General features: G+C 42.3%; 1 protein-coding gene across 1 annotated transcript; it reads right to left on the reverse strand.

Annotated features, from left to right (window-relative positions):
* Window positions 1-10,103: 10,103 nt before the first annotated feature.
* On the reverse strand, window positions 10,104-88,550 carry LOC126310605 (uncharacterized). The gene is made up of 4 exons (XM_049992113.1): window positions 88,148-88,550; window positions 63,324-63,493; window positions 45,778-45,918; window positions 10,104-10,293 (listed from the first exon to the last, which is right to left on the reverse strand). Exons 1-4 carry the CDS (start codon window positions 88,356-88,358, stop codon window positions 10,147-10,149), a joined length of 669 nt encoding a protein of 222 aa, XP_049848070.1. The 5' UTR covers window positions 88,359-88,550; the 3' UTR covers window positions 10,104-10,146.
* Between the last annotated feature and the right edge of the window lie 55,629 nt (window positions 88,551-144,179).

Raw genomic sequence — 144,179 nt, forward strand, 5'->3', positions numbered from 1 at the left:
AGCAGACGTTCAACAGCCAGAGGAAACATTTTTCCAAATGCACACCTTACAACAACTGAAGTCAGAAAGTATACAATTTGTATTTCCATTAACACTACATCGGCAGTAAGCTGCTTTCACAGTGTTGCTACTTGTCATACCTCTCATTTGTGTAAAGTCAACTGTGATATTACATTACATCTGAAACTTCCCTCCAAGCAGATATATCGCGAAAATCATATCAAGTACCACAATAATCTTCACTGAATCATGAAGTCAATGATACACAATTGGTCTTACAAAAAGTCGAAATTTAGTCTCAGCATTAGGAAAGAAGCGATAGTAGTAACTGAATTTGTAGCAGGAAAAAGAAACAGAAGGTTAATGTTATCGATAAAGTTCCTAAGATAAATTCTATTCACTGCAGATGAGTGGAAATTACAAGGAATTTGTCACAAACATTCTATGACATAAATTTTTGGAATGGCCTATTTGTTCAATTAAAATGGCACGAAATTCGAAAACGGAGTAGCCAATATGATAAGGACAGGAAAAATGTCAAGATAAACTAGTCTATTTATCATATCTAAAAATGAGGCAGAAATTAAGAGAATTGCGTCACTTTCACACATAACTGCAGTTGTGGTGACTTGCTATCATCTACTGTGCAATTTCTGTAAAATGATCTATGTCAACAGTGATCATACACCTATTCATAGTATCCATCATATTATCTCTGCATTGAAAGTGTGTTTGAGGCAACTACTATAATTTTAAGAGACATCATAATTGCTATAAACTACACACACTTACTCACATGATACTATTTCTTTTGTTTCAGTAATAATCCAAGAAGACACTTATTATGTTTGGATAATGTCTCGAAAATGTAGAGACAAATCTGTAGATATATGACTTTACTACTGCTTATCTATCAGACTATGAAGGAAAATGTGTCAGTTACAGAAAAACTCAGAGACGTTTCTGAAAATCCCATACACATAAATATTCTCTTTAAATATGCGAATTTTTTTGTTTACTTCTTGCGTTGGTTTTGAAGAACAGATGGCAGATCTTAATGAAATCCATATAGTCATCTTCTTGGCGAATGAAATAAATGTTTTACTTTAATTGACATATAGTATTATAAGAGATTAAGTAGAAATATTTGCAGATCACAATGCATTTCGAATGGCAACATTCACCCAAGCCATCAACTGGACAGAACATTATATAATATCTTACCACCATCAAGGTTTCTTGGGAAGAAAGTTTTACGTCGACGTTGCTGGAGGGAAGTGTGTCATCGTCTGCTAACATCGGAAATTAGTGTATTTTCGAAACTCAGACTCATGTTAAGCATTGGATTTTGTGCTCTTGTGTCTTTGTAATCATATTTTTTTATTGTTTTGTTTTGTTTCTCTGACTGGTTGCGAATGTTCCATGACTATTCAAATGTTGTTTCAACAATACTTTTATCATACTAATTTGTTGATATTCTGTTGACTGACCTGAGCAATGCGTTTGGCTCTATGAGCCATAAGAATCTAATAAATAAACCACACAATTGTTGCATTACAGTTACATAACTTCCTCTTATGGAATCTTAGCTTAGTAATAGAAAACTAAGAAAAGCTTTAATAATATGAGTACTAGACTTCTGAAAATTTCAGTGGATATCCCCCAATATTCTTCTCTTGAATATTTATCCTTTAAAATTCGTGTGAATATCTATTATCATGCCATGTAAATCCTTTCTTTATGCTGATGATATTACATTCACTACCACTAGCAAATGACTTACAACTTTCATGAGCAGAGGCAGCCTTAGAACATCCAGTACTTTTTAAAAAAGATGATGAGTTAGGTACAGATCATTATAAAATTATAAATCATATTGGTGATCCATACAGTTAAGACACAGACTGTGTATTCAATAAACTACTGGGTGAGTTGAAGGCGAAATTCAGTCAGCACATAAACTCTGTAGATTACAACCTATATATTTACTAAACAAACTCTGTGTTTGTGTGAATAAGAACACTTTGTAAAAGTCTTTTTATGGATGTTGCCGTAGTCATCATTCTTACAACCTATATGGACCAGCTTATCCCAAGAAAAAGAATTACTTTTGTGGTAAAAAAAGAGTGTCAAGTGCGTGGAAGAAATAGACGGCACTGATGGAATTAATTACAACAGTTACCTCATTACTGATATTCAGCAGCCTATTTTACATAAAAGAAAACAAAGTCAACAAATTACAGCAGTCAGTTTATATGAACATTACATGTTGTGGAGTGTGGAATGTCAGATCTCTTAATCGGGCAGGTAGGTTAGAAAATTTAAAAAGGGAAATGGACAGGTTAAAGTTAGATATAGTGGGAATTAGTTTAAGTTCGGTGGCAGGAGGAACAAGACTTCTGGTCAGGTGAATACAGGGTTATAAATACAAAATCAAATAGGGGTAATGCAGGAGTAGGTTTAATAATGAATAAAAAATAGGAGTGCAGGTAAGCTACTACAAACAGTATAGTGAACGTCTTATTGTGGCCAAGATAGACACGAAGCCCATGCCTACTACAGTAGTACAAGTTTATATGCCAACTAGCTCTGCAGATGATGAAGAAATTGAAGAAATGTATGATGAGATAAAAGAAAGTATTCGGGTAGTGAAGGGAGACGAAAATTTAATAGTCATGGGTGACTGGAATTCGAGAGTAGGAAAAGGCAGAGAAGGAAACATAGTAGGTGAATATGGATTGGGGCTAAGAAATGAAAGAGGAAGCCATCTGTTAGAATTGTGCACAGAGCATAACTTAATCATAGCTAACACTTGGTTCGAGAATCATAAAAGAAGGCTGTATACACGGAAGAATCCTGGAGATATTAAAAGGTATCAGATAGATTATATAATGGTAAGACAGAGATTTAGGAACCAGATTTTAAACTGTAGGACATTTCCAGGGGCAGATGTCGACTCTGACCACAATCTATTGGTTATGAAATGTAGATTAAAATTGAATAAACTGCAAAAAGATGGGAATTTAAGGAGATGGGACCTGGATAAACTGAAAACACCAGAGGTGGTACAGAGTTTCAGGGAGAGCATACGGGAACAACTGACTGGAATAAGGGAAAGAAATACAGTAGAAGTAGAATGGGTAGCTTTGAAGGATGAAATAGTGAAGACAGCAGAGGATCAAATAGGTAAAAAGACAGGGGCTAGTAGGAACCCTTGGCTAACAGAAGAAATATTGAATTTAATTGATGAAAGGAGAAAATATAAAAATGCAGTAAATGAAGCAGGCAAAAAGGAATAAAAACGTCTCAAAAATGAGATCGACAGCAAGTGCAAAATGGCTAAGCAGGCATGGCTAGAGGACAAATTAAGGACGTGGAGGCTTATCTCACTAGGGGTAAGATAGATACAGCGTACATGAAAATTAAAGAGACCTTTGGAGACAAGAGAGACATTTGTATGAATATCAAGAACTCAGATGGAAACCCAGTTCTAGGCAAAGAGGGGTAAGCAGAAAGGTGGAAGGAGTGTATAGATGGTCTATACAAGGACGATGTAATTGAGGACAATATTATGGAAATGGAAGAGGATGTAGATGAAGATGAAATGGGAGATATGATACTGCGTGAAGAGTTTGAAAGAGCACTGAAAGACCTGAGTCGAAACAAGGCCCCGGGAGTAGACAACATTCCATTAGAACTACTGACAGCCTTGGGAGAGCCAGTCCTCACAAAACTCTACCATCTGGTGAGCAAGATGTATGAGACAGGCGAAATACCCTCAGACTTCAAGAAGAATATAATAATTCCAATCCCAAAGAAAGCAGGTGTTGACAGATGTGAAAATTACCGAACTATAAGTTTAATAAGTCACAGCTGCAAATAATAACACGAATTCTTTACAGACAAATGGAAAAACTGGTAGAAGCTGACCTCTGGGAAGATCAGTTTGGATTCCGTAGAAATGTTGGAACACGTGAGGCAATACTGACCTTACGACTTATCTTAGAAGAAAGGTTAAGAAAGTCAAACCTACGTTTCTAGTATTTGTAGACTTGGAGAAAGCCTTTGACAATGTTGACTGGAACACTCTCTTTCGACTTCTAAAGGTGGCAGGGGTAAAATACAGGGAGCGAAAGGCTATTTACTATTTGTACAGAAACCAGATGCCAGTTATAGGAGTCGAGGGATATGAAAGGGAAGCAGTGGTTGGGAAGGGAGTGAGACAGGGTTATAGCCTCTCCCCGATGCTATTCAATCTGTATATTGAGCAAGCAGTAAAGGAAACAAAAAAAAATTTGGAGTGGGTATTAAAACCCAGGAAGAAGAAATAAAAACTTTGAGGTTCACCAATGACATTGTAGTTCTGTCAGAAACAGCAAAGCACTTGGAAGAGCAGTTGAATGGAATGGACAGTGTCTTGAAAGGAGGATATAAGATGAACATCAACAAAAGCAAAACAAGGATAATGGAATGTAGTCGGGTGCTGCTGAGGGAATTAGATTAGGAAATGAGACACTTAAAGTAGTAAAGGAGTTTTGCTATTTGGGGAGTAAAATAACAAATGATGCTCGAAGTAGAGAGGATATAAAATGTAGGCTGGCAATGCAAGGAAAGCGTTTCTGAAGAAAGGAAATTTGTTGACATAGAGTATAGATTTAAGTGTCAGGAAGTAGTTTGTGAAAGTATTTGTATGGAATGTAGCCATATATGGAAGTGAAACATGGACAATAAATAGTTTGGACAAGAAGAGAATAGAAGTTTTAGAAATCTAGTTTTCTGACAGGCTATCCACTGAGCCATCTCACCACTAAATCTGAGAGGGGTGCGATGGAGAGTTTCCCTTACGAACCTCATCGGTGCCTTTCGCACTAACCTGTCGAGGGGTCACTGGTGATCCTCGGGATATGCCCGATGTACACTCCTGGAAATTGAAATAAGAACACCGTGAATTCATTGTCCCAGGAAAAGGGAAACTTTATTGACACATTCCTGGGGTCAGATACATCACATGATCACACTGACAGAACCACAGGCACATAGACACAGGCAACAGAGCATGCACAATGTCGGCACTAGTACATTGTATATCCACCTTTCGCAGCAATGCAGGCTGCTATTCTCCCATGGAGACGATCGTAGAGATGCTGGATGTATTCCTGTGGAACGGCTTGCCATGCCATTTCCACCTGGCGCCTCAGTTGGACCAGCGTTCGTGCTGGACGTGCAGACCGCGTGAGACGACGCTTCATCCAGTCCCAAACATGCTCAATGGGGGACAGATCCGGAGATCTTGCTGGCCAGGGTAGTTGACTTACACCTTCTAGAGCACGTTGGGTGGCACGGGATACATGCGGACGTGCATTGTCCTGTTGTAACAGTAAGTTCCCTTGCCGGTCTAGGAATGGTAGAACGATGGGTTCGATGACGGTTTGGATGTACCGTGCACTATTCAGTGTCCCCTCGACGATCAGTAGAGGTGTACGGCCAGTGAAGGAGATCGCTCCCCACACCATGATGCCGGGTGTTGGCCCTGTGTGCCTCTGTCGTATGCAGTCCTGATTGTGGCGCTCACGTGCACGGCGCCAAACACGCATACGACCATCATTGGCACCAAGGCAGAAGCGACTCTCATCGCTGAAGACGACACGTCTCCATTCGTCCCTCCATTCACGCCTGTCGCGACACCACTGGAAGCGGGCTGTACGACGTTGGGTCGTGAGCGGAAGACGGCCTAACGGTGTGCGGGACCGTAGCCCAGCTTCATGGAGACGGTTGCGAATGGTCCTCGCCGATACCCCAGGAGCAACAGTGTCCCTAATTTGCTGGGAAGTGGCGGTGCGGTCCCCTACGGCACTGCGTAGGATCCTACGGTCTTGGCGTGCATCCGTGCGTCGCTGCGGTCCGGTCCCAGGTCGACGGGCACGTGCACCTTCCGCCGACCACTGACGACAACATCGATGTACTGTGGATATCTCACGCCCCACGTGTTGAACAATTCGACGGTACGTCCACCCGGCCTCCCGCATGACCACTATACGCCCTCGCTCAAAGTCCGTCAACTGCACATACGGTTCACGTCCACGCTGTCGCGGCATGCTACCAGTGTTAAAGACTGCGATGGAGCTCCGTATGCCACGGCAAACTGGTTGACACTGACGGCGGCAGTGCACAAATGCTGCGCAGCTAGCGCCATTCGACAGCCAACACCGCGGTTCCTGGTGTGTCCGCTGTGCTGTGCGTGTGATCGTTGCTTGTACAGTCCTCTCGCAGTGTCCGGAGCAAGTATGGTGGGTCTGACACACCGGTGTCAATGTGTTCTTTTTTCAATTTCCAGGAGTGTATATTCGACATTAACAAATTTAACAAATTTCTCTTTGTCAGAAACTCTTTCCTTTGCCATAGCCAGTCTACATGTTATATCCTCTCTACTGACTGTCATCAGCTATTTTGCTCCCAAATAACAACTCATTTACTACTGTAAGTGTCTAATTTCCTAATCTAATTCTCTCAGCATCACCTGAATTAATTCGACTATTTTCCATTATGCTCGTTTTGCTTTTGTTGATGTTCATCTTATACCCCCTTTCAAGGCACTCTTCATTCTGTTCAGCTGCTCTTCCAGGTCCTTTGCTGTCTCTGAGAGAACTACAATGTCATGAGCAACCCTCAAAGTTTTTATTCCCTCTCCATGGATTTTAATTCCTACTCCAAAATTTTCTTTTGTTTTCTTTACTGCTTGCTCAATATACAGATTGAATAACATTGAGGAAAGGCTACAACACTGTCTCACTCCCTTCTCAACCACTTCTTCCCTCTCATGTCCCTCGGCTTTCATGACTGCCATCTGGTTTCTGTACAGATTGCAAGTAGTTGCCAACCCTTGTATTTTAGGCCTGCCACCTTCAAAATTTCAAAGATTATTCCCTTCAACTTTGTCAAAAGCTTTCTCTAAGTCTAAAAATGTTAGAAACCTGGGTTTGCCTTTCCTTAATCTATCTTCTAAGATATGTCGTAGGGTGAGTATTGCCTCACGTGTTCCTACGTTTCTATGGAATCCAAACTGATCTTCCCCTAGGTCGGCTTCTACCAGTTTTTCCATTCGTCCATAAAGAATTCACGACAGTATTTTGCAGCCTTGACTTACTAAACTGATAGTTCGGTAACTTTCACACCTGACAACACCTGCTTTCTATGGAACTGGAATTATTATATTCTTCTTGAAGTCTGAGTGTATTTCGCCCGTCTCATACATCTTGCTCACCAGATGGTAGAGTTTTGTTAGGCCTGGCTCTCCCAAGGCTGTCAGTAGTTCTAATGGAATGCTGTCTACTCCCAGGCCCTTGTTTATACTTAGATCTTCCAGTGCTCTGTCAAATTCTTCACGCATTTCGTCTTCATCTACGTCCTCTTCCATTTCCATAATATTGTCCTCAAGAACATCGCCCTTGTATAGACCATCCATACACACCTTTCACATTTCTGCTTTCCCTTCTTTGCTTAGGATGAGTTTTCCATCTCAGCTGTTGATATTCACACAGGTAGTTTTCTTTTCTCCAAAGATCTTTTTAATTTTCCTGTAGACAGTATATATCTTACCCTTAGTGATACATCCTTCTACATCCTTACATTTGTCCTCTAGCCATCCCTGCTTAGAAATTTGGCATTTCCTGTCGATCGCATTTTTGAGACATTTGTATTCCTTTTCGCCTGCTTCAATTACTGAATTTTTATATTTTCTCATTTCATCAATTAAATTCAATATCTCTTCTGTTACCCAAGGATTTCTACTAACTCTCTTCTCTTTACCTACTTGATCCTCCTCTGTCTTCACTATTTCATCGCTCAAAGCTCCCCGATTTTCTTCTACTGTATTTATTTCCCCTGTCTTGTCAATCGATCCTTAATACTCTCTCTGAAACTCTCTGCTTCTTTCAATTTATCCAGGTCCCATCTCCTTAAAATCCTACCTTTTTGCAGTTTCTTCCGTTTCAATCTACAGTTCATAACCAATAAATTGTGGCTAGAGTCCGGAGCTGCCCCTGGAAATTCTTACAATTTACAACCTTGTTCCTAAATCTCTGTGTTACCATTATATAATATATCTGAATCCTTACAGTGCCTCCAGGCCTCTTCCATGACTACAACCTTCTTTCATGATTCTTAAGCCAAGAGTTGGTTTGCGCATAATTCTACGAGGTGGCTTCCGCTTCGTTCCTTACCCCCAGTCCATATTCAGCTACTACTTTTCCTTCTCTTCGTTCTCCAGTCCCCCATTACTACTAAACTGTCATCCCCCTTAACTATGTGAATAAGGCCTTTTATCGGATCATACATTTCTTCAATCTCTCCATCGTCTGTGGAGTAGATGGCGTATAAACTTGCGCTACTGTGGATGGCGAGGGCTTTGTGTCTATATTGACTAAAATAATCTATGCCATTTGTAGTAGTTTATCTGCATTCCTATTTTTTATTCATTATTAAACCCAATCCTGCATTACTGTTATTTAATTTTGCATTTATAACACTGCAACCACCTGACCATAAGTCTTATTCCTTCAGTAATTCCCACTACATCTAACTTCATCCTATGCATTTAGCTTTTTAAATTTTGTAACCTACCTGTCTGATTAAGGGACCTGACATTCCACACACTGTTCCACAGAATGGCAGTTTTGTTTCTCCTGATGATGATGTCCTCCTGAGTGGTCTCGCCTGAATGGGGGAATATTTTACCTCCAGAATATTTTACCCAAGAGGAGCCATCATCATTTAAGCATACAGTAAAGCTGCATGCCCTCAGGGAAAACTATGGCTGTAGTTTACCCTTGCTTTCAGCTGTTTGCAGTACCAGCATAGCAAGACCATTTTGGTTGATGTTACAAGGCCAGATCAGTCAACTGTCGAGGCTGTTGTCCCTGCAGCAACTGCAAAGGCTGCTGCCCCTCTTCAGGAATGACACGTTTGTCTGGTCTCTCAACAAAAGCCCCTCCATTGTGGTTGCACCTACAGTACAGCTATGTGTATGGTGAAGACACACAAGGGGCCCCCCCCCCCACCAATGGCTAGGTACATGGCTCATAGAAGGGATTAACATTATATATCATATACAAATGATTGGGTAGTAGATTAGACTTTGACTTAGCAAGACACTCAATATGTAGACTTACCTAGGAACATAAATTCTCACTTTTATATCTCCACAAGCACACAGATTGTCATTTGTGGCTTTGAGTGATGCCATACAAAACTGGGTGAAGAAAAACAACTTTAACCGTAAAGATGTTCACAAACTCTTAATAAGTAAGAACTCAGCTGGCCATTTACAGATTGATAACTGACATGTATGTTTTTATTATTATATTTACTACTGTGACTGTTACCTAACTTATTTTATTTGCTCACTTTCACTTAATTTGTTAAACCCATGGTGAGACTGGTACTAGTACAGCAGTAAAATACAAATGAATAAACAAAAATTATCCCAACTTCAGTCATGGTGACCATTCCAAAGAAAAGTACAGGGAACAGCTTTGAATTCTTACTGTTTTGCAGGGTAGACCTTTTTGTTGTCTAAGTATTGCAAAACGAGACTAATGTTTTCTTATAAATTCTAATTATATATCTTCTAAAATAAAATACAGATTAGAAGGATCAATTTAACTCATTGAACAACTACAGCAAGTACTCACAAGAATAATATACTGTCATGGAATTTAAGAAACAACAAAATGTACAGAAGATAGCAATAAAAAGGAATGTAATGAGAAGACGTTAACATTGGATTGCGAAATGCAACCAACTACAATGATTATATGATCTCATGACATCAGCATGTTAATAATTAATCCAGAAAACTGTCCAGAAGCTCTTGAAGTGATTTAATACTGATATTATGTTCTGTTCTTTTGAAGTATTGTGTCTTAGGGCACTGAATGCTACTTTTGTGTCACATTCAATGCAGATACATCCTTAGTTAAATTTTACTATCAACAACTTCTTGAAAGTTTTGAAGCATTTGCTAGATATACTTAAAATTGTTTACTTTAGGACCACACACAAAAGGAACAGCAACAAAATAATGAATGATGTCAAAACTTACAAGATAATTAAGATTGATATTCATCTTATTGTTGTCTTTGTTTCAGTTTATTGCTTTTTATTTCGACAAGCCTTTTTTACAGCATTTGACAATACCTTAAATGCACCACATGACATGTTGGTCTGGAACTCTCTATAGTTCTGACTATCTAATTTGCATGTTTCTGTGAAGTCAACCTCTAGGCCATGTTCATCCTGCAACATTTATATGAATAGCACTTTTCAGGTTTCATTGATTAAATTAAATCTTAAACAAGCCTACAAAAATTAATACTATGGCAATATGTGATTTTATTTTTACCATCAACATAAAACAGTAATTCAATATATTTGGTACTTTTTGGAGGTATCATTTCCTTTGCAACTCTACATAATTCTCACAGAAAGAACAATAATTTAAATGCAAAAACAAAATGTTTTGAAGGAAATGAGCAAATTTTTACAGTATAAAGAAAAATTTCCTCTGGGATGTATTGTTTACAGTGTTTTTACAGCAATGAATTTTACAATAGAACTTGATGATGTGCTCCATCTTCAGGCCATATGTGGCTCATCGGGACAATCCGACCACCGTGTCATCCTTGGCTGAGGATGCGGATAAGAGGGGTGTGTGGTCAGAACACCCGCTCTTCCGGTTGCTAGGATGGTTTTCTTTGACCAGAGTACCTACTATGCGGTCGAGTAGCTCCTCAATTGGCATCATGAGGCTGAGTGCACCCCAAAAATGGCAACAGCACATGGCGGCCCAGATGGTCACCAATCCAAGTGCTGGCCACGCCCGACAGCGCTTAACTTTGGTGATCTGACGGGAACCAGTGTACCACTGCAGCTAGGCTGTTGTCCACAACTTCATGATGCATAAATTTATTTAGTAAATTACTTATACTACTGATCATGTTCAGAATTAATATGGTACCATTATATGAATTACATTAATTGCACAAAGACTGCAGATAATTTACACACACAGACACTACCCAGGGAGATCTGTACTTGATTGCACATTCTATATGTGTGTGTCTGTGTATACACACACGTGTGCTGAATGTGCAAACAAGTACAGAGCTCCTTGGGTAGTGTCTATGTGTGTAAATTATTTGCAACTTTTGTGCAATTAATGTAATTCATATGATGATAACACACACAATATATATATATATATATATATATATATATATATATATATATATATATATATATATATATATATATATATATAACCTTAATCTGCAAATTAAAATACTTCGTCTCTCTTTTGGATGCTTTAGTTCATCAGAGGATTCTACAGATCATATTTCTCATCTGGTATTGTGTTCATGAAAGTCATAATACCTTTTAGATTTAAAACGATACCTGAGAGTAAATTTCATCAGTGAAGAAATGTACCCTGAGGTGTTGGTTGATATTGCTTGCTGCTTAAAAAGGTGTCAACTGTATGTACTTGTGAAAATTCCAAATATTTTGCTAATATTTCTTTTGTATAATTAATGTGTTTTCTGTAAACAAGAAGATGCCATGTAATGAATGACTTTGTGATGCACGAAAAATATAGTAACCTACTAGTGTCTATGTTTTGTGTGTCAATATAATGTAATATAATAATACAGCCTATCTGACTATAACATTATTAAATGAAATTCATTTTTATTGAATTCTACTAACTTTTCAGTACAAAATGGAAGTACAAAAACTGATATTATCTTAAAGACAGCATGCTGAATATTTATTTACTGGTCGTATAAAGAGCACTTCCAACTCACTTCTGAGCAGTAAAAACTTTGTCAGCACCAGCAGCTTTTGCTTAAACAATAATCATATGAACAGCTCCCTGCACTTGAAGTAGGGCCAATTGACCTTAGATTAACATAGAAAATAATGTGAGATCAAGCTTAACTCGGAAATCCACGTTGTATGAACGTTAATCCCAGATTATACTGTGCTGAAGTAGGATCAGCTTTGACTGGAGAAAATTTATGGATCAAAGTCAGGTTCAAATATAATCATCAGTTTACAGTGTAGTGACGTTACACAACAATGCTTTTGTTTTTCGCAAATACGAATTGAAATTATAAAAAAGTGGTTATTAACATGTAAATATATAACTAAGCCACTCCCACACTGTTGAAGCACGAAACATTATTTTTGATCTATAAGGTTAAGTACATAGTGAGTGAAGCTAATAATTTATCTCATAACAATTCATGGAGACGTCTCACAATTTATGTAATTAATTTCGAGACATTTTATAGATACACAGGAGCAGACTAAGAAAGGAAAATTCAGAATACTTACCATGAACAATTACATTTATTGATATTGACAACAGCCAATCATGAACAGCTCTTATAAATATACTCTCTCAGCTCTAGTAGCAGCAACTATACAACATAGATTAATTTTTGAACAGTTGAAAACATGACTACACTGCTATGGAAACTGCTAAAGCACTGATGAATTTAGGAGAAAAAGCAAGCACACGTTAAGTTGTTTAGAAAGCTGTTATTTATCAGGCTATACTTGTACAACTGTTTCAGTAGATCAGATCTTACGTTTTCTCTCATATGAGGAAAGTCAGTTTCAAATTCCAGGTCAATTCTAGAAATTTTTTCATTTGATGCAACTGTCTCTGCTGTATTAGCCATAAAGATAGTTATAACAACACAGCATTCTGCAAGCACATAAGCCTTCTGTTTTCTGACCATTCTGGACCACTATGTTGGGCATGATTTTGTGTGCAAGAAAATTACACGTTGTGAATTATAGTATTTTGTTTCTTTTTGTTACCTTTGCAGATATCTGAGTATTCCTATGTGTCTGCTGAGGATGGCATAGGGTGAACTCATTCTTGAAATTAAGTGATGAATCATTTAAGATTAAAAAAAAAAAAAAAAACTGTGCAGCTTTTAGAACTAAAGTTGAGAGATTACGAATCTGCTGAAATCACCAAATGAAACAAGCCACTGTCTCCTATGTGCATGCTACATACACCATTAAGACTTTGTTCTACAGGAAACTTTCAGATGATGGTGGTAATTTGTTCAAACAGTTGCAGCAACAGCTTGCAGTCTCAAGGCATTGGCCTGCATTGGCCAACTGAAGAACTGTTCATCAAAATACTGCAAGCTTTCACTTACTTTAATCAGATTTAGCTATTTTATTATTTTTATATAAAGAAAAGTTTTATCTTCCCAGTAACCTTCAAATTGTTATATATATATGAATTTACTTATGGCACTGTTGTTGTTATGCCTATGGTCAGTTTAAAAACTCAAATTAATAATCAAATTAATTAATTTAATAACATTGAAACTTACATTGGTGGTGTACCCATGTACCACTACAATAATATAAAACTGTGAATTGATAAGGAACTATGAATGAGAACAGTGGCGTATTTAAGTTTACAAAACAATGACAAGTTTTATTATTCCTTTTGTAACTACGACTGGCTGACAAATTTTACACAAAAATGACAAGCACAGGTTGGAAAAGGAATGCTGTTTGATTGGCAAAGCATACATAGGGGTGGAAGCTATACAAATTCCCCTCTCAATTAATCCCTTTTACGGTGCAGTCTGACTTTGTGTAGATGACTGGCAAAGCATACATAGGGGTGTAAGCTATACAAATTCTCCTCTGAATTAATTCCTTTTACAATGTAGTCTGACTTTGTGTAAGTGAGTCCACTGTGGGGCACAACTCTGTTTTACTGGAATCAACTACGACCAAGTGTACCACAAACTATGGTTCACCCGAGACCTGTGGGCGAGGAGCGCTGTGCTGTGGCAGCTATAACGTTCTGATACGTCCAAGAAAATCTACAAACTACGTTGTCTGGCGCTCTGATTATCAAAAGGTGGGAAATCCCGACAGATTTCAGTGTCAGGTGCACCAGTTCGCTGGTCTCTCCAAACTAATTTGACTCAAAGGCACGGCAGTGCGTATTGGAATTATCAAACTTTAGGCGGCCGACTCAAAACGAATAGGTTCACCCTGTTGACACATGATGTGTTCGAGATGGTATGCAGTTCCACTGCTGATACAACTGGAAGCTGCCACTGGCTGTTACTCCATCCCTAGATACAGTCCACGAGTCTTACCCACTAGGGAAAGACCTAAAGTTCTCCACCAGGGGAAGACCAGAACATGAAAAGACGAAGAACCACAACCACTTTCCACCAAGCTTCGGTACGAGGCAGAATTAGCAAAAATGACAGCGCTCCCACATTGCACAAATCAATCGAGCTATTCTCTACTCACTGACTCTCCGCTCTTCACTGTTCTGTTGGCCTGGTAGCCAATCTAGATACAGTACTACTGGCTTTCCCACGCTGGGGGAGCAAGCCTCCTCTTTGCATAGCCTGGGAGAAGCCAATCAGCGACTCCAAATCTCTTTTGTCTGAAAAAAGGAGATTTCAGAATAGGGAGGTGTCGTTTTCATGGTAAGCATGGCCATACTTTGGCAAAAAAACGTCTACCTAGACGAGACCACAGACCCTCGTTTACAGAGAGCTCTAATCCTTATTTTATTTATTTTATTTTATTTACATGTCAAGTTCCGTAGGACGAAATTGAGGAGCAAATCTCCAACGTCATGGAACGTGTCAGTACATGAACTTACAACATAAAAGTAATAACAGATAAAAATAAACGTTCATGATCCTGAAAGAAAATCAGTCCATAAGTTTAAGCAAACGCTATCAGCAGTACAATGAGAACAAGCTTAAGTTTTCAAGGAACTCCTCGACAGAATAGAAGGAGTGACCCATGAGGAAACTCTTCAGTTTCGATTTGAAAGCGCGAGGATTACTGCTAAGATTTTTTAATTCGAGTGGCAGCTTATTGAAAATGGATGCAGCAGTATACTGCACACCTTTTTGCACAAGAGTTAAGGAAGTCCGATCCAAATGGAGGTTTGATTTCTGCCGAGTATTAACCGAGTGAAAGCTGCTTATTGTTGGAAATAAACTAATATTGATAACAAGAAACGACAGTAATGAATATACATATTGAGAGGCCAATGTCAAAATACCCAGACACGTGAACAGAGGTCGACAAGAGGTTCGTGAACTCACACCACTTATTGCCCGAACCGCCGTTTCTGAGCCAAAAATATCCTTCTAGAATGGGAAGAGTCACCCCAAAATATAATACCATACGACATAAGCAAATGAAAATAAGCAAAGTAGACTAATTTTCGTGTCGAAGTATCACTCACTTTCGATACCGTTCGAATAGTGAAAATAGCAGTACTAAGTTCTATGAACAAGATCCGGAACATGGGCTTTCCACGACAGCTTACTATCTATCTGAACACCTAGAAATTTGAACTGTTTAGTTTCACTAATCATATGACCGTTCTGTGAGATTAAAACGTCAGGTTTTGTTGAATTGTGTGTTAGAAACTGTGAAAACTGAGTCTTACAGTGATTTAACGTTAGTTTATTTTCTACAAGCCATGAACTGAGGTCGAGTACTGCGCTACTTGAAACCGAGTCAATGTTGCGCACAACATCCTTCACTACCAAGCTAGTGTCATCAGCAAACGGAAATACACTCCTGGAAATTGAAATAAGAACACCGTGAATTCATTGTCCCAGGAAGGGGAAACTTTATTGCCACATTCCTGGGGTCAGATACATCACATGATCACACTGACAGAACCACAGGCACATAGACACAGGCAACAGAGCATGCACAATGTCGGCACTAGTACAGTGTATATCCACCTTTCGCAGCAATGCAGGCTGCTATTCTCCCATGGAGACGATCATAGAGATGCTGGATGTAGTCCTGTGGAACGGCTTGCCATGCCATTTCCACCTGGCGCCTCAGTTGGACCAGCGTTCCTGCTGGACGTGCAGACCGCGTGAGACGACGATTCATCCAGTCCCAAACATGCTCAATGGGGGACAGATTCGGAGATCTTGCTGGCCAGGGTAGTTGACTTACACCTTCTAGAGCACGTTGGGTGGCACGGGATACATGCGGACGTGCATTGTCCTGTTCGAACAGCAAGTTCCCTTGCCGGTCTAGGAATGGTAGAACGATGGGTTCAATGACGGTTTGGATGTACCGTGCACTATTCAGTGTCCCCTCGACGATCAGCAGAGGTGTACGGCCAGTGTAGGAGATCGCTCCCCACACCATGATGCTGGGTTTTGGCCCTGTGTGCCTCGGTCGTATGCAGTCCTGATTGTGGCGCTCACGTGCACGGCGCCAAACACGCATACGACCATCATTGGCACCAAGGCAGAATCGACTCTCATCGCTGAAGACGACACGTCTCCATTCGTCCCTCCATTGCCTGTCGCGACACCACTGGAGGTGGGCTGCACGATGTTGGGGCGTGAGCGGAAGACGGCCTAACGGTGTGCGGGACCGTAGCCCAGCTTCATGGAGACGGTTGCGAATGGTCCTCGCCGATACCCCAGGAGCAACAGTGTCCCTAATTTGCTGGGAAGTGGCGTTGCGGTCCCCTACGGCACTGCGTAGGATCCTACGGTCTTGGCGTGCATCCGTGCGTCGCTGCGGTCCGGTCCCAGGTCGACGGGCACGTGCACCTTCCGCCGACCACTGGCGACAACATCGATGTACTGTGGAGAACTCACGCCCCACGTGTTGAGCAATTCGGCGGTACGTCCACCCGGCCTCCCGCATGACCACTATACGCCCTCGCTCAAAGTCCGTCAACTGCACATACGGTTCACGTCCACGCTGTCGCGGCATGCTACCAGTGTTAAAGACTGCGATGGAGCTCTGTATGCCACGGCAAACTTGCTGACACTGACGGCGGCGGTGCACAAATGCTGCGCAGCTAGCGCCATTCGACAGCCAACACCGCGGTTCCTGGTGTGTCCGCTGTGCCGTGCGTGTGATCATTGCTTGTACAGCCCTCTCGCAGTGTCCGGAGCAAGTATGGTGGGTCTGACACACCGGTGTCAATGTTTTCTTTTTTCATTTCCAGGAGTGTATTTTAGAGTTGCCCATAATACTAGAGGGCATATCATTTATATAAATAAGGAACAGGACCATTTCCAATTTCTGAAAGAAGGTTGTTAAACTTCCCAGGCAGTCATGCCCATGAAATATATGTTATTTCCGCTGGCCAAAAAAACCTGGTGACATCCTGGCGTCAAGGGAAGTTACAGTCTTGCCTCCACTAAACACGTGCACCAGCCACTCTGTCCGTATCGTCCCAGATTCCAACAAGAGAATGCACAGAATTTTATGATCTTCTCGCCGTTTGCACGAAAGGCCAGTTTAAAGTAGTCTCTCTTAAATAGCTTCCTCAACCCACCTTCCAACAGGTGACCACCTTCGCAACAGATGGTCGCCTGGCCTAGGTAAAATGTTCTGCGAACCGGCACCCTTCTGTCCGATCCTAAGCGGAAGGACGAGAGGGCATCCGCCAGAAGTCCCTCTGTAGGTACGATCCACAGAGCGCTGTTTCCCAGAATCACTCACAGAGTCAGGCTGCTGCGCTCAGCGTTTGTGGCCTCTAATCCATCTCTCTCCCCGTTCTCCATATCCTCCACCATGGCCCTTTGGGTACAAGTTCGTACAGGTTACACATGCAGTTATATGAATATTCTGCCCACAATTTCGTCATGTAAAAAATCATTACCACATATAGCAAATGTAGTACTGGGGAATATCGAAATCATGACATAAAATATGAACTTTAATGTGACTGACAATATGGTTAAAGTGAGAGGGTGGTATGCCATCTGTCAATACCTATGGAAGAAAATGGTACGACGAAAACGCAGCGTGGTTTTCATCAAATATCACATGTTCCTGGTAATTTAGATGCTCTGGACTGTACCCATATCCCCATACATTCTAATGGCAAAAGTGCAGAGACATATAGGAATCGTTGCTGATGGCTTTCGTCAAATATGCTAGCAATCTCAGACGGTAAGCCTAATCGGAGCATATCAAAATGTGTAAAAGCATCACACGTAACTTCGGAATGAAAAACTTTCAACGAAAAATGTTCAGAACCAATAGAAAAATGGAAATGAGCGTACGGCACTGTGGGCCGTGAGTCCCCCATTCGGGGAAGTTCGGCCGCCGAGGGCAAGTACTTACTGCATTCCACGCCACATTGGGCGACTTGCGCGTCGAAGATGGGGATAAAATGATGATGAGGATAACACAACACCCAAATAAATTGCACACTCACTGCGTTGTAACTTCTGTTGGCTTCATTTTCCGAGCCAACAGAAAATGAAGCCAACAGGAATTACTATGCAGGGAGTGGAATTTATTAACAATGTTTCCAGAATGAGATTTTCACTCTGCAGCGGAGTGTGCGCTGATATGAAACTTCCTGGCAGATTAAAACTGTATGCCCGATCGAGACTCGAACTCGGGACCTTTGCCTTTCGCGGGCAAGTGCTCTACCATCTGAGCTACCGAAGCACGACTCACGCCCGGTACTCACAGCTTTACTTCTGCCAGTATCTCGTCTCCTACCTTCCAAACTTTACAGAAGCTCTTCTGCGAATTAACAATGTGTTTACAAAACAAAAAAAAAACAGTTACGCCTTTTCCTTGTTGGTTGTAGTAACTTTATTAGTTTTTTTTTTGCTTTCTGTTGTGTTGTTATATTGGCTCAATGCGATTTCCAGCAAAAAATCTTCTTCTTTTTTCTTTTTCTGTTTACTTTCTTTCATCTCCGTAACATGACAGTAAATACTGTGCATCTACGATGTATGATTAATGTCGGGGCTGTTGCCAAGCATGTTTCTCGCTATCTTATATCAACATCGAACCTACTTTGATGGATCCTTGTTTAGTGTTTTACATTAGAGCGGACTCCTGAACAGATTTCAATTTCTGAACTAAAGTCAAAACTGATCTCCAGTCAGCGATGTTTGTACAATAGGCCCTTAGAAGCTCTTTTCATCTGGCTCCACTACCCAGGGAGGTCTGTACTTGTTCGCTCATTCGGTTCCCATAAACAATTTCTAGCAGAAAACTCTTCCAGGTCTTTTTAAACATCTGCCTAGTCCGAGGCATCGTAACCGCTTCACAGCTGTGCCTGCTATCCGAGAACAACTAATGGACACCTGAATCATTAGTCGCGGACTTGCAGCACTCGGACAAGGCCACTGATATCATACGAGAGGCGGACTGACTGACGTCTATCACTTTGGTTGCGCCCAACATCACTGTGAGAACATAAGAACCACTCCAAATGTCTGTCATATTTGACTGAATGAAGTAGACATAGACGAAAAAGAACGCGACGTGCTATAGCATAAAGCGGGTCCTCCCAGGAAACTGGAGACGTTACACACCCGGTTCTGTGAACTTGTCAACAGCAATCTAACACCGTAGAAGCGCCTGCGTCTCCTCCGTCCGCCAGCTTGTCAGCTGACGTACTCCGCCCCGAAAGCATCCACGCAAATCAGATCGTTCTGCAATCCTTACGAGTTGGGAAAGCTCTGGCCAATCAGGCTGTTGTCCTCCTGTAATAATTTTACCGTCCTTTTCTAGAAATGCGCCTTACTTCGTCCTCTGCCTCCTCCACTCTCTCACGGGTGTTCCTTTCACATGCAAAGGGTGATGACACAAGTTCTTTAAATTTTAAAACATCTATTCATCCCAAGGCTTAGAATTGTGTGTCCCTTAGTCTCTCTCTCTCTCCCTCTCTCTCTCTCTGTCTCTCTCTCTCTCTCTCTCTCTCTCACCCTTGGTCGTCTCTGTCTCCTCCAAAACTGCGTTCTGTCGCGCGTAGAGAGGGAAGACAACCCGTGGATCTGGAATATTCTAATCACGGGTCATGCATTTTTTTGTCCGTTTTACTTCCTGCACTTATCTCTTATGTCCTAAATTGTCGAGTGGTAGGGAGAAGTTTTCGTTAGAATCGAAACACGCAAATGGTTCTCACATATGCAGTCCTGCATTTTGCCATCTCCGTCTACTTCCTAAAGGTAACACAAACATAGATACTGAAATACATGTACAACGTCGAAGTGAACTACATAATGAATACAACAGATGTTGACGACACCTTCCGCTCAAGAAGAAGCTGCTATAGCAATTTTCAAACTCAAAACTGGAAAGGCACGTGGTCCAAGCGGCGTCTACCTTGATGACGTGCAGACGGAAGGTCCACTGATAGATCAGTATTTAACAGCATTAATAAACGAGGCGTTGTGAGTAGGTAGGATCTCGGTGATATGAAAAACGGCTAGAGCACTAGGGATTAAAAACGGAAAGGATAAAGACCCGGCATCACCGAAAAGCGACAGAGCTACTTCCTTATTAAACGTCTTGACCAAAGTTAGGAGCGTCTGCTCTGTGACCGGCTGCAGGGCCCAAGGCAGTTCTTGGGCCTAAAACAATATCAATATGAATTCTGAAAGGGACAGTGTGTACATGATCTTCAAATTTTACACAATTCGACAACGAAGTATGCAGTCGCGCTCATGATTGATATCGCAGGCGCATTTGAAAATCTATGGTGGCCTGCGATGTTCGCATGTTTCTAAGACCTCAGTGTCTCCAAACCCCATATAAGAGCTTAGTAGATTATTATTGTGGACGTAGCGCCCAGTGGCCTGCGTGGCAAAACATGGTAATCAAAAAAGATTACCAAGGACTGTCCTCAAGGCTCTACAAGTGGTCCACTGTTCTGGTTTCTTAGTATTCAAATCCTATTACATCTGTCAGACTGGGCAGATGTTATTGAAGGTGTCGTTGCATCACGCAGATGACATCCTAGCAGCTGCATCTGTAGACTCGATAACGCGACTTGACAAAAAGACGACTAACGTGTTTGCTCAGATGCAGCATTGGTGAAAGGGTAACAAAGGGAAGACTTTCTCTTGCCAGAAATCCTTCTCGAAGGCTGAGAGAATACCTGTAAAACGCAGCACTGTTTGTAAATATTTAGGCATTCTTCTAGTCGAGAAAAGGAAGTTTCTAGGACATGTGAAATCTGTTACTCACAAAGCGGCTAGAATTGTGCACAAGATATCCCGTGCTGTCACTGCTGACTATAAATTATCTTTGCATGTGGTGCGGTCATATCATGAAGTTATCTTCCACGTCATTGTGAACTTCGCTGCCAGTGTCTGGTCGAATCGCCTTCTACATTGAAGCGTCAAAGAAACTGGCATTGCTCAAAAATGTGTAATCAGAATAATTGCTGGAGCCCACCCACGGTCATCTTGCAGACGTCTATTTAAGGATCTAGGGATCCTCACAGTAACCTCACAGTATATATATTCACTTATGAAATTTGTTGTTAATAATCCAGCCCAGTTCAAAATTAATAGCAGTGTGCATAGCTATAACACCAGGAGAAAGGATGATCTTCACTATGCAGGGTTAAATCTGACTTTGGCACAGAAGGGGGTAAATTATGCTGCCATAAAAGTCTTTGGTCACCTACCAAACAGCATCAAAATCCTGACAGATAGTCAACCAACATTTAAAAATAAATTAAAAGAATTTCTAGATGACAACTCCTTCTACTCATTGGCTGAATTTTTAGATATAAATTAAGGGAGGGAAAAAAACTAACTTAAGCATTTGTGTCATGCAATATTTTGTGTAATGTAATATCTTGTAGAGACATCTTTCATTAACCTGACACGTTCCACATCATTACGAAGTGTCGTATTCATGATCTATGGAACAAGTATTAATCTAATCTAATCTAATCTAATGCGTATTTAAATACAAAGATATGTAACCAGACAGAATACGGCGCTGCGGTCGGCAACGCGTTTATAAGGCAACAAGAGTTTGGCACAGTTGTTAGACCGGTTACTGCTGCTACAATGGCCGGTTATCAAGATTTAAGTAAGTTTGAACGTGGTGTTATAGTCGGCGCACGAGTTATGGGACACAGCATTTCCGAGGTAACGATGAAGTGGGGACTTACGCGTACGACCATTTTACGAGTGTACTGTGAATTTCAGGAACCCGGTAAAAAATCAAATTGCCGACATCGCTGCGGCCGGAAAAGCATCCTGCAACAGTGAGAACAACGAAGACTGCGTCATAGAAGTGCAACCCTTCCGCAAATTGCTGCAGATTTCAGCGCTGGGCCAACAGCAAGTGTCAGCGTGCGAACCATTCAACGAAACATCATCGATATCGGTCCACTCTTGTACCCTTGATGTCTGCACGACACAAAGCCTTATGCCTTGCCTGGGCCCGTCAATACCGATATTGGACTTTTGATGATTGGAAACATGCTGCCTGGTCGGACGAGTCTCGTTTTAAATTGTATCGAGCAGATGGACGTGTACGGGTATGGAGGCAGTCTCATTAAACGATGGACCCTGCATGTCAACAGGTGATTGTTCAAGCTGGTGGAGGCTCTGTAATGGTGTGGAGCGCGTGCAGTTGAAGTTGTGTGGGACCCCTGATACGTCTAGATACGGCTCTACGGGTGACACGTACGTAAGCATCCTATCTGATCGTCTGCATCCATTCGTGTCCATTGTGCATTCCGAAGGATTTCGGCAATACCTGCAGGACAATACGACACCCCACATGTCGAGAATTGTTACAGAGTGGCTCCAAGAACACTCTTCGGAGTTTTAACACTTTCGCTGGCCACCAAACTCCCCAGACATGAACATTATTGCGCTTATCTGGGATGCCTTGCAATGTTCAGAAGAGAACTCCACCCCCTCGTACTGTTGCGTATTAATGGACAGCTCCGCGGGACTCATGGTGTCAGTTCCCTCCGGCACTACTTCAGACATTGGTGGAGTCCATGCCAAGCCGCGTTGCGTGCTCGCGCTGCCTCTACACGATATTACACAGGGGTATCAGTTTCTTTCACTCTTCAATGTATTAGGCAGCTACTGCGACGAATTGAGCGCAGTATATTTATCACTCGCCGTCGCAACCCCTCCGATTTTGGGGTTAGGTGGCACAGTGGCTAACCGTCAAAAACTGAACACTGATCAATTATGAAAACTGAAAGGTGTACTGAACTGTGAAACAACAAGCGAAACAGAAACAGTGAACAGTGAAAGCTCAAGATATGCAACATCGAGCGAATCGAAAGAAGTTCGGTGTCGTGACGATGTGGTCACAGTACAAAGCAGGAGATTCGTGTTCAAAACTCACTGGTTCCTCTTTTTTCCACAAAATTATGAACTTTCCGTTCTCTCTTTGTCGTGTCTGTTCTCCTTCTGTAGTCATGGCAGTTGTAATATTATACACTGGTTATAGAATATGAGTCATGTTTACCACATGAATATATTATCACCGCAAGTAAATGTAATGAATAGTGGGAGCAGCTGAGATGCCGCATAAACCTCTCACTGAAATGAAAACAACAAGTACAGGGCTGTGAACTGTGTTACAACAAAGGAATTCAAGTGTCAAAACTTCCAAAACGGAGCGCAAGAGTCATAACATATGGTAATTGCGTGGAACAGATAGGAAATAGGGAGGCTTGGAGGTCCTTTCCTTATACCTCGCTGTTCGAAACGGGTATTGCCCCACGACACAGACACAATTTCAATACAGCAAAGAGACGTGTCAGTGACAGGGTGGACTAATCACAACTTTGTAACGGAAAAAAACACACACAGGGCACAAGGGAGATTCGAACACGGACGTCGCCATGCGTAATCCGATACAGTGATCACATAACCACGACGCCTTGGCTCGCCAAATTCGCTCGATGTTGCACATCTTAAGCTTGGACCCTTAATTTTTTTCTATTTTGCTTCTTTTTCGCAGTTTACCACACCTTCTTCCCGTTTTCAAGCTTGATCTGTGTTCGTTTTCTGACAGGCTATCCACTGAGCCATCTCACCACTAAATCTGAGAGGGGTGCGATGGAGAGTTTCCCTTACGAACCTCATCGGTGCCTTTCGCACTAACCTGTCGAGGGGTCACTGGTGATCCTCGGGATATGCCCGATGTACACTCCTGGAAATTGAAATAAGAACACCGTGAATTCATTGTCCCAGGAAAAGGGAAACTTTATTGACACATTCCTGGGGTCAGATACATCACATGATCACACTGACAGAACCACAGGCACATAGACACAGGCAACAGAGCATGCACAATGTCGGCACTAGTACAGTGTATATCCACCTTTCGCAGCAATGCAGGCTGCTATTCTCCCATGGAGATGATCGTAGAGATGCTGGATGTAGTCCTGTGGAACGGCTTGCCATGCCATTTCCACCTGGCGCCTCAGTTGGACCAGCGTTCCTGCTGGACGTGCAGACCGCGTGAGACGACGCTTCATCCAGTCCCAAACATGCTCAATGGGGGACAGATCCGGAGATCTTGCTGGCCAGGGTAGTTGACTTACACCTTCTAGAGCACGTTGGGTGGCACGGGATACATGCGGACGTGCATTGTCCTGTTCGAACAGCAAGTTCCCTTGCCGGTCTAGGAATGGTAGAACGATGGGTTCGATGACGGTTTGGATGTACCGTGCACTATTCAGTGTCCCCTCGACGATCAGTAGAGGTGTACGGCCAGTGTAGGAGATCGCTCCCCACACCATGATGCTGGGTTTTGGCCCTGTGTGCCTCGGTCGTATGCAGTCCTGATTGTGGCGCTCACGTGCACGGCGCCAAACACGCATACGACCATCATTGGCACCAAGGCAGAATCGACTCTCATCGCTGAAGACGACACGTCTCCATTCGTCCCTCCATTGCCTGTCGCGACACCACTGGAGGTGGGCTGCGCGATGTTGGGGCGTGAGCGGAAGACGGCCTAACGGTGTGCGGGACCGTAGCCCAGCTTCATGGAGACGGTTGCGAATGGTCCTCGCCGATACCCCAGGAGCAACAGTGTCCCTAATATGCTGGGAAGTGGCGTTGCGGTCCCCTACGGCACTGCGTAGGATCCTACGGTCTTGGCGTGCATCCGTGCGTCGCTGCGGTCCGGTCCCAGGTCGACGGGCACGTGCACCTTCCGCCGACCACTGGCGACAACATCGATGTACTGTGGAGAACTCACGCCCCACGTGTTGAGCAATTCGGCGGTACGTCCACCCGGCCTATCGCATGACCACTATACGCCCTCGCTCAAAGTCCGTCAACTGCACATACGGTTCACGTCCACGCTGTCGCGGCATGCTACCAGTGTTAAAGACTGCGATGGAGCTCTGTATGCCACGGCAAACTTGCTGACACTGACGGCGGCGGTGCACAAATGCTGCGCAGCTAGCGCCATTCGACAGCCAACACCGCGGTTCCTGGTGTGTCCGCTGTGCCGTGCGTGTGATCATTGCTTGTACAGCCCTCTCGCAGTGTGCGGAGCAAGTATGGTGGGTCTGACACATCGGTGTCAATGTGTTCTTTTTTCCATTTCCAGGAGTGTCTATAGTGGCATGTTCAAGGCCAGTGCTGTATTGGTTCAGGCGTGGACAATATGATCGGGTGTAAGAGACCACAGGAACTCATATTACTGATAAAAAGACATCTACGAGCCTGGAAGTTAGATGAATGGCTGTCTGACTGGGACACTAGAAGAACTGCAAGGCAGGTTTACAGCATATTACCAAGCAGTAGAAACAGGCTCAAACTGCGGGACATAGACCCTACTCGAGGTACGGTGCACCTATTAAAAAGTCACCGCCCATACCAGAAAAATCTGCATCGAGTAGGACGTAGTAAAAGACCAATCCGCGAAGGTGGAGAGGAAAGTTCGGACGATCATGTCAGTTTCAGTTGCCCCTTTTCAGGTAGAGAGAGACTGCACACAATCAGACTGTGACCTACAAAAAATTGTAAGTGACCAAATCTTGCGGACTACAGGCAGTATGATTGTGCCTCGAATGTATAAAAGGGAACTGCATAACTTACTTTCAGTCTGTAAGATCAAGTGGACGCTCTGAATATCAAGATAACGTCAACAGGTCTTAAAATGCGTTTCCTCCATTATGTATAACGACAGGCATATGTATAAGAGATATTATAACAAAAGAAATGAAAATGCTATGGTCACCCACACTGGTGTGTGTCGGCCTTAGGACTGCCAAGGCAGGCACGTACCAATGTAGAATACTGTAAAAAGAAATAGGTTTAGAAGTAGGTGCAGTTATATTGTGGTCGGCAAACCTCGAGTTATTCCGAGGCTTCATATAACACATTTAGTAATACAAGCTGGAAGTTATTCACTTGGAACTGGAGTTAATACATCTTATTTTGTGATATTTTTTAATCGAATCTTATTTTCAATATTGTTTTATTTCTGCATTAATATTACCAAAGTTTGCTGTTAACATAACTTCCTACTATATACACTCCTGGAAATTGAAATAAGAACACCGTGAATTCATTGTCCCAGGAAGGGGAAACTTTATTGACACATTCCTGGGGTCAGATACATCACATGATCACACTGACAGAACCACAGGCACATAGACACAGGCAACAGAGCATGCACAATGTCGGCACTAGTACAGTGTATATCCACCTTTCGCAGCAATGCAGGCTGCTATTCTCCCATGGAGACGGTCGTAGAGATGCTGGATGTAGTCCTGTGGAACGGCTTGCCATGCCATTTCCACCTGGCGCCTCAGTTGGACCAGCGTTCGTGCTGGACGTGCAGACCGCGTGAGACGACGCTTCATCCAGTCCCAAACATGCTCAATGGGGGACAGATTCGGAGATCTTGCTGGCCAGGGTAGTTGACTTACACCTTCTAGAGCACGTTGGGTGGCGCGGGATACATGCGGACGTGCATTGTCCTGTTGTAACAGCAAGTTCCCTTGCCGGTCTAGGAATGGTAGAACGATGGGTTCGATGACGGTTTGGATGTACCGTGCACTATTCAGTGTCCCCTCGACGATCAGTAGAGGTGTACGGCCAGTGTAGGAGATCGCTCCCCACACCATGATGTCGGGTGTTGGCCCTGTGTGCTCGGTCGTATGCAGTCCTGATTGTGGCGCTCACGTGCACGGCGCCAAACACGCATACGACCATCATTCGCACCAAGGCAGAAGCGACTCTCATCGCTGAAGACGACGCGTCTCCATTCGTCCCTCCATTCACGCCTGTCGCGACACCACTGGAGGCGGGCTGCACGATGTTGGGGCGTGAGCGGAAGACGGCCTAACGGTGTGCGGGACCGTAGCCCAGCTTCATGGAGACGGTTGCGAATGGTCCTCGCCGATACCCCAGGAGCAACAGTGTCCCTAATTTGCTGGGAAGTGGCGGTGCGGTCCCCTACGGTACTGCGTAGGATCCTACGGTCTTGGCGTGCATCCGTGCGTCGCTGCGGTCCGGTCCCAGGTCGACGGGCACGTGCACCTTCCGCCGACCACTGGCGACAACATCGATGTACTGTGGAGACCTCACGCCCCACGTGTTGAGCAATTCGGCGGTACGTCCACCCGGCCTCCCGCATGCCCACTATACGCCCTCGCTCAAAGTCCGTCAACTGCACATACGGTTCACGTCCACGCTGTCGTGGCATGCTACCAGTGTTAAAGACTGCGATGGAGCTCCGTATGCCACGGCAAACTTGCTGACACTGACGGCGGCGGTGCAAAAATGCTGCGCAGCTAGCGCCATTCGACGGCCAACACCGCGGTTCCTGGTGTGTCCGCTGTGCCGTGCGTGTGTACAGCCCTCTCGCAGTGTCCGGAGCAAGTATGGTGGGTCTGACACACCGGTGTCAATGTGTTCTTTTTTCCATTTCCAGGAGTATATATAAAGTAAATCATTGTGTGGCAACATGATTATTGGATATGTACAACCAATTACAATTTCCATATAACAGGTCTAAAATTCGTGGCAATAAATTGAACTATATCGAATCTCCGTCACACCTCTTTCTTTCTCCCAAAGTAAGATTCCCCGTCAAGTGATGGTAAGAGATTTTGTAGACGTTTGCTGTCCTCCTCATACAATGGACGTCTTTGCCACACTCGAATAAACGTATTGTTTGGGGTTGGTGGAAGTTTTCATTAGCATTTGAAAAACACAACCGACGTTTCCGCCGTTACTGGACCTTTTCCTCCTCTGCCATGAGGTACACAAATGTCCGCATTCTGGCCCTAGACGGGTCATTTGGGCCCAGCCGATTCCCAAGGCATGCTCTGCCAGTGGCGTCAGTGGATGCGGTATGGAGGGGCATGTGGTCGGCACACTACTCTCCCATCATTGTCGGCTTTCTTGAACTTGGAACCGCTGCTAATCGGTCGCGTAGCTCCTCAGCTGACCCCACGACGTGGAGTGCACCCCACACCAATCCTCCAGCAAACGAAAAATCCCTAGCTTTACCAGGAATCAGATCTGGGTACCGCACAAGACTGTCGAATGCTGTAACCACTGAGCTATGGAACTTCCTGGCAGATTAAAACTGTGTGCCGGACCGAGACTCGAACTCGGGACCTTTGCCTTTCGCGGGCAAGTGCCCTACAATCTAAGCTACCCAAGCACGACACACGCCACGTCCTCACAGCTGTACTTCTGCCAGTACCTCGTCTCCTACCTTCCAAACTTTACAGAAGCTCTCCTCCGAACCTGCAGAGCTAACACTCCTGAAAGAAAGGATATTGCGGAGGCATGGCTTAGCCACAGCCTGGGGGACGAGGTACTGGCAGAAGTAAAGCTGTGAGGGCGGAGCGTGAGTCATGCTTGGGTAGCTCAGATGGTAGAGCACTTGCCCGCGAAAGGCAAAGGTCCCGAGTTCGAATCCCGGTCGGGCACACAGTTTTAATCTGCCAGCAAGTTTCATATCAGCGCACAATCCACTGCAGAGTGAAAATCTCATTCTGGACTCAGCTATGGAGGTAGACATTCCCCTTCCATGCTGATGCGCTTCGTCCCAATAATCCATACAATTACTCAACTCGTGACTCGGAAGGAAAATGGAATAAAGGAGCTTAAATGAAATAAAGTCCTTAACTTGATCCATTTTCCTTCAAATCAGCTTCAGAGCATGGCAGACTCTATACGACGCCACCAGCACGGTACATTTCATCGATCTATATGGAAGGGACGAATAGTCACCTTTCAGCAAGAGTAAGCAATATCTCCGTATTCTTCACACTGATAACTCAACATCTGACTCTATTCACACTCCTTATGTATCCTTCCGGTCTGGTAACAACGCTAAACATAAACAACGCTAATGCACTTTGCTGACCATTCTACCCTGCCACAGTGAATTGCAAATCTAGTTATTTACACACTCGCTGAGGGTATGTATGTGTACAAAGTTACATCGACATCCAACCATGTCTTTTGGGCGCTTAACGTTTTGTGCCGGGAAGAGTATTTTATGGAAGAAAATACACAGTGTGTCCCACTACCGTTGAGACCGTGGCTATGTGAGCCAGGAAATATTTTCAAAAAATCACTGTATTTATTCAAAATAGTCTGCCCCTGAATCGATAAACAGCTGAAATCGCGTTAAAAGTGTTTTGAAACGGTCACTGAAATCCTGTTTTAGAACTGATTTATTACTGCGATAAAGTTTTCTTTAATGTCCTAAACTGTGTCGCAACGGTGTCCTTTCATTGCCGACATCAATTTGGGGAAAAAGCAGAAGTTGGCCGGGGGCAAATCCGACGAATATGGTGATCCAGAACTGTGATCTCTTTGCTCGACAAAAGCTCTCTGTGGGGTCGTAAAGAGCAAACAGGAACCTGCCTTTTGGTATTTCGGTTAAATTAGACGGATTTCGCCCACAAACATAAAGCTCAACACAAAACCTGACGGTTCCTCGTTGTTCCACGGCCATTTTCCAAGGAGTGTCAGGTAATAATTGTTACATTCGCGGCTAGGATGCCTGCTGTAACTGTGCTGGCGCTTTGACCTTCTACACCGCTGTCGTTCAAATTTCAAGGATCGTAACGCCACAGTTCACCACGAGATGACATTTCGTTTTGGAATTTCACACAAGCAGTTCTAGCAGTTCTGGGACGCACTGTGCATATAGCGTGTGATACAAAAATGATATTGATGTATTCGTAGCTGAATGTTATGTTGTTAAACTCTTTACAATGAAATATGATGTTCCCCATATATGATTGAAATAGCACTACAGCAGAGACTGAGATCAGCTTAACTCGCATTCGCAAGTATATTATAAAGTGAACACACCTTTTAGTAAAATGTAGTAATGCAGATAGCTATTTTTATCTCCTGTTACCCCCAACCCCCTCCTCACTCTTCCCTTCAATGCCAAACTGACAGTTCCTTGATGCTTCTCAATGTGTCCGATCAACCGGTCGCTTATTTTCGTCAAATTTTGTTGTAAATTCAGTCCAGTATCTCATCATCAGTTATGCCATTTATCCATCTTAATCTGCACCATTCCTCTGGAGCACCACATTTCAAAAGCCTTTATTCTTGTCTTGTCTGAACAGTATATCGCCCACATTTCACTTCAGTACAAAACTATACTCCAGATAAATATGTTCAGGAAAGACTCCCGAACACTTAAATTTGTATTCGCTATTAACAAATTCCTCTTTTCTAGAAGTACCTTCCTTTCTACGGTCTGGCTGCATTTCATATCCTGTTTTCTACGGTCATCATCATTATTTTCCTATTCAAACAGCGAAACTCATCTACTACCCTTAATGTCTCATTTCCTAATCAAATTCTCTACATTCCATTATCCTCCTTTTGCTTTTGTTGATGTTCATTTTGTAATCTCTATTCAATACTTCATGCATTCCGTTTAACGACTCTTCCAAGTCGTTTGACGTCTCTAACCGAATACACTGTCATTGGCAAAACGTCTTTTTGTTTTCATTTTTGTTCCCTGAACTTTAATTCCTTCTCCAAATTTTTCTTTGGTTTTCTTTACTGCTCAATGTGCAGACTGAATGACATTGGAAATGGGCTACAACTCTGCCTCACTCCCTACCCAACCATTGCTTCGTTTTCATGATCCCCGACTCTTTATAACTGCCATCTCGTTTCTGTACAAATTGTAAATAACCTTTCACTCCCTGTATTTTATCCTTACTTCCTTCAGAATTTCAAAGAGCGAATTCCAGTCAACATTGTAAAAAGCTTTCTCTAAGTCTACGAATGCTAGAAACGTAGGTTTGCCTTTCCTTAATCCATCTTCTAAGATAAGTCGCATGTTCCAACAAACTGATCTTCCCCGAAGTCGGCTTCTGTCAGATTTTTCGTTCTTTTGTAAGGAATGCATGTTAGTATTCTGCAGCAGTGACTTATTAAACTGATAGTTTGGTAATTTTCACACCTGTCAACACCTGTTTTCTTTGTAATTGGAATTATTATATTCTACTAGAAATCTGAGGGTATTTCGCTTGTCTCACACATCTTGCTCACCAGATGGAAGAGTTTTGCCATGGCTGGGTCTCCCAAGGATCTCCATAATTCTGAGGGAATGTTGTACACTCTAGATCCCTTTCTTCGACTTAGGTCTTTCAGAGCTCTGTCAAATTCTTCTCGCAGTACCATACTCCCATCTCATCTGGATCCTCTTTCTTTCACTATAATACTGTCTTAAAGTTTAGTTCCGTTGCAGAACCCTTCTGTAGGGTACAACTTGGCTATTCCACTCACGGGGCTGATCCGCCTGAAACAGGAAATGTTGGAACAGTGCACTAGTTCCACACACAGTCAAAGGCCGCTTCGCCTGTAGTGTGCGTCAATATCTCTGTATTGCTGCATGTGCTTGTAGTGGGGCTGTTTTCTGTTACAGTACTGACAGGACAGAAGAACAAACTTTAGAGGAAAACGCATTGTGATGGATTACTGCCGTAGTTAAAGAATACAACCCTAGAAATTAAGGTGTACCATGCGCAATAACGTGAAATTTTAAACCCTTGATGTTAACTGCATAAGAATGCAGGACATGCAGAGTGTGTGTGTCAGCAAACATTGCTGTTTTTTTCACAATGTTCTGATTTGGCGTCTATTTCGAAATGTCTGTACATGGGGCTTTTTCGCCCTTTACATGTGGGGCAATTTCCGCTCGGTCAACTTATTATTTTAATCGATGGTCCTTACATACAAAAGGAGAAAACGAAGAGCTTCATGGTCCGAGGAAGAAATGAAACACGCAGTAACAATAGGTGGAGATGTGAGTATGAGAGGATCTGGTGCGATGTTCAAACTCCTTACTCGACACTTAGAGATCGTGTAACTATTTCAAAACATGGTTCGGCAATGGGAGAAAAGAAACCTCATAGACCAGCTGGGCATCCGATTGTATTCAGCCCAGAAGAAGAGGATGATTTAAGTTCTAGATTGAAAGACTTAGCTGCAAGTGGTTTTGCTGCACTTCTGAATAAATTCGAAGAGCACCATTCACGTACGCAATGACGAATAGCATCAAGTATCCCTGGGTCGTGGAACACTTGACTGCAAGCAAAGACTGGTTTACTGGTTTATGAAGAGGCGTGACCACAAGGCTTGTCAGGCTGCGACTGCATTTTCGATGTCTATCGGAATTTGTCTCAGCAGACTCGAGTTTATGGTAAGCCCCATCTCATCTTCAGTGTTGACAAGACGGGTTTGCCCTTAATAATTCCCCACATAAAATAGTGACAGCAAAAGATACTAGGGAAGTAGTAAAGATAACGAACGTGGAGTGTGGGGGGAGGGAGGGGGGGGGGGAGGGATGTCACTATTATGGCTTGCTGAAGTGCTAGTGGCGATTTTATTCGTTCCTTTGCTACCTTCAAAGGTGGTCGATTTAGAGAGATGTACAGACATCCCCTACCAGTGGGTTCAGAAGCCACCATGTCTGATTCTGCGTATGTGAACGAAGATGTTTTCCTGCAGTGACTCTAACCCTTTCAGAAGCACAGGTCACCTGTAAAGTGTCTTCTAGGGGAAACTGAATCTTAGTCATTCTGTACGACAGCTGTAGCGTTCCTCCGGAAATGCAACTTCCTCATCACAAACACTGCTGGAGAGAAAATTCTGATCTTGACTCTTGATATGGATGGGTTGCACTTGGGACACTCTACCTGAACGTCACTTCGCACTGGCGCTTGTCTTTGTCGGTTAGCCTGTGGTGAAGTTTTATCTGTACTGACGGTATGGACCTCAATCATCTCGGACTGCCCGGTGTGCCGAGGACAATCTTATTCGTATCAGGTCTACCGTCTTGATGTCTGATCTCCTTGTACGCACTGCCGTATGAGTGAGTCAAATTGGACCATAGTATATCCAGCGAATGGGACTGTCACATGCTGGAATCTGCCGAGATTTTAGGGCTCCGTTAGAGAGTAACTGCCATCCGTCTGACGGATTGTCTGCCAACAACTTTACATATTTTGTGCCCGTGATAGCGAATTACAGGCGCCACAAATCGCTACTCTGTCGCCGCACGCACCGCGACCTTCACCTGAGACAGCACTATGCGTCGAGAAAGGGGTATAGCATTGCTTCTCCGGCTTGTTAGGGCATACAGAATCAGTCTAACCACTTGTTCTCAGCTGCACCAACGTAGTGTAACTTCTGTCTGGAATAAATTCATCAAAGTGTATTCAGTATTACATAATTTGAGATTGCGTTATCCAAGTTTTGAGCCAGGGTAAACAGAGTAAACAGATAAACCTTAGTCTCTGCGAATCAAACGCCACCCACTGGAGTGCCAATTACTTGTTGCTTCTACTTTTTTTGCCATCAGTTCATGACTTACTTGTCATCTCGCTGGACTTGTGTTGTTCGTCCTAACTTATGATAATTAAACTCTTGCTATTTTTATTGAAGATTAATCCCATGTTGATATATTAGTCACCCATCACTAACTGGGTACGATAATGACAGAGCCATCATTCTATCAATTTTTCTCAGCATTCAGTTTTTATTTAAGATTCAAATGCCGCATAGGGTAGCCGCGCGGTCTCAGGCGGCTTGCCACAGTTCGCGCGGCTTCCCGCGTCTGAGGTTCGAGTTCTTCCTCGGGCATGGGTGTGTGTGTTGTCCTTAGCGTAAGTTAGTTTAAGTTAAATAAATAGTGTGTAAGCCTAGGGACCGATGACCTCAGCAGTTTGGTCCCATAGGAACTTACCACCAAATTAAGATTCTAATAAAAGAGATAACTTCCAATGCAGGCTAGCATTAACAACCACTAAAGGAGGGCAAATTTAATTTAGCAGACGTCTGGCCAGGTAATCAAATGGAAGGTTTACAAGTTAAAGCCATGGCTGTCATGGTGCAAACTTGCAGTCACCTGCAGTCTTTCAAATCAAACCGAAAGACCAGTGTAGTCTTGAGCTAACACGTATTTTTCTGTATTTACAGATCCAGTCACGTTAGTTTCATGACACCAAATCACTGGTCCTAACTTCTAAAATGTCAAATTTTATTATGCGTTGAAATCTACTATTGGGGTACATACTATAGTAATTCTGACACTAATTTGGAGAATATATGCATGTGTGGACTGCCGACGTATTTATACAATATTGTGACATTAAATAGCATTTTCATGTATTAACCTCAACAAGTAATGTAAACATCGCAGTTTTTTGCGCTGCTGACGTATTCTGCAGACATTTTAGAATTTAGCAACATCTTAGATGGGGAAAATAATCAATTTACAACTCTGATGCGTTTTTTAATTGCAACATGGTGACATCTCAATAACTGATTTGAGCCTTAGAGAGCTTTCTCATGTATTTACCTCAAATAAGCTATTGTTATAAAAGATGTATTTTTCCTTTATTGTCATTTTCATTCCCCATCAGGGGCGAGCTGGCAGCAGCATAAGCGCCGCTCTTCAGCTGAGAGACATAAATAGATAGGAAGACATTTAAAAACAATATAAAGAAGATAACATGGCAGAATACAGAATTAAAAAAGTTGGAACAGAAGAAAAGAAAGCATACAAAGCGGTGACTGTAAATCAGAGATAAAAATCTAAAGAAGTATGTTACACAAAAAAACACAGGCAAAGTACGACAAGAGCATTCGTAGAACGATTAAAACAGTCACGTGACAGATGGTGTAGCAAGGAACAGTCATTGGCGAAAAACAGGTCGAGCACACAATTAAAACCATATCACTAGATGACACTGTATAACAGCACTGAAACACAACACAAACACAGGGCACAGATAACGGATAAAAACCTGGGAGGATCAGCCAGAGTGCGGGGGGTGGGGGGGGGGGGGGCACAAAGCCAGTTGGAAGGAAGGGTAGATATCATGGCGAAGTTCAACATCTGGGAGGGGGAGTTGCAGGACATTGCCCTGATGAAGGAGATGGAGATGTGGAGTTGAAGAAAGGAAGGGATACAGTGATAGAGACATGGCAGCCAGCAGGAGGTGGAGAGGAAGGAGGAAACCAGGGGGATCAAGCCTGCGGACAGTGTAAAGGATGTGGAGATGTTGGAGGAAAAGGAGGAGGTGGGGAAAGGGGATGAGGTCATGCAGGAGTCATGTAGGGGAAGGAAGGCAGATACCGAAGGCAAGGCGGAACACATGATGTTCGAGGATTTGGAGGGGCTTGTAAAAGTGGGGGAGGAGAGAGGAGATCGAGGCTCAAGGCAATGCTGGCATAACTGAGGATAGGACAGATGAGGATGTAGGTGTGGAGGAAGGTGGAAGGATGCAATCCCCATGTCCGCCAGACAGGAGTTTTGGGAGGTGGAGGCAGGAATGGGCATTCTGATGGATGGCCAGGAGGAGAGGGGTCCAGGTGAGGTGACGGTCGAGGGTGAGGCCAAGGTATGACAGGGTGGGGGTGAGCTGGATGGGACGACCATAAATGATGAGGTAGAAATCTTGGATACGGAAAGAGCCTATGATGATTGCCTGGGTTTTGGAGGGGTTGAGATGAAGGAACCATGGGTTACACCAAGTGGTGAACTGTAGGTTTCTAGGGTGCGTTGGCACCGTGGAAGAGTAGGATAGAGAGCTAGGAAGGCAGTGCCATCAGGATATTGGAGAAGGTGGACAGGTGGTGGTTGCCTGGGTATATCGACAGTGTACAGGAGATAGAGGAGAGGAGAGAGGACGGAGACCTCGGAAATGCCAGCACTGTGATAAAAGATAGAGAAGTTGGTGTTGTTAGAGGGTGACACAAGAAGGATGGTGTGAGAGGAAGGAAGCGACCAGACAGACAAAATTGATAGGCAGGGAGTAGGTTTGGAGTTTAAAGAGGAGACCGGTATTCCATACAAGGTCATAGGCATTTTGGAGGTTGAGGGAAACAAAAATGGCAGAGTGATGGGAGTTAAGCTGGAGGGAGAGAAGGTGGATGAGCTTAAGGAGTTGGTCTTTGGTGGTGAAGGAGGGTCAGAAGCCACACTGGGTAAGGGGGAGGAGGTGGTGTTGATTAAGGTGCTGATGGATACGAAGGAAGAAGATGGATTCAAAGACCTTACTGAAGATGGAGGTGAGGCAGACGGGACGATAGGAAGAGGCAATGGAAGAGGGTTTGTTGGGTTTGAGGAATAAGAGGATGCAGGAAGTGTTCCACAAAAAAATGGTTCAAATGGCTCTGAGCACTATGGGACTGTGATCATCAGTCCCGTAGAACTTTGAACTACTTAAATCTAACTAACCTAAGGATATTACACACATCCATGCCTGAGGCAGGATTCGAACCTGCGACCGTAGCAGTCGCGCGGTTCCGGACTGCGCGCCTAGAGCCGCTAGACCACCGCGGCCGGCGAAGTCTTCCACAGGTCAGGGTAGAGTCTGGTAGAGAGGATGACGTTATAGAGAGCCACAAGGACAGTCAGGAAAGAGAAGAGGCTTTCTCTAAGGTGGCGATAGGTGATACAGTCATGAACAGGGGCCGTGTTGCGTTTGGCCCAGAGGATAAGTTCAGTGTCATGTGCTGTGATTTTAGTGTTGATGTCGGAGGGGGCAGCTGCCCCAAATACTGGAGACTAGGAGCAAGTGGAGCGACCGAGGTATCGGCGCGTTGCATGACGGTGGGGGAAAGAGAATAATCAAAGAGGGGATCATCAGTGATGGAGAAGACCACAGAAAGGTGGGAAGCGAAGTGATTGGCCTTACTGAGGTTTTCGGGAAGGGCAGTCATTATGGAGAAGCGGATAATGGGGTGCAAAATGGGAACCAGTAAGGTGATGGAATGCGGACCTGTACTTGGAGGAGTTGATGGGGAGGGTGGCGTTGAGTCATAGACAGGTCTGGCGCTAGTCCCAGAATTTCTTTGCTGTAATAAGATTCCGTACATGTTGCTGTATTTGCCGGTGGCGTTGGAGTGTATCCCTGTCACGAATGTGCAGGAAGGAGCGATAGAGGCAGCGGGATTCACGGAGGAGGAGGACAGCCTGCAGAGGGAGAGTGGGATGGTGGGGGTGGATGGTGTTAGTAGGAACATGGGCCTCCACGGCGTCAGTAATTGGATGAGGCGTGGGTGATGTCGTCAGGATGGTGATAGGTAGGAAGGTGGCTTTCGACCTGGGTGGCGATGGATTCCATGTAGGCATCTTTTTTTTTGTCATGAGTCTACTGACTGGTTTGATGCGGCCCGCCACGAATTCCTTTCCTGTGCCAACCTCTTCATCTCAGAGTGGCACTTGCAACCTACGTCCTCAATTATTTGCTTGACGTATTCCAATCTCTGTCTTCCTCTACAGTTTTTGCCCTCTACAGCTCCCTCTAGTACCATGGAAGTCATTCCCTCATGTCTTAGCAGATGTCCTATCATCCTGTCCCTTCTCCTTATCAGTGTTTTCCACATATTCCTTTCCTCTCCGATTCTGCGTAGAATCTCCTCATTCCTTACCGTATCAGTCCACCTAATTTTCAACATTCGTCTATAGCACCACATCTCAAATGCTTCGATTCTCTTCTGTTCCGGTTTTCCCACAGTCCATGTTTCACTACCATACAATGCTGTACTCCAGACGTACATCCTCAGAAATTTCTTCCTCAAATTAAGTAGGCATCTTATAATAGATTAATACCATGCTGATATGTTAGTCATCCATCAGTAATTGAGTACAGTAATGACAGGGCCATCATTTTGTCAATTTTTCTTAGTATTCAGTTTTTATTTAAGATTGAAATCGCACTTTTTGCGCTTCTGGCGTATTTTGCGCTCGTTTAGAACACTGGAATATTTTAGCTGTGGAAAGTAATTAATTTACAACTCTGTTGTGTTTTTCTTACTTTAGAGCCATCTGTTTGTAAAGTGAGAACTACTTACTCATTGTATAACGAACGTCCTAAGGACCATTTTAACGGTGGAGCTACCTGTTGGTGTGCTACAGAGATCGAACTAAGGTCGAATCTTCGGTCCAATCATCTGCTGATTACGCTAATTACTCATTCTCTAAAGAACAGCAATTTGCTGATGACAGGAGCAAGTAGGATGTTCAGATGGACTTGCTTTTATTTACTTTTTCAGAGCTTGTGGGATAGTATTTAGGGTATAAAACTCATTTTCAACAAATAAAAATTCTTATTTTGTTATTTATATTTTGTAAGCAAATGTTGGTTTTTAATTATTTATAGAGAAATATGCTGTCTACTCGTTCCAATATTCCATGGCAAATCATTTTAACTGCAAATGAAAGTCACGATTGTGACTGGTAAGCCAATCCTTAAATGAATTTTTGGAAGTCACTAATGCAAACACAGTTGCTCAATGAGTGGGGGGGGGGGGGCACTCGGAATAGGAGGTTCTTCGTCTCCCTCCACCCCCATAACCTCAGCGAGTGTCAGAATGTCATGATTCCTGGAATGACCTTGGAGATAAGAAAGTGCTGATGCTGACGTCAGCGAAACATGACAAGCACGATTCGGTCATTCGGTGGTAGCTGAAAATGCTGACTTAACCATTTTAGGAGGCGTGAGGGACATATCCATCCACGCTCTGCTAATTCTTCAGTGGGTTGAACTGATATATCCGTCCGCTGCGTTCTGTGGCTAGTAGCTAGTGGCATTGATGAATTATCGGCCTTTCGTTGAAACTGTGGTATTAATTGAGCTTCGTCCAGTAAACTCCAGCTCTCTTCAGGTAACACAGCTTACTCTGGGCTGGTTATAGCATTTTCGCTTCAAATGTGTATCGACAGTATGCATCCTGTGAAGCAGCCACAAAAGGGCGCCTTTTTTTCGTGTCTGTTTATCGGAGCGTTAGCGAGTGATCTTTTTCAGTGGGGGAAAGAAGTCATTCATTAGATTCGGAGATAGAGTAGCTGCTTTTAGAAAGTGATGACAATTTCAGTGACAGCTCTGAAAGTTTTCAAGATATGGATGTGGAAATTTGTGCAAGTGACTTCGATACAGAAACATCTGATGATGAGACACTACTGCAGCATATGGTATCTTGTACGTTTGTGCATGATAGTCCAATATCAATATTTGTTCAGTGGTGTAGTGGAACAAAAAAATGGTTCAAATGGCTCTGAGCACTATGGGACTCAACTGCTGTGGTCATTAGTCCCCTAGAACTTAGAACTACTTAAACCTAACTAACCTAAGGACATCACACACATACATGCCCGAGGCAGGATTCGAACCTGCGACCGTAGCAGTCACACGGTTCCGGACTGCGCGCCTAGAACAGCGAGACCACCGCGGCCGGCTGTAGTGGAACAATTGTGCCTCTAAAACAATGTGATGTGATTAGTTGTTTTATGTGTTTTGTGGATGATACTTTGTGCAAAATAATAGCTGAAAGATGCGCCTAAATTCACAACAGTTCATAGCTTCTCATCAAAATTTAACTTCACGCTACAGGGTTCGCAGGTGGCAGGATACTACAAAGGATGAGATAAAACCACTAGTCGGAATGCTCATAGTTTAAGAAGTTCTTCACATACCAGAACACAAGATGTACTTTTCAAAGAGACTATCAGTTGACAGACCTTACTTCAGAAAACTGATCAGTGAAAAGCAATTTCATCTTTTACTGCAATTTCTCCACTTAGCTGGCAATGCCTTGTATGATTCACCCGCACTATTAGCAGAAAAGTATTCAAAATTAACCATATTATGAAGTATCTGCACACCGCTCTCCCGGTCGTTCTGATGGTATTCTTGACCGAAGCCGCTACTATTCGGTCGAGTAGCTCCTCAATTGGCATCACGAGGCTGAGTGCAGCTCTGAGTATATATGGGAAGTTATTGTTTACACAGGAAAGGATACTGATTATGGTATCCACTATCCAGAACAAATAATAATCTTTGGAATTGTTCTGGAGCTTGCACATGATTTGCTCGGGAAAGGTCACTGCATTTATATTGACAACTGGTACACCACTCCAGATTTGGTGGACAAATTAACCAGTAATAACACCGATGTTGTCGGTACAATGCTGCAAGACAGGAAGAGGTTCCTTGACTTCGTAAAAAAGGAAAAACTGAAGAAAGAAAAGTACATAATAGGGTACAGAGGCAAGCAGGTTGTAATGAAATGGAAGGACAAAAGAGACGTTCATGTCAGCATCTTCCATGACGACACATTTTTAAATGTCAACTCGAAGACGGGAATCGTTCAAAAGCCACATGTTGTCGTTGATTACAACAAGAATATGGGAGGTGTGGATAGGTGCGATTCTCAGTTTCACAGCAACCAGATGGCTAGGAGCAGGCTGAAAAAATATTATGAGAAGCTTATCCGTCACTTGTTGGACACTGCATGCTTCTATGCTTACGTTCTGTACATGAAGCTTGGTGCCGAGCAAAGTGGAATGAGACTGATAATTAGTCTCGGCGAACAATTGGCCATATCTTCAGCACAACAAGGGTCATCAGTAGGACAGCCACCTCGAATATCGAAAACAATGCGCCTTATAATCGGGCGTTCTCCAGACCCTCTGCCGCCCGCAATGAAGGAAAGACCAGCATGGAGGCGTGTGGTGTGCACGAGAAAAGGCCTGCGCAAAGAGACTTCATACTGTTGCGCAGAATGCAAAGTTTCCTTATGTGCAGCACCTTGCTTTAAAATGTTTCACGCTGAAAACGACTTGTAATACCATGAAAATAAAATTTCGGGAACTTCTGCAAAATATTTCATTCATTCCCACCCAATATCAAACAAATTCAAAAACGAAAACACGAAGGAAAACTTCTGTGTATGACTGAGGTACACAGCACCACCGCGCGATGGCGCGCTGAAGCATATTACGCACGGAGGAAGATGCGTGCCCAAGCGAACCACCCACTTGACAAATTGAAGGTCATCTGAAGAGGGCTCGTTCTCTGCTTGCCACACGGCTCCCCTCATCTCCGATGCTCACACCCAAAGGTCAGCAGTTTTAGTTGCTGGTCATGACTCTCCCTCCTACTGCAGTACCTAAATTTGCCACAACACAAACTTTTTACCCCAGTCGACATGTTTTGGTCTTCGTTGACTGGGCTAATGTTGCGCTCTTTGTTTGAGGATAGCCTTAATCCATTGAACATGAAAATCAGGCAGTATGGTGCTCTTCTGTGTATGGCTGTGTCCGGTACCTTTCGGACGACACAGCTTTTTAACAGTGTTAGTTGAACATTAATAGCGATACACAACAGAATGGATAGGATTACTGCTGAACAACAGGCACCACAAGTATTGGTTTACTGAATCCGGTGGAAGAGCGATTTGACTGCCCTATGCGGAGCTGTATCCGCAGCGACGGTAACCACATTAAAGTACTTTTGAGTTCATATGTAGGCATCTACGGGAAACTCGATTCTACTGTGATTGTGAAGTAATTTTCACAGAAACATCAGTAATTCGGCTGAAGTGCTGAATAAATCGTAATTACATTACTATTCTACAATGAGACACCACAGATTACGGATAATTCGAAGTATACATGTTTTCCTGGAAACTGCTATTTACTGTATTTAAAAATCGAGATAAATGTCACACGCGAAAATCCACTGCGTTACATACCCGTTACTTGCTGGAAACTGACAAATTCTTTTAAAAATCACACATAAAACACACTAGCTTTACTTTCGGGAAGTAATCGTTCAGTTTTTATGTTTCTGTTTTTCGTTCACGTTTTTTTCCTGACGACAGTTATCATTTTCCAGAGAGCCAAAACATCTGTCACTGTTTCTATGATTATGATCCTGAGAAAATTTTACTGCAGATTTGTGTTTTTTTTAATATGCCATAACTTCTAATTTATTTTAGAGCCTTAGAGCAACACATTTTCACTTAGCTGTCATCTTCCCAGCTCATGTAAATCGTCCGTAACTTCAGCAGCAACAGGAAATCCATTTTGGAAAAAGTGGTTCAAATGGCTCTTAGCACTATGGGACTTAACTTCTGAGGTCATCAGTCCTCTAGAACTTAGAACTACTTAAACCTAACTAACCTAATGACATCAAACACATCCATGCCTGGGGCAGGATTTGAACCTGTGACTGTAGCGGTCGCGCGGTTCCAGACTGTAGCGCCTAGAACCGCTCGGCCACCCTGGCCAGCCCATTTTAGAAGCTATAGTATTATTGAGACATGTTGACAGCTAAAAGAGTACGGTTAACAATGCATTTATGCTGGTTGTGGTGTGCGTACTGTAACAACTTCAGTACACACACCATCAGATTATTTGACTTGTCGCTCTAACGAAGTAGGCGAGTGTCAGCAATATGTCTCGTGGTCTTATCGTGGCGTGTTTATCTTCTGCCGTTAGGTCAGACGATAGAAATGCCACTTGCACGCTTAGAGTAGCAGATCGACGGTGACCAACTATAAACAGAGCTTGATTAATTTTCACACACATTTATTAAAATAATAACAAGCATAAAAATTACTTAACTTGGTTCTGGATGCTATTTACAATTGACAATCTGAAGTTCCTTTGGTATTGGTACGTTAATCTTATTCTCACATATATCTCTGATATTAGACAAAAGTGTCTATACATTTATCTTAATGGCTATGTACAGGAATATGGTAATCTTATTAGGTGCAGACTGAAACTTGACTATAGACTGGTACAGACAAATGTAGAACTCGAACAGACTGGTACAGACTAATGCAGACTGGTACAGACTGGTGCAGACCAATGCAGACTGGTACAGACTGGTGCAGACAAATGCAGACTGACTAATCAGAGGTCTGTACACTCGTTATAATACCTCGCGCGTTCATATATCACTGTGCGAGTGTGATCCACGAGGAGAAAAGGTTCTACGTTAGCAGCAATCTCACTGGCTGCATTACATATTAATATGCGGATCGAGGAAAGCAGAATTTGGTCCGTCTCGATGGTAGCGCCATCTCAGAGTGCAGAGACAGACGAGCGCCTGCGCTGTTGTGTTTAGCGGGGCGCGCTCTAAGTGGGAAAGTTGTGTACGCGCTGACTACTCGGAACTACGTACACAACACTGGTGAAGGTCTGCAGCTCGTGGTCTAGTGGGTAGCGTTGCTACCTCTGGATCATGGAGTCCCAGGTTCGATTCCTGGCCGGGTCGGGGATTTTCTATGTCCGGGGACTGGGTATTTGTGTTGTCCTCATCATTTCATCATCATCATCATTCGGGACAGTGACTAGATTGGATTGGGTAATAAATTGGACTGCGAAAAAATTGGGATTTTGTACAGGCGCTGTTGACCGCCCAGTTGAGCGTCCCACAAACCAAACATCACGATCCTGGTGAATTTTAACAATATGCTTTCAGTTCGTATCAAGACAGAGCAGGAGGAGAAATCGTGGTACAAGAAAATCTAAGTCAATTTCTTTTGCTGACGGCTTTAGTGAACTGGAAATTAAGAGCCTTTAGATCCTACGGAATGGGCTACTCAAATATAGAAAGGAAATCGATCATGGTCATGTTACAGGGGTAGAGTATACACATTTACCCCTCCCCCTTCTCCTCTCCACTTTTCCCTTCCGTTGTCTACAGAGTTCTCTATTGAAATTCTCGTCTTTCCTAGTAGCCACTGTCTTTTTAATTTCAATCATCTCCTCTTTCATTATCCTGTTCACTTCTTCTCATACCAAACAAGACTTCAAAAGTTAAAATAATCAGTATAATTATTAATGCCTCCATTATTTTATTATTATGATCAGTGTTATTACCTACTTATTATTAATAATGCAAAATGTTATTATTGAGTTTGGTATGTAATAACTACTTAATATCATTCCTAATCATCTATCATTTCACCATCATTATTAGCGTTATCATTATTATTATTGCCAATTATTGTTTTTATTTGTAATGAAAATAATAATAATAATTATTGCAATTTTTATGTAATATTTTTTGTAAGCGTTGTTCCTGATCAGATGTAAGTAACGCCTTAAGGCCCTAACCTGATCAGGCTAAACAAGCAATGAATTAAATAAAAACGAAATGGAAAACAATGGAACATGATATGCGACTTGGGCCAACTTTGTTTTTCAGCGATGATCACGAGTCACAAGTGTTCTAGTGTATTCTAAACAGAACTATACGGCCTTGATTTTTTTTTCCGAAGATCACTGAATTGTACAGGGATAATCTACGCCCTTATAATTGGGAGCTTGCTATATCATCCTTCGAGGAAAACTCTGTCCAGGGTGTTTCAATTAGTACATCAGTTGCGAAAGCATGCAACTTACTGTGCCAACTCACACAAAGCACGTTCTGGTGTCTCTCTTTAGCAAAGTATCTAACAGGCTGTGTAACATATATTTTGTTCATGGCGTCCTGAGCGACTTCTCTGTGTTGTGTGGGGAACGAAGAATGCAAGCTCTGCGCACCGATGCCCAGCGCACTGACATTTAACATTTGAGAGGAGAGTTGGGGTGGAAGGAAAGCAATCTGTAGCCTCCACACACAGAGCTGAAACTACACATGAGCTTACTGCTTCGGTACTTTATGGCACGACAATCGCTTTGTTACTCTTACTGATCGTACAGGTACAATATAAGGTAAAGTCCATAAAAAGCTACAAAAAGTCGGTACCCATAAATGGCCAAGAAGATATCTTACGTGAAACTCTCAAAGCTTTTTTTCAGTGTTTATAAACGTTCTACGTGTCCACACTTCATGACACAGCACATATCTAATCGATAGCCTAACTGTGCCCATGTCTGACCCAACAGGGGTGACGGTAAGAGCAGTTGTTGTGATAGGGTGTCACAAGTCTTCGAGGTAGAAGTGGAACATAAACTCTATGCTTGATATAACTTCACCAAAACAAAATCGCAAGGCGTTAGCATTTAAAAATCAGTCTCATTAAAAATGGGCTGAACAGTTACCTCCGGGGCTTAATTTCGGCCAGAATGTGCGGGAACGGCGTTCAGACACTTCCCAGGGAATTTTTTTGAACTCTATGGAACAAGCCAGCACCGGAGATTTAAAACAGCACACATGTATTAAATCCCAACGTAACTACAGTTCTACGCTGCAGCGGTACCATTGAACGTGACAGTGAGTGACCAATGTAATGCAATGGACAGGGGCGTCGGCCGAGGACCTGTGTCTGTATTTGTATGCGCCTATGCGTGTGTGACTGTGTGTTTACAGTATACCGAAGATAAGTTCACCGATCAGCTACAGTGCAACTGTTCGAGCGTTGCGGCTGTCTTCAGTTAAAAACATAACTTCACAGTCATGAAGACTACCCGCTACACCGAGTTTTATCGAGCAGTACTGGAGAGCAAAGCGACAGATGGTAGCATATGATGTTTATATTAAATCTTGTGGTTTAACTATAGTGATTATAAGAAATTTTGTTTCAAAACCATGAATTTCAGAACAGTAATTTGTGAAAAATGAATTCTCGTTATATGTGTTATCACAAGTTCTCAAAATCGAAACTTATGCTTTTTTCTTTGAAGTGAAGCGTTGGTTACCTCATCGGACGAGGCTGCCGGCAGGTGTGGTCGGCGGCGGAGCTGCTCCTCCAGGTCGAGCAGCGTGTCGCTGATGCGCTGGCTCATCTCCGCTTCCTGCACTTCAGGGTCGGAGATCCCGGCACCCAGCGACCACTTGCTCTGGATATCGCAAAAGTCTGGTTTAATCAGCTGCTGGTTCCTTGCACTACGGGCACGACAACAGAATGGGTGTAGAATTGGTCTACGCTTTACAAGTGTAAGTGGGTAACCTCTTTTGATGCTATTCAGTTGTCAGGACGAGCAGTACTGCAAAGGGCATTTGATTCTAAAGCATTATGTCAGGGTGAAAAACACTAAATAAATTACTTTATCTCTCTTAACAACATGTGAGCAGTGTGGGTTCTTCCTTAGCTCGGGTATGAGGTAGAATGAAACAGCATTTTTACGTAAGATAACTTTTATTGAAAGATTTGTAGAATGGTTTTCTTACTGGATTGTTCTGGCTGGGAGAGGGGCAGCTGAGTCGTTTGTGAAGCCTTCTGCTGTGTGAGCGGCGGTGTCTGATTACGCCTGGCGGTGTGTATCTCGTGTCGCCGTTTCCCCAAGTTGACTGGAGACACGCATTGTGAGGTGGCCCGTTTAATTATTGAGAACGAAGTCGTGAATCGGATGGTGATACCTTGGATGTGGCGTCCCAGCATTCCTCTTCTCTATGCAGCCGCGTGTGTCAGTGTTGTGCGTTGGCCAGCGGAGCGGCGCGGCGGGGGAAGGCTGCTGCTTGCTATTCCATTACAGCGGAAGACTTGGTGTACTTCTGTGTACGATGTAGTCTCTTCCTGCATGACGGTCTTCAGCACTAACTGAACTGTACTGGAACTGAACTCGAACCGAAACTGAACTGAAAACTACTGTCGGGCCCACTGCGTCTCCCGTATTTATTTACTTCAGTTCACTGGAGGTGAACGACTTCACGGCCATTGCCTCTTTTGTCACGTAGAAAAGCTTCTCGAAGAATCTTCTTAACGTCGGTCATTGGCTCTTGGAATGTAGGCGAGGGCCTTTGATCACATGCGACAACTGAGAAACACGTGAGCCGGTCGGGCGATGTCCTGACAGCTGAATCGACAGCTTCCGCTTATGTGGGGAGGGCGATGGCTTCTCCTGGACGTGCTTACTTGCAAGCGCCAGTCTTTGCCACTGCTGCTCTGCCCGTTGTTTGCCTTTGTGTAACTCTTATAAACTAAACTAAGTTTCTCATTTATTTTCAAATCTCTACCTCACTTCACATTGATTTCACTAATTTATTTATCTATCTTAAGTACCACTCAACACAAGGTCAATATATCAGATGTATTTTCCAAGTTCTTCTATGGCTACGAGTTGGTCATTTACATAGTTGTCCTTAAGTATACTTCTCCTTCGGTTCGATAAAAGAGCATAATTTCATGTTTAATATTTCAGAATTAATCTATCTATATTACTGAATAAAGACAAGTCGTTTCACATGGTTGCCAAAGATCTCGAAATGTTCTTGACGGATTTACTTCAAATTTTTGGACCATCCTCTAATAAACACTGATACAGACACAAACAACATAGTTCTTTAAACAACAATGTACAGGTCTTCTGTTAAAACCGAACATGAGAAAGAAAATGGTGCACTTTGCTGTGCTGCGAACATATGCAGTTTCGTTTCCTTTCCCGCAGTTTTAACTACTGAAAAATGATTCAAATGGCTCTAAGCACTATGGGACATAACATCTGAGGTCATGAGTCCCCGAGACTTCGAACTATTTAAATCTAACTAACCTAAGGACATCATAGACATCCATGCCCGAGGCAGGATTCGAACCTGTGACCGTAGCAGCAGCGCAGCTCCAGACTGAAGCACGTAGAACTGCTCGGCCACAGCGGGCGCCTTATAACCACTATAGTGGGCTATTTAAACCATTTGACAAAGAAATGGCTCTGAGCACTATGGGACTCAACTGCTGTGGTCTTCAATCCCATAGAACTTACAACTAGTTAAACCTAACTAACCTAAGGACATCACACACATCCATGCCCGAGGCAGGATTCGAACCTGCGACCGTAGCAGTCGCACGGTTCCGGACTGCGCGCCTAGAACCGCAAGACCACCGCGGCCGGCCCATTTGACAAATTGTTTCTCATACATCTATTTTATTTCCTTATACATAATTTTTATAAAATGTGTATACATAACTATGTTCTATTTTGTTTTCTTCTTTACAATCGGTTTTAACAGAAAACAAGAAAGTTATGTTTATGACTACTCGGTTTATGATTAGAATTCTACAATGGGATCTGAAGTGCCTGAAACTTTGTACTGCTAATCGTATGTCGATTAGAACTATGCAAAATGCTGTTATTGATGCTACTGTCCTCACAGACCCAGCAGCAGGCGTCCTCTTGGGTAAAATATTCTGGGGATCAAATAGTCCCCCATTCGGATCTCCGGCCGGGGACTAAGGAGGACGTCATTATCAGGAGAAACAAAACTGGGGTTCTACATATTGGAGCGTGGAATGTCTGGATGATTGACTAATCTGGCCTTGTAACATCAACCAAAGCAGCCTTGCTGTGCCGGAACTGCGAACGGCTGAAAGCAAGGGGAAACTACACACGTAATTTTTCCTGAGGGCATGTGCTTTACTGTATAGTTAAGTGAAGATGGCGTCCTCTCGGGTAAAGTATTCCAGGGGTAAAATAGTCCCCCATTCGGATCTCCAGCCGGGGACTAAGGAGGATGTCGTTATCAGGAGAAACAAAACTGGGGTTCTATGGATCGGAGCATGGAATGTCAGATCCCTTAACCTTTCAGGACGGTTAGAAAATTTTAAAAGGGAAATGGATAGGTTAAAGTTAGGTACAGTGGGACTTCGTGAGGCTGTAGGAACAAGACTGCCAGTCAGGTGAATACAGGGCTATAAATGCAAAATCAAATGTGGGTAATGCAGGAGTGGGTTTAATGATAAATTAAAAAATAGTAATTCGGATAAGCTACTACGAACAGCATAGCGAACGCATTATTGTAGCCAAAACAGACAAAAAGCACGCCTACCACAGTAGTACAAATTTACTTGCCAATTAGCTTCATAGGTAAGAAAGAGATTTAAGAATGTATGATCTGATAAAAGAAATTATTTAGATAGTTAAGGGAGACGGAAATTTAATAGTTGTGGGGGACTCGAATTCGATATTGTGAAAGGAAATTAGGAAATTAGTAGGTGGATATGGGCTTCAGGTAAGGAATCAAAGAGGAAGCCGCCTGGTAGAATTTTGGATAGAGCATAACTGAATCATAGCTAAACTTGGTTTAAGAATCATTAAAGAAGGCTGTGTACATGGAAGAGGCCTGGAGACATTGGAAGGTTTCAAATGGATTATATAATGGTAAGACAGAGATATAGGAACCAGGTTTTAAACTGTAAGACATTTCCAGGGGCAGATGTGGACTGTGACCACAATTTATTGGTTGTGAATTGTAGAATAAAACCGAAGGAACTGCTAACAGGTATGAATTTAAGGGGATGGGGCCTGGATAAACTGAAAGAACTAGAGGCTGTAGAGAGTTTCAAGGGAGCATAAGGGAACGATGGACAAGAACAGGGGAAAGAGATACAATAGAAGAAGAATGGGAAGCTTTGAGTGATGGCGGCAGAGAATTAAGTAGGTGAAAAGGCGATGGCTAGTAGAATTCCTGGGGTAACAGAAGAGATATTGGACTTAATTGATGAAAGGAGAAAATATAAAAATGCAGTTTATGAAGCAGGCGCAAAGGAGTACAAACGTCTCATAAATGAGATCTACAAGAAGTGCAAAATGGCTCAGCAGGGATGGCTAGAGGACAAATGTAAGAATGTAGAAGACTATATCATTAGGGGGTGAGAGAGATACTGCCTCGGCCCTGTGAGTAGACAGCCTTCCATTAGAACTACTGATAGCCTTGGGAAAGACATCCGTGACAAAACACTTCTGTCTGGAGAGCAAGATGTATGAGGCAGGCGAAATACCCACAGACTCCAAAAGAACATAATAATTCCAATTCCAAAGAAAACAGGTGTTGACAGGTGAGAAAATTACCGAACTACCAGTTTAATAATACACGACTGCAAAATACTAACACAAATTCTTCACAGACGAATGGAAAAACTGGTAGAACCCGACCTAGGGAAAGATCAGATTGGATTCCACAGAAATGTTGGAACACGCGAGGCAACACTGACCCTGCGACTTATCTTACAAGATAGGTTAAGGAAAGGCAAACCTACGTTTCTAGGACTTACAGAACAGTGTTTGGGAAGTGAGTGAGACAGGATTGTAGCCTATCCTCGATTTTATTCAATCTGTATATTGAGCTGGCAGTGAAAGAAACAAAAGAAAATTTTTGGATTAGGTATTAAAATCCATGGAGAAGAAATAGAAACTTTGAGGTTTGGCGACGACATTGTAATTCTGTCAGAGACCGCAAAGGACCTGGAATTCCAGTTGAACGGAATGAACAGTGTCTTGAAAGGAGGATGAACATCCAAAAAAAGCAAAACGAGGATAATGGAATGTAGTCGAATTAAATCAGATGGCGCTGAGGGAATTATATAGGTCGTAAGACACTTAAAGTAGTAGATGGGTTTTGCTGTTTGGGGAGCAAAATAACTGATGATTGTCGAAGTAGAGAGGACGTAAAATGTAGACTGGCAATGGCAAGGAAAGCATTTCTGAAGAAAAGAAATTTGTTAACATCGAGTATAGCTTTAAGTGTCAGGAAGTTCTTTCTGGAAGTATCTGTATGGAGTGTAGGCATTTATGGAAGTGAAAAATGGCTGATAAATAGTTTGGACAAGAAGAGAATAGAAGCCTTCGAGATGTGGTACTACAGAAGAATGCTGAAGATTAAATGGGTAGATTACGTAACTAGTGAGGAGGTACTAAATCGAATGGAGAGTAGAGGAGATTGTAGCACAACTTGACTTGAAGAAGGGATCGGTTGGTAGGACACATTCTGAGGCATCAAGGGATCACCGATTTATTATTGGAAGAAAGCAAGAAGGGTAAAAATCATAGAGGGAGACCAAGAGATGAATACACTAAGCAGATTTAGAAGGATGTAGGTTGTAGTAGTTATTCGGAGATGAAGGATAGAGCAGCATGGAGAGCTTCATCAAACCAGTCCCTGGACTGAAGACCACTATAACAACACATGTCTCAATCAAGGTTTATTTGGCAATAATAATAAACAAGGTTGAAGTTCAGACAGAATGGGAGGTGGAGATGGACAGAGATGTGGGGGAGTAAATAAATATAGAATGGGAGGAGGAGAGATGGGCAGAGATAGCAGGGAAGAGAAGATTAGAATGTATGCCCGATTCCCATACATATTTAGCAAGTGGCAAGCAATGCAGGGATGTATAAAGCAGCATGTATTTGTGTATGTACGTGTATGTGCAGGATCTCCACCTAAATCAATGGGTTAATTCAACCAAATTAGGCACATAAACAGCAAACTTTACGATCATCAGTATTTTGGAATTTATAAACATCTAGCACCAACAGGAGTGGAGACATGGGCAAAAACATTTTTTTCAGTAGTCTGCACTGCATGACAGGTGTATTGTGGGTGTAGTATCCCCCTCTTTTGCAGGGGCTGCAAATGCAAAAGGACATGGCTCGGCTAAGAATGAGATGGATAGAAAATTGGATGGATAAAAGCAGGGGCAGAAGGAGATGGATTGGGGAGAGAAGAAGGGATGGACCAAGAGAAGAGGAGGAAGAGATATGCGCAATAGGTGTGACAAGCACGTACGTGGGTCAAACTGCAGGGAAATTCCAGTACCTGCATATCTGCGAGAGCTAATCAATGTTTATAAAATAGAGAAAAATTGAAAATGAGCAATGGCCTTTTGCATGGTTCTTGACACCAGATGTTCATTTTATGCAGTTTGCTTCGCGATATTCGCTCAGAAACTGGTTGCGATGGACCTGCGGTCATTGACAGCAGCAATTTCTGTTGTACGTGAAACCTATAGCCATTGACAAGGCGTGATACTTGTCTTTAGTATGTGTCGGTTTAAACATTTCTGCGGCCACTGTTGTTAAGTAGCGTTACATGGCTGTGAGTCGCACACCATTGCTTGTAGGTACATGGACAGCCCACGTCGATACACTAACAAATCAAGCAACTTCATTCACGATATGTTGGCGAAACTTCGTTCACGCTATGTTGGCGAAAATGCATGTTTAAATCCGGACGGATGCATAAAACATCATCCGAAATTTTGCTAAACGCATTCTCCGAAAATTATTTCTAGAAGTTAGTTCACGAGCCCACGCTAATAGTAAACGGTTGTGAAAACACACTTGACCTCTTAGCAACAAATAATCCTGAACTAATAACAAGCATCAAAACGGATACAGTGGTTACTGATACAGGATTGTCGTAGCGAGATTGAATATTGTAACCCCAAAATCCTCCAAAAATAAACGAAAAAGATACCTATCCCAAAAAAAACAGATAAAAAATCAGTTGACGCCTTACTGAGAGACAGTCTCCAGTACTTCCAAATTAACGATGTAAATGTAGACCAGGCGTGGATTGAACTCAAAGACATAGTATCGGCAGTCATTGAGAGATTTATACCAAATAAATTAACGAACGACGGAGCTGATCCTCCGTGGTACACAAAACGGGTCAGAGCACTTTTGCAGAAACAACGAAAAAAACATGGCAAATATAACGGACGAAAATCTCCAAGATTGGCGATCTTTTACAGAAGCTCGAAATTTAGCGTGCACTTCAATGCGAGATGCTTGTAATAGTTTCCACAATGAAACTTTGTCTCAAAACCTGGCAGAAAATCCAAAGAGATTCTGGTCGTATGAGAAGTATGCCTTCTCTGCGCGATAGCAATGCAAATACTATCGACGACAGTGCTGCTAAAGAAGAATTACTAAACACAGCATTCCGAAATTCCTTCACCAAAGAAGGCGAAGTAAATATTTCAAGTATATTAAGGTAGAAATAAATATCCTCGGAGTAGTGAAGCAACTTAAATCACTTAATAAAAGCAAGGTCTTCCGGCCCAGACTGTACACCAATTAGGTTCCTTTCAGAGTATACCGATACAATAGCCCATAGTTAACAATCATTTACAACCATTCGCTCGATATAAGATCCATACCCAAATACTGGAAACTTGCGCAGGTCACACCAATATCAAAGAGAGGTAGTAGGAGTAATCCACTAAATTACAGGCCCATATCACATTAACGTCGATAAGCAACAGGATTTTCGAACATATATAGTATTCGAACATTATGAATTAGTTCGAAGAAAACGGTCTATTCTCACACAATCAACACGGATTTAGAAAGCATCGTTCTTGTGAAATACAACTAACTCTTCACTCGCATGAAGCGCTCAGTGCTGCCGATAAGAGATTTCAAATTGATTCCGTATTTCTAGATTTCCAGAATGCTTCTGCCATTGTACCTCGCAAGCTGTTAGTAATCAAATTACGTGCTTCTGGAATATCGTCTCAGTTATGCGAATGGATTTCATGATGTCCTCTCAGAGAAGTGACAAATATATCCAGAGCCCGCTCCAGCTACTGCCAGGTCTGGGTGCTGACGAATCCTCTCCATTAGGCTCGGTCCTCCCACCACATTTCTTCCTCCACTTGCTGCCAGGTCACACCTCTCCTTTCCACATATATTATCACTCCCATTTCCACCTAGTTCTTGGGCGCCCTCTAGGTCTTTTTCCATCCATCTTTAGTTATTCCATAAGTTTTGGGAGTCTCTGCCCACACATCCTCTTAACTAATCTCTTTTTTTTAATTTATTCTCTCATACTTTCTTGTTTAAGGTCCTTTCTGATATCTATGTTCCTTACTCTGTCCATTCTTGTTTTTGCCTTAACTGCTCTGAGAAATTTCAGCCGGCCGCGGTAGCCGATCGGTTTTAGGCGCTTCAGTCCGGAACCACGCAGCTGCTACAGTCGCAGGTTCGAGTCCTGCTTCGGGCATGTATGTGTGTGATGTCCCTAGGTTAGTTAGGTTTAAGTAGTTCTAAGTTCTAGGCGACTGATGACCTCAGAAGTTAAGTCCCATAGTGCTCAGAGCCATTTAGAAATTTCATTTCCCCTGCTTGCAGTCTGCTCCAGTCCCTTTCTGACATTGTCCATGTTTCTCCTCCATAGGTGACAGTAGGGAAGTAATAACTCCCATACATAATGAGTTTTGCTTTTTATGGAACTTCCTCATTCCAAATCGGGTGTTTTATTGTTTGGTAGAAACTGCCTCCCTTCTGTAACCTCCTATTAATTTCGTTGGTTATTCTTCCATCACTAGATATTTCACTCCTTAAGTAAGTGAAATTGTCTACCACTTTGAGGGGTTCTCCATTCAAAGTAATATTTCTGTTGATCCCCTTGTCTCTTCCAAATACCATTACTTCACTCTTATCTTTATTTATTTTTAATCCATACCTTTTCATTATTTCCTTCCAAACATCGAGTTGTACCTGTACATCTACCTCTTTATCGCCCCATATTACCATATCATCTGCAAAAATCATCTTTTTGTCTTTTTCTTTTACTATATATTTTACTGCCTTATTCATTCCCTCCATTAAAACATTAAAAAGTTCAGGAGATAGAATACTTCCTTGCTTAAGTCCGTGTCTTATTTCGAAGTACTCAGAGTTCCCCAATGATGTTCTAATTCTACAAATGTATCGTTCGTACATTGTCTTTATTACATTAATGTATCCATCTTCTACATCTATTTTCTTCATTTCTTCCCAGTGTTTCCCTGTTAATTGAGTCATATGCTTTTTCTATGTCTATAAAAACCATTATCACTCTTTTGTTGTACTCCCAACTTTTCTCCATCAGTTGACGAATAGAAAATATCAGGTCGATGTTGCTTCTTCCTTTCCTAAACCCATGCTGTTCTTCACTGAGCTCCTTTTCTATCTTTTCACTTATTAGATTTAGTAAAATTCTATCAAAAATCTTGGCTGTATGACTCATAACGGTTATTCCTCTGTAGTTTCTACAAAGTTATTTATTGCCTTTTTTGAAGATGGGAGCAATGTCTCCTCTTCTCTAATCGTCAGGTATTGTACTATTTCTCCACACACTTTATAGTACTCTATACAGCCACTGCATTCCCACTGGACCTACTGCTCTTATCATGTCCACTGATACTTCATCAGGTCCTGGGGCTTTCCCCCATTCATCTTCTTCACAGCTATTTCCATTTCTTCCAGTGTAATTTGTCCTAATTCTGCTTCCCAACTTCTCTCAATTTCTCCATTAATTGTTGTTTTCTCGTGTACCTGCTCCTCAGCGTTTAACAGTTCCTTAAAATGTTCTTTACAAAGATCTTTTATATTCCCTGGGTTTTCATTCACAGTACCATCCTCTGTTTCCATTTTTACTGGAACTTCAGAAGCCTTCCTTTTATTTTTCATCATTTTATAGAACATTTTCTTATTTGTCTTCACATCTTCTTCAAGTTTTCTTGCAAACTCTTCCCATGCCTTTTGCTTTGCTGTTTCCACTATTTCTTTGCACGTGTTCTTTTCCTCTATATATATTTTAGGGTCCTCATCATTTTTAGTTTTCCACCACATTCTCCATGCTCCATTTGTTCTTCTAACTGCTTGGATTGTCGTATCATCCGACTAACTTGTCTGTCTTACTCTTTCCTTTCCAGATGTTCTACCACATACTTTTTGTGCTGCTTCGACAAAAGTGTCTTTGAATAAACTCCATTCTTTTTCTACATCGTAGTAAGCTTCTTTTGGAAATTTTTGTGTGATTGAATCTCTATACTTTACAGCACTTTCACTCTCCTTCAGGTCCCAATCCCGTATCCTCATCACTTTCTTCTGTTTTCTATTTTTCACACACTGGTTCATTTTCCATTGTCCCACCAGTAATCTATGGTCTCCATCTGCACTCACAATTGGAATTACCTTCAGATTTGTTACTTTCTCTCCCCATTCCCTATCTACTAGAATATAATCAATTACACTCTTGGTTCTTCCATCCCAACTGCATCTGGTGATAACATGACTTTCTCTCTTCATAAACCAGATGGTTGCTATTTTCATTCCATTCCTCTGGCGTAAGTCCAGAAGTCTTTCCCCTTCCTCATTTCTGCCTCCATATCCAAAACATCCCAACACTTGCTCAAATCTCTTTCTGTCTTTGCCTACCTGTGCATTAAAATCTTCCATCACTATATTAGCACTCTCTATATGGTTCTCTAACTCAATTTCAAACTCAATCTTCTCTTCTTCGCTACATCCCACTTGAGGTGCATAAGTATGGATAACTTTTAGTGTTTCTTTTTGGAATCTCAGGTTTAGGATTATGATCCTGTCTGATATATATCTCACACTTTCAATACAGCTTTGTACATTCTTATTCACCATCACTGCCACACCATTTCTTCCAAACCTGTTATTCAGTACAATTTTCCTCCCACTCTCAAATTCTTCTCACTTTTTCCCTTCCACTTCGTTTCGCTTAATCCCAAAATATCTAACTTTCTCCTTGTTAGTACATCTGTCATTTCTTCCATTTTTCCATTGAGGGTTAATATATTAAGGGTGCCAATATTTAGGTTACTTTTTGTCTATTAGGTTTCATCTTCTTGTACTGATAAATCCATAGTAAACGACGAAAAGTCATGGAGCAAAACAGAAGTGGTTTCTGACATTGCCCAAGGTAGTGTTATAAGCCCTTTGCTGTTCCTTATCTATATAAACAATTTAGGAGACAATCTAATCAGCCGTCTTAGGTTTTTTGCAGATAATGCTGTCGTTTATCGACTAGTAAAGTCATCAGAGGATCAAAACATATTGCAAACCGATGTAGAAAAGAAATCTGTATGGTACAAAAATTGGCAATTGACCCTAAATAACGAAAAGTGTCAGGTCATCCACATGAGCGCTAAAAGGAACCCGTTAAACTTCGGTTACACGATAAATCAGCAAATTTAAAGGCCTTAAATTCAACTAAATGCCTAGGAATTATAATTACGAACAACTTAAATTGGAAGGAACCCACAGAAAACGTTGTGGGGAAAGCTAAGCAAATACTACATTTTATTGGCAGGACGATTAAAAAATTAACAGATTTACTTAAGAAACTGCCTACACTACGCTTGTCCGTTCTCTTTTAGAATACTGCTGCGCGGTGTGGGACCTTTACCAGATAGGACTGACGGAGTACACCGAGAAAGTTCAAAGAAGGGCAGCATGTTGTGTATTATCGAGAAACAGGGGGGAGAATGTATCTGAAATGATACAGGATTTCGGGTGGACATCATTAAAACAAAGGTTTTTTTGCTGCGGTATAGTCTTCCCACGAATGTCCATCACTAATTTTCTCCTCCGAAAGCGAAATATTTTGTTAACATCGACCGACACAGAGAGAAACGATCATCATAATAAAAGAAGAGAAATCAGCGCACCGTACAAGATTGGAATAACAGAGAATTATTGTGAAGATGGTTCGATGAATCCTCTACCAGGCACTTTAATGTGATTTGTAGAGTGTCCATGTAGATGTAGATATGGTCACTGGTGCGTCCAAACACGGTAGCTCCCTTCTGCCACTCTATTGTCTCCAGGATGATCCATCCGACTCCGCTGATTCCATACAACCACCTGGTATATACACACTCCACTTATGTCAGCGGTGGAGTGTCACATCACCACCTGTTACCAGTTCTACAGCATTTACAGCGATGAATAACGACCAGTATGGTGTATCGAGTCACTGAGTAATATTTTATTCCGTGAGTTTATTTTGCATATATATCGTGAAGTAGCCACAATGACCACCATTGCCCGGTATGTTTAGTATCTGTCGCACAAAGTCACTGCCCTGGGCCTTGTTGACACTCATAGTGAATGCAAGTCGTATGAGAAATTGCAGTCGTTTTAATTCTAAGGTCATGTTTGAATCACTGCATGTCAATGGAATGCGACGAATGAATACGTCTTCACCTGTGTGAAAGGATGATTACTTGCGCCATCTTCTGTTACATTTTGCGGAAAGTACCTTTTTGTGTCTTTGGAGAATGAGTCTTCTCTTGCTTCGGCTCAGTTTTTACTATTTCAAGTAGGGCTGTGTTTGAGAATGGCTCGAACTGTTCGAACAGTTTACGTCACAGTTCGGGAAATCTCAGGTTCTGTTCGAGCTTTTGATTGTGCGATCTAGTGACTTTTGTTGGTACTATATCCACGACTTGCCTTAGCGTTTGTGGCTTTTAATACTATGAGAAACTGTGAAACACGAACTGAGAAATCTTCTAGGGCAACACTCAGATTTAATAAAGGCAGCTAATCAATAAATAAGAGTTTGCACTCAAGAGTTTGTCAAATTCTCCAGCTTTCGCACATCCCACGATTAAGTGAAGTCTGATGGTACTATCTACAATTCGGATATTGCCGATGTTATTTATTCTCACGATAGGAATTACAATCAGTTCACCACGATATATTTCGTTGGTTAAACATTTAATTTTTCACTAAATTTCTTCATGTTTCATTTGAATCTGGAAATCTGAAGTAAATCCGTCAAATTTTTTTGAGACATTTGGCCATAACTTTTTGAGATTTTGAGTAATAACCGTTCATGAAATCTTGTGTATACAGTCATCTCCCTCTTCTCTTGAAGGTAAAATTTACAAAATTTTATCAAGATCGAAATAAAACTATAAATTTGTATGAATTAGAAAGAAACAAACGGACAGTCTTTTCTATATGTATATATAGATGGATGTTCTGGTTTCCATTATTTATTAGGATAGCGGAAAATCATAATTGGAAGAATAATCTGGTAATACACTATGGACAAAACGTTATGGCCACTGTCTATCGCAAGGATGAATGTGTTCTGGTGCTGTTGCGGGCGCGTGACGAGCTAAGAAAAGTGTAGAAGCGAAGCACAGAGGAATAGGGATTATTCTAGCGACGATATGGGCTGCAGATTGGAAAATCCTCTGACGTAAGTGATTATGGCAAAGGGCAAATTGTTCTGGCTCTACATCTCGGAAATGGCATCCCGGGAATGGCGAAGCTTGTCACCTGTTTTCATACTATTGTGTGAGCATCTATCGAATATGGCTGAAGGATGGTGACAACTTGTTGGACAACCATGCCACATTATAGAACGAAGAAGATTGGAGGTATGATGCCCACGATGTAAAGTAGATAAAGGGCAGCCTGTGGCAGACGGGACGACAGAGTACAATGCTGTAGCAGGCACAAGTGTTTTGGAGCATGCTGTTCAGTGCACATATAGAACCAGGCTCTCCGAAACCGACGACCGCCATGTCTCCCCATGTCAATCCAATGTAATTGTCTATTATGACTGCAGTGGGCATGGAATCACAGAGTTCGAACAGTGGATCAAAGTAAATGCTTCACCTGATCTTTTCACACTAGTCAGACCATCTGGTCTGGATAACTATTGTCCACCAGTCCTGCTCAAACATGGCTACGCCACAGACGGAGGACGTTTGAGGCTGCATGATAAGGACAGTCACCTGGGCTTCCGTGGGACTTGTGAATACACTGTGTGAATACAATGTGATATCTGTGGACTACGTGAATAACTGTGCAGACCACGTGCAACCTTTCATGCCTGCATCCCTTCATGCTCGATATGTTCTCTGATGGTGATAGCATCTTCCAAGCAGGATAACTGTACATGTCACAAGTCACAAGGCTAGACTCATGCTACTGTATTTTTTGAGGGCCATGACAATGATATATTGGTCATTGATCGTGACTGGACCAAATATTTCACGAAATAAACGTCAAATAAAAAAAAAACTACGAAGTATGAAACTCGTCACTACAAAGTATGAAACTCGTCTAGCTTGAAGGTGAAACCAGATGGCGCTATGGTTGGCCCACTAGATGGCGCTCCCATAGGTCAAACGGGTATCAACTGTGCTTTTTTAAAATACGAACCCCCATTTTTTATTACATATTCGTGTAATACGTAAAGAATATGAATGTTTTTTGTTGGACCACTTTTTTCGCTTTGTGACAGATGGCGCTGTAATAGTCACAAACATATGGCTCAAAATTTTAGACGAACAATTGGTAACAGGTAGGTTTTTTAAATTTAAATATAGAACGTAAGTACGTTTTAACATTTTATTTCGGTTGTTCCGATGTGATACATGTACCTTTATGAACTTACCATTTATGAGAACACATGCTGTTACAGCGTGATTACCTGTAAATACCACATTAATGCAATAAATGCTCAAAATGATGTCCGTCAACCTCAACGCATTTGGCAATACGTGTAACGACATTCCTCTCAACAGGGAGTAGTTCGCCTTCCGTAATGTTTGCGCATGCATTGACAATGCGCTGCGCATGTTGTCAGGTTTTGTCGGTGGATCACGATAGCAAATATCCTTCAACTTGCCCCACAGAAAGAAATCCGGGGACGTCAGATCCGGAGAAAGTGCGGGCCATGGTATGGTGCTTCGACGACCAATCCACCTGTCTTGAAATATGCTATTCAATACCTCTTCAACCGCACGCGAGCTATGTGCCGGACATCTACCATGTTGGAAATACATCGCCATGCTGTCATGCAGTGAAACATCTTGTAGTAACATCGGTTGAACATTACGTAGGAAATCAGCATACATTGCACCATTTAGATTGCCATCAATAAAATTGGGGCCAATTATCCTTCCTCATATAATGCCGCACCATAGATTAACCCACCAAGGTCGCTGATGTTCCACTTGTCGTAGCCATCGTGGATTTTCCGTTGCCCAATAGTGCATATTATGTCAGTTTACGTTACTGATGTTGGTGAATGACGCTTCGTCGCTAAACATAACACGTGCAAAAAATCTGTCATCGTCCCCTAATTTCTCTTGTGCCCAGTGGCAGAACTGTACACGACGTTCAAAGTCGTCGCCATGCAATTACTGGTGCATAGAAATATGGCACAGGTGCAATCGATGTTGATGTAGCATTCTCAACACCGACGTTTTTGAGATTCCCAATTCTCGCGCAATTTGTCTGCTACTGATGTGCGGATTAGCGGTGTCAGCAGCTAAAATACCTACTTGGGCATCATCATTTGTTGCAGGTCGTGGTTGACGTTTCACTTGTGGCTGAACATTTCCTGTTTCCTTAAATAACATAACTGTCCAGCGAACGGTCTGGGCACTTGGATGATGTCGTCCAGAATACCGAGCAGCATACACAGCACACGCCCGTTGGGCATTTTGATCACAATAGCCATACATCAACACGATATCGACCTTTTCCGAAACTGGTAAACGGTCCATTTTAACACAGGTAACGTATCACGAAGTAAATATCGTCCGGACTGGCGGGATGTTACGTGATAACACGTACTTATACGTTTGTGACTATTACTGCGCCATCTGTCAGAAAGTGAAAAAAGTGGTCCAACTGAAACATTTATGTCTTTACGTATTACACGAATATGTAATAAAAATGGGGGTTCCTTTTTTAAAAAATGCACTTGATATCCATTTGACCTATGGCAGCGGCGTCTAGCGGGCCAACCATAGCGCCATCTGGTTTCCCCCTTCAAGCTCGACGAGTTTCGTTCTTTGTAGTTTTTTTGTTTGATGCTTATTTCGTGGGATATTTGGCCCGGCCACTATCAATAGACCACCCTGCATATATATATTGTAGTGTCACGGAATAGTAAAGAGTTGGAAACGTGGAATACTGTCAAAGTTTCGTTGCCTATTCCGAGAGCCAGAAGCAGTAGGTTAGGCAAGAGCTAAGAGGATTGCACATATATCGGAATGTGTCATCTCGCAGGGGCAATGGCCTGGTTACACACAACAGGCGAGAGAGAATTGCTTAGCATGCGGGTTTGTGTTAGACGGAGACTTTCGTAGATTGCAAGACAGAGGTACAGCGTCAGCTGTACTGCATTTCACAACTTCGCATAAGTCTGTCACAACAACACGTTACTCTGTCGCAAGTACAGCTAAGGGGCGAGTACGACAGATGAATCAGCAGTATAAGTGGAACGAATGCGGTCATTACAATCGAGCTTGACGTCAGGACGTCGCTCGTGCTTCCTTTAAATACGCCTGCTTTGGTAGCAACAAGGCACTCGCAGTTAGACTTGCAGTTAGATGTGTACTGGGTCGCTGCGTAGCGCTCAGCTCGGTGATCGACATGTTAATCTTTATTAAGGAGATGTGGCAGCAAGGGCGGTCCATCCAGCAGCAGACGTGAGGGGACAGTACCAGCTCTGGTTCTCTATGCTGCCGCTGTGAATCATCAACCCAGGATTAGCAGGCATCGTGGCAGACTCGCTCGCCGCCAATGCTGACCACATCAGGAGCCGACGTCAAGTAGATAGTGTCGGAAGTTCCATGCGGCTTTTTGCGGATGATGCTGTAGTATACTGAGAAGTTGTAGCATTAGAAAATTGTAGCGAAATGCAGGAAGATCTGAAGCGGATAGGCACTTGGTGCAGGGAGTGGAAACTGACCCTTAACGTAGACAAATGTAATGTGTTGCGAATACATAGAAAGAAGGATCCTTTATTGTATGATTATATGATAGCGGGACAAACAACGGTAGCATTTACTTCTGTAAAATATCTGGGAGTATGCGTACGGAACGATTTGAAGTGGAATGATCATATAAAATTAATTGTTGGTAAGGCGGGTACCAGGTTGAGATTCATTGGGAGAGTCCTTAGAAAATGTAGTCCATCAACAAAGGAGGTGACTTACAAAACATTTTCTGAGGTGACTTACAAAACACTCGTTCGACCTATACTTAAGTATTGCTCATCAGTGTGGGATCCGTATCAGGTCGGGTTGACGGAAGAGATAGAGAAGATCCAAAGAAGAGTGGCGCGTTTCGTCACAGGGTTATTTGGTAACCGGGATACCGTTACGGAGATGTTTAGCAAACTCAAGTGGCAGAATCTGCAAGAGAGGCGCTCTGCTTCGCGATGTAGCTTGCTCGCCAGGTTTCGAGAAGGTGCGTTTCTGGGTGAGGTATCGAATATATTGCTTCCCCCTACTTATACCTCCCGAGGAGAACACGAATGTAAAATTAGAGAGATTCGAGCGCGCACGGAGGCTTTCAGACAGTCGTTCTTCCTGCGAACCATACGCGACTGGAACAGAAATGGGAGGTAATGACAGTGTGCCCTCCGCCACACACCGTTGGGTAGCTTGCGGAGTATAAATGTAAATGAATGTAGATGTAGATGTATATTGTGCGGGGCCTAGGCCCTGTGCATCCGCCGTCACAACCGGGTGAGCCGACGACGCTGGGGAACTGCAGCCCGTTCCGCCTGTCCACCGCGGAAATAGTGTGTGTATGGCGTGAACAGGTGAACAGCAATGGTTCTAGAGCAGTCCCTTGGGGTGTGGCCGAAGCAACAGTGGCTTTCAGAGTGTGTGTGTGTGTGTGTGCATGTAGATACAGGATTTGAAGTTGGTAGTCGTTTTAAGTGGTGGTGGAGGTGAGCAGCCTACCTCCTGGTGCGGCAGCAGCGGCTCCTGCGACGCGCCCTTGGCACGCAGCTCTCGCACGCGGGCGTGTGGCAGCGACGGCGGCCCGGCGGAGCGCAGGGCGGCCGCGTCCAGGCCGCGGGCGCGCAGGGCCTGCAGCCGCGTCAGCCACGGCCGCGGGTCGCCCCTCGTGACTGCACCAACACCGACAATAAGGCGCTGTTATCCTCACTTATCGTCCCTGTCCCACCACCAAACTGTTGGGCAGGAATATCTATGGAGTGCGCATCGTGCACTGCGCGTGGTCGCCAAAGTCGTGCTGGCATTGGCGCGCTATTTGTTTATAGTGTACGCAGAATACAGTGGCCGGTAGATGTGCAGAAAGCAGGGCACGCGTGGGGAGAGCTTCAATGGTGGGGGCTGCGGGCAGGCGCTGTAGGGGAAATGCCGAGCGCTGGAGGGGAAGTGCCGTTCATCAGTCCCCTAGAACTCAGAACTACTTAAACCTAACTAACCTGAGGACATCGCACACATCTATGACCGAGGGAGGATTCGAACCTGCGACTGTAACGGTCGCGCGGTTCGAGACTGAAGGGCCTAGAACCGCTCGGCCACAATGGCCAGCTGCATACATTCACATTTTCTATAAATAATAACTGGTGGCCCTCCAACGCCCACACTTGCAAGGTGGCCATTCAAAAAGATCTATTGTTACCTCTGCTTTGGTTAGTACTCTAGTACCTCCTGCCGCAGAAGTCGAACACGCACCAGAACAAATGGACGTGGCCAGCCCATAGAGGGCTCCACGTCCGCGGCGGCTCTTCCGCACAGCGGCTCTCGTGCAGTGAGGGCGCCACCGCTAAGCCAAGTGCAGACAGCGGCCAATAGCCGCCCCCTCCGGTTTCGTACATAGGGACCCGCTCTGCCCTAGTCCACTCCGCTGCTTCCCCAGCTGCTGCTTCCCCAGCTGCCCCATGCTCTCCCCTCCTTTTCCATCCTCTCTGACCTTTCCCTCGGCAGGTCCCACCTGGTAGTGTGTGCTCCGAGTGGGTTTTAAGTGTGTTGTTTCGGAGTGTTTTTAATACTGTGGCCAACTTTTAACCTGTGCATGCACATTCAGTGTCTTCTCTGTGTTTTAAGAATCGCCAAATGTGTTTTTTAACTTTCTGGTAACTTTTTTTAACTGTCCACCGTGAACGTCTACATGTCAATGTATTTTTACCTCCATTTTCTCCGCTTACTCTGTTTTATGTTCCCCTTTTTTATTGCCTTATATGTAACATTTTATTCTTGTTTTAGTTGTCGTGTCACTCGGCTCAAGAGCGGCGGATTGTGCCTCTGACAGCCCTACCCTGCCCATATGGGGCAGGGGAATGAAATCACAATTTAAAAGAAACCTAGTCCAGTCAGTCTGGTACTCACTCTGGATCGCGTCTCTATCTCGGCAGTACTGCGTTCTGGTCATTGCTCGTTGTTGACATTTGCCTGGCTCTGGTTCCGAGTGGATTTACTGTTGGTGTTTGGTGTTGTGGTTTCTACAAGCCTCTGTTGTTTATCTCTTCCTTGTTTTGTCGGTCGTTGTTGGTTGTCGTTGGTCTGTTGTCCGACTCGTCCTGGTGTTTACCCAGTGGTGCATGCCCCACCGCCGGCGTCTTGGCCGCCTAGCGGCTCCGATCCGCAGCCCAAGGCGTTCCCGCGGTTGATTTTGGTTACTACAAGGCAGCGAATTATTTTCGTCTTGCTTGTTAACAATTTGTAACTGTCAGAGAAGCGCCACAAGTGGAGAGTTTTGAGTAAAACCTACACATTTCTGTGGTTGCCACATTAAAACTTGCTTCTTTTGCCAAAACACGTCGGAGTTTACACAGTCTCACCTCACTGACGTGTTGTAGAGATGCAGCTGCAAAAATATTCTGGAAAAGTGGTTTATTAAGTTTATTAAGTGCGGAACTGAGGAAAAGTAAGGTTTTTGGCCTTGTGAAAAAGCATATTCTCGCCATAAAATAAGCATGTAATGTCTTCACTTATGTTGTTCCAAAACCCACAGCAATTCTTGTTTCACCAGCTATCGCCAGCCCTTATAGATTGCATTCTTTCATCGAAAAAGTCTGTAGTTACTGGAATAACATGGCAAATTACTCTCCTCTTTGTGTGCTGTAATTTGTCGATATTTCTTCTTGGTATCTCAAATGTGTGTGAAATCTTATGGGACTTAACAGCTTAGGTCATCAGTCCCTAAGCTGACACACTACTTAACCTAAATTATCCTAAGGACATACACACACAACCATGCCCGAGGGAGGACTCGAACCTCCGCTAGGACCGGCCGCACAGTCCATGACTGAAGCGCCTGAGACAGCTCGACTAATACCGCGCGGTAAATGGTTTATGAAATATGAGGGATGTTGTGATGTTGTGCATATTTCATTCTGGCTTTAACGTTGGCGCTGCGCGATCGCAAATGAGTGCACTAAGACAGAACAGTTTTCTCAAGATTGGTGACAAAGAAACCTTCTCCCAAGTCTAAAGAAAAATTCAGTGTGTTGGCTAAATTTCATACAGTGCAATGTGCTATCCAATATGCATCAAACGCAAAATCATAGCGACCTCTACTTTTTACTGTAAACTATTTAGAATTTCGTGCAGTGTCTTACTTCCACGTAAATATCACAATAACTATGGCCATTAACGAAATTATGGTCACGTCATCATGAATCTGACCAAGTTATAAGAAAGCAAAAATGAATTTTCTTTTACTGAAGAGTTTCTGTAAAATCGTTTGAGAAAGAATTCAGGGCATGCATGCATCTCGATTCTGTCATCGCCAAACGGCCAAAAGGGTTCAGATACTGTTGACCTCCTCTTCCAAAGAAACGAATAAACTCGCCCAGGGGTTTGGTCGAAAATTGGTCCCTGCGCATCGGCCACCATATCCTGCATGGGCTAGACGTATTGCACTGGGAGCAAAATTTTATTATTACCGTTTTCCCCCCTTTTTACACATTCATATTTCGGTAACAGCTATGGTGAATAATTAAAGACCTTATTGTAATCCAGCCTACGGCCTTGCCACAGTGGTAACACCGATTCCCGTCAGATCACCGAAGTTAAGCGCTGTCGGGCTGGGCTAGCACCATCCAGTCTGCCGGCTGCTGTTGGCAAGCGAGGTGCACTCAGCCCTTGTGAGGCAAACTGAGGAGCTCGTTGACTGAGAAAAAGCGGCTCCGGTCTCGGAAACTGACATACGGCCGCGTGAGCGGTATGCTGACCACATGCCCCTCCATATCCGCGTCCAATGACGCCTATGGTCTGAGGATGACACGGTGGCCGGTCGGTACCGTTGGGCCTTCATGACCTGCTCGGGAGGAGAGTTATTTTGATCCAGAACGTAATCTCACTGCTGCGTTTGTCCTGCTAGAAACGGTTTCGGAAAGTTAGTGCTGTTCCCAAAGCAGCATACCTCCTTCATGTGTGCAATTCCCGGTGGTAGTATTTCTATGCAGCCAGTGAAAACACTTGAGAATGATCTACATCTACAATTATACTCCGCAAGCCACCCAACGGTGTGTGGAGGAGGGCACTTTACGTGCCACTTTCATTACCTCCCTTTCCTGTTCCAGTCGCGTATGGTTCGCGGGAAGAACGACTGCCGGGGAAGCCCCCGTGCGCGCTCGAATCTCTCTAATTTTACATTTGTGATCTCCACGGGTGGTATAATTAGGGAGAGGGAAGCAATAAGTTCGATACCTCATCCAGAAACGCACCCTCTCGATATCTGGACATCAAGCTACACCGCGAAGCAGAGCGCATCTCTTGCAGAGTCTGCCACTTGAGTTTGCTAAACATCTCCGTAACGCTATCATGCTTACCAAATAAACCTGTGACGAAACGCGCCGCTCTTCTTTGGATCTTCTCTATCTCCTCTGTCAACCCGACCAGGTACGGATCCCACACTGATGTGTAATACTCAAGTATAGGTCGAACAAGTGTTTTGTAAGTCACCTCCTTTGCTGATGGACTACATTTTCTAAGGACTGTCCCAATGAATCTTAACCTGGCACCCATCTTACCAATAATTAATTTTATATGATCATTCCACTTCAAATCATTCTGTACGCATACTCCCAGATATTTTACAGGAGTAACTGCTACCGGTGTTTGTCCCGCTATCATATAATCATACAATAAAGGGTCCTTCTTTCTATGTATTCGCAATACATTACATTTGTTTATGTTAAGGGTCAGTTGCCACTCCCTGCACCAAGTGCCTATCCACTGCAGATCTTCCTGCATTTCGCTGCAGTTTTCTAATGCTGCAACTTCTCTGTATACTACAGCATCATCCGCGAAAAGCCGCATGGAACTTCCGACACTATCTACTAGGTCATTTATATATATTGTGAAAAGCAATGGTCCCATAACACTCCCCTGTGGCACGCCAGAGGTTACTTTAACGTCTGTAGACATCTCTCCATTGAGAACAACATGCTGTTAGCTAAAAAATTTTTAATCCAGCCACACAGCTGGTGTGATATCCTGCAAGCTCTTACTTTATCAGGCGACAGTGCAGAACTGTATCGAGCGCCTTCCGGAAGTCAAGGAAAATGGCATCAACCTGGGAGCCTGTATCTAATATTTTCTGGGTCTCATGAACAAATAAAGCGAGTTGGGTCTCACACGATCGCTGTTTCCGGAATCCACGTTGATTCCTACAGAGTAGATTCTGGGTTTCCAGAAATGACATGATACGCTAGCAAAATACATGTTCTAAACTTCTACAACAGGTCAATGTCAGAATATAGGCCTATAGCTTTGCACATCTGCTCGACGACCCTTATTGACAACTGGAACTACCTGTGCTCTTTTCCAATCATTTGGAAGCTTCCGTTCTCTAGAGACATGCGGTACACGGCTGTTAGAAGGGGGGCAAATTCTTTCGCGTACTCTGTGTAGAATCGAATTGGTATCCGGTCAGGTCCACTCTGTTGAGTGATTTCAGTTGCTTTGCTATTTCTTGGACACTTATTTCGATGTCAGCCATTTTTTCGTTCGTGCGAGGATTTGGATAAGGAACTGCAGTGCGGTCTTCCTCTGTGAAACAGCTTTGGGAAAAGGTGTTTAGTATTTCAGCTTTACGCGTGTCATCCTCTGTTTCAATGCCATTATCATCCCAGAATGTCTGGATATGCTGTTTCGATCCACTTACTGATTTAACGTGAGGCCAGACCTTCCTAGGATTTTCTGTCAAGTCGGTACATAGAATTTTACTTTCGAATTCACTGAACGCTTCACGCATAGCCCTCCTTACACTAACATGCTAACTTTGACATCATTTAGCTTCTGTAGGCCTCAGACGTTTTGGCTGTGTTTAAATTTGCTGTGAAGCTCTCTTTGCTTTCGCAGTAGTTTCCTGACTTTGTTATCGAACCACGGTGGTTTTTTCCCGTCCCTCACAGTTTTACTCGGCACGTACCTGTCAAAAAAGCATTTTACGATTGCCTTGAACTTTTCAATAAACACTCAACATTGTCAGTGTCGAAACAGAAATTTTCTTTTTGATCTGTTAGGTAGTCTGAAATCTCCTATTACTCTTGCTAAACAGATAAACCTTCCTCCCTTTTTTATATTCCTGTTTACTTCCATATTCAGGGATGTTGCAATGGCCTTATGATCACTGATTCCCTGTTCTGCGCTTGTTGTAGTTGTTGTTGTCTTCAGTCCTGAGACTGGTTTGTTGCAGCTCTCCATGCTACTCTATCCTGTGCAAGCTGCTTCATCTCCCAGTACCTACTGCAACCTACATCCTTCTGAATCTGCTTAGTGTACTCATCTCTCGGTCTCCCTCTACGATTTAAACCCTCCACGCTGCCCTCCAACGCTAAATTTGTGATCCCTTGATGCCTCAAAACATGTCCTACCAACCGATCCCTTCTTCTAGTCAAGTTGTGCCACAAACTTCTCTTCTCCCCAATCCTATTCAGTACCTCCTCATTAGTTACGTGATCTATCCACCTTATCTTCAGTATTCTTCTGTAGCACCACATTTCGAAAGCTTCTATTCTCTTCTTGTCCAAACTAGTTATCGTCCATGTTTCACTTCCATACATGGCTACACTACACACAAATACTTTCAGAAACGACTTCCTGATACATAAATCTATATTCGATGTTAACAAATTTCTCTTCTTCAGAAACGCTTTCCTTGCCATTGCCAGTCTACATTTTATATCCTCTCTACTTCGACCATCATCAGTTATTTTACTTCCTAAATAGCAAAACTCCTTTACTACTTTAAGTGTCTCATTTCCTAATCTAATTCCCTCAGCATCACCCGATTTAATTTGACTACATTCCATTATCCTCGTTTTGCTTTTGTTGATGTTCATCTTATATCCTCCTTTCAAGACACTGTCCATTCTGTTCAACTGCTCTTCCAAGTCCTTTGCCGCCTCTGACAGAATTACAATGTCATCGGCGAACCTCAAAGTTTTTACTTCGTCTCCATGAATTTTAATACCTACTCCAAATTTTTATTTTGTTTCCTTTACTGCTTGCTCAATATACAGATTGAATAACATCGGGGAGAGGCTACAACCCTGACTCACTCCTTTCCCAACCACTGCTTCCCTTTCATGTAGCCTTTCGCTCCCTGTATTTTACCCCTGCCACCTTTAGAATTTGAAACAGAGTATTCCAGTCAACATTGTCAAAAGCTTTCTCTAAGTCTACAAATGCTAGAAACGTAGGTTTGCCTTTTCTTAATCTTTCTTCTAAGATAAGTCGTAAGGTCAGTATTGCCTCACGTGTTCCAACATTTCGACGGAATCCAAACTGATCCTCCCCAAGGTCCGCATCTACCAGTTTTTCCATTCGTCTGTAAAGAATACGCGTTAGTATTTTGCAGCCGTGACTTATTAAACTCATAGTTCAGTAATTTTCACATCTGTCAACACCTGCTTTCTTTGGGATTGGAATTATTATATTCTTCTTGAAGTCTGAGGGTATTTCGCCTGTCTCATACATCTTGCTCACCAGCTGGTAGAGTTTTGTCATGACTGGCTCTCCCAAGGCTGTCAGTAGTTCTAATGGAATGTTGTCTACTCCGGGGGCCTTGTTTCGACTCAGGTCTTTCAGTGCTCTGTCAAACTCTTCACACAGTATCGTATCTCCCATTTCGTCTTCATCTACATTCTCTTCCATTTCCATAATATTGTCCTCAAGTACATCACCCTTGTATAAACCTTCTATATACTGCTTCCACCTTTCTGCCTTCCCTTCTTTGCTTAGAACTGGGTAGCCATCTGAGCTCTTGATATTCATACACGTGGTTCTCTTCTCTCCAAAGGTCTCTTTAATTTTCCTGTAGGCAGTATCTATCTTACCCCTAGTGAGATAAGCTGCTACATCCTTACATTTGTCCTCTAGCCATCCCTGTTTAGCCATTTTGCACTTCCTGTCGATCTCATTTTTGAGACGTCTGTATTCCTTTTTGCCTGCTTCATTTACTGCATTTTTATATTTTCTCCTTTCATCAATTAAATTCAATATTTCTTCTGTAACCCAAGGATTTCTAGCAGCCCTTGTCTTTTTACCTACTTTATCCTCTGCTGCCTTCACTACTTCATCCCTCAGAGCTACCTTTTCTTCTTCTACTGTATTTCTTTCCCCTATTTCTGTCAATTGTCCCCTTATGCTCTCCCTGAAACTCTGTACAACGTCTGGTTTTTTCAGTTTATCCAGGTTCCATCTCCTTAATTTCCCACATTTTTGCAGTTTCTTCAGTTTTAATCTACAGGTCATAACCAATAGATTGTGGTCCGAGTCCACATCTGCCCCTGGAAATGTCTTACAACTTAAAACCTGGTTCCTAAATCTCTGTCTTACCATTATATAATCTATTTGATACCTTTTAGTATCTCCAGGGTTCTTCCACGTATACAACCTTCTTTCATGATTCTTAAACCAAGTGTTAGCTATGATTAAGTTGTGCTCTGTGCAAAATTCTACTAGGCGGCTTCCTCTTTCATTTCTTAGCCCCAATCCATATTCACCTACTATGTTTCCTTCTCTCCCTTTTCCTACACTCGAATTCCAGTCACCTATTACTATTAAATTTTCGTCTCCCTTCACTATCTGAACAATTTCTTTTATTTCATCGTACATTTCTTGAATTTCTTCATCATCTGCAGAGCTAGTTGGCATATAAACCTGTACTACTGTAGTAGGTGTGGGCTTCGTATCTATCTTGGCCACAATAATGCGTTCACTATGCTGTTTGTAGTAGCTTACCCGCATTCCTATTTTCCTGTTCATTATTAAACCTACACCTGCATTACGCCTATTTGATTTTGTGTTTATAACCCTGTAGTCACCTGACCAGAAGTCTTGTTCCTCCTGCCACCGAACTTTACTAATTCCCACTATATCTAACTTTAACCTATCCATTTCCCTTTTTAAATTTTCTAACCTACCTGCCCGATTAAGGGATGTGACATTCCACACTCCGATCCGTAGAACGCCAGTTTTCTTTCTCCTGATAACGACATCCTCCTGAGTAGTCCCCGCCCGGAGATCCGAATGGGGGACTATTTTACCTCCAGAATATTTTACCTAAGAGGATGCCATCATCATTTAATCATACAGTAATGCTGCATGTCCTCGGGAAAAATTACGGCTGTAGTTTCCCCTTGCTTTCAGCCGTTCGTAGTACCAGCACAGCAAGGCCGTTTTGGTTAATGTTGCAAGGCCAGATCAGTCAATCATCCAGACTGTTGCCCCTGCAACTACTGAAAAGGCTGCTGCCCCTCTTCAGGAACCACACGTTTGTCTGGCCTCTCAACAGATACCCCTCCGTTGTGGTTGCACCTACGGTACGGCCATCTGTATCGCTGAGGCACGGAAGCCTCCCCACCAACGGTAAGGTCCATGGTTCATGGGGGGGGGGGGGTTCTGCGCTTACAGAGTCGAAAAGTTCTGGTCTGTTTGTTATCAGTCGGCCCAAGATGTTATCTCCACGAGTCAGTTCTCTGTTTAATTGTTCGAGGTAATTTTCGGATAGTGCAGTCAGTATAATGTCACTCGATGCTCTGTCCCTACCACCCTTCCTAAACATCTGAGTGTCCCAGTCTATATCTGGTAAATTGAAATCTCCACCTAAGACTATAACATGCTGAGGAAATTTATGCGAAATGTATTCCAGATTTTCTCTCAGTTGTTCTGCCATTAATACTGAGTCGTTAGGTCGGTAAAAGAAGCCAATTATTAACCTAGCTCGGTTGTGGAGTGTAATCGCCACCCATAATAATTCACAGGAACTAAGCACTTCTACTTCACTACAGGATAAACTACTACTAACAACGACAAACACGCCACCACCGGTTGCATGCAATCTATCCTTTCTAAACACCGTCTGTGCTTTTGCAAAAATTTCGGCAGAATTTATCTCTGGCTTGAGCCAGCTTTCCGTACCTTTAACGATTTCAGCTTTGGTGCTTTCTATCAGCACTTGAAGCTCTGATACTTTACCAACGCAGCTTTGACAGTTTACAATTACAGTACCGATTGCTGCTTGCTCCCCGCATGTCCTGACTTTTCCCTGCACCCTTTGAGGCTGTTGCCCTTTCTGTACTTGCCCGAGGCCATCTAACCTAAAAAACCGCCCAGTCCACACCACAAAACCTGCTACCTGCTACCGGTGTAGCCGCTTGCTGCGTGTAGTGGACTCCTGACCTATCCAGCGGAAACCGAAACCCCACCACCCTATGGCGCAAGTCCAGGAATCTGCAACCCACACGGTCGCAGAACTGTCTCACTCTCTGACTCAGACCCTCCACTCGGCTCTGTACCAAAGGTCTGCAGTCAGTCCTGTCGACGATGCTGCAGATGGTGAGTTCTGTTTTCATCCCACTAGCGAGACTGGCAGTCTTCACCAAATCAGATAGCAGCTGGAAGCCAGAGAGGATTTCCTCCAATCCATAGTGACACACATCATTGGTGCCGACATGAGTGACCACCTGCAGATGGGTGCACCCTGTACCCTTCATCGCATCTGGAAGGATTCTCCCCCCCCCCCCCCCCTTGTATGCAAACAGAGTCCATATTGGTTTTCTTCCCCTCCCTTGCAGTCATATCCCTAAGGGGCCCCATTACGTGGCTGACGTTGGAGCTCCCAGCTACCAGGAAGCCCACCCTCTGCGACCGACCGCCCGGATCTTGCAGGCTGAGGAGCAACCTCTGGAACAGGACAAGTAGCCATGTCCAGCTGGAGATCAGTATCAGCTGGAGACAGAGCCTTAAACTGGTTTGTCAGACAAACTGGATAGGCCTTCCTTTCAGCCCTCCGGAATGTCTTTCGCCCCCTGCCACAGCTCAAGATGACCTCCCACTCTACCACAATTGAGGGGTCAGCCTCAATGTGTGCACTACCTAGTGCAGCCAGAGCTGTAGTCTGATCAGGGGATGTGTGGGACGGGCTGGCCGTTCTTGACAAACCCCCCATCCGGACCCCCACAGTGATGCCCATTGGCAACAGCCTCAAGCTGTGTGACCGAAGCCAACACTGCCTGAAGCTGGGAGCGAAGGAATGGCAACACAGCCTGCATCCGAACACAGCAGTCGCAGTCCCTATCCATGCTAATTACTGTTGTGCTAAGAACGTCTGAACTAATATACAGAGAGCACAAACAATTCGACACAAAATTTAAACGGTTATTAAAATACAAGACTGCCTAGTAGATGCAGTAATGCTGCTCCTTGCGCACTACTGACACCCTGCTTGGTGGCAGAAGGCCAACTGTACTGTTAGTAACGTACAAAGACTGAAAGAATTAAACAAATGACAGACGATTACGCAACTTTACACGTGACAGATATTAAAATGCAAATCTGCCTCTGCTAAATACGAAACTACACAATGATTTGGCGGATTTAACTAAACGAGTGCGCTAAGAACACTCAAACAAATTTTCAACTTGACTACAACACTTATACGAACGCTAAATAAGCCACTTGTTGTTACTTGCGCACTGCTGACACACTGCTCGACGGCAGAAGGTTCGAATTTAGTGTATTGCAAAGAATACACTATTGAATCAAAAGTATCCGCACACTCATAAGTAATGGGAGTTGACGACCAGATGGCATGAGAGGCGGATTTGCCAGTATAATAAAGGGTAGGGAATTCTGCGTTGTCAGTAGAGAAGCAGCAATAGCAGATTGGGTGGGGCAGGAGAGACGAGTGACTTCGAACATGAACTAGTCATTGGGTGGCAGTTGAGTAGCAGATAACATAGAGAATTTCAACCATTCTAAAGCTGCCCAAGATCACTGTTGGGGGTGTGAATGGGAAGTGGACATGTGAAGGAATGACCAACCTAAAACAAAGCCAAGCAGATCTCGTGTATTAACGGACAGGAACCGTGGAGCAATGTAGAAGGTTGTTGTAAAAAATCGCTTGAAATTAAAGGAAAGAAACACTCATGAGTTCCAAACTGCTACTAGCAGTCCAACTAGAGCAATGACTGCGCGCAGGGAGTTAAAAAGAGTGGGGTACAGTGGTTCGGCGGCTCCTCATAAGCCATCCATATCTGTAGTCAATGCTAAGCTAAGTCGGCCGCTGTGGTCGAGCGGTTCTAGGTGCTTCAGTCCCGAACCGCGCGAGTGCTACGGTTGCAGGTTCGAATCCTGCCTCGGGCATGTATGTGTGTGATGTCCTTAGGTTAGTTAGGTTTAAGTAGTTCTAAGTTCTAGGGGACTGATGACCTTAGATGTTAAGTCTCATAATGCTCAGAGCCATTTGAACCATTTTTGAACCAATGCTAAGTTAAGCCTGAGGTGGTGTAAAGAGTCGATGACTGCAAACACATGCTTTGGAGTGATGAATCATGCTATACCCTTAGGCCCTTCAGTGGAAGTGTAGTGTTTGGGTACAGCGAATGCCCTCACGTCTAGTGAAAACAGTGAAGGAGGTGTGCTATGGTATGGGGGTCTATTTCGTGGTTAGGGTGTCGTTCCGTTATTACGCTTAACACAGTGTTCAATCCGGTAGGGTATCAACACACTTTACAGCAGTGTATACTGTAGAGGACAGTTCAGAGACGATGTTTGTTTGTATGAGCACGACGACGAATCCTGTTATAAATCAGCATCTGTAGCATTCCTGAAATGGATGTGATCCCTTGATGTCCTACCAACCGGTCCCTTCTTCTTGTCAAGTTGTGCCACAAACTCCTCTTCATCCCAATGTTATTCAATACCTCCTCATTAGTTATGTGATCTACCCATATAATCTTCAGCATTCTTCTGTAGCACCACATTTCGAAAGCTTCTATTCTCTTCTTGTCTAAACTATTTATCGTCCACGTTTCACTTCCATATATGGCTACACTCCATACAAATACTTTCAGAAACGACTTCCTGACACTTAAATCTATACTCGATGTATACCTCACTGAAGTATCCTCGGCAGAGTTCAGGCCGTCTTTTGGGCAAAGAGTGGAATGTCACTAACTGGATACTTTTTATCTGATAGTGTATTTTCTTATTTACGTGCAATATGTGAACCGACAATGTTAAACGGAGGCAAAAATGGCCTCTTTCTCAAATTAATGAGGAACCCCACGACACAAAACTCAGACGGAAAAGGTTTGATGATATGATTGAACTTTTAAATAAATTAGGGATAGCTGATCGGCATTTTATTTCAAAATGGTTTTTTTCAGTCCTAGAGAGTATTGCTCCCATAGGATAATGCTTTATTAAATACTTTATAAGGATGTTACTACTTCTCTTCGTTATTTTAAGCCTAACTAAATATTTTTACCTACATCCAGCTGTTTAAACAGTGCTTCAGATTAAGTATATAAGATTTAATTTTTGGTGTTAAACAGATAAAATTGTACTTGTTTTTAATAATAAAATAAAGGAAAAAATCTCTCATTTCAGTGCAATGTGGCTTAACACCAAAACCCAAAGTCCATTACTTATAAAGCACCAAAATTTTTGCCTTCTTTACGCCTCTGTTTAGAGCATAAAAGTGTCGCTATATGTCAAGAACCAGGATTCAGACGGAAATCAAGTAGATAATTTAAAAATTGTGTTTCCTTAAAATTTTCGTTTCTTGGAGAAGAGGCGCTTTGGTAATACGCTCTTCAGTTGTTACTGTTACGGAAGCAAATGAAAATGGGCCAAAGAATGGTTCAAATGGTTCATATAGGAGTACCATAAAGTTCTAGTCATGACTGAAATTCTAATAAGAGGTGCTTTCTGTACTGAAATATCCAGTGTAATAAAGAGCTAATGCCGTAGGACTTATTTATGCGACTGCTTAGCAATGTACTTACGAAACAAGTACTAGATAAATTTGGGGATGTGCTGTCAGTTAGTCCATTACATTTATACACACTTCGAGTAGTTTTCACCTGCATGTAAGATTTGTGTATGAGAATCAGAGTCATTTTTTCCGGATTATGCAGATCGCCAAACATTTCTCTTATTCTAAAGTAGTCACTGTACTACTACTAGATTACATGTGATAAAGACACTGATTATGTGCTATAAATATTATTAACATTTTTGTTTCCCTAAGGATGATCAAAGATTAAAATGATTGTAACAGAAAGGAGTAACTGAAGAATTTCGTCCAAAAAATATTTCAAAGTGTGATAAATCGATACTGTTCTGAATGTCGTAGCTTCAAATTACAAGTTTTCGAGGCGTTTCTTACTTTGGCGAAATAGGAAGCTTTTTCGCAAAGCCATCGCAGCATTATATATTAAAACAGAGTCTCGTCAATACGATAAAGTGCAGTGCAAGCGTAAAAATGGCATTTCTTACCGTATAGCAACAAAAAAAGCGCCATCTCAGCTGTGACGCTTCACTTCTCGCAAACAAAAGAAATGCCCTTATGTTTATCTCTTCAGAGCTTAAGCCAAGTTTGTTTCACACACCAAATTCACGTTGTTAACATGCCTATGATTCACGGGTACAAAAACCACGATGGTCATGACCGGGATCTGTTTGTAATAACAATGTTAAGACACTCAGTACTTGCAGGGCTCTCACTGGCAAACCGTAAGTCCTACTGTAGTCACGTGACTTTGGAGGCAATGCAAGTTGGCGGCAAAAAATATGTTCTGCACATATGAAAGCTCACTTCACAGATATTCTTCCTTTTGCGTGACTATAGGAAACTACTTCAAAGTCTTCATCCACTACACACATAATATAAAATAATATATACTTTTCCAGAAAGGAGTACGCAAAAGAAACCTACCTTTTTTTAAAATTCTTTATTCACATTTTAAGCACAAATGTTCGCTTCAAAGTACTCCTCTCTTGCACTAATACATTTGTCTAATCTTTTAGTCCATATTTCAAGTCATTGTTTAAATTCATCTTTTATGATGCTTGACAGCGTTTTATTCTTTGTCTCAAGCACCATAACCAAAATGCTTTCCTTTTATCTCTCTTTTCATACTAGGAAACAAAAAAAGTCGCACGGGATAAGGTTGGCTGAGTATGGGGTTTGAGGAACAGAATTCATGTCATTTTTGGTCAAGAATTGTCGTATAGACACGGCTGTGTGAGCAGGGGCATCGTCATAAAGGAAAAGCCAGTCACCTGACTCCCATGAATGAGGCCTTTTCCGAAGCACACAGTTGCACGGTCTTTTCAAAACTTCCAAGTAGAAAGCCAGCTTAACTGTCTCACCCAGCGGAACGAACTCTGAATGGACGATTTCTCCTACATAAAAAAAAAATAGCATTGCCTTAACGTTTGATTTCCCTGACGAGCTTTCTTGGGGCGAGGCGAACTTGAAGTCTTCCACTGGCTTGATTGTTGGTTTGATTCAGGATCGCAAGCACTGCACCAAGTTTCGTCAGCTGCAAAAAATTTTGAAGAAAAATTTGTATCATTTTAGGACTCTTCGTTTAAAGCACAGCATGATTTTACGCGAACTTGTTTTTGTTCAGCAGTCAGTAATCGTGGCCCGCAATTGGCAGCCACCCTTTTCATTTTCAAATCTTCTGTCACAAATTGCTCCATTGAACTCCAAGTCGCTCCCAACAACTCCACAGTTTCTCCAATGGTCCATCGTCGACCTTCATTGATGGTTGCATGAATATTTTTCGACATTTTAATCTGATCAGGCAGTGGAAGGACGACAGGAATGAGGTTTGTCATAATTGAAATTTCACCATTTTTGAAATGGGAAAACCACCCAGGCACTAGAGTTTTCCCCTTAGCAACGTCCTTGTATGCCGTTTCTAACATTTCAAGAGGTTTTGTTGTACTTTTTCCGAGCAAAAAGCAGAAATTCACCGTCACACTCTGCTTGCAAAAATCAGCCATTGCAAAAACAACAATCACATAAAACAGTTGTCACTATAAATTTCGCGGCAATTAGTCCTGAACTTCACCGACGGCAATCGGTCCACTGCCTCTAAAATGTTCGCTCTCTCTTTGCGCTTCTAGCTGCAAAATGCGGTACTGCAAAAGCTTTGCCCACCAACAAATTACTGCAGTTTCTTTTGGATGCCCCCTCGTACGTCTATGGTATCTACTTACTTACTTACTTACTCCTTGGCACTACAGTCCTTGTATGGCCTTGGCCTCTGTGATGATCACAGCCCAATGCTGACGATTTTCTGTTTGTTTCCTCCATCTCCTGACTTCTATATTTCTCAAATCATTTTCCACATCCTCCAGCCATCGTTTCCGGGGTCTCCAAAATGGTTCAAATGGCTCTGAGCACATTGGGTTTAACATTGGAGGTCATTAGTCTTCTAGAACTTAGAACTACTTAAATGTAACTAATCTAAAGACATCACACACATCCATGCCCAAGGCAGGATTCGAACCTGCGACCGTAGCAGTCGCGCGGTTCCGGGCTGAAGCGCCTAGAACCGCTCTGCCACCGCGGCCGGCCTGGGGTCTACCTCTTCTTCTTTTACGACCTGTCTTTCCTGTGTAAACCTTTTTGAGAACTCGATCCTCCGATATTCACTCTACATGGCCCATCCATCTCAATCTGTTGCACTTAATTTCAGTCACCAAGTCAGGATTTCTATACAGTTCTTCCAATTCCTTGTTTCTCCTTCCCCTCCATTGCTCCACCTCGTACAGGGCTCCAAAAATCTTTCTTAATATTTTCCTCTCCCATCTCCTCAAGAGCTCTCCTTCTGCTATAGTCAGTGTCCATGTTTCTAAGCTATACATTACCACCGGCTTTATGACTGTTCTATAGACAGTCACCTTCGATTTTCTGCTCAGGCTACGTGACTCAAGGATCTTGATCAGGGCCCAGTAAACTGTATTTCCTACCCTATACCTCAGCATGTCAAAAATCTGTTCTTGGTTATAATTAGGGCGAGAGTTACGTGTTTTCTTGGAAAAGGCGAAATTTCTTGTACATGGAAAAGTTTCACACTTGAGAACTTGCAAGCCCAATGCTTTACGCAGCGGAATTGATAACACAGTGAGAGCTCTGGTACGCACTGGTGTTGGCGCAGCAGCCCAGTATGCTTACCCACCAAGGTCGCCGGCACGGTAGCTCAGCGTGTTCGGTCAGAGGGTTAGCTGCCCTCTGTAATAAAAAAAAACTGAGTTAATCGAGCAACAACGAACATAAACGGATGTCTCGCGACGTCCGCACAGAGCAAATACAACGAACGAAAACGATCAAAATGAGATTAAAAAAAAAAAAAAAAGAAAGGTGGCGCAGTGGTTAGCACGCTCGACTCGCGTTCGGGAGGACGACGGTTCAATCCCCCGCGTCCGGCCATCCTGATTTATGTTTTCAGTGACTTCCCTAAATCGCTTCAGGCAAATGCCGGGATGGTTCCTTTGAAAGGGCACGGCCGACTTCCTTTCCCATCCTTCCCGAAACCGATGAGACAGATGACCTCGCAGTTTGGTCTTCTCCCTCAAATCAACGCAACCCAACCCCAGTATGCCCACAAACTAACAAATAATTATAAAAACAGAAATTAAATTTCATTAGTTGTATTGTGAGGAGCTGGTGTAAAAATGGTCTGCTCAGGCGGTTAAGCATCTTTCCCTGCCCCTGGTAACCAGTACGAAAATTTCCTGTCAGAACCATGATCCACCCAAGTGCCTGATTTATTTTCCTACTGGTAGGGTCTTTCTGCTGAATCACATTTGACGTGGTTAGAGAGACACGTAAAAATATAAAACAGAAAGGATGCTTTACACAGAGTACTTAGGTGAGAGCCGTACTTGGATAAAATAGCAGCTCTTTATTATAAACTTCACATGTACAGACAATAATAATGACGAGCGTATGGCGTTGGTGGCCGGGAGACCCCCGCGTGGCGGTTCGGCCGCCGCTCCACAAGTTCTTTAACGCCACCACGGCGACTTGCGAGTGAATGAGGATGAAATGATGATGAAAGACACACAACACCCAGTCGTCTCGAGGTACAGAAAGTCCCTGTCGCCGACAGGAATCGAACCCCGTGCGCGAGAAGCGAGAACGCTACCTCAAGACCACGAGCCGCGGACTGTACAATGATATAGCCCGATTGGCTACTAACAGCACTGAAAAGATGGCAATGAGAGCGTAAATAATCACACATAAACGAAAGAACAATTCCGGTACACACTATCCAGATAACTGAATTAATACAAATTTACTAGTGTGCAGAAAAATTAGATAATGTGGTGTGTGTGTGTGAGAGACAGAGAGAGAGAGAGAGAGAGAGAGAGAGAGAGAGAGACTGACGGACCATGAGTAACTGACAGTGGAACGTTTGGCGGTTACGGGAGCTGCAGTGGAACGTACCTCGTCTTCGATGAGACGTGATGACGTGATCATCCATCCGTGCTATTCCCGTAAAAGTAGCAGTTGTAGTGTCACAACTCGGGAGTAATAAAATCACTATCAAAACTGTTACTTTCATGCTGTCCTGAGGCTTCAAAACTCAGTAATTACTTAAACCAACAAGACTTTTAAACTGTAGCTCCATGTGGCCTACCTATAGACTGTACCACCCGCGGAAACACATGCTACTTCCTGTAGTCCGTTAAAATGTGTGAAGTGCCTATTGTCTTCGAATCCCATTTAAAGACTCTCCTCTAGAGGAAAACTGTCGAATATTGAAAGTGGAACTTTTGAGAGCAATATAACTTGGTCTTTTTGCAGCAGGTTCTGAAGAACCCGCCCTGTGATGTTACATTATTAGCCTCTGACAACTTTTTGTCACTAATTTCTCCTTGCAGGGCGATCAATGCACTTGAAAGCGTGTTCACAAATACAATCACTGGTATCTTATTAACCCTAATACTTACTGAAGAAAATGAGGGAAATTCTCTCTATAGCTGAAGAAGATCATTACGCTTAATTATCTCTCAGTCACCATGGTAGCATGCTATCAGGGTGTTTCCGTAAGAGGATGCAAAAATTTAATAGGACGTAGAGGTTGCTTCACTGAAGAATTTGAGGTAAGGGACTTGAGGTTGGAGAAGGCAGCTTAAGGAGATAAAATCACATTGTTGCGAATAAAATCACATTACTGTGTACTTTTTATTTGTTTTAGTTAACTGCAAATACCTTCTCTGACACAGTGAACGTACCATTTGTTCTGTATCTTAGAAAACGTGCTGAATCTGAGGCCATATACTCAATGCAGGCATGACATCAGTGAACAAGATTTTGACGCTCCATGACAAATATCGCTGGAGGGTTTCGAATCACATCATAGGCAGTTACAATTCTGGCAACTAATTCCATCTCCGTATCTCATATAGAAATGACTTTAGATATTCCCATAGGAAACCATCAAGGGGATTCAAGTCAGGTGATCTCGCAGGCCGTGGAATAGGATCTCCCCTTCCAGTCCATCGTACTGTACTGAATGTCTCTGAGAAGCGCTGAATAATCAGTGGGTCTGTCGTTGATTCAAAGCACAGGACGATGCAAATATGATAAACAGAGCCACCTTATGGACAAGTAAAGTAAACAAAACCTGCATCATAACTTTCTGGTAATCAGGCTCGTCCTCCTTGTTTCCTTGCAGGAGATAAAGTATGTACACTTAAATAAATAATACAATACGTGTAAACTTGTACGTAGTTAGTTGTAAATAAGCTGGAAAACAGTTATGCTAGACAAAGCGGTAGACAAGTTTCTCCTTAAGCTGGCTTCTCCGACTCCAGGTTCCCTACCTCAAACTGTTCAGTGGCGCATTCTCTACGTTCTATTACATTCCTGCACTCTCTTACGGAAACATCCAGTATACAATTGATATTGAAAAGTACTGAATAAGTAATAACACTTTTAATATAAGTTTTCTGGCTCAGAGCATTTCTCATATTTTTCTTTAACTAATTCAACACACAAACAAGATATCTCAGCCTCTTTAAGGGTTTGGAACAACGAAGGGTCTCTGTATATTGAAATGAAGTCAAAAATATGCGTTTTACTCAAATGCAATACATGTAATGACTTAACATTTTGACGTATTTTGTTTTAGAGTGCTAACATTAATTGTAATATAACACAAACCATAATTTTTTGAGAATTTCTGGGAAGTTACTATTCAGTGAGATAGGAGGAGATGCACAAGATAAAATTCTATTACAGTGACATCTAGCACAAGCCGAAAAAAGCGGTCCAACTATAACATTCATGTATTTTTACGTACTACAAATAACTGATGATTGTCGAATTAGAGAGGATATAAAATGTAGACTGGCAATGGCAAGGAAAGCGTTTCTGAAGAAGAGAAATTTGTTAACATCGAGTATAGATTTAAGTGTATGGAGTGTAGCCATGTATGGAAGTGAAACGTGGACGATAAATAGTTTAGACAAGAAGAGAATAGAAGCTTTCGAAATGTGGTGCTACTGAAGAATGCTGAAGATTAGATGGGTAGATCACATAACTAATGAGGAGGTATTGAATAAAATTGGGATGAATAGGAGTTTGTGGCACAACTTGACAAGAAGAAGGGACCGGTTGGTAGGACATCGAGGGATCACAAATTTAGCATTGGAGGGCAGCGTGGAGGGTAAAAATCGTAGAGGGAGACCAAGAGATGAATACATTAAGCAGATTCAGAAGGATGTAGGCTGCAGTAGGTACTGGGTGATGAAGAAGCTTGCACAAGATAGAGTAGCATGGAGAGCTGCATCAAACCCGTCTCAAGACTGAAGACCACAAAACAACAACCTGGACCCGTCGTTAAGAAAAAGTTGTTTTAGACGGACAGACATAGAGAAGGAGTACACATGGCTAAAGCATATTTTTTTATGTGATATTTTACAAATTAACAATTTCCGGACTTTTTCTTAATTTGTACAGTGACATTTTGCTTCTTGCCTAATTTTGTGGTTTTAGATCAATGGGAAGTGTCGATGTGTTTGCGAATGGGCATATCGTTTAAGTGCATTGACTCAGAAGCTTACATTTTTTTAAACCGCTAAGAAACCGTAGAGCTTAGTATGTGACAAATTTCAACTCGATACCTCTAACCGTTCCTTAGAAATGTTAGACAGACAGTGGCAACATAATTTTTACCGATTGATGTACAGGACCATAAAAACCAATAAGAAAAAACAGCTACTTAGTTAAGTAACAGCACTAGGATAAACTAAATTTGCTACAAATAATGGCAGCCACACGTATGGATCAGACATAAAACCACGGAAGAAGGCTGAAGGTAACTCAGAAAGTGTTAGAACTTCATCTTAAACTGGAAGTTAAGAGTTTCAGTGCTGAAGCTCGCATCGTTGCCGACGTGCTTTAATTTAATGGTAACCAGAGCTGGATTACAGGCAGTGTATAGTTGAAATCCCGCATCTCTGTTGTAAAGATTGTCTGCTGTACAGGTATTTATGGCCTCCTTAAAAACACAATCTTATTAAAAAAGATATGGAATTTCAACTAAGCACTGCCAGAAATCCAGCATTGGCTGCCATTAAATGCAAGCAGGAGAAACAAGATCCTCCGAGTTATGACCCAACGTAGAGCGCCGCAGAGAGTTTAATTCAGCTTTTAAGAAGAGGAGCGTGAGGCGGCACAATCACTGCCCACTTCGCAAGCGCGGAAGGCTCCCCTTCGACTCACGGTAGAGGGTACTAGAGGGGTCGCTTCCATCTTAATGTGAGCGCCGCCACACGCATGCATAATTCTTGTTCTCGGCCTTACAAAATTGCAACACCGACACGCGGTTATCCCCACTCGCGCCTTGCAGCACCTGAAGATGTCGAACAGTTATTTCGAGGAAGTGTTGTGGGACTTGCAAAATGTTACCCGGCGCCAAACCCGAGAAATGTATTTGATAGAGATCCGTCGGAAAAGTCTAAGAAGTCACATAATATGCTGGTGCTCTAATCTCACAAAAATCCTTGCGTTATGTGCATCGACAACATCTGGGGTCCTATCACATTTACTTGTGATACATCCGAAGATACTCCCTTTACTACTGAAACTCGTGGTTAAATATATGCCAGTAGGTTATTTCAGTCATATATTTTCTAGCCAGTCAAATATTTATAAAGATGCGCTACATAACTGTACCTAGGTTATCAGTCGACAAAGGGATGCAGTGTCGGTGTATCCTTCGTCATTACAGCAGACTGGTATTTTGAGAAAATCTGTAGAGAAATTATTGTAACGAAAAAACTTTCTTTAACGGGATGACCTTCTGAACAGTATTCCATAGCCCCTGACAAGAAGATTATACATTAGGCCTAAATGTTAATGTTCGTAGTGCAGTTATTCAAAGACATACACACGAAATGTGTAGGACAAAATATCCAAAAACTGCGTATTTTCCACATAAATATACGGTGATGTAAATGAAACTGCACTGTTTCAGCACACTGTAGCCTTTAATTTAGAAAACAAAAGTGATTGGCAGACAGAAGATTGACATTGTAATGTTATATTTTCGTAATGTAATTAATAGCTGGAACCTGATATCGTTTAAAAGAAGGCGTGTGGAAAATACTAAACTCGGACACTGCTTTCTATGATAACATTAACATTATCTTGATTATAACAACAAAACATGTACAGTTCTACATTTCAGTACCGATGCAGTGAATTTACTGGAAAGAATTCGGAACCAGCGACAGGAACAGGGTGGCTCTACAGTTGGTCGGGACGTGTGTAGGCTGCCACGATTGGTTGATAAATTATTATGTACGTAGGAGCCAAAAACGGTAACAATGCACAGCAGTCAAAATAAATGCAGAATATTGTTTTCTTGTGAACAATACTGTGATGCATGAGTCATTGACTGATGCCCTTATAATAATATTGTTTTTCAGTATTCTGTACATGGAACTATGACAGAGTGATACCCATTTATTGGCAGTTAAAAACGTAGCATCTGAAGCAATAGCAAACTCAAAATCACTAAATTACAGACTGATGCCCGTCTAAAAATATGCGATTCAAATCTGGTTTAATATCCGATGCGAACCTGTTCACCTCAGCAGAAATCGGTGGGGTGGTGTCGCTATAACGCATTTTAAGTCACCGTTAATAACTTATACCTGGCCAGAAAACTCTCCTTGTTCCGTTACTTAAATTATTTGGGTCTTTTACATCTATGCCTATAAATACCACATTACATCAGAATGCGCTTTATGATCTCTTTCTGATGAACGATCTGCCGTCTGCATCTATGACAAGATAAAAATACATAAAAAATTTGACTTTAAGGTTCTTGTGATTTGTGTCATTTTGATTTTGTATGACTTTTTCTACCATTTTTGGGAATAGAGTAAGGCTCAATTCCACGCGTCTGCTTTGAAATTGGAAATTTGTGGTGAGTTCCTACGGGACCAAACTGCTGAGGTCATCGGTCCCTAGGCTTCCACACTACTTAATCTGACTTAAACTAACTTACGCTAAGGACAACACACACGCCCAGGGAGGACTCGAACCTCCGATAGGGGGAAACCGCGCGAACCGTGGCAAGGCGCCTAAGACCGCACCGCTACCCCACGCGGCGTCTGCGTTGACCACTGACGTCATATTACGCGTAAAGACGATCATTTACCTTAGTTACTAAGACAACCACAGACAACATTGAATAATAACATTTAATAATACTCAGATACGTTATTCAAAATGGCGACAAGACAGACCATGATGTTCATAAACAAATGTAAAAAAACGCAAATATTTCAATAAGTAAAGGAAATGAAATTAACGGGACAACCGCGGGATTGCAGGGTTTTGGGCGCGTCCAGAGCAACCAAGACATCGAAAAACAGAACACGCTAATTCATCTGGAATAAACGGAACGAAAATGTACAAAAAATACAAAACTGGACTCGAATAATACCCTTCGCCTCATAGCTCAAATGAAGGCAGAGATACCAGACACCTCCCCACAAATGATAATCGAAAAATGGCACTCACGATTTCATCCAGAATAAACGGAACAAAAAATACAAAAAAACGTACAATTAGACTCTTAATACTTCGCTTAACCCGCCCCTTATAGCTAAAACGCAGAACGATAAATTCCCGGTCCCTGAAATGAAACTAACCAAAAACAAATGTGAAAACCATCATTTCAAGGAGATTAAACAAACTTAAAGACAGTCTTACGAACCATAGAAAGTTCCAAATTAAGCAAGGCTGGCCACAAAACACAGAAAACACACACACACACACACACACACACACACACACACACACACACACACACACACACATACACAAACACACAAACCGTATATTTGAGAGATCAGGAATATAAATATAATAGCTACTAGTTTCTCTAACAACAGTTTAATCTGTGCTCTCAGTTCCACCCTAATCACACCCTCATAAATCACGACATATTTGGAGTAAACAGCATAGTTTTCAGACAACATAGTTTAAACCAGTTACTAACACAACCACAGACAAATCGGTAATTTCCATGAATGATTGCCTATCGAAGCCACTGAGGTACAAACGATACATATCGTACGTGCGATCGCAAATCGATCATGCGACTCCGTTGGCAGGCGTTGTATGTTTACGGTCGTCACTAGAGCAATGACGAAAGAAGAGCGTTAAAAATACTTGTAATTGCAAAGGAGACGACTTACCTTTCTCGTCGTCTGTGTTGTCATGTTAAAGTCCATTACGCTGATCTGGATGGATAATTTGGAAGAGTCGAACCATGCTTTCTTCCTTATAATCGTTCGTCCGCAATGAAATTGTAAGGGTATTTCAGCAACGAAACTGTTCTTACGAAGTTTTACACACTTCACGCCACCACAGTCTACACAGTCCCTTCTTTCCTCGTCCGGTAGTACTCCATATTTGCGACAAAAAGTCAAACAATTTTATATGCTGAATAAACATGGAATTAGATATTTCCTTGTGAGAGAATCCGTCGAAGACAGCAGACATCCCACTCACTAACGACATAAATCGTCTGGGATTCCCTAGCAACTCATAAACAATTGGCGGAGGTATGTAATTTAGAGCAAGTAAGGGAACGACGGAAGACAGATAAAAATGACGATCACAACGCCCGCCACCGGTGTCGCATGATCGAATTCGATCGCACGTTCGACATGTATCGTTTGGACACCACCACTTCGATCGGCAATCATTCTTGGAAATTACCCTCTCGTGCATCATAAATAAATAAATCTACGTCTACATCATCAACATAAACGACCCACGTCTCTAAATTCGCTCCACGTCGCCTGTCGTGCCTACAGAGGGCAGACGATGGGTTCCAGATCTGTCTCCCTAATCTACAGCTGATTTCTGTCCTCGCTCTGTTCCTGCTCAGTGGACTGGGGAGCTCGATTTTTGGCAGTTTCCAGTTTCCGCAACGAGTGCTTTTAGTGCAACGCGTGCTCACCTGTCGAATCGATGGCGTCGAGTTTGGACACGTCGGGCTGGAGCTGCATGTAGAGCCAGTAGTCACCGCTGCGGATGCAGCGCGCCGGGGATTTGTCCCAGCGGCAGGGGTGGCTGCCCCGGCCTCTGTGCTCATCCACCGTCAGCCAAGAGACCCGCTCACCAGAGAGCGCCTCCCGCACATCCTGAATGCTGTGCTGCACATACGACATCGTAGCCGCTCCCAGAAATCCAAGTAAATTCCACCTCCGTGGTATTACGGGAACTCTACTATACTTCCGTGAGCAAAACTTGTGTCGTGAAAGGCAGTGTAACAAATTTGGGCTCACTCTTCATCAATACGTGACGTCTATCGCGAAGACTCGGGCTTCGGAAATTTATGAGCCTACAGATGAAACAGTAGTGGATCTTGCCAAAGAGATTTTATAAAAGCGGCGTGTGCATGGGTGTTTGTTTAATCGTACCTCTCTGACTTTATATATAGTTGCAGTCTACGACAAATAGCCGCGAATGCAACCATTTGACAACTGAATCGAAGCTCATGCTCCAGGAAGCTATCATGTAATAGCATGAATGACACGATATAAATCGAGAACTTTGTGTTTTTAGTGTTATTACTTCAGTATTTCCCAGCCACTAAAAGGTGGTATTGATGTTTTTAATTCCGAATAGGAAAACGTGCAATTACTTAACGTAAAATCCCGTCTCATGTTAGTGTCAACATATAAAAAAAATCTTAGTAATGCCTAATACACACTGTCCACCTTAACAGACTCGCAACTCTACCATCAAAAATTCCTTAAGACGAGAAATGAATTGTAACCTAATTTGTTTAATTTCGGAACAAATTGATTACCTGTGAATTTTATCCATAGTGGAGGCTGTCGAACTCCGTGACTGTTCCTTTATAGGGTGTCGAAAAATTTCCGCTACCACTCACAATAAAATATTATTTATTCGTCACACGACCGGTTTCGGGATTGTGCCCATCCTCAGGTGTTTATACATTGACGTACGTGTTTATATTGCTGGAGATCAATAAAGATGAAGCATCATTATTATAATTACGCTGCTGAGGTGACAGTTTTTACATTCAACCAAACTTTATAAAACTGAAATATGGATGTGAAAATAATAACAAGTGTGCAACTAAGTGGAAACACTGTCACCACAGCATAATCATAACAATGATGAAACGATAATTAAATGGACACACTAGCTGCAAACAGGCGTTGATATACTTCATTAGGGACATGTTGAAAATGTGTGCACCGACCGGGACTCGAACCCGGGATCTCCTGCTTATATGGCAGAAGCTCTATCCATCTGAGCCACCGAGGGCACAGAGGAGGCCACTGCAGGGACTTATCCCTTGCACGCTCCCTGTGAGACCCCACATTCCCAACATGTCCACACCACTACATTCGTAGTGCGCCTAAGAGATGTTTGCCCATCTACGAATGTAGTGGTGTGGACATGTTGGGAATGTGGGTCTCACGGGGAGCGTGCAAGGGATAAGTCCTCGAAGTCGCGCTATCCTCTGTGCCCTCGGTGGCTCAGATGGATAGAGCGTCTGACATGTAAGCCGGAGATTTCGGGTCCCGGTTGGTGCACGCATTTTCAACATGTCCCCAATGAAGTATATCAACGCCTGTTTGCAGCTAGGGTGTCCATTTAATTATCGTTTCATTTCTAGCAAAGCTGCATGGTCATCTTACGGTAACTGTTCTTTCGGGATCAGATACTATCGTCATGTATAATAATAATGATGCTTCATCTTTATTGATTTCCAGCAATATAAATATGTAAGTGAATGTAGAAACATCTGAGGATGAGCACAAACCCGAAATTGGTCATATGACGAAAAAATAATCTTTTAATGTGATGGTAGAGGAAATTTTTCTACAACCTAAAATGATTACAAGTACAGTCGCGTCCGTGTCAAGTAGTTTCCTAAGCTTTGTGCCGGTTGTAGTTCGTTTCGAAGGTTAGTTTGCGGATTTCAGATTAACTTTAAAACATTCAAAACTGGGCACTAATTTTACATTATTAGAGATTAGCTGCTACTACTTTTTATAAACGCCCTTTTGGCTTTGTCGTTGCAACTATGCCTTACGTGTACCTATCATGTTGATCTATTCTGCTTCCCACTAATAAAAATGTGTATCTTACATCTTCTCCTTCCTGAGTCTGTCATTTAGTCCTCCTGTATGTCCAGCTCTGACGCTTTCTTCTTTCTTACGTACATATCTTAAACGACAGCTAGCACATGTCCCATTACATTTAGTAAAAAAGCAATTCCTGTTCATTTCCGGCTAACACTGTTTTACCATCAGGTAATCTTATTGTAATATAACTGTCGTGGAGGAGGTAGGCGACCATTATTACAACGATTAGTAATCCTGCATTCAGCCTGACTGGGTCGCAAAGGTAAAAGTCAAATACTGGGCAAAGAATGACTTTATTGCTCAGGTGTCGCGTTTAGGACTTTATCCATCATGAAATATCTACACCAACTGGGATACAAAAATATTTGACAAACATAGTAGTGGATAGCTATAGCACTGTGCTTTGACTGAAATCAGCTGGCACACACTGTACTATACCTATCCAGGAGTGAATGCTGCACGTAGATATGGCGTTTCAAGATGTATCTGAAACAAACATTCGCGACACAGCTTTGCAGAGTGCAGAACAAAAAGACATTTTTCCACCATATGGCAATACAAAATGTATAGTGTCGCCTAGACGCGTCAGCTAATGAGCTTTTATTAACTGTGTGTCTGACGGCTGTCAACCAACTTACTATAAAAGAAATATTTTCTTTATACAAATAGTAATCACGTCTTTAAGGTGATAAAATGTTACAAAAAATATTTGTTTAAATTCGGGAACACTACGTGATACCACTTTTCGTCAAAAGCTACAATCACAACAACAGTACGATATGACACGCGACATGAAATTAAATATGGAACAGGAATACAAACACATGATACAAATTTAAATACAGGCAATAAGTCAGTGGAAGGGGAATGCAATATTTTCGTTAAAATTAGTACAGTCCGTCTGCCAGACTCAAAACCGGTACCAGAAAGTACCCCACATGCGCTTCTGCGCCTTTATCAAATGGAAGAACCATTTTCTGCTAATGAACACAACCAGCTTTTTGTGAAACATTGGAAATATTGTACTATAAACAATATCGATCTTCTGTGGAGAAGACTAAGAATTATTATTTGGTCCCATGTACCGGTGAACGTTAAAATCGTAGCACATTTTGACTCTGGTATAGTTTTTCTCGGACGGTGTCACAGTAAAAATTAGAGTCATAACTAACAGTTCCCTGGATGACTTCGGCAAAGCGGTAAATTCACGTACCGCATGAAGTTCTTATCTATTTCTCGTATTTGTGTAAGCAGTGCACTGATAAAGCGCTTAAGTCGTACACTTATCTTGGAGCAGGATGTCCCATTACGCTGCACACTTGCAGAAACAATTTTTACTTGGCAATCAACACTTCTTTCAGAAAGACGGGGTAACAGTCAAGACAAGAGACAGTCATTCAATACTCCACACTGAAGTAAAGAACTGACACAAAGGCCGAAACACAACGGAGCAGACAGCGATCGAATGCAAGCTGCAAATGGTGATGGCAGTTTCTACTTACGGATTACAAGGTTCTGCAGTAAGACCACTAATGGACTACAAAGCATGTGACCTGATACAGAAGAGATGCAAATCAGCAGCTCACTTAACAACCGGAATTTGGCTCCTTGACACGGTGTCAGTGTTTCGAAAATTTTGTATTGTGTACCTACAGTGCTACATTCAGATATTGAGAATTCTCAGCGTTCAGCAGAATATGACTTTACAGGGTGTCCCATGCGGTATGGTCGGTGTTAGGGATATGACAAGAACACTAGTTTGAAGCATAAAACTTCAAATGGACGTACGCCCTATACCAAGTATTTCTGAGGCAGAACACACTCAACGTAAATTTGCATTTGGGCTAGTGGCGCACGTCATGTGTCTTACCTTATCTAAAGTCTTCGACGTTTTATTTTAGCCCAACCTACCACGTTGCAATCAACCTCTTTGCTCAGGATGTCTTTCTGTCATGAAACTAGTCCGCTCAGCGCCAATTTGTTCATGGTCTGTCGTGAGTGAAGGATTTCAAGGGACTGAGAAAGCATCAAAAAGAAGCGTCGGTTAAACGTGTTTGTTCACGGGCTGGGTAAAATGCCAAACATCTACAGTAATGAAGAATACACAGATATGGTGGATTTTTACGGCTTCTGCGATGGTAGAGCTCCTGTTGCTGTAGAAAAGTGCCACCAGAGCTTCCCGACACGCTGAATTCTTGATCGAAGTACTTTTACCAGAGTTGTCGGCACATTGAGTGAAACAGGTATTCTTCAAGGTTCTCGTTTATGTTTTCAACATGTTGTTCAACAACCTTTGCTGGAACAGCAAAACATTGTTGAAATGGTGCAGCATAGTTATACTACCAGAAAACGACGATTTTATCTGCGTTTGAGTACCCGATAAACATGTGTGTAGTGAACATTACATGCGAAAAAATTGTACCCATTTCACATACAGCGTGTCCACAATCTTCACGTTGGCGACATTGCAGCACGACTTGAATACTGTCACTGCTTAAATGATTTCTTCATTTGCTTCTATTGATGCTATTCATTCATGAAGTCATGCTTACACGGAATAAAATCAACAACACACGTAATTATCATCTATAGTCGCAGGAAAATACACACGCTACAGTGGAAACGAATTTCGTTTTTCGATCAGTGTTTTGGTGCGACATAATCGGTACCATGTTGATAGGTCCAGTCATTTTAGTAGAACGATTTACGGGGCAGAATTCTTGCATTTTTTAGAAAATTCACTTGTTGAACACCTTGAGGACATTCCTTTGGCCATGTTGACTGCAGTGTATATGCAACATAACGGAGCCTCCCTACATTTTACCAGACGTGTGAAGGAACATCTCAACCACACTTACCATAATCGCTGGGTGGTCCTGGTAGTACAATTAACTAGCCACGAAGGTCGCCAGACCTTATGCCATTAGATGTTTGTTTATGAGGTTGGATGAAGTCCGAGGTGTACAAAGGAAAGGTGAATATGCGAGATGAACTGCTTGGTCGCACCATGGTCACTGCACCCTCGTTAGGGAACGTGCAATGCACTCACACCAAGCGACACCACCTGTTTTCCCGAGAGTGTGTAAGGTAGCAAGTTATTACGAGATGACATTCGTAGCAGTAAGGCACGCAGCCATTTGGTAGGGTGACTACAGGATGGTTATGTTTGTTGTCGTTTTACTCACAACGCAGCTGACGCTGCCTGCCGGGAGAACTGCATAGCGTAACAGTCAGTCTCATATCCTCTACGAATCTAAATAATCCATATTACTTCTTACCCGATTTTATTCAAATTTAGTACACAGCCTTTTGTTATTAATGGAATGATGCTGTCAAAATATCAGATTTTGTTTATTATAGTGCCGGAGACAAAGAAAATTACCTAAAAGTCCTAAAACCAATGCTTGTTTTTCTAAAACCATGTTAGGAACAAATACAGATTGACTTGCATTATCATTTGAAGCCATTACAAAATTTCCAGTGTATAAAATCAATTAATAAGAATTTCCTTTTTAAACACTTTAGCCACTGTGCAAAAAATAATACAAAAATCGGTCAAAATTATTATTTGATTATATTTTGTTGTGTGAGTGCAAAGGAATGATTGAGAGAGAGTATGTAGGAAATATGTTAAAACTTAATATGTCATTTTTCATAAAACCTTGTGCATATAGACCGTGGGAAAGTTATGGTACAAACATGATTCAGATGACGTACGTCGGTGTGAGCTTGCTTTTGTAGAAAAGCAGCCAGAATGAAAGTTAGAGACAGAATTAGTTTATTTATCAATTTGGAGAAAAAAATCGTACCTCACTTATTTCGATTAAACTCTAGTTTTAATAACTTTAATTACTATCAAATTATTGACTGGATATGACAAGACATGGCGCAAGAATGATCTGGAAGGAACATTCTGATTGGTCGTTTAGATCAACAGCCATTTGGAATTAAGCTGTTCCCGCGCGAATATAGGGGAGTGGGCAGTGAGTAGAATAGATCGAGATAGTCGCTTCCCTACGGATAATACCATGTTAGATAGCACCATAAAAATAATGTGTAAGATGAAGAACTAGTGAGTTAATTTCGTTTAGTACGTATCGGGACTGAAGCGACTGGAGTTACGAATATTTTAATGAAAGTTTGGTGTTTCTAAATTAAATAGTTGGAAAGTTATGAGCGTGTGAACTTTCTGGTCGTAGTAACAATTCCGCGTGGCATGTTTCGCGCTCTGTACGGAATACTTAGGCGAGCACTTCTTTCGGAGAAGACCACTGAAACAACCGAATGTTCAACTCGCTAATAGTTGTGGGTCTGTGACTGTTAGAACGTGAAAAGTAGTCGGTTCTGACTTGCAAAAATTCTGGCTGCTTTTCGAGTTAACTATGTTGTACAGACAATGAACTTTGAATGATAGAGTATTACCATAGTAAATACGGACTTTCCATATGAATAAAAAGCAAATTCAATCTAATTTTAAATGCTTTCTGCAAGTAGACTGCATCCTCCGAACGCCCGATTTGTTTAAAAATGTACTTCTAGGAACTGACTTTCAACTCGAGTTACACGGCCTCTGTGTGGTAGGTATTAGGTAGTGATTTCATCAACGCTGCTTTACACTGCCTAGCACGCATCTACTGCTACACAGCGAAGGGACGTCGGAAAGTGGCATATCGAGGTAGGTGGACTTAGATTATAGAAAGTGAGAATGGAGACGACCGACCCCACCCCACCGCAAGTGCCCAATGCATCGAAGTTGACAGTAGGATATTCGAACATTTATTGTGAACTGCACAACAGCTGCAGTTTGACATATACGATAACGCTTACAGATGAATGTGTTAAACATACGTATTTTTCATTAATACTTTATAAAACGCATGTTGTAATGTTTACTGACTGTAGTACATGTGTAAACTCGACAATATAATACAGAAAATAAGTAACAATGTCCATTAAATGTGTTCTGTTTGGGAAACCATTCGGAGTAGGGCTATGTCCATATGAAATGTTTTGCTTCAAACGATTTTTCTGTCCTATACCTGAATACTGACTATTCCTCCTGGGACACCCTGCATATGCTGGTTAATATGAACTCCACAGATAAAACTTTGGATGATGTTCAGGGATATTTTCAGAGTATTTTGGTATAAGGGACCCACGGGTTTCGGTGTGTGCTTACAGTGTAATTGTACTCCGTTGGACAGCAATAGATTGGTGGAGATGATCCTATTCCATCATGGTCGAGAGGCAGTGGACTGCTTTCGCTGTGGGCAGGTTTATGGGAATTCGGTCGATACTTATACAGGATGTTACAAAAAGGTACGGCCAAACTTTCAGGAAACATTCGTCACACACAAAGAAAGAAAATATGTTATGTGGACATGTGTCCGGAAACGCTTACTTTCCATGTTAGAGCTCATTTTATTACTTCTCTTCAAATCACATTAATCATGGACAACAGAACGTACCAGCGTGACTTCAAACACTTTGTTACAGGAAATGTTCAAAATGTCCTCCGTTAGCGAGGATACATGCATCCACCCTCCGTCGCATGGGATCCCTGATATGCTGATGCAGCCCTGGAGAATGGCGTATTGTATCACAGTCGTCCACAATACGAGCACGAAGAGTCTCTACATTTGGTACCGGGGTTGCGTAGACAAGAGCTTTCAAATGCCCCCATAAATGAAAGACAAGAGGGTTGAGGTCAGGAAAGCGTGGAGGCCATGGACTTGGTCCGCCTCTACCAATCCATCAGTCAAAGAATCTTTTGTTGAGAAGCGTACGAACACTTCGGCTGAAACTTGCAGGAGCTACATCGTGCATGAAGCACATGTTATGTCGTACTTGTACAGGCACATGTTCTAACAGCACAGGTAGAGTATCCCGTATGAAATCATGATAACGTGCTCCATTGAGCGTAGGTGGAAGAACATGGGGCCCAAACAAAACATCACCAACAATGCCTGCCCAAAAGTTCACAGAAAATATTGTTGATGACGTGACTGCACAATTGCGTGCGAATTCTCGTCAGCCCACACATGTTGATTGTGAAAATTTACAATTTGATCACGTTGGAATGAAGCCTCATCCGTAAAGAGAACATTTGCACTGAAATGAGGATTGACATATTGTTGGATGAACCATTCGCAGAAGTGTACCCGTGGAGGCCAATCAGCTGCTGATAGCGCCTGTACACGCTGTACATGGTACGGAAACAACTGGTTCTCCCGTACCACTCTCCTTACAATGACGTGGTCAACGTTACCTTGTACAGCAGCAACTTCTCTGACGCTGACATTAGGGTTATCGTCAACTGCACGAAGAATTGCCTCGTCCATTGCAGGTGTCCTCGTCTTTCTAGGTCTTCCCCAGTCGCGAGTCTTAGGCTGGAATGTTCCGTGCTCCCAAGACGCCGATCAATTGCTTCGAACGTCTTCCTGTCGGGACACCTTCGTTCTGGAAATCTGTCTCGATACAAACGTACCGCGCCACGGCTATTGCCCCGTGCTAATCCATACATCAAATGGGCATCTGCCAACTCCGCATTTGTAAACATTGCACTGACTGCAAAACCACGTTCTTGATGAACACTAACCTGTTGATGCTACGTACTGATGTACTTGATGCTAGTACTGTAGAGCAATGAGTCGCATATCAACACAAGCACCAAAGTCAGCATTACCTTCCTTCAATTGGGCCAACTGGCGGTGAATCGAGGTAGTACAACACATACTGACGAAACTAAAATGAGCTCTAACATGGAAAATAAGCGTTTCCGGACACATGTCCACATAACATCTTTTCTTTATTTGTGTGTGAGGAATGTTTCCTGAAAGTTTGGCCGTACCTTTTTGTAACACCCTGTATAGACCTGGTTGCTGCAATTGCGGAAGTAGTAGGCCAAATACATGGGATCGTTTTGCGAGCTGATGCCTCGCTCTACGCTATGCCGTGATCACGGTGGTCGACGTTTTGAGCAGTGTAAGGAAACCGTTCTGCATTTGTTACGTACTGTTCTGTACGGTTACAGAACGTGACAAAAGAGTACGTGTTTCGCCTAAAGGTTGCTGAATTACTCTGTGGTCAAGAGACAGCGATTCTGTCTTCATGGCAAATGGAATAATTGTTAGTGTCATGAGATTTGCATGTCGGCAGAACTTCTAATGGCCATCAGCGTTACCAGTTGAGATGACGGTAGGCAAAGCGCGCGATTGCGCCTTATAGTTTCGTTCCCGGCCAGGCTGTGGGTACCCAAGGAGTGTGGCGCTGCGTCTGTAAAGCCGTCCTCACACGTGACGAGGCAGCTAACGTTGCCCTGGATGCGAATGAGACATAGGTACTCACGAACGGCGGCGCCGTCGGCACACGGGACTAGCAGGTTAACGTGAGTTGGGCTCTAAGCGCCCTTCGGCTAACAAGTCACACAGTCTGTATACGAAAATGGACGCGCGTAAACTAGCTGTATTAACTTTGTTAGCGATTGTCGAGGAAGATCAAACAAAATCGCGAAGCAGATTCTGGACTCGTCTCTGGGTTGAACAGGTGGAGGATCTCAGATACGTACTAGCATAAATTATTCGTTAACACAGTTGAATTGTCATCCCATTTTCAGTTTCAAATGGAATATACGCTGAAGAGCCAAAGAAACTGGTACACCTGCCTAATATCGTGTAGGGCTCCCGCGAGCACGCAAAAGTTCCGACACAAGACGTGACATGGACTCGACTAATGTCTGAAAAAGTGCTGGACGGAACTGACACCATTAATCCTGAGAGTCGTATCTAGACGTACCAGATGTCCCATATTACTCCAACTGCACACGCCCCACACCATTACAGAGCATCCACCAGCTTGAACAGTCTCCTGCTGACATGAAGGGTCCACGGATTCATGAGGTTGTCTCCATACCCATACACGCCCATTCGCTCGATACAATTTGAAACGAGACTCGTCCGACCAGGCAGCATGTTTACTGTCATCAACAGTCCAATGCCCGTGTTGAAGGGACCAGGCGAGACGTAAAGCTTAGTGTCGTGCAGTCATCAATGGTACACGAGTGGGCCTTCGGCTCCGTTCAGTGGTTCGCGCGCTGACACTTGCTGATGGCCCATATTGGAAATCTGCAGCAATTTGCGGAAGGGTTGCACTTCTGTCACGTTCAACGATTCTCTTCAGTCTTTGTTGGTCCCGTTCTCGCAAGATCTTTTTCCGGTCGTCGACATGTCGGGTATTTCATGTTTTACCGGATTACTGATAATCACGGCACAGTCGTGAAACGGTCGTACGGGAAAGTCCCCATTTCATCGCTACCTCGAAGATGCTGTGTCCCATCGCTCGTGCGTCGACTATAACACCACGTTCAAACTTACATAAATCTTGATAACCTGTCATTGTAGCAGCAGTAACCGATCTAAGAACTGTGCTAGACACTTGTCGTCTTATATAGGCGTTGCCGATCGCAGCGCCGTATTCTGCCTGGTTACATATCTCTGTATTTGAAAGTGGATGCCTATAACAGTTTCTTTGGCGCATCAGTGTATTACGTGTGTCTTGCAACCTCTTACAAGAATGTGGGACGGGGTGTCGGAAACAACTAACATTCGTAAATATCTAATCCTGTTGTGGCACTGAATCTTGTAACTAATAGACACTTATCGAATTTGGTGTTTTTTATCCGTCCGTAATTAGAAAGTGCCTATATTAACACCTTGTTGCCTAGCTCTGGGGGAAGACTTTGCATCCTGACAGCTTTCAGTTCACTGTTAAGGCCTGGCCGCATAGAACGCGGTTTGGCCGCGTGGTCTGCGACACCATGAATCCTTCAGGGCTGTTCATAATTCCGTAAGAGTACTAGATGGTCGAGGTGCCTACTGAACAGCACGTTGCAAAGCATCTCAGACATGCTCAATAATGTTTATGGCTGGGGTGTTTGGTGGTCGGCGGGAGCGTCTAAACTCAGCAGAGTGTTCCTGGAGCCACTCTGTAGCAATTCTGGACGTGTGGAGTGAAGCTTTGTCCTGGTAGAACTGCCCAAGTCCGCCGGACATGAATGAATGCAGGTGATCAGAAAGGATACTTAAGTACGTGTCACCTGTCACAGTCGTAGCCAGACGTATCAGGGGTCCAATATCACTCCAACAGCATACGCTCCACGCCATTATAGGGCCTCCACGAGACTGAACAGTCCCCTGTTGACATGGAGTCATGGAGTTGTCTCCGTACCTGTACACGTCCATTCGCTCGATGCAATTTGAAAAGAGACTCCACCGAGCACGCAACATGTCTCAAGTCATCAAACGTCCAATGTCGGTGCTGACGGGCCTAGGCGAGGGGTAAAACTTTGTATCGTGCAGTCATCAAGAGTACACGAGTGGGCCTTCGGCTCCGAAAGCTGATATCGATGATGTTTCGTCGAATGGTTGGTATGTTGACACTTGTTGATGGCGGAGCATTGAAATTCGCAGCAATTTGCGGAAGGGTTGCACATTTGTCACGTTGAACGATTCTCTTCAGTCGTTGTTGGTCGCGTCCTTGCAGAATATTTTTCCGGCAGCAGCGATGTCGAAAATTTGATGTTCCACCGGATTCCTGATATTCACGTACGCTCATGAAATAGTTGGAAGGAAAAATCCCGACTTCTTTGCTACCTCGTAGATGCTGTGTCCCATCGCTCGTGCGTCGACTATAACACCACGTTCAAACGCACTTAAATCTTTATAACCTGCCATTGTGAAGGCAGTAACCGATCTAACAACTGCGCAAGAGACTTGCCTTGTATATGGGTTGTCGTCGCAGCGCCGTATTATGCCTGTTCATATATCTATGGATTTGAATGCTGATGCCTATACAAGTTTCTGTGGCGTTTTCTATCTAGGTACGGTATAGCGTCAACTATGTCAGTCTGCGCACGCAAAATATCCACATTCTCGATGTTACAGTGACTAAACACTCTGAAATAACGCTGCATCACATAGATTTCGAGATCGAGATTAGTTTCATAATTTCATTCGAATGGAAGAGACGAGTTTTTCGAAGCAGCTCACCGCCATTGAAAAAGATTTTTACCGGCAAAGTAGAAACATGAGCGAGTTCATAAACACAGAGTACAGGTATTTTACAGCAAGTTTCATAACGGAAAAAACTTCCAGTGTGTTAGCTGCGTTTACTTCCCGACATATATTGGCACTCGCATTAAGATTTCTGGCCGCGGGGGAAACATTCCAGTCGTTAACATTTGCAATAGGAATTGCAGAAAATACATTATTTGTGATAAATAACATCGACTTTTGTGATAATACTTTTATTAAATGGATGAGAAAGAATTAAAATCCTTTAGAATACAAAGACGAGAAAGAAAATATTTGCAGGGAGCGGGTGCAAAGCTGCTACCTCTCCCTTTGTTACTCAGAGCTCACGACGATATCCTCTGCATTACAGCTTCATCATAACGATCAGATCTCCGTTTATGATTCAGACTGTGTAAAGACTATAATTACAAATGCCATTATTTGATATTTAATATGCAAACTGTACCAAAAGAAATACTCTGCGAGAAAGAAAACCCGCCGAACGCCATGTTTAACGCCATACGTTATGGCGGCTCCTGTGTTCTCCTTGAGGAGTAGAAGGTATCGCATCTCATTGGCCACGTTCGTCTCCACGAGGCAAAAATGTGGTATGCGAGATTCATTATTTCACGCTCCTCAGCGTAGTGAAGCGTGGAATTCAACACTGCGACGTCATCAGCTCCTCGTCCACGTGAGTTTTCACGTCCCGTGAGAGGGCGGCTGGTACAAACGTCCCGCCGTAAGCGTTTACCTCCTCCCACAGCATGACACGACTAGCTCAGATTGACACAGGCATTGAGGTTACCCCGATCAATGGGTCGTGGTGCTCGGTTATAGTCACCGACTACTGGGTACGAGTGCGTCGGAACTACGCGAGGCGGTGCATCCTGGCTGTCTACAGGATGGTGGAGGCATTCTAGTGTGAAAGACATTTACATGGTATGGGATGGACCCCTGATATACCTGACGTTGCCTCTGACCGGCGAAAGGTACAGTAATCTAATGTCAGAACATGTGTATTTACTTGTTCGCCTTCACACCTACAGCTTCCGAAATCGATCCAAATCGTCACCAAGGTTGACAGTGTTTAGTTATAGCTATTACAGCTGAAAAATTATATGTACCACTGAGCTGCTGAAATGGCTAACAAATCTTGCGATGCTGGTACTGCCGGACGTAGATAATATCACACTGAAATGTCTCACTGGATCATATTTTTTGTGTAACTCCTCAAGCCAAATCTTCCGAGTCAGAAAACGTGTAATACGAACTATTTTTGGTGTGAAGACGGCCCTGCACAGTCCTGTTCAAGAAATTGAGGATACTAGCTGCTCCTTCCCTTTACATTCATTCCTTAACGTAATTTGCCCTAGAGTAACATATCTGTTTTTCAAACCAACTGCTTTGTTCGTGGAATATATTCTATAAATGAAAATAATGTAAATAAAGACCTGAAGGCACTTGCTTTGTCTCAGAGAGGTGTCCATTGCTCCGATACACAAATTTTTAATAACTTGCCAGCAGTGTCTTCGGTTTAAGAGGAACCTCAAGAATTTATTGGTTGTCAATTCCTTCCACTTCACTGATGAATTTCGTAGTAGAACGGTATTCATGACTATACTGTTAATGACATCAGATATCGCGAGTCTTACGTAAAATCTGCACAGACTCATTGCAGTAATGTGACCTATATAAACAAGTCTTATAAAGTGCTTCCTGTTGCAACTATGCGTTGCTACGATACCTACGGATTATCTTGTGCATTTATGAGTACACACATTCACATACTTGTGAAAAGGATGGTGTGAAATTTTAAATCAAAATTTGTTTCAATTTTTGTCGTAGTCAATACTCTTGAGCATCATTTCATTTAGGATCTGTGGAAGGAATATTAGAATATCTTCATTTTTAAATACATATATTACATATATCTTTGTTTTTATGTCATGTAATAGACCATTTAAGGATTTCCTCATCATGTATCTTTGGCACAAAATGTGTACCTACCTACATACCTAACTTTATGTATCTCAGGGCACTACCTCATCGTACTCTGGCACGTACGACTAGTGCAAGAAAGATGTCATGGCCTTGATCTAAGTGCTCATTTGGACGATATCGAGCGAAAGTGACCAGGCTTCAAACAATATCCATGACTTGTGGCGATGGTTGTTCGATCATGGATCGGGATAGTTCCAGAACGCTTTCAGTGTCACGTGCAGTCCATGCCATCATCGGCTCGAAAGTGGGTTCTACAAGCTGCTAGGTACTTGTTTCTAATTCATTTGCTCACTAATATATGGCGATGTAGAATATCGGCCAAAATACAGCATTTCTATCAGATTACTTTGGAAATTACGCAACTTTGTTTAATTTAATTCCTTAATGCGAACCAAGTAAGTATGTAAGTTGTAATAAACGAACGACAAATATCTTTTATCTGCACTGTCAGACTAGGAAGGGACATGCAAAGAGTGACCTATGCACCGCTCATCACTCGTGGTGGTTACTTGTGGCAAGAGGAGCCACAGAGTAGGCAATTTCAATGCGTTGTCCACACAGTCAACCTTGGACTGTTTTGCTGATTTTTATCCATCGATCACCCCGCATGAGTGTGTCCGCACGTTCCAACATTGCAGGTGTCACGTGCGGCCAACGGGTATGTGGGAGATCGGACACGTTTGTGCGACTTTGGTGTGATGATGACAAACGCCTCGCCCAACGACTCTCCTAGCTTTTGTTCATGCTAAGTCACAGCAGACATTCTGTTAGGGCGTACGAATATATGCAATGCTCAGGTTTTCCACCAAGAGAAACTCAGTGACAGATTTCTGCTTGGAACGCACCTCCGTTACAGACGTTTAACATAGCGCCGCTATCCACCGGAACTTCGTGAAGTTATAATTGTATGTAGTGTTGTGACTAAAATGCTCCGAAGTGTGTAAAATATATAATTTATAACTGTTCGTACGTACTGCAGGAGTTTTGAAATCTTCCGATATAAATGCAGACTTTCGGAGAATTTCATTTCCCACCTTACTTCTAATGGTAAGGCCTTTTGTTTTGATTCTGTTTTTGTATGTGTTTTGTATCGGTGAACAGGATATTTTTAAAAAGTATTCCAGATCATTACAGGAGATAGCAATGGCCGAAACTACAAAAAAAGTCCTATTAACATATGTCCTCAAAAATAGTTACTGAAATTTGAGCCTATTTTCTTCTGTTGAGAGCGGTCAATCCTGTGTTGCAGTCTGTATTTTGGTTGCGGTCATTGATGACTGCTTACTGGTTGGTTTACCTCTGCACTTACGTGTTAGTCCTCTGACCGCGACACATTTATCACATTTACAAATGGCTCCTATATCAGCTATATCAGCATGGAAGAAGGTTGTATACATGGAAGAACCCTGGAGATACTAAAAGGTATAAGATAGATTATATAATGGTAAGACAGAGATTTAGGAACCAGGTTTTAAATTGTAAGACATTTGCAGAGGTAGATGTGGACTCTGACCACAATCTATTGGTTATGAACTGGGAATTTAAGGAGATGGTATCTGAATAAACTGACTAAACCAGAGGTTGTACAGAGTTTCAGGGAGATCATAAGGGAACAATTGACAGGAATGGGGGAAAGAAATACAGTAGAAGAGGCATAAGTAGCTTTGAGGGATGAAATAGTGAAGACAGCAGAGGATCACAAAGGTAAAAAGACGAGGGCTAGTAGAAACCCTTGGGTAACAGAATAAATATTGAATCTAACTGATGAAAGGAGAAAATATAAAAATGCAGTACATGAAGCAGGCAAAAAGGAATACAAAGGTCTCAAAAATGATATCGACAGGAAATGCAAAATGGCTAAGCGGGAATGGCTAGAGGACAAATGTAAGGATGTAGAGGCTTATCTCACTAGGGGTAAGATAGATACTGCCTACAGGAAAATTAAAGAGACCTTTGGAGAAAGGAGAACCACTTGCATGCATATCAAGAACTTTGATTGAAACCCAGTTCTAAGCAAAGAAGGGAAAGCAGAAAGGTGGAACGAGTATATAAAGGGTCTATGCAAGGGCGATGTTCTTGAGGACAATATTATGGAAATGGAAGAGGATGTAGATGAAGATGAAATGGGAGATATGAAACTGCGTGAAGTGTTTGACAGAGCACTGAAAGACCTGAGGCGAAACAAGGCCCCAGGAGTAGACAACATTCCATTAAAACTACTGACAGCCTTGGGAGAGCCAGTCCTGACAAAACTCTGCCATCTGGTGAGCAAGATGTATGAGACAGGCGAAATACCCTCAGACTTCAAGAAGAATATAATAATTCCAATACAGAATAAAGCAGGTGTTGGCAGATGTTAAAATTACCGAACTATCAGGTTTAATAAGTCACAGCTGCAAAATACTAACGCGAATTCTTTAACGACGAATGGAAAAACTGATAGAAGCCGACCTTGGGGATGATCAGTTTGGATTCTGTAAAAATGATGGAACACGTGAGGCAATACTGACCCTACGACTTATGTCAAAGAAACATTAAGGAAAGGCAAACCTACGTTTTTAGCATTTGTAGACTTAGAGAAAGCTTTTGACAATGTTGATTGGAATACTCTCTTTCAAATTCTGAAAGTGGCAGGGGTAAAATACAGGGAGCGAAAAGCTATTTACAATTTGTACAGAAAGCAGATGGCAGTCATAGGAGTCGAGGGGTATGAAAGGGAAGCAGTGGCTGGGAAGGGAGTTAGACAGGGTTTTAGCCTCTCCCCAATGCTATTCAATCTGTATATTGAGCAAGCAGTAAAGGAAACAAAAGAAAAATTTGGAGTAGGTATTAAAATCAAGGGAGAAGAAATAAAAACTTTGAGGTTTGCCGATGACATTGTAATTCTCTCAGAGACAGCAAAGGACGTGGAAGTGCAGTTGAACGGAATGGACAGTGTCTTGAAAGGAGGGTATAAGATGAACATCAACAAAAGCAAAACGAGGATAATGGAATGTAGTCGAATTTCTGAGGGAATTAGATTAGAAAATGAGACACTTAAAGTAGTAAAGGAATTTTGCTATTTGGGGAGCAAAATAACTGATGATGGTCGAAGTAGAGAGGATATAAAATGTAGACTGGCAATGGCAAGGAAAGCGTTTCTGAAGAAGAAAAATTTGTTAACATCGAGTATAGATTTAAATGTCAGGAAGTCGTTTCTGAAAGTATTTGTATGGAGTGTAGCCATGTAAGGAAGGGAAGCGTGGACAATAAACAGTTTCGACAAGAAGAGAATAGAAGCTTTCGAAATGTGGTGCTACAGAAGAATGCTGAAGATCACATGGGTAGATCACATAACTATTGAGGAGGTATTGAATAGAATTGTGGAGAGGAGGAGCTTGTGGCACAACCTGACTAGAGGGAAGGGATCGGTTGGTAGGACATTATCTGAGACATCGAGGGATCACCAATTTAGAATTGGAGGGCAGCGTGGAGGGTAAAAATCGTAGAGGTAGACTAAGAGATGAATACATTAAACAGATTCAGAGGGATGTAGGCTACAGTAGGTACTGGGAGATGAAGAAGCCTGAACAGGTTAGAAGAGCATGGAGAGCTGCATCAAACCAGTCTCAGGACTGAAGACCACAACAACAACAACATCGGCTGTTCCGTATATATTCTGCTGAGGTTGTGTAGACATGAGAACGAGATTAGTATCTCAGTGAACAAAGTAAGCACTGAGTTGGATTCCTATTAGTCGACATGGGGAATGGCACACATGATGTTGTGCTATTGTTTAGCCAATGGCATAAATCGAGAAGTACAAGTCATGTAGGTCCACGGTATCCTCAGTGCCCCATTGCGTCTGAAAAAATGTTCGACAGGTTGTTCCAGCGACGTGCAGACACGGCACCATTCCCAGCAACGACAAAGGATCGCGGTAGACCTGACACAGTTCGCACACTGGTTGTGGAGGAAGGTAGCGACGAGGATAGGATGATACTGAAACAAGAATTGGAAGTGCCGAAGTGTTAAATCATAACCTCGCATGGTGAATTCAGCTTGAGAAATAGCTTTATCCATACTACTTACTGGATGTGCGAGCTCTCAGGTTAGAAGGCTGCCATGCCATATTACAGTTCTACCAATGGATTCAAAGACAGAATGCTGAAAATATACAGTTTAAAGCTTGCATTTTATTTAAGGACGAGGCGGATTTTAAACACATTAAAGTATTACATACTCATCGACAGTGCATACATATTACAGAAAATTATGTCCCCCGCATGTGATCAGCATGAGTTAGCTCTTATGTTCGTATGAGTTTGTGGTTATTTGAGAAAGAGGGCAAAACTATATCAGAATAAGAGAGTGGTGGGGCAGGGTATGTAAGAGCACAGCATAAATTGTTACAAGGTCTCCTTAGATAAATAAATATGATTCCTGCCCCAAACTCCCACTTCAGTAGGTGAGTTGGGTGAGACACAAACGGCGGGAAATTAAAAAAAAGGAGGGAGATTGAGGATGTGAGTGCAGCATACATGGCTGCCAGATTTCCAGTTATTTTAAGGGCTATTATTTATGACCAATTTCATAACATCTTTTGTATTTAGCCTTATTATGCCACAGCCCGCACACACACACACACACACACACACACACACACACACAGGGTGTTACAGGTATAAGTACAGATATTGTGATCATTGGTATCTTAATATGTACCCACTTCAATGTGTAAATTGTTTTTCTCTGTGTCTAACAGTTTTCCCACAGACACGTCACACACTACCTGATGTTTTCTACGTGGTCATAACTGTTCCACTAAGTAGACTATGCCCATCAGTATAGACTAACCATTCTGAATCCACATGTCCACACTTAAACACTTGACCTGCTGCCCAGTGGAAAAGAAGTAATAACAGTTTGCTGTTGCCACGTGTACTTGGAAGTACAAACCAATCTAAAAATATGCTAGAGCTAATAGCTATAGTTATTAAACTGCAAATAAAGTAAATATTTCTGTAACGTTCAGTACATGGTCCTCAATTTCCATCACCTAAAACTTGCACCGCAAATATTGCGGAAATGGAAAGTACTATTGATGTGCGGTTTTCACAGAATGGATTGATATTCTTAGCCAATCAACAGGTCGTCATGATACACAGAAGTGTATTTTTTGTGCAAACATACACTTTTTTAAATGGAACAATGCATAATGGCATTAACAAACTAAAAGTAGGGAAATTAGAATGTCAGTGGTTTTTGTTGCAGGATTCTAGTGCGAATCGTGTACGAGATATTGTATTTTCAAAAGTTCCACACCAACACTTGTACAATATCTGTGGCAGGACACACTAAAGAGCAACACAATTGTATACACTGTTTATATGGATTTGTGTCAGCAACGAGGCAACTGACCGTCACAGGTTGTGATCAAAATGACCACCATCAGCAGCAATACATACCTCCAATGTTGTATGGTACGATAGCTACACACCTGCTAGCATTTCAGTAGAGATGTTCGAGCATGCTGCAGTAATGCGTCATAGCATATCACCAGGTGTAGTTGCTTGGTATATCCTTGTAGACAGCATCTTAAGATTTTCCCCACAGAAAAAGTCTGCAGACGTCAAATCTGGGGAATGGGCTGGCCGAGGTACAGATCCTCTGCGCCCAATCCCAAGATTTTGAAGCAAATCGTGAAGACCTGCTGTAGAACTTCGTACACTATGGGTTGGTACCTTTGGTACCTAAGGTTCCTCCTAACCTGCAGAGGAACGCCTTCTAGCATCCATGGAAGAGAGTTAGGAGGCTTTTATAGTTGTGTGCATTCAGTGTTCTGGCCACGAAAAATGAGCATATTAACTAATGGTTCACTATCTCACGCCACACTCCTACACTCCATGGAAGCTCACGTTCGATCTGACGAAGCCAAAGCGGATTGTCAACAGACAAATAGTGCATGTTTTGGTGGTTTACCTGCCCAATATTGGTAAATGTGGCTCCATCACTAAACAAGATATATGATACATCTGAAGTGTCCTGTCTCAGTGCCCATGTACAGAAGTTAACCAGACTCTCATAACCGTTTCCACACAGCTCTTGATGGAGAGAGATGTGATACAGATGGAACTTATGTCGATGGAGAACGTGTAGGAGACTTGCTTGACTTATGCCACTTCTCCCTACAATCGTGCAGAGGCTAAAGTGAGGAACAATTGCAATAGCAGCAAGAACGTTAGTTTCCCCTCTTCTTTTGTCACTTGTTTCCTTCTGTTACTTTGTATAAGTGTTACACTAACATTTTCATGTAACTGGTTGAAGAGATGATAAATAACTGCCAAGATGGTTGGTGTCTATTAGGATATCTTGCCGCTTACATTCTGCAAGAACGAACTGTATTTTTCCTTTACTCCCCATACAGCATGAGAATGCCAGCTTTTTCTGCATTAGTAAACTCCATCCTCTAGTCACGACCTACTGCTTGGACTGTCACTCACTCACTAACTGACTAGAAAGTCGTAATAAACTCAAGGAACACACAAGCACACTGTACTCAAACATCACAACATCTTACCAAGCAACTACGCAAGTGGAGTGGCACAAACAAGTATCGGTGTAGGAACTTTTGAAAATATGATGTCTCGTAAGCAAATCGCACTAGAATCGTGCAGCAAACACCACTGACATTCTAATTTATCCTGCTTTTTAATGTCTGTATGCATCGTTACATTTAAAACCTGTGTATTTGGACGTAAAAAACACTTTCTAAATATTGTTATAATCTGTTTATTGGGTAAGAATACGAATCCATGACTACCAATCCATTATGCGAAAACTGAACGTCAATAGCTCTTTCCATTTCCACAACAAGTTCTAGGTGATATATATATATATATATATATATATATATATATATATATATATATATATATATATATATACCACCCATGTTTTAATTGCTATAATTCTATAATTTACGACTAAAAAAGAATGGGCACCTTCTATCACCTCTCCCCACTTCTCTAGGCCATATGGGCGATATATAAACGGTGGTGCAATTTGAAGTGTCTAAATTGCTATAACTTTTGACTCAAAAATGACATTATGGCTGCCTGGGGGCTTTGACACTACAGTGGATGTGTGAAAGTGGTGAAGTGTTATCCTGTTTGCTGGAATATCTTAATTACCACAATTTAAGACCCAGGCCACTGACAGCGTGCACCATTGTATTGTGTGCAATGGCATTATCTGCAAGCCCTCTAACTACAGTTGCCAAATACACTGTTTTTTCCGAATCTATTCGCTTTTTTGCCTAATTTTGGTACTCCGTTCTTACTTTCCCCAGAGTCTCTAATAATCCGTTTCTTTAAGTTCATGTTCATGCAAATACTTTCCTGAATTTATGAAGAATTTTAGATTAGATTAGATTTACTTTCATTCCAATTGATCTGTAGTGAGGAGGTTCTCCAGGATGTAGAATATGTCAGAAAAACAATAATACATGACAAATATTTACAACTGAAACAAATAAGCTAATGTACCTCCCACAGGTCCCAAGTGGAATGATCGTCAATTTTTTAATGAACACTATATGAAAGAATCATTTTACAAACACTAATGCACAGAATTTAAAATAAAAAAGTTTTTATTTATAAGGTAATAAACATGTAATAAAACTGCTATTATATATATATATATATATATATATATATACACAAATCAGTTGGTTCTACTGAGAAATTCATCAATGGAGTAGAAGGAGCAGCCACCAATAAATCCTTTAGGCATCTCTTAAACTGAATTTCATTGGTTGTTAAGCTTTTTATGCTGCTGGCAAGTAACTGGAAATGTGTGTTCCTGAATAATGCACACCTTCTTGTACAAGAGTAAGTGACTCTAAATCCATATGGAGATTATTCTTATTTCTTCAAAATGTTCAAACGTGTGTGTAATCTTATGGGAGATAACTTGTAACCTCCCCCTCACTTATCGACCTTAATGACAGTGAATAATCAAACCGCATGTACCTAATGGAAATTTTGGAAAAAGCAATCGTCACCGAAGTTAATCTGTCGGTAAAGAGGGAGGAAAGGGTTACATCTAAATGAAAGGAAAATGCAAATGAAATTGGTGGAAATTAGTTTTGAGAAAAGGGTAAAATTAATAAAGAAAGTAAATGTGCAGTCATCACGTTAACAATTAACTAGCGGTAATTAGATATTTGAGATTTGTGGAAAATTACAGTCGCCAGTCGTATGGACAACTACTATAATAACTGAAAAAGAAAGGTTATTGCACATATAATTAGCACTAAAAGCGTGGCAACTGAAGGTTGACACATGTTGTGTGAAAACTGAAAGTTTGTCATAAGTAATAAATTTCGCTACACTGTGACTTAATTTAGCAAAAGAATTAACAAAACTGGAAAATTGGAAGTTAATTTAGTGATTGAAATTAATAGCGAGATTTGTTTCTGAAGCACTACGAAATTAAGTAAAATAAGGTTAGTCTTGGGCTACCTCAACAATCATTTCAAAAGCTACTTGAATCTACGCAATTTAGAAATAAGAGATTTAACTTTGAACTTGAATTAAATGATTCTGAACAATTAACAATAGTAACATTTAGTATGTACCAAGCCGAGCTGCAGTCACAGGTAAGCTAAAAAATGGTAACAAAACTCTCACTCTTAATTTCTGCTTGCGTAATCTAAATATTGTAGCTAGCTATGAATACTTTAACTGAACTTTGAAATTAAAGCAGTGAAATGGAATGATATTACTTTAATGCTGGCGTTTGAATTTCAACGACACTCGGGTTCATTCCAGAAAAGAAAGGGACCCTGCTTGGTAATGCAATTGGGACAATGAGCAACAAAGGTTCATGCTAAGTTGCTGTATTTTTGTGATGCAGCAGTTTTAAAAGCTGAGGTCTGCCACAAAGTTCTAAAACTTTATGTGCTTCCAGTCTTTTTTGTTGGTTGATTGAAGGTTTGAAGCCGTCGATCGAGGAGGTGGCGACAATCACTCATTGACGGCCGTCGCTGTTGCAGAAGCTGGATGTTGGTGCGCTTTCTTCTCGACACTGTCTCCGGGCGAAACGGGCTCTTGATGTGCGCCAGCTAATGCTTTCCATCCGCGACACCGTGTCAGAAACTATCACAGCAAGTCGAGCGCAATTACATGCTGCCAAACCCCGAAAGCGTGGCAACTCGCGGGAGCGTCACACAAAACACTTGCTCAACCGCACTGCTCCAGCCAGACTGTCTCTGCTCTCGCTCCATGCGGCAGAGTTAACACTACCAAAGATCCTAAAAACTTTGGTTCTCCACACGAGCTATCGATGTAATCGTTCGATAGCATAGTTTTCCCTAGGCAAGACTCAGCGTAAAAATACAAATAATATTTACAAAACAAAACAATTATACATCGACAAATAGTAAAACAATTACAATATATAAAGACACAGAAATGTCATATCTTCAGGTAAAAAAATAAGGAAAAAAATTATTGTAGAATAAATGGAAATAGGAGGATACGCATATCCAGCATTACAAACTGCTAAGGTCATCACTCCCTAAGCTTACACACAACTTAACCTAAATTAACCTAAGGACAAACACACACACCCATGCCTGAGGGAGGGCTCGAACCTGCAACAGGACCAGCTGCAGCACTTTAGCCCACTCGGCTAATCCTATGCGGCTCTTATTTCTACTATTGATTCCATGAATTGAGCTGTTGGTTTCAAAAAGTTATGTATTTTTAATGACAAATTTCACTAAGAAATAAATATATTGTGAAGCAGTAGTTAGTATCCCTAGTTCCCTAAACAGGATTCTATAGGATGTTCTTGAGTTCACCACTCTTATTACACGCTTTTGTGCCCATAAAGCTTTAGCTTGGCTTGATGCATTACCCCAAAAAATCTTCTCATATGACATTATTGAATGAAAGAAAGCATAATATGCCAGCTTTTTAATTTTTATATCCCAATGTCTGACACAATTCGCATTACAAATAGAGATTTCTTAAGACACTTCAGCAGTTCAGTGGTGTGCTCCTCCCAGTTGAATTTATTATGAAGTTGTAATACCAAGAATTTAACACTGTCCACTTCTTCTATCTGCTTGTCATCTTATGTTAGGCATATACTTGTGAGACACCCCTTACAAGTTCTGAACTGTATATAGTGTTTTTTTCAAAGTTCAGTGACAAAGAATTGGCTAGGAACCAGTGATTAATGTCCACAAATATTTTATTAGTCGATCTTTCAAAGACTACACTTGATTTGCTATTTATTGCAATGTTTGTATCATTGACAAACAAAACGAACTTGGCATCTGGTAATGTTACTGATGAAAGGTCATTGATATACACAAGAAAAAGTAAGGGATCTAAAATGGAACCTTGTGGGACCCCAAGTGTAATTAGTTCGCAGTTGGATGTTGCCTGATAACTAAATACATGTCTCTTTCCTCATAACACCCTTTGTTTCCTGACAGAGACATAAGATTTGAACCATTTTGCAGCTTTTCCTGTTAGACCATAATATTCTAATTTACATAAAAGGATATTGTGATTTACACAGTAAAATGCCTTTGACAGATCACAAAATTTGCCAGTTGCCTGCAATTTTTTCTCTAATGAATTAAGCTCATTTAGATAGCCTTGTCAATATCAGAACTCTTTAGAAATCCGAACTGCGACTTTGAGAGTATGTTATTTGAGATAAGATGGTTATAAAGCGTATTGGAGATTACTTTTTCTAAAATTTTTGAGAATGCTGGCAAAAGTGAAATTGGACGGAATTCTGATGGCATTTCCGTATCTCCCTTCTTGAACAGAGGCTTAACTTCACCATATTTCAAACCATTGAGGAAATATTCCACTGATAAACGACTGGTTACACATATAGCTTAATATGTTACTTAACTCAGAATCACATTCTTTAATTAACATTGTTGATATTTCATCATACCCACTAGATGTTTTTGATTTTAAAGATTTTTATGATAGATATTATTTCTGCTGGGGTACTGAGGGTCAAATTCATATAATGGAAGTTACTTGAAATGTATGGCCTGAGGTATTCCATATCAGCATACACAGAACCTGACAACCCCATCTTTTTAGTAACAGTTATAAAATGTTTGTTAAAAAGTTCATCATACCCACTAGATGTTTTTGATTTCAAAGATTTTATGATAGATATTATTTCTGCTGGGGTAGTGAGGGTCAAAACCATATTATGGAAGTTACTTGAAATGTCTGGTCTGATGTATTTCATAGCAGCAAATGATTTTATCATTTCTCACAGCGAACAAAACACGCATAATGCAAGGGACTACAGTAAAAGAAAAATGTAATGATGAGTCAAAAAAACTGAAGAATTATTTCCTAAGCAAAAAGAAGACAATGGAACTTCGTACTATCACCTCAAGTGAACTGACCTTAGTATGTGATGCTACCAAGTGAGCTGGCCTTATTATATGATGAGCTACAGTTAACCAATTTGGACTGCGGAAATAACTCGTTTCACACATTTTAGAAAATTCTACGATAAAGAAATCTTGTGGGAGAGTAAAAACGGAAACGCTGGTGAAGAACATGTTGGTTTTTAAAAGTGTGAATGACTTTTTAGACGTTTTAGAGGCTCAGAAAAACCACAGTTTTTTTCACTGGCAACATATGCCTCAAATAAGAGCAACAAAACGATGTTTCCTGTTTACATTCGCTATTTTGATTCACTGAAAAGAGTACAGAACAAACATTTGAGTTTCATTGAGAATGCTGATGAAATCGCTTTTGGAGTGACTGATTTGCAACTGCAAAATTTAGGTATCCACAAACTGAGTGTAAAAATGGTTTCTTCATACAGTGCTGATAAATCAGGTGTTAAATGTGGCAGAAATAAATCAGGTTTTCAGTCACTTCTTAATAAGAATAAAAATATTTTAAAAGCAAATTACACTAGTCATATACTGCACAATCCAATTAAGAATGCTACTGATAAATTAGATTTAGATGTGGAAAGCATAGTTCTTAAATTTTATAATCATTTCACAATTTCCGCAAAAAGAAGAGATGAACTGACATGTTCTTTCCTATTTGTAAAATTGGAATGTACAGAGATACTGAGACCTGTTCCCAGAAGATGGCTTTCTTTGACTACAGCCATAAATAGGATTCTTTTGAACTGGGGTTCCTTCAAGAGCTACAGAGCGGGACAAATAAATGTGGCCCAGACGAGTGGGTACCATTAGAAGTGAATGTATGAATATAACCACACCCAGTGACAGGGTGGAGAACTGCCCATACATCTGGCTGAACCTTGGAGCGCATGTACACAATTTTCACGCCTGACAGAGCTGATATTACTGCCAATAATCGATAAGCATGCTTAGCTGGTTTTTCCTTCCATAGTGAAATTCATTTTAAAGACTTTGAAACTGCAGTGGAAATTCTTAACCTGATAGATCACATTTGTATTGATATTTTGAAAGTGTGAACAATGGCAGCAGTGATGTATCCAAATGGTTACGTTTCTTTTCAGCTATACCCAAACATATACGTGCAGAACATTTACAGTGTATGATAGCGGCATTCTTGTTCAGTATATTAACATATAATGCTTTTGTGGAAAGAGTGTTCTCATTAATGAATAACGTATGGAATGGGACAAGAAATGGATGCAGTACAGAACTGATCGTGGCAGGGCTCCTATTTATGGCGAATTTTAATCAGTCATGTAAAGAATTTTTTTACTATGTAGAATAAGATCTTGCATTATTGAAAGATGATATGATGTCTACAAAATATCAGTAAAAGTTAGATAAATTTATATAAATATTTTTCATATTTGTAAATACACTTTTTATTATAGTAATTTGAAACATTTAGTCTGTACGCATTTTTATCTCTTATGAAACATAGAAAATTCGAAAATACTTTGGTTTTTCCTCCAAAAACGGAACACCTTCGAAAATGCTACTTTTCTCTCAGAAGAATCAGGTAACCGTAACTCTAACGTATACCACCTTCCATTGTTATTTACTGATTTGGGGCAGTTTGTTATAGTTTTTAGACAATTTGTTACAATTTTTGCAGGAACATTGACAAATTTCTCCCGGTGTTCCATATACTGACATTCAAGTGCTTTTCACGATCGTGATCCATAGACTCAAGTAGATTAATGTAAATACGAGACTCTTATAGTTTAATAATTATCACTGTGCACTGTTTAAACAAATACACCATGCTATGTACAAATTACACTGATATCCCATGGTTTCATGTTTAAGAATCACCACAGGGAATTATTTAAGCAACTGATCCTTGAGGCAGATATACTAAAAGATATCTAACACTTAAGGATGTATGCTGAATTTTTAGCGAAATTTTTACTTTTGTATGGAGCCGCAGTCCCATATACTTTCTGAAAGATATAACTGACATTTTACTTTACAACAGATTTTATTCCACAATCTCTTCACGCCATACCAGCTTGTACAATAAAGTCACACTACTTGTTCCCACAGATCGCATAGTGCAAATTGGGATGCCTTTATGATGATCTTTGATGGGCGTTTACTTACATTTGTGTCAGTGGCTACTTAGATATTGTGTAGCAAAGTTTAAAACCTTAGATTTGGTCATCAGTTTTATTCCATAACCATATCAAGTGAGTCATGCTAACTGCCAGTAAATTAGCATATTACACAAATGTTCATGCATTTACTTTTGACAAAATTGGTCTATATAAGGGAAAGAACATGTTTCGATGATGACTTGGGTTCTACTTAATGATTTATTTAACACGTAAGCAACTCATGCAACCCATACATTGAGTTAACCGTTTGCCCTGCTATTTTTCTGTTAGTTTGATACTCGTATTTTTATTGTGGCCCAGTCTGTTGTAGTTGTGATACTTGATAATGGCCTAAGGCCGAAATCTAGATTGTGAAATAAAACCTGTTGTATAGTCAAATGGCGGATATATCGTTCAGAAAGTTTTAGTCAAGTGTTTGCACTTAAAAATTGTGTAGCTCATTGGTGCAGCCTCAAACATGGAACACTGTCGTTATTTGAAACAAAAAAATTTGGAGCAGCAGTCTCATATGTCATTGTCTACAAGGTCTGTTCTACCAGTGGCAGCCACAGGGTCCTGCAGCTGTTGCTGCTCGTGCTCCTGCTGTTGCCAGCGACGCCAACACACCATGCTGCAGTGTCTTTGGGATGGCCGCCACTTCGCACCTGAGGAGGAGACACCACCTCAGCCGACCGTCATTTGCACGAATCACCGCCAGTGGTCACACGTGTAATAACAGATCTTGTTCATTGGGTGCACTATATACTGATGTCCGCCTTTCTCTGGTGGCAGACCGACCATGAGCTGTTGTGTGCCATACCGTCGCATCCTCTTGTTATAGTGTGCATACACATAAGGAGGATGTACACACTCTGTTTACGTGCAATAGGGTCTATAGCACTTGATACCCAAGTTTACGCTTTACAACCAGTGTCCTACCTCATTTCCTAATGCACATAGATTTTTTTTTCAGCTGAAACAGGATTTTTATATCTCCTCAAAATGCTTTCTAGCGCCTCCGAGTATTCCTCTCGCTGTCACATTGTACTTCTCATGAGGAGAAGTGGTATTTTTACGATGATGTCATATTTTGTTGACATGAACATGGACATCCAACCAATTTGAACTATTGTAGCGTTCATAGATACAGGCTGTTTCCTAAGAGTTGTCATGTGCATTTTCTCTACTTTTGCGATAGATATTTGCAGTTTCGTTTCTGCAGCTGGAATCAGCTCATCCCATTTTTCATGGGGCGGCCAGTGTCGACAGAAAGCGTCGGTTTGTTTCTCACTATGAATGGGCAACAAAGTGTAATTTTAAGTACCCATGCGATAGAGCGTACCTAAGTTATGACACTGCGACATTTATATCATCGATATGTATTAATAGAGGTATTAAAACATGAAAAATAGCCAGTAATCTCGCAGAGATGTCAGCTAGGAATCAAATGTGTAATGCATACATCATGCAGTCCATTGACGGTACATCCTCTAGACTTCTGTGTACTGTATAGTGGTTTAAGGTGAAATGTTACCTTGTGGTACTGCTTTTCCCTATATTCTTGTGATTAATACATGTTTCATTGAAACTACAGCCTTCTTAACATACAGAACATGCAACTCTCATCTGTCTGAGATTGAAAAACAGTTTGCTTATGTCATCAGCACTTATTTTCGTGAAATTTTTACATCATAATCTGGCAATCGTCCAACAGTGTACTAATCCATCACTATTTTTCGATAATGGTAAGTTATTCCCACAACTATGAAGCTGGTGGGCTACTATGATTTCTGCATGACAATGAAAATGAAGAACTACTATATTCGAGGTTTGTTCGGAAAATAAGGTCCGATTTCCTATAAAACATAAACCATCACAGAGTTTTTCAAAAAGTTGTTTTTATTTTGTTCCTTACATGTTTTTCTATTTCTCTACATGCTTTTCATTTTTCTTTAAACATGTCTTAACGTTATACAGGCTTTTGCATTCAAAAGTCGTAGGTGTCAGCTGCCTGAATGGATAAACAGTCTTTAGCTGCTTCTTTCACTTCGTCCTTTATTGCGAAGCGCTTATATCTACATCTACGTCACACGCCTTTAGGTAGTGGAACAAGCGAAAATCACTCGGCACCAAATGTCGACTGTACGGTATGTGGACAATCCGACCCCTCCCAAAAGAGCTGATAAAATTTTGAATGTGGATAGCAGAATGGAGTCCGGCATTGTCAGCAACAACAAACACCAGACATCAGAATGCCACATCGCTTATTCTTTGTTGCATGTCGAAGTTCAGCCAGGGTAGTACAGCAAGCAGCTTTGCTTATTGTTGTCGCTTGTTGCATAAACTTGACTAACAATATTTCATGCCTATATCAAAACACGGTTACCTTAACCTTTAGTGTTCAGCTTGTCTGCTTGACCTTGATTTTGACTGGCGATAGCCGTGCGGAATGGCCGCGTGATTTGAGGCACGTAGTACGAGGTGCATTCTAGTTCTAAGGCCTCCGATTTTTTTTCTGTGTCACGAATCGTGCGGCCCCTTCCTCCGGACGTTCGAGTCCTCCCTCTGGCATGGATGTGTGTGTTGTCCTAAGCGTAAGTTAGTTTAAGCAGTGCGTAGGTCTAGCGATCGATGACCTCAGCAGTTTGGTCCCTTAGCAATTCGCACACACTGACTGGTGATATCAAATGATGCCATTCCATCAAGCAACGTTCAGATTCTGGGGTCATATGAGAAAATCACGTCTCGTACCCTATTACAATGTTCTCCGGAAGTTGATCACCTTCATTATGATATGGGTCAAAAAAATAAAGAGTGCAAGCCTTCCAGAATGAGATTTTCACTCTGCAGGGAGTCTGCGCTGATATGAAACTTCCTGGCAGATTAAAACTGTGCGCCCGACCGAGACTCGAACTCGGGACCTTTGCCTCTCTCGGGCAAGTGCTCTACCATCTCAGCTACCGAAGCACGACTCGCGGCCGGTACTCACAGCTTTACTTCTGCCAGTACCTCGTCTCCTACCTTCCAAACTTTACAGAAGCTCTCCTGCGAACCTTGCAGAACTAGCACTCCTGAAAGAAAGGATATTGCGGAGACACAGCCTGTGGGATGTTTCCAGAATGAGATTTTCACTCTGCAGCAGGAGAGCTTCTGTAAAGTTTGGAAGGTAGGAGACGAGGTACTTGCAGAAGTAAAGCTGTGAGTAGCGGCCGTCAGTCGTGCTTCGGCAGCTCAGATGTTAAAGCACTTGCCCGCGAAAGGCAAAGGTCCCGATTTCGAGTCTCGGTCGGGCACACAGTTTTAATCTGCCAGGAAGTTTCAGTGCAAGCCTTTTTTCCAATTTGTGTTTATTAGTAAACAGCCTGGGAACAAATCCTGCGCACAATTTGCAAAACTGCAACTTTTCCCAGACAATTTTGTGTGAAGTTATTCTACGCACATTCGGAATTTCTAATGCTAAAGTTCAAACTGTGAAGTGCCGGTCCTTATTAGTCTTTTCACCCATGTCTTTGATTAAAGCTGAGATCACCGATGAGCGGCCTCATCGCAGTTCATCGTGTACATTTTTCCGCCCGTCCTTGATAGCTCTCATCCCCTGAAGCACTTTGCTGTCACATAACGCACTGGCGCCATAAGCGTCAGTTATCTCTCAATGAACTTCCGCTGCTGCAAAGTTTCTTGCTGGCAAAAACCGAAAAACTGACGATACTTCACAGTCATCAAGCTGTTCAATTGTTTTTGACTTTTTTCACTGACACTGTAAACAGAACACTACAACAATACCAACGCAAATGGCGTGTGATGAGCAAGGCATGCTGAAAGTCAGTGCACATGCGAGTTTCAATGTTCACATGACATTCGATTAGCTACGCCGATTCAGAACTTACTTTCCTAATAATCTTCCTATTATGAAAGTTCATTCACACTTAACAGAAACTCCGTTACCACCACCAAAGTCAGGGAATTCTGATAGGACGATGCGCTTTCCCTCTTGTAAGTTCCAAGTTGCTAACACTGTTACAGCAATTGGAGATTTATAATCAGACTAGTGTATTAGGAAAAGCAACCTACGTATTTTTGCAGGAGTCGCACAGGCTAAATTATCATGTGTAAGTCGCTCTTCATTGGATCTTCTATTAATCCAACCTGGTAAAAGGTTCTACGTTCATGGAATACTCAAGACTTGGTCAAAAATGTATTTTGCAAGCCACCTGTTTTTTCGTGGATGAACTACATTTCCTTCCAGAATGAGATTTTCACTCTGCAGCGGAGTGTGCGCTGATATGAAACTTCCTGGCAGATTAAAACTGTGTGCCCGACCGAGATTCGAACTCTGGACCTTTGCCTTTCGCGGGCAAGTGCTCTATCATCTGAGCTACCGAAGCACTTCGAGTTCGATGGTTGATCCTTCCACTCAGTTTTTTATTACAGAGGCCAACCGGCGCTCTGACCGAACACGCTGAGCTACCGTGCCGGCTCCATCTGAGCTACCGAAGCACGACTCACGCCCGGTACTCACAGCCTTACTTCTGCCAGTACCTCGTCTCCTACCTTTCGAATTTTACAGAAGCTCTCCGCGAAAGGCAAATGTCCCGAGTTCGAGTCTCGGTCGGGCACACAGTTTTAATCTGCCAGGAAGTTTCATACATTTCCTTATTCAGTCATTCTACTTTAGGTTAGTCTGGACAGCTACTCCTACATATTATATGGTTGTTACAGTTTCCACCAATGTATAATAGAACGGTAATAAGTCTCTCCACCTATTTACATGCACCAAATTACATTTATCTGTGCACAGGTCCCAGGTCCATGTACCAATCATCGATCCAGAGCAATTCGCTACAGCCTTGCGATGGTGCTACCTTATTCTAATAGAAAAACGCATCATCTGTGACCAGCCTCATGGGGATCCTGACATTTAGGTGTACAACCTCCAGCCCACCACAATTAGATACAATGTAACCAACACTTTTTAAGTGAATTCAAAAGTGAGTGGCTGGTGAGATAAAAAAATTTTCGTGTATCCTTGAGTATAGTAAATGCCTACAGATATACTGATTGCCACAAGTACTGCACTTCCTGTTGGTATTAACAGTAAATGCTGATGTTCTGTATTCCCAGTTATAGCCAAAATTCTATATGCCGTGAGTAAAATGATATGTAAGCCTTGCTCGTACGTCTGCAATGGCCTGCTCTATTTCCAGTAGGAGTTTATGTTGTTCTGTTAAGGCAGTTCCCCACTTTTCGTTCTCTCTTCCCTTTCCAGTTTTCTTTTGTGTACATGTAACACGCTGAATGCACTTAAAGGTTTTCTTTAGTAGAGAATGGTTTAAGTCAATTTGACACATTGGTTCTTTCTCCTAAGTCTTTCTACAAAGACATTGTTTGTGAGAATCAATCCTAATTTGGTAATATCTATAGGGGTTTGAAACGCCGCAAGAAATGAGTGCTAGAAACTGATTCCAGATGCTAGCCAAGCCTGAATATTGTACTGGTGTATTTAGAACTTGGACAGTACATGTGCAATGTGCCTCGCGGGATTAGCCGACCGCATGGACTGTGCGGCTGGTCCCGGCGGAGGTTCGAGTCCTCCCTCGGGCATGGGTGTGTGTGTTTGTCCTTAAGATAATTTAGGTTAAGTAGTGTCTAAGCTTAGGTACTGATGACCTTAGCAGTTAAGTCCCATAAGATTTCACATACATTTGAACATTGTTGAACATGTGCAATGTCCTCAACATGTTGCAAATGTCAATAGGGGTCAGAACAAACTTCTATGTAGTTGTGAGTGCATTATGTCAGAGCCAAGTGAATTTGAATTAATGCTCGCATGGTGGGTGCTTCTGTCACTAATCTAGCCAGAGTGTTTGTCGTTTTAAGAGGCATCATATCGAAGATCTATATCGCATAGAGAGAAAGTGGGAAAACATCATCCGCCAAGTCACAACGTGGATGAAAGTGTGTTGAGAGACCGTGACCGATGGCCATTGAAGAGGATTGTGACAAAAAGTAAGATGACTATAGCTGCAAGAAAGTGTCTGATTGTCACACTCACACACTCTGTCAGCACGAAAACATGAAGGGAGCTCCATAGGCAGGGAACTGCAAGGCCGATCTGGAAATCCAGAACCACACATCTGTGATTCAGATGCCTGTAACAGGAAAACGTGGCGCCAAAGGCATAAACCCTGCACTATGGAGCAATGGAAGAAAGTCGTTTGATAGGATATGTCTTGTTTCACATTGTTTCCAACTTATGGCGAGTTTGCATCAAGGAGTGAAATAAAGCAGGGGTTCGATGGTGATATGGGCAGCTGTATCATGGTATTCCACGGGTTCCAACGATTATGTGATCATTTTGAATGATCAGGTGCATCCCATGGTACAATGTTTGTTCCCCAGTGGTGATGCTGGATTTCTCTTTAAACAACTCGCAGGACTGGTATTAAGGAAGAATTCTTGCATCTCCCTTGGCCTCAGTGTTATTGAGCCTTTGTTGTCTACTTTGGAGGGAAGGGTACGTGAATGCTATCCACCTCCATCATCGTTATCGGAAGATGTCACTATTTTACAGTAAGAACGGTGGAAGATTCCCTTGAAAACCATACAGAACCTGTATGAGATGACTGGAAGCTGTTTTGAATGTGCCAACGGTTTTTCTATGCCGCATTAGGCATGGTAATATGTTGTGTTTGTGGTCTTTCTGTATTTTTGTTTACACCCTGTTTATTTCACGGTATTGTGCAGAATAATGTCGTGAAGTGATACATACTGCAAATCCCGAGTCCATTTGCAACATTTTTGATGACTGTGATCCATGATGAAAGCTCTATAATCATACATGTGTATTGCGACATATTAACATGCATCTTTTTTGCACTCACACTGCTACTCTACACCTCCAAAACGCCGCAGTCAGTTTATTAAAATATCTGTCTCGGTGTCTTTTTAATGAGAGATGTCACTCCCAAGCGAACATTACATCTCATCTGGGCACATCTAAAAGCATACTGTAGACTTTCTTTTTAATAATAGTTACATGAAGCGAAGTACACCGCTCTTCCTTTCGTTCTCACACAGCGTCGCCGCCTTGCAACTTATTCCTTTGCTTATAAAGCAGTAAAGACTCCATTTATTTTAAAGAAAGAGGGTGACGCTGACTTAATTTTTTTAACCGTGCCTTTACCACTGTAATGTACACTCTATGTATTATAAAGCGACGCAGTTGTCATCTGCATATTGTGTAGTATTCTACCACGTGCCTCTAAGATTTCCAAAACACGATTTTAGAGTCAGCACCTGGCCACAATTTTGCTGTAACTTAGAGATGATTGGAGTATGTTTTCGTAATTCTGTTTTACCTGCAGTCAAGAATACTATCGGCAGCATTAATGGAGTCTGCTATATGTATCGAAAAATGGTTCAAATGGCTCTGAGCACTATGGGTCTCAACTGCTAAGGTCATCAGTCCCCTAGAACTTAGAACTAATTGAACCTAACTAACCTAAGGACATCACACACACCCATGCCCGAGACAGGATTCTAACCTGCGACCGTAGCAGCAGCGCGGCTCCGGACTGGAGCGCCTAGAACCGCACGACCACCGCGGCCGGCCTATATGTATCGATTTTGACACAAAATTCCTTACTTACGGTAGAAAAGTCACTGATTTCGAGTCCAAATCTATGAGAGAGACATTTTTAACGCATAATTCTGACATTTTAGTAGTTTGCTGCCATCAGTTTCTGTCCTATACTTCTATATACTATCGAGGAAATATTCAGCGTTGCATATTTATTAAAGTATGGATATGCATCTGGCATGGGGTACACTGTAAAAAATAGCATTTGCCACTACAAAAAATGTTAACTACTACTGTGGAGTTATAAATGGCAACTTAATTTCAGATTCTTTAGTAAGAAAGAGGTACATAAGTGCATGTAATAAGATCGATAAGACCTGGAACATACATATGTCTTTAGACATATTTGGTGTACTATACACACCGACACACCTACTTGGGGATGAAATTTAGTGATTTACATTTATCAGATATCAACCTCAGTATCTTTTCAATGAGAGATGTCACTCACAAGCGAACATAACGTCTGGCACAGACCAACCGAACTAAAAAGACTACGTAATGCCAGCCAACTATAAACACTGGTAGTTAACCCAGGATGGTGGTTTCTATATAATGTATGGATAACATTGATGCAGTTTATAGCAGACCTAAGACAAGTTTTTCGACAAAATAATTCAGAAAATTTATATGTGAAAATAACATTGATTACTCTGGCACGACTGTCAAATGAATTTGTCGTTCATGGCCACAAATTCACAATCGTACTTATGTCCTACGATAAAGAACCTGCTATACCATAGAGTTATAAAACATGGCTTTGTAATATCTCTTTATATTCGATGAATTATTCTGATAGAATTCTACCCTTGAATGACGTTTACAAATTTTCTATCTTCATACTCGCAGAATCCATGCGCAAAATAGTTTCATACAATAGCTATGCCATGAGCGCATAATTATTCTTTTTAGTACTCTCTCTGGTGGTTGTTAGAAAAAAATCTTCCGAGATTGTCTTCGTGTCGATTAGCCTGTGCTATGTTTTGAAGAACTGTAATCTGATTATTGAGATTTATGACAGAAGATAACTGATACGAACTGTACGATTAAAAGGGAAATACATATATTGCTCCTTCATACAAAGGTGAGTATTTGACATTTGAGAACTAATGATATTCATCGATATATTGCGTAGTTGTTAATCAGAAGGGAACTTCCGAAAGACTGGATACGAACCTGCATTTAATAATCCTAGAGCTCCATTACTTCTTCGGAAGGTTAAACTTCATCAAAGCCAAATATCCGCTTGATCTGAGGTTTCCCGACTGATTATACAACGCTCCCAAAATTACGAGGCATTTTATTTGTACAGATTGGCAGACTGCCGCAAAGCACGAGCCTGCAGAGAAGAAGAATCATCGCCTGATTTCATTCTAACGAGTAAAATTTCTGAATCATTTGAGTGAATGAACTATGACTGTGTTCCCTATCATGAATGATTGATTGCTCGAACGAATTGGTAGGAGGAAAAATTACAGCTTAATACCATTATCTTTAGCCAGGAAGATACTTTATAATAAATTTACGTAATCTTAAATCTCCAAGCATGTTTTTGTTTTTTGTTTTTTTGTTGGAGTATTAGGTAAACTAAAGTGTATCGGTACATGTCATAGTAGTACCACTGTATGAGTATAGACATCTGTTATCCGGATAGTGTCAATATGTGAGCCATATAGATTTTTCTATTGCTATAAAACAATTTTGTTAAACAACAGTGCTAAATCTGTGTTTTATACTCGAAATCTTTAATAGGAAACAGTTTGTCTGTTTGACGGATTGGATCTTTTTGTGAAGACCTGTGGAATAACACTGTTTGCAGAGACGAATCCTAATACGGTAGTACCTATATCTGACGGTATTGTGAACATTGCCCTGGACTGAGAAAATATTTTTCTCCAGCTTTAATATAACACCACTCTATAATACTTATACCATCTCTGTTGGAATCTGCATTAACAATCTCCTTGTAGTTTAGATTCAGTTAACTAAAATTATAGGTAGAGAGAAAACTTAGTTTATAATAAAATAATATTGCCCAATAGACAAACCGCAGATCGCTATTCAATACAGCAAAGAATCTGTTTTGTAAGCTGTCAAATAATTTACGCCACATGGAAGTGATCGGCATAGACTACAGTGGAGCATAATTAAGAAAATAATGTTCATTAGCATTTAATACATTTAGATAATGCAAAGTACATTCCATACAAAATGTAGTTTATAGTATGAAAATACAATCTTCTTTAACCAGGGAAGATGTAAATGTTTCAACTAGATGAGTATCAGAGCACTTTATATCACTAACGAAATGGTAACTGATAACTTTGTTCACTCCAGGCATTGTGAATTGACATACAAATTTGTTATGTACCTTTACTCTACCATTGGACCTAGTCTACGGAAATATCCAAGACACGGTAGCTGAGTGGTGTTCCTCAGTTCTCGCAGGCAACTCCAAGCGAGTTACGTAAGGAGTTCTGCTCACATAAAGAGATCAAGCCCTGTGTAATCACAGTTCTCGGCGACAAGCAGTGAAGAAACAACATGCCCTCATTTAAAACCTTAAAAGGAATGCATGATCCCGTTCACACTTTCTGTGAGTGCGATCGTAAACTTTATTTTTACATTCGCCTCATTTCTGGAAGAAGGCGAGTAATGAACACTTTTATCTCTAAATTTTGTCGAACTACCGCTTATTATATTAATATATATGAGAATTGTTACGTTACTAGAAAAGAACATCTATTTTCCGTTTGTATTTATCAGTTCAAAAGGCTTCCCTATGGCATACTTTGTGGTCTTGGCTAATTTTCAGATGACGATACGAAGTAGGCGCAGTAGAACGGGTATGTATAACAGTAAGATAGTTCTCGTTATTTGCAGCCATAAAGTTGCCGAGTAATCATTTCTCGTAATCCTGAAGGATGGAGAATTTGAACTCACAGCTCAATAGCTTCTGACAATATTCACTGCAGCATGAGGGGAACCAATACGCAGAATATGGCCAAGACCGCGGTCTAAATCGCGGAAACCTGATGTCAAGAAGTAATCGCTCGCAGCATGCAATATGTTGCGATGTTTAGCATTTTTGTCGTATTTGTGGAATGGTGCTGCAAATGGATAGCCCTAACTGACTTCCCTTTCTGTGTTGGTCCTTCTATTATCCACAAGTACTGTATAATAAGAGCAACGCTTGCGTCTGTAAGATCTTCAGTTTACACTGTTAGACGAATATCTAATGGTTTGACTGGCGATGTTTAAGAAACTGCAACAGAACATATATATCACCGGTGAAGTAGTACATCGGCTACGAATGAAGAAGCAATGCATGATCAATGCTCTTCCATTAAAAAAAAGAATCACAAAATGTCGCTGCAAGTAAAAGAAGGACGGCCAAAGCCAGTCGCTAAGGACCATAGTTCCCTTTAAGAGGTAAGCCGAAAGTTCTTACTACACTCCTGGAAATTGAAATAAGAACACGGTGAATTCATTGTCCCAGGAAGGGGAAACTTTATTGACACATTCCTGGGGTCAGATACATCACATGATCACACTGACAGAACCACAGGCACACAGACACACGCAACAGAGCATGCACAATGTCGGCACTAGTACAGTGTATATCCACCTTTCGCAGCAATGCAGCCTGCTATTCTCCCATGGAGATGATCGTAGAGATGCTCGATGTAGTCCTGTGGAACGGCTTGCCATGCCATTTCCACCTGGCGCCTCAGTTGGACCAGCGTTCGTGCTGGATGTGCAGACCGCGTGAGACGACGATTCATCCAGTCCCAAACATGATCAATGGGGGACAGATCCGGAGATCTTGCTGGCCAGGGTAGTTGACTTACACCTTCTAGAGCACGTTGGGTGGCACGGGATGCATGCGGACGTGCATTGTCCTGTTGGAACAGCAAGTTCCCTTGCCGGTCTAGGCATGGTAGAACGATGGGTTCGATGACGGTTTGGATGTACCGTGCACTATTCAGTGTCCCCTCGACGATCACCAGAGGTGTACGGCCAGTGTAGGAGATCGCTCCCCACACCATGATGCCGGGTGTTGGCCCTGTGTGCCTCGGTCGTATGCAGTCCTGATTGTGGCGCTCACCTGCACGGCGCCAAACACGCATACGACCATCATTGGCACCAAGACAGAAGCGACTCTCATCGCTGAAGACGACACGTCTCCATTCATCCCTGCAGTCACGCCTTTCGCGACACCACTGGAGGCGGGCTGCACGATGTTGGGGCGTGAGCGGAAGACGGCCTAACGGTGTGCGGGACCGTAACCCAGCTTCATGGAGACGGTTGCGAATGGTTCTCGCCGATACCCCATGAGCAAGAGTGTCCCTAATTTGCTGGGAAGTGGCGGTGCTGTCCCCTACGGCACTGCGTAGGATCCTACGGTCTTGTCGTGCATCCGTGCGTCGCTGCGGTCCGGTCCCAGGTCGACGGGCACGTGCACCTTCCGCCGACCACTGGCGACAACATCGATGTACTGTGGAGACCTAACGCCCCACGTGTTGAGCAATTCGGCGGTACGTCCACCCGGCCTCCCGCATGCCCACTATACGCCCTCGCTCAAAGTCCGTCAACTGCACATACGGTTCACGTCCACGCTGTCGCGGCATGCTACCAGTGTTAAAGACTGCGATGGAGCTCCGTATGCCACGGCAAACTGGCTGACACTGACGGCGGCGGTGCACAAATGCTGCGCAGCTAGCGCCATTCGACGGCCAACACCGCGGTTCCTGGTGTGTCCGCTGTGCCGTGCGTGTGATCATTGCTTGTACAGCCCTCTCGCAGTGTCCGGAGCAAGTATGGTGGGTCTGACACACCGGTGTCAATGTGTTCTTTTTTCCATTTCCAGGAGTGTATTTATTCCAGCCAGTATTGACCGATCAGCAGATTTACTAAGTAAAAAGCTTTTATCACTGTTTCTTACTAGACCTCCATATCCCTATGTCAAAAGCAGTATATTCTATATTGGAATAATTATATATAAAAACTGTGTACACAGCGGATCTGTATGTGCATCATCGTGCGTTAGAGATCTATGCGTCTCCATGTCCTCCTTGATATCTTACAGGACCTTTTAGGGGTAACACTTCGAAAGACTTTGTAGGCTGTGTGATGTGACAAAAGGTAAACTTCGCATAGAACAATGAATATAAAAGCCCCGAACTGTTAAGCTGTGCATTAAGTTTGAACCTTCAAGCACCACAAAGATATAGGGTAATGACTACTGGAATAATCACACAGACAAAGAAACACACACACACACACACACACACACACACACACACACACACAATCTAAGCGCAGCTACCATCTGAACATCGAGCAGTTCGTAATGATTCATCAAGAAACTGTCAAAAATTGAATACGTGTTTGCCTTCTACTTATAGCATTGAACAGAGCTCATAAGGATGTGCTCTCAAAATGTTCTCAGCTTGAAGGAATAAAGTGAACGATTACAACCAAACACACAATTTATGAGTACCAATTCCATTTAGTACGTCAATAAGGTGCCAGATCACTGTGTAGCACATTTGGTAAGCATCGATAACCGTAACACAGTCGTCAACCCACCTTTCTGCGTCTGAAACCTAATTCTGTGCTAACGGTTAATACTTATTTTTAATGTCTTCTATTGGACAAAGTGGCCTCTGATGTATAAATATATTTCTGGACCGCAATTAGTATCAACAAATTAAGGCATAGGGCAGCATAGCAGCATGGCACTATCACGTGGGAGCAACAAAGTGCGTACGAACCAACGCTTAAATGGTGGCTCTGTTGTGTCAAACCAACTTCATGCTGAACGTTCACACGATATGTCTAAGATAAGTCACCTTGCAAAGGGCGACTCCCGAATTTTATTTCACAGCCCGACATGAGATGGCGACGCAACCACCGTTTCCTGACCGTCTGCAGACTGTCCAATGTATCAAAGCACAACTGCTGTGTCTTATGGCAGTGAAGATGGAAGGATGCTCGATGGACTACGAAACGAACGTCCGTCATTACGCTATATAGTGAGAGAAAGGAGGCAGCGGCGACAGTTACTTATAAGTGATGTTGAATTGGCTCATGGCTCACGGGCCACATTATCAAAGGATACTGCTCGTGCTTATACTCATCACTATCGCAGTTTGTATGTGGAGAACCAACTGGACTGAGCAGGACTCGCAGACATGCTTCACGAAATGCCAGCGTTAGATGATCTCTCTGAAGTGGACGACCTTGTGGCTGAAATAACCACAGGTGATCTGGACGCTGCCTTAAAGTGTTGTGCATTAAACAAATCTACTGGACTGGATGGACTCCCTTTAGTTCTGCTGCACCTTTGCTCCTCTGGTGGGATCAACGAACTCTTAATACCTTTCTTATGGGTCCCTACCGAGTTCACAGAGGGTATCATGATGCCCATTCCAAAACCAAGAGGTGGTCATAGATCACAAGAGTACTGGACTTTGACATTATTGAACAGAAACTACAAAATCTTTACACGTATCCTACTTGTCCGCCTCCAAGCGATGATAAAGGACAAAATACACAGTAAATCAAATGTGTCTAGATAGGAAGATGGCCTATCTTCAAGCGATTTTCTTAGCTTAGGAGAGATAACCATGGTGTGATGCATTATCATGTTGGAATTTGAACTTCGCGCCATTTTTCTTGGGAGGGGAGGGGAGGGGAGAGGGTGTGGCACTTTCCTGCCAATATTCAAACTTCCCGCCAAAATCCGCCACTTTGAATGACGTCATATCCGCCATCTTGGATGACGTCATGCACTGTTACCAAGTCTACACACAGCTATCTTAGATGACGTCATCACCACCATCTGGGATACATCTGGCAACAATGCAGAGTGGCGCCTTACCACCTTTGCCCCATACTCATACTGTCGTTTATCGTCCAGTAAAGTCATCAAAAGAACAAAACAAACTGCAAAAAGGTTTAGAAACGATATCTGTATGGAGCAAAAATTGGCAATTGACCCAAAATAATGAAAAGTGTGAGATCATTCAAATAAGTGCTAAAAGGAATCCAGTAAACTTAGGTTATATGATAAATCAGTCAAATCTTAAGGTCGTAAATTCAACTAAATACTTAGGAATTACAATTGGGAACAACTTAGGTTGAAAGGAACGCTTAGAAAATGTTGCGGGGAAGGCGAAAAAAGACTGTGTTCTGTTGGCAGTACACTGAGAAGATGCAACAAATCTAGTAATGGGACTGCCTACACTTTGTTTTGGAGTACTGCTGCACGATGTGGGCTCCTTACCAGATAGGATTAACGGAATACATCGAGAAAGTTCAAACAAAGGTGGGACATTTTGTATTATCGAGGAAAAGAGGGAAGAGCAACATGGACATTGTACAGGATTTGGGTAGGACATAATTAAAACAAAGTTGTTTCTCGTTGCAGCGGAATCTTCTCACTAAATATGTATAACCAACTTTCTCCTCAGAAAGCGAAAATATTTTATTGATGCCGACCTACATAGGGAGAAAGATCATCACAATAAACTAAGGGAAATCAGAGCTCACACGGAAAGATATAGGTATTCATTTTTCCGCATGGTGTTTGAGAGTGAAATGACAGACTTATTGTGAAGGTGGTTCGATGGACCCTCTGCCAGGCACGTAAGCATGATTTGCACAGTATCCATGTAAATGAAGATGTAGATGTACATTCCACCATTCAAGAACGCTTCTAAGGAATCGCTTCCGATGAACCTATGTTCGACATCATCCGCAGAATTCGGTTTTAGCCCACTCGACGTTGAGCAGGTTGCAGTTTAGCTTCCAGTATTCCTTTCTTATTACGGTGTGCCGGGGTAAACCTTTTATTTTAGCGACAACGTCATAGTGGTCCGAGAAGCTGACAGGAATTAGTTCCTAGACCTATACAACTATACCTGATGTGGTATAAAATCTGTCCAGTCTTCAGGTTGACAGGGGAGACACGTACGTATAGTGGGATTGCATGATGGCTAGTCGATGTATGACGTCTATCAGTTTTAGTTCTCCGATTATGTTATTTAACGGACCGCAATTAGGGATTTATCCAGTTGTGTCTGCCGGTCTTACAACACAATTGAAATCTCCTCCCATTATTATGCTACCGTTTGCGTGTCTCATAAAGTACGGGATAGTTTCATTAAAAAAGTTTTCTTATTGGTTCCAGTATTTGTCCCTGATTGGACATAAAGGTCTAATATTGTTATTTCATTTAGTTTGGCTCTGGTGACGCGTCGATCCGGTTGCTCTTTGAAGTTCTCTAATTCCCGTCCCATTCTGGTTAAAATGGAGCAACCATAACCGCTATAGCCGACATTGTTGAACATATTGTACTGTTGTTATAGATAAATCTCTTCGCAAGGTACTTCCTGAAGAAAGGCAATATCTGCGTCATTGGTTTTTAAAAAAGTCCCTAAAATCCTCATCTTTTTTCACTTGCTATTCCGCAGGAGTTTAGCGTTAGTAGAGGAAGCAGCCTCCTACTGTCCACTACGAGCGATTTGTCAGTTTCCATGTCCATACATATTCATCTACTTAGTTGTCATGTCCCGATTTGTTTACAGGAATTTCACTTTTCATTTCACCTTTCTCGTCGTCTTGGTAATGTATTTCCGTGTCTTTCTTATTTTTCCGACGTGCCACATTTAGATTCGGTTTAGCTTTCATTCCAAGTGCCTTCACAACACCTTGAGATTTGATTGTCTTTTGCTTGACAATACTTCTCTCTGTTGCCTTAACAGTGTGCTTTGCAGTTCGTGTGGTGGTATTGAAACCTGTTTCCACACAATCTTCTACTTTACTTTCACACTTACATACTCCAGTCATAGCTGCTGTGGTTGCACTAAGCTGTTCCTGTGTTGTTTGCTGCCTGGCGTGTTGTTTCCTGCAGTGGTTGTTGTTTACTTTCTTGCTGTGGACGGCTAAAGAGGCTTGCCACGTATTGTTGTCAGGACTGAAGAATATCTGGGTCTGCTTGGTTTTCCACCTCAATCTCTGGTCCACCATGTACTGCTGTGACGTTACCAGGCTTCTGTTTCTTTCGTAATTTATAACGATTTTTATTCAGGATCCTCTCCGGAGCTCGTACTACCTTTTCTAATCTCCATTTCTTGTTGTTCGGATATTGATGAGAACAAAAAATACTTCATTTTCCATGTCTGTCCCGTTTTCTTGCTCTTGAATTGAAGTCTCATGGACTTTGTAGCTGTTTTCTTGAAGAACAGTTGCAGATTGGTCTTTATCGGTTTCAGCCTTTTGACCGTTGTCTGCGTTTTTGTGAACTTCGTTTGATGCTAGTCACTTGTTCAAGTGTGGGAATTCCTCTTGAGCTAAACTAGAAGAATGGAGTGAATTCCACTTGAGTATTCTCGATGTTTCCCTTTGCAGTACTTCAAAGGAATCAATACTTGTGCCTGCAATCTTATCTGCTGTTGCAGATTATATCGTAGAATAAACTCGCTCTGTGGGCAGTTTTGTCGGAGATGCCGTGGTTCATTGCACACGTGATATGTGAATCGTCCGACATATACCCCGAAGCAGCGGAGGGCAGCCCGAGTAGTTGAAATGCGTGTTGTTGCGTCGTGTCGGTCATTCAGAGAGAGCGGTCTTGCCGCCTCGGTAAGCGCCAGTCTCAGAATACAGATTCGCCGCCCCGGACGGCGGCTGCGAGCGCCTGGAACCGCATTTTTTCCAGTGTTCTCACACCGACCATTGAGCCAGCAGCTCGGCAGGCAGATCTGCGTATCGCTGAGTGTGATGTGCACTCATTGGGAATCGTGCAAATAGAAAAACTTATCGAACAGGTGACAAAGTACAACTTCTTGTACGATTCAGGCGATGCAGAGTATAAGAACATTTCCAAAAAGACCGAAGCATGGAGGGATATAGCTGCTAAACTGGTACAAAATGGTAAATATTTTTGCAAAAATTTTAATTTTCACATAATTCACATAAAATGAAGTATACGATAGTGTTAAGAGTCACTTAAAATGAAGTATAATACAATGTCATGTACTGGAAAACAGGTATTGTATATTACATCTTAAAGCATCTGAAAGATAACACAGCAAGTGTGTAAGCACCATGTGATTAAAACGGAAAGCAACACAAAGCAACACGTAGAAAATCGAACTTCATATGGACAATTACGTGTCGCATTCAAACGAAAACTGTATAGCTTTACATGGTTTTTCTGATCTCAAAACGAATTATTTCCATGCTTGTTTCTAACACCGACAACCGAAGATGTTATTCCATACACTTGTTTTATAATATACAGTACTGGCCATTAAAATTGCTACGCCACGAAGATGACGTGCTACAGACGCGAAATTTAACTGACAGGAAGAAGTTGCTGTGATATGCAAATGATTAGCTTTTCAGACCATTCACACAAGGTTGACGCCGGAGGCGATACCTACAGCGTGCTGACATCAGGAAAGTTTCCAACCGATTTCTCGTACACAAACAGCAGTTGACCGGCGTTGCCTGGTGAAACGTTGTGATGCCTCGTGTAAGGAGGAGAAATGCGTACCATCACGTTTCCGACTTTGATACAGATCGATTGAAGCCTATCGCGATTGCGGTTTATAGTATTGCGACATTGCTGCTCACGTTGGTCGAGATCCAATGACTGTTAGCAGAATATGGAATCGGTGGGTTCAGGAGGGTAATACGGAACGCCGTGTTGGATCCCAATGGCCTCTTATCACTAGCAGTCGAGATGAGAGGCATCTTATCCGCATGACAGCCACCTCTCGATCCCTGAGTCAACAGATGGAGATGTTTGCAAGACAACAACCATCTGCACGAACAGTTCGACGACGTTTGCAGCAGCATGGACTATCAGCTCGGAGACCATGGCTGCTGTTACCCTTGACGCTGCATCACAGACAGGAGCGCCTGCGATGGTGCACTCAACGACGAAGCTGGGTGCACGAATGGCAAAACATAATTTTTTCGGATGAATCCAGGTTCTGTTTACAGCATCGTGATGGTCGCATCCGTGTTTAGCGACATCACTGTGAACGCACATTGGAAGAGTGTACTCGTCACCGCCATACTGGCGTATCACCCGGCGTGATGGTATGGGGTGCCATTGGTTACACGGCTCGGTCACCTCTTGTTCGCATTGACGGCCGTTTGAACAGTGAACGTTACATTTCAGATGTGTTACGACCCGTGGCTCTACCCTTCATACGATTCCTGCGAAACCCTACATTTCAGCAGGATAATGCTCGACCGCGTGTTGCAGCTCCCAACCGGGGCTTTCTGGATACAGAAAATGTTCGACTGTACCCTGGCCAGCACATTCTCCAGATCTCTCACCAAATGAAAACGTCTGGTCAATGGTGGCCGAGCAACTGGCTCGTCACAATACGCCAGTCACTACCCTTGATGAACTGTGGTATAGTGTTGAAGCTGCATGGGCAGCTGTACCTGTACACGCCATCCAAGCTCTGTTTGACTCAATGCCCAGGCGTATCAAGGCCGTTATTACGGCCAGAGATGGTTGTTCTGGTTAGTGATTTCCCAGGATCTATGCACCCAAATTGCGTGAAAAGTAATCACAAGTCAGTTCTAGTAAAATACATTTTTCCAATGAATACCCGTTTGTCATCTGCATTTCTTCTTGGTGTAGCAATTTTAATGGGCAGTAGTGTAATTTAAAGGAATACCTCCTATCTCAAAAGAAATTGTATGCTTAACATTTACAATCAGTAAAGAGTTTCTCTCTTCGTTAGAGCTGAACAAAGCACCAGAACACGATGGAATCCCTGCAAAATTTTATACTGCGGCTGAGTTAGCCGCCGGTTAATTATATTCTGTCGTAGATCTCAGTAACAAAAATCCAGTAATTGCACGGAAGCATAGGTCACATCCATCTACAAGAAGGGTAGCAGAAGTGATCCACAGAACTATCGTCCAATTCCTTTCACGTCAATTTGTTTGTCTTGGAACATATTCTGAGCTCATACACAAAATGGTACATCGAAGAGAGTGACTTCCTCCATGCCAACCAGCACGGATTTCAAAAAGCCAGTCAGGTAGAAGTAGTATTTCCCAATTTCCGAAAAACATTTGAGTCGGTACAACACCTGTGCTTATTATCAGAAGTACGATCGTATGGGGTGTCAAGTGAAATTTGTGACTGGATTGAGTAGTTATTGTTATCAAAGATGCAGCAAGCTATCTTGGATGGGGAGTCATCAAGGGAGACTGACGTAAATTCTGGTGTACCCTATGCAGTATGTTGAGACACTTGCTATTTGTGTTGTGTATTTATGACCTTGCTAACGATACTAATAGTAGCCTCAGATTCGCAAATCATGTAATTATCTGTTGTCAAGTACTGTCTAAAAGAAGCTACGTAAACATTCATTAAGCTATTGCTAAAATTTCAATGTAGTCCACACACTGGTAACCTGCTTTAAATATTCAGAAATGTGAAACTTTGCCCTTCATAAAAGAAAAATCGAAGTAGCCTATGACTGCAATATCAACGAGTGACAGTTAGAACCAGCCAAGACATACAAATACCTGGTTGTAATACTTTGTAGGGATGTGAAATGGAACGATCTCATAAGCTAGTCATGGGTAGGGCAGGGCAGGTATCAGACCTGGATTTATTGTAAAATACTGGGGAAATGCAATCAGTTTACAAAGGTCATCTGACCTATCCTAGAATATTGCTCAAGTACGAAACAGGACTAACAGGGGATATTGAATGTGTAGAGCGCAGGGCACAGGCTTGTTTGACTTGAGGGAGAGTGTCGCTGAAATGTTGAAAGAACGGAACTCGCAGCCACTTGAAGATACATGTGAACTAGCCCGAGAAAGCCTACTTACAAAGTTTCAACAACCGGCTTTAAATGATGACTCTAGAAAAATACTACAATCGCCTACATATCGCTCCCATTCGGATCGCGTAACAAGATTAGACTAATTACAACACGTACAGAGGCATAAGTCTTTTTCCCGAGCTCCATTCGCGAATGGAACGGGGAATAGCCCATGCAACTGGGACAAAAGGATATACACACTACCAAGCACTTGACAGCGGTTTGCATAGTATACGTGTAGGATTACGTAAGAATGCACAAAAAAATAGATCTTGGATACCGTTTCGCAGATGTGTCGCTTGGTTCTCTTTCCTGTAAAGGTATTAATTTATTCAAATGTAGTAGTCAATAGTACAATAGTACAATACAAATGTAGTAGTCAACGAAACTACCCATTACTGAAAATGCAACATAGTAGCTAGCTGTGTGGCTAACTGCGTTATGAGATACTGCAGAGACTGTCTCTGTGGATACGTCAGGCTCCGTCTGATAAGTGTTCACACACTTCAGATAATGTGTTATGTAGTTGTACAAAATATGTCATATTTTAATGCCAACTTGCTCTACTTTCTTGCAAACAATAGAACGTTCTATCCGAGGTGAAATTGCGACTGTTCTGCTTTTGTTCGTATTTGCCAGGTAAATGGAAAAGTGCCATTAACAACAGAATAAATATAAATAAACTACTGCAGTTTTCAAAGTATTTTGACTTTTCTTTTTTAGTGTTATGGTTAATTTCGTCAGGTGTTATTGGATACAAATATCTATTTGATGCCGGCCGGGGAGGCCGAGCGGTTCTAGGCGCTACAGTCTGGAGCCGCACGACGGCTACGGTCGCAGGTTCGAATCCTGCCTCGGGCCTGGATGTGTGTGATGTCCTTAGGTTAGTTAGATTTAAGTAGTTCTAAGTTCTAGGGGAGTGATGACTTCAGAAGTTAAGTCCCATAGTGCTCAGAGCCATTTGAACCATTTATCTATTTGATGAATTCTTCCCGAAAGCATCTCGGACCAAATCTAGGAAATAGTAAAACTGGGAAATATTGAACCTGCAGAACTCACAGAATTTTGTCTTCGTTTAATGAACGATGATTGAGAACTGTCGTAAATGAAAGTTTTGTCAAGCCTTGTCATAACGATAACACATCTTTCGCATTATGCCAACTGCTAGAGTAGAATGTCTTCTTCTTCATCATTTCCTTCTAGTAGTAAATACAATAATAATTCACGATCACTAATCTGAAATAGGTGCACGTATGTCCACGAAATGGTCGCGACTGAGCTGCAGGCTCCGGTACTTGGCCGTATAGCGCTCAGGCAGCGCGCTCGGTGCCAGCGTGCACAAATAAAGCAGTTTGACTTCTATTTTCTCCACATTGTACTGAGATATGGCTTTCGATCCAACTTCAAAAACAATTTAGATACGTTAGCTACATTTAGTAGGCAGCAACATATGCCTAAAACGAATTACACGTAAGTAGCCAAAGACTACATTTTTCACTGCAAACCCTTCAAAATGTATGCCACATAGTACTTGGAAAATAGGTATCACAGTAACTATGACCGATATCGACATAATAGACACTTCATCATCAAGCAATAATGTGAAACTATAATATGCAAATATCAACTTTTTGTGCCATTCAGTTTCTTCAGAATCGAATGCGAAGTACAGGGTGTACATAAAGTCCAGGAACACTTTCAATTATTTGTTGCACAAGAACCAAACATTGTACAGATCTCATACATACGGCATTTTGAAGAGAAACCTTATACCGCCACAGCGTAGTTTGGTAATTTGCCGATAGTCAGCGCTAGTCGCAAGAATGGCGAGTTCAGATGCGGAGTGAACTTTCTGTGTGTTGGAGTTCGACAAGCCACTTTTCACACTAATGGAGAAGTGAACAGGCGCAATTATCGACTCTCGGATACAAATCATTCACACGAATGCTTTGCGTGATTCCCCAAAGGTGAATTGTTTTTTGTGCCTTGTCACGTCGAAAACTGTATGGGCCGTTCTTCTTCGCCGAGAGTGCTGGCACTCGATATTGCTACTTGGACATGTTGCTGCAATGGCTGATGCCTCAAATGCAGTCGAACTCTCCGTTCATCTTTCAGCAGGATGGGACTCCATCCCATTGTTACGTGAAGTTCATGGGTAGATGAACACGGAGCTGCCACATCGCGCTACAAATGGGGACAGCTGTTTCATGAAATGGCCTCCCAGATCACCAGATCTCACTCCATGTGACTTATCTGTGGGGACACATTAAAGGTCTGGTGTATGTACCGCCTCTACCACGTGATGTAGCAGAGCTTCGGGAGAGAATACGGGAAGCGACTGCCCCAGTCGACGCTGCCATGCTGGGACGGGTATGGCAAGAATTCGATTACCGTGTTGACGACTGCCGGGTTACTGATGGTTCGCATACCGAATGTTTGTATAAAAAACTTTCGAAGTTTTTCTTCAAAATGCAGTATGTATGACATCTGTACAGTGTTTGGTTCTTGTGCAATGAATAATTGAAAGTGTTCCCGGACTTGATGTACACCCTGTATTTTACAAAGACGAAAACGCGCAAATCCGAAAGAATTTTTAATTTTTTAAAAGAAAAGACTCTCTATCGGAAAACTAACTACAGGAGTTGACGTTGTTTTACTTCATCTACACACAATATTTTTCACAACAAGAAATTCGGAAGACTCATTTTTCTCATGTACTGCCGTCATCCGCTCTGTGGGAGCCGCTTCCTGCGTGGCGACCCTCGCCGCTGTAAGGCTCTGCCAACGCTGCGGCGTTGAACCGCGCCGCCAGGCCGCTTTTGTTTGGCCTGGCCTTTAGTGACTGTTAAGCCTACATCACACGACGACACTGGCTTGTGCCACTTATGACACGTTGCGTGCAACGAGTTGCACGCAGATAGTTTCTTATATGTCTGTATTGTACGCGCAAACAAAGTTGACATTCGGCACGGTGGCTGATGGGAGCTACTGCAAAGGCATTGCCCATTTACAGCCGCTCCCACCACCCAGCGCGCCGGGTGTCACCTTCACGCGTTTAATAAACACGGCGCCACCAGTGTACACTTCTGTTTCGTCGTTTTGTGAGTGCCTTAGTCGCTTGTAAAATGAAAGTTTTAGCAGTTATGTCTAGGAGAGGAGAGCGGACGTACGTGTGGGGCGTGCGAGTCTCGGAAAATTGTACATGGCAACACACGGGGACGGTCGTTTTTTAATGAAATAATACTCAGCCAACTTTATAATTAATGCATGTTTATTTACACAAAATCAAAGCTCATTATTTGCCATTTTAGTTAACAAAGTAATTCGTGAAAACTAATGTCGTCAAGGTGATGTCCATCATTTCGAATGCAGGACTCAAGTCTCTTTTCAAAATCCTCCATCACACGGACTAAAATCTCTGCAGAGGTGGCAGCAATTTCTTGAATGATTTCATTCTTCAACTCGTCCAAATTTCGTAGTTTGTGGTTATAGACACTGTTCTTAAGGTACCCCCACAGAAAAAAGTCACATACTGACAAGTTGGGAGACTTGGGAGGCCAAGGATTAGACACAATTCTTAAGGTACCCTCACAGAAAAAAGTCACATCCTGACAAGTCAGGAGACCTGGGAGGCCAAGGAACATTGCCAAAACGTGAATAATCCAGCCAGGAAACGTGTTTCTAAGAACTGTCATTGAAGTGTTTGCGGTGTACGATGTAGCCCCATCCTGCTGGAACCAAACGCGTTTTAAAGGGATTCGTCGTCTTCTTCGTTCTGATTTCAAGAATGTTAAGTATACGAATGTAACGAACCGAATTAACAGTCCTCTTAAAAAAAAAAAAAAAAGGTCCAATAATGCCAACAGAGCCAAGAGCACACCAGACTGTTACTTTTTCTGAGTGTAGAGGACGCTGGTGGATTAGGTGTGGATGGTCTGGAGCCCAGTAACTTAGGTTTTGCTTATTTACAGTTCCGTTTAAATGAAAATGAGCTTCATCGCTCATCAATAAAATTTCATTTTCATTCGATCCCTAAATCACTTGCATTCTGTAAGCGACGTCTTCTCGTACAGCAAAATCAGTTTCCTTAAGTTGTTGGACAATGAGCATTTTGTAGGGATGGAATTTTAATTCTTTATTCAAAATTCGTCTAACCGATTCACGATTGATTCGTAACTCACTAGCATGACATCTAGCTGACCGTCCTGGGCTTCTGTCTGCCGCTTGCCTTACCCTTTCAACATTTTCTGGTGCCGATACTCTGCATCTCGGGCTAGGATGCTTCTTATCCAGTATGTTTCGAGTTGATCTGAAGTTTGCCACCCATCTGAGGATTGTGTTACGACTGGGAACAGCTCCATGTCGACCGACATTAAACCGCGCACTAAACAATCGCTGCGTAGCAATAATAGACTCACCACTTTTTACGAAACAGTCATAGACAAACACTCGACGTTGCAAGTCCCACGGCTCCATAGTGACTGAGTAAATGAAATGGCGGATTGTGTGGATCAGAACGATCCCTACCACGACCACCTCCCACCACCGCGCCCTCAGTACTACGCAGTTCAAAACCGTCCGTCTCCCGTGTGGCACCCTGTACATTCCCAATTGGGAGCACTAAGCCTTCCCCCCTTTTGCAAGAAGTAACAAGTAAATAAAGAGTCAAATAAAACTCCCTAGAATCCAATGGCTGAAGATTGCATGTAGCACACCTTAGAACAATCCCCTCCTCTCCCTCAGAGAGGACAATGAAACGCCGGAAAAAAAGCTTTACGAGTTGTGGCGGAGTTAATTTTGTTTGCATGAAATCATTGCACGAGACAAAAGATACAAAAATAGGAAACGACTTTGGGTCCGTGACAGCATGAAGAAAAGTGGTCAGGTCGGTTGCTCACCGACCTTGCTGAAAGAAACTGAACTGGAAATTGTACGTTATTTTAATCATATGTGCTGCAGTCTGTGAATGGAAAGCACTGCTGTATCGTCTTCAAAGTATTTGTATTGAGTAAAGAATTCAGCTTTCAGTATTTCTCTAGCCTTTTCTTCTATCAGCTATTTTCCTTCAAAAAAGAATCTGCCAACCCGAACCACTGAATTTTAGGCTTGTAGAAGCGACCTATTCCGCAGCTAGATGTTCTGCTTGCCACTATTTATCTTAATTCATTTGCATATGTATGCCTGTAATATTAATTGAATGAATTTTGCTCTGCACTCAGATATTGTCCACGAACCCATGTTCAGATCGCATATGACAGTCTCAGGCGCAGCAGCAAGTCAGTGCTTGTTTTTGTAGTCGACGTCATTAAAATCCTACAAATACATACGCATAGCATTGATATCCAGAAAGCGAAAAATTTCCTCCGTTCCCCCCTTAATATTTCAGTTTGTTTACTGTCTAACGACACACTTACCCTCAATACACATGCAACTAGTGTCGCCAAGGTTGCAACAAGCCGAAAATGTTTATTATTGCCGAGTTGCGCAAACGCGCACTATGTCAAAGGTGCTGACAAAATAATCACGATCACAGAATTCTAATTTGGTCTGGTTTTTCAGTAATATTCTAACTAACATAATATAACAGAACAAAGCAGCTTAGAAAAAAAAACGGTATTTCTCTTTATCCATTTGAATGAAGTCTGCATTATCACCAGAAATACCGAATTTTTCATGTAGCCAGTCATGAGCTATTAAAGTAGTGGATTATGCATGTCTTGTATTTTTGTCAAAGGTGAACCTCAAAGTATTTTTCCTGATCCGAATCCATGGACATTATTTACGGGTACTAAGCGGAACCTCCGCGTAACTAACTATACACGAAGACGATGAACAGAAGGTATTGAAACGTCCCCTTAGAACAATTATACATGACTGTGCTTAAATTGACACACCATATTTTTAGCGCAACTCAATCTGACTTTCAAAAATCCCTACAAGAGAATGGCCCTGACTAACATTAACCTATACGTTTCACAAATCACTTACCTCACAAAAATAAAAGATTCAAACTACGGATGGCACTAACTACTGATAGGCATAGTTAGCAAATGAAAGATTTTAATAGAGAACAAACAATGTATTTACCTTAATATTCATCAAAAGTCATAATATATATACCAGTTCATATCATCCAGTCTTACAAATTTCAAAACTCCGCCATTTCTCTCCCCACATCCACCACTGCTGGCGGCTCACCTCCAACTGCGCAAGGCTACGCACTGTTAACAGCCAACTGCCCAACACTACAATGGCGAATATTACAACAATGCTAACCAGCCACAGACTGCACACAGCACAGCCAGTGATTTTCATACAGAGCGCTACGTGGCGTTACCAACATAAAATCCTAAACGGCCTACTTACAGTATCACTTCTTACAAGTTCGGTGGCTGCACTAGGAACACAATATACACGTACCGTAATACTTGTTTACATAACCAGTAACGAGACGGGGCGCTGCACGCACATCCAAAACGATTGAGTAATAGGCGACTACTGTGTGAAAGATCACGGTCGATTGTCACTGAAAATATAAACATGAGGCTACGCTATAGTTCTATCTACTACCACAACCTTTATTTGGAATTCACATTTATTGGCTTCGCCCTTTATGCCACACAGCTAGAATACATAATGTGACTTTTTTTAATGACATTGACTGTCACACGAACTCCCGATTTTTTTTTTTGTCAATAACTCCCCAACGAGGGTCCACCAGGGTGAACGGCTGCAGTGTTTGATACCTGGGATCTTAACCTACATCACCGTACAGATAGTTTCAGAAAGCTGACCGCACTGCTGGGGACCCCTCCTTATCAATCTTTTGTTGATTCCACATTTAAGCACACTGTAGCTACAGTAAGAACATTCGTAAAGTAATTTCCTTACAAATATAGTGTTTCATGAAATAATTTACAGAAACTCTGGTCCCACAGTAATTTGTTCGGTAAATAAAAGCAATAGGCGCTACAGTCAACAACAAAAGAAAACTTTGTGTTCTGCCTTACGGCAGGTCTTGTGATGGGGGAGGCCTCGTCAGAGAGGTCCACCGCATGAGCGTCTAGGGAAGTGATTCCAGTGGTGGTTTCCCTTTGCCTTCCACTGATGATGATGAAATGATAATGAGGACAACACAACACCCACTCCTTGAGCAGAGAAACTCTCCGATGCAGACGGGAATCGAACCCGGGCCCCTTGGCGTGGCAGACTGCCGCGCTCACCACTCAGCTATCGGGGCTGACACAGTCAACGAAATCTGTGCATATTACTCCAAGATGACTTTTCACTTTTCTTTCACATATTTGGTTAATCTAAAATCCAAAGTGTAAAACCGTAGGTTTCGTTTTTTATTCACCTCAACTTTCCCACATTTCATTTGTAGTAGGCGTTAGTACATTTATTGTTTTCTCAAAGCAGAGGATAAGATCATTACTGTCACACATGTAGATACTTTTAAGTTCTGGTGACAATTAAGTCCTTTAATTTTACTAGATCTAGGAAAGACCGAAAGGTAACTACCTGGGTGTCGTGAGTTGACTATTCGACAGGGTCCTGTATAGTATAAATGCCTCTTGCTATTTCTCTTATGTAAAGCAGACGATTGAAATAGTACTGTTTCTCCAGCTTAATATTCCTGAACACAACTTAACCTTTTGTCATATGTGTTTTTTTTGTAAATCTGCCATGATCAATGAGTGCAACAATT

Source organism: Schistocerca gregaria, chromosome 1 (genome assembly GCF_023897955.1).
Source record: "Schistocerca gregaria isolate iqSchGreg1 chromosome 1, iqSchGreg1.2, whole genome shotgun sequence".
Classification (NCBI taxonomy): Eukaryota; Metazoa; Arthropoda; class Insecta; order Orthoptera; family Acrididae; genus Schistocerca; species Schistocerca gregaria.

Bases quoted from the DNA above. Each gene is read 5' to 3' on its own strand.
- LOC126310605 (XM_049992113.1), bottom strand. From the start codon at position 88,358: ATGTCGTATGTGCAGCACAGCATTCAGGATGTGCGGGAGGCGCTCTCT. The intron at 45,919-63,323 runs GTAGGCTGCTCA...TGCGATATCCAG, and splicing joins CGCTGCTGCCGCACCAGGAG to AGCAAGTGGTCGCTGGGTGC. The intron at 10,294-45,777 runs GTAACCAACGCT...TAAATGTTGCAG, and splicing joins CGGCAGCCTCGTCCGATGAG to GATGAACATGGCCTAGAGGT.